We start from the raw sequence: 143,082 nt of genomic DNA on the forward strand, positions 1-143,082 counted from the left end.
AGGATCATACTCTGATGGGAGATACAGAATGCCATTCATAAGAAAGCAATTTACAAGGCCAGACAGCAGATACCAAATACCAAATGAATGGCTCAGGCACTAATTACCCTCAGGCTTTGGAGGAAGCCTTGACCATGAAAAAATGGAGAATTGGAGAACTTAATTTAACACAAGGCCTGGCATGTAGCAAGTACTCAATAAAACCTGTCAAATGGATAAATGAATAACTGGGTGATGGTAGGGTTTGAGCTATGCCTTGGCATGTAGGTACAGCATGCTCGAGAGAGAAAACACACACACACACATACACACACACAAGGCTTTTCATCAATGAAATTATGAACCTATTTTATCAGGAAGTTACATGAGTGAGAAATTTAGGAGAGCATGCCTTCTTGCTAAGGTTAATCTGTGTATTATTTGTGGCCATCATTTATTAAGCAGTAACTAAATGAATGGCACACACTAAATATTGTTTATTTGCAGTAAATAGATGAAACATTTGCTGTGTAAATTCATTGATTCACAATATAACAAGGAAACAAGAGAGATGCCTATTCAATCAGCTAAGCTACATACAGTAAATACCTGGCTTATTTTGTAATCAACTAATTTATATCCAGCACAGATTTGATACCAAACAATGTATAAGACCCAAGATAGGAACAAGATATAAAGAGGGTGAGGAATGGGGCAGAAAAAAACTAAAAGAAGCTGGACTAAAAGAAGTGAGATTTCTTGCAGTTTGGGCTAAAAAGAAAGCACATGAGTTCCCTAGAACTAGGAATTAAGTAAATTTGTGGGAGAAGAAAGAAGAAACCTTTCTTCTTGCTCCTAATTCCTGAAGGAAGTTTTTTCGTGGGGCTCTTTCTAACCCCAAGCCCTTAGTTAATTGCTGCTACTCCGAGTTTTACTACTAGGGGGACCATGACCACCAGCTAGCCAGCTTCTTACATGCCTGGCACTGCACTAAATCCCATACACACATTAAAAAAATGTAATTCTCCAACTGCCCTGTGAGCAGGTCCTATAATCCACCCCTTCCTGAAAGCAGCAGGTCTTCTCCAGCCCGGAATCGACATACAGAGCGTTAGATGCAGTCAACGGGAAGCCTGCACAAGGGGAGATAAGAAGACCCCACTTCAGAGACAGCTTTGATCTAGAGGGCGGGGCAGAGGCACACGGGGCTGTGAGCGGCCCCAGGGGACTCAGGACCAGGTCTCAGGAATGAACAAGGAAGAACCATCTGTGGTCACTGCGGACCCTGGTTTGTTTGTTTGCTTGTGTTTACAATACATCGTTTTTTTCGGATGAACAGGTTAGGTCATATGATAATTGGTATTAACTTCAAAGTCATCAGGTAGAAGACAAAGTGAGTATATAGGTGAAATAAAATGGAATCAGAGTTAAACGTTGTTGAAAGGACCCTGGTTTTTTTTTTTTTTTTTTTTTTTTTTTTGCGGTACGCGGGCCTCTCACTGTTGTGGCCTCTCCCGTTGCAGAGCACAGGCTCCGGACGTGCAGGCTCAGCGGCCATGGCTCACGCGGGCCCAGCCGCTCCGCGGCATGTGGGATCTTCCCAGACCGGGGCACGAACCCATGTCCCCTGCATCGGCAGGCGGACTCCCAACCACTGCACCACCAGGGAAGCCCAGGACCCTGGTTTTGATCAGTCACATGTTAATTGTTTAGAAGCAACCATGGGGCAGAGATCAACGTGCCGGACTCGGGATCAAAGAAGACGTCTCCAGCCGTGTGAATCTGAGTAAGTCCCTTCTCACCTCTCCGCTCCAGCTTCCGCGTCTTTTAATGGTGGCAGGGAGGGAGCTTCCCCAGCCCCTTTGCCGATGCCATGGGACTGAGCGTGAAAGTGAAAGCTGCAGGCCATTACTCAAGCCCAGTCAAATCCTATGTGTGCCTGTTTCTACATAGGTCCTAAAGAGCACTAAAATTCAATATTCCTCAGTACAGAGTATTTTATTCCTTTTAATATTCTTCACTACTTCTAGGCCCCTTCAGTGTGTCCCAAGTCCTGCTAGTGGCTGCCTCTCGGCCCTGCCTGTCCTCTTCCTGTTGTCACTTAGCATCGCATGAGCTTAGATAGGAAGGGAAGGAATATTCATCGTTGTACAAACATCCTATTTTTGTTTATTTTTTATTTTATTTATTTATTTATTGGCTGAAATGTTTAAAAATTTATTTATGATTTAATTTATTTGTTTATTGAATTGTTAAATCGAAGTATAGTTGATTTACAATGATTCAGGTGTACAACAAAGTGATTCAGTTATACATACACACACACACACACACACACGTGCACACATATATCTATTCTTTTTCAGATTCTTTTCCATTATAGGTTAACACAAGACATTGAATATAGTTCCCTGTGCTCTACAGTAGGACCTTGCTGTCCAACATCCTTATTTTTTAAGAATGGCAATTTTATAAAGAATAATCCACTTATCATGGTATCACCTTAGCACATTGACTCCCACACTTCTAGTTTGTCTCTATGCATTTATGATTTTCACATGGCTGTGATCACAGAGTAGGTACATTATCTGCTTCTGTTAATTCTACTTATTTAACAGCACTCTAAACATTTCCCGAGTTGCTACATCACCTTCATAATTGTTTTGGCTACTGGTTGAAAACTATTCCATGTGGTAAAATGTCTCATGACGAAACATAATTTTATTACTGTTGGACATTTAGATTGATTTTAATAAATAATGCCAGAATGAATACCTTGGGTTTATAGCCATTTTCTCCCTTATGAATTGGAAGGAAAAGCCTTTATACTTTTTTTTTTTCTAAATCCCCTGTGTAGTTATCAGCCTTCGCTGACCCATCTCTGCCTCATCTTGTTTTATCCTCCTGGGATGTTCTGGTCTGTGGGGCGAGGATTTAGCTGCTGCTTCTGATCATGATTTTTTTCCATCAACAAGTCTCTCCGAAGGCTGTTTCTTGTTCTCTGAAAGGCCAGAAGTGTTAGGTATGTGGCCTGACAACACTTGCCTCGTGGTCGTCCACTTTGGAGAAGTGACTTCTTCCAACGCAAGAGGAAAAGTTCTACCCCACAGGGCGGAGGTGCCTCCCGGAGAGTTCCACTCCAGCCCACGGGGGTGGTGGCTCTTTGACCGGAAGTGGAAGTGGCATGGGTAGCTGTATCCATCAGGCTCTGTCCAGGAACATGAGACCCGCTCTCAGCATTAAAACGGAGGACGTGGGCTTCCCTGGTGGCGCAGTGGTTGAGAGTCCGCCTGCCGATGCAGGGAATACGGGTTCGTGCCCCTGTCCGGGAAGATCCCACATGTCGCGGAGCGGCTGGGCCCGTAAGCCATGGCCGCTGAGCCTGTGCGTCCGGAGCCTGTGCTCCGCAACGGGAGAGGCCACAGCAGTGAGAGGCCTGCGTACCGCAAAAAAAAACCCAAAAAACAAAAAAAACAAACAATGGAGGACGTGTAAATGCAGTGAGGTGGTGATACGGCCAATGGAAAAGTCGAGAAGCCCAACAGGGAAGTGAGGCTATCAGAAGTAGCAGGAGGTCACAGCTTCCCGGGGCTGAAGCCCGGAGCCAGAGTCACCTGACGGGAGCTGGGCCTGGGGCCCGGTCCCCGCAGAGCTGAAGTCCGAGGGAGAAACGCAGCCCTGCTGGAGAGGCTACCCAAGGCGGAGAGATGGGGAGAGGCACCCCGGCTGCTCCCTCTCTCCTGCTGCCCAGTCCCCCGCCGGTACCTCTCCTGGGTTGAACCCAGGTGTCACAAGAGCCTGCAACACACAACTTGCAGGGCTGAACCGCCACCCCCCACCACCACACACCGCCTATGATACAAAGTGAAGTAGGAAAAGGATGAGGAATGAGCCTAAAGCAAACAAGCCAAGAATCGGTACAACGTCACATTCCAAAGACTCACTCTAAAGAGCACTGGGGCAAGAGAAAAAAATCCTCTGGAGAAGCCAGCCAAGAAAGCAAGCAAAAGGAACTAAGCGGTTTAAAAAATTTAAGCACCCACATCAGTCACACACATCTGTGTTCTTTGTTGCAACTGGTACCTCTAGCTAGTTTGAGCCAAAAGATGATTTACTGAAAATTATCAGTAGGTCACAGCATCTACAGGAGACCAGGGTCAGACATAGAAGCTGCACCGCCAGGAGCACAAGTTATGTGGGTGGGGAGCTGGCTGTCCCTGCAGAGACGGGGCTGGGACCCTGGACTCACCCAGCAGAAAATCTGTACCAGACACATGACCGGCCCTCCCCAGGGCTGCCTCTGAGAGCTGATGTCTCCCTGCCAAGTGGCACTGACCTCCTGTAAAGTGGATTCAACCCCATTCCTGGTTTTTACTGAGTTGAAGGCATCTGACTGCCCAGCCTGTGATAAATGCCTGCACCCCAGCTGCAGAGAAGGCTGGAGGAGAGAGTTAGGCTTCCACTTTGGGGAAGAGCCACTGCTACAAACTGAGTTGTGTTCCCCCCACCAGATTCATATGTTGAAGCCCTAATGCCCGATATGACTGTATTTGAACAAGGATATTTAGGGGGTAATTACGGTTAGGTGAGGTCATAAGGGTGGGGTCTGAATCTGATAGGATCGGTGCCCTTGTAGGGGAGGAAGAGAGAGAGCGATCTGTCCTCACACAAGCAGCAAGGAAAGGCCCGGCGAGGACAAAGCGAGAGGTGACCAGGCAGCCTGCAAGCCAGGAAGAGCACTGTCACCAGAGCCTGGCCACGCTGGCACCCTGACCTCAGACTTGTGGCCTCCAGAACCGTGAGAAAATACACTTCTGTTGCTTAAGTCCCCCAGTCTGTGGTGTTTTGTTATGCAGCCCGAGCATTGAGACAAGAACTCAATGTGGAGTCCACGATAATCACAGGAATTCTGTTCACAAGATGTGGGATGGCCACGCATGTAATAAACGTCCTGTACACCCAGGTTACCACCTTTTGTTCACCACAAAATGTTACCAGGTCTTGCCACACTTGTGACCATTAAAAAGGATACAGATGAGTACAGTGGTGGCCCTGCTTGCACCACTGGTACAGCGCCAATGCCATTTGTCACATGAGAGGGCTGGTTCCCGTTAGCTCCAGACCTGACGGGGCACGTCTGCATCCCTTGGCCACGTGACAGGTGGGACCACACCACAGAAGCTGAGCTATCACCTTAGCGTGAGGAGGGACACTTCCCACCCCGTGCTGAACCCGACCAATCCTTCTGACAGCCCTGGTTGTCACAAAGGCCATCTTTTTCTACCTGCTGCTGGTATCTATTCCTGCAATGCGGATCTTCCCACACAGATTCAAAATGAGATGGTCTACTAACAAAGAACGTGGGAAGGTCAACCCCACTGAGGCACCAGGGTTAGAAGGACGAGGCCAAGGTCATCCCTGAGGAAGACGGTGTTAAGAAAGCCGGGTCCTCGGAGAGTATCCGACACCCTTGCGTTCACTTCCTTTAAGATTCTGCTCCGGTGGGGTAAGACCGATCGAGCCCTTTCTGTAATAAGAACACCCATTACTAGGGTGTCCCCTTGTGTGTCTCTTGTTGTGTTGGATCCTGGGGATAAAACGCTGAATAAGATATTGCTCTCGCTCTCGGGAAGCTCGTAGTCCAGAGATCATTAGATATACTTGTATATATAATGCCTTATGAAGAGTATTAGTCTTTATTCTGTAGGTCATCCGGAGCCATTGAGTACAAATGGGCATGTGATAGTCATTTATAGTTTTTATTGAGTTCAGAAAGAGATCATTGGGATATAATGACAAGAACTACCAGACAGAAGAATGAACAAAATATGATGAGAGCCTGGAGGAGGGAGTCACCAGAAAGGGTCGCAAAGACAAGGACGTGGAGGGCCCTCCCAGAGCTTCTATTTGAGAGAGCGCCTGGCTGCAGCCACGGTCATTTCTTGGGGATGAAGCTGGTGAGCTGGGGCATGGGGCTGAGCAGGCAGGGAGGGGACATGGGTGAAGAGTTTCTCTGATGAAGGGTTACTAAGAGGGGAGGCTCAGGGCCCGAGTATAGGGTGGGTGATATGAGTCAGTGTTTCCTCTGCTGGGGAGCCTGAGGGAGAACTGCGAGAGCCTCCTCGCTCCTTTCTTCTACTTTCAAAAACTTAAACAAGGCAAAACGAAACAATAGTCGACATACAGTCTCTGCCACCTTCGCGCCACCCCTCTGTCGCGGAACAAGAGGCAGCCCCTGCGTGCACGAGCGTGGCTATGACCAATACAGCTTAATTAAAGACAACAGGCAGCGGTCTGGGTTTGCCAACCCCTGGTCTACATGATCCAGTTGGAAGACGCAGTCACTGTTTTCCTCCTAGTTGATGATTTCGAGGTCCCTTAGGAGGTCGTGTGTGTAGGTAGGAAGGGAAAAAGACACGGGGGGAGTCAAGAAGGAACGCGCACAGAGGAGGGGCTCCTTCTAGCTCCAGGAGGAAAGGGCAACATTAGCATCACAGGTCCCTCTTGTTCTTTCTTTTTTTTTTTTTGCGGTACGCGGGCCTCTCACTGCTGTGGCCTCTCCCGTTGCGGAGCACAGGCTCCAGACGTGCAGGCCCAGCAGCCATGGCTCACGGGCCCAGCCGCTCTGCGGCATGTGGGATCCTCCCGGACCAGGGGCACGAACCCATGTCCCCTGCATCGGCAGGCGGACTCTCAACCACTGCGCCACCAGGGAAGCCCCCTCTTGTTCTTTCTTACAGGCCCTCCTGGCCCCATCCTGCTGTCCACCTGCGGTTCCAAACTGACTGGCCGTGTCCTGGCCCGTGGCTGCTGGGCCATTTTTTTTGTCCCCGAGATGACTGTGCCCAGGATAACTTATATTTTGGTGTAAACACACCTCAAGCTCCTTTGAGATGAAAGACTCTATATAAACATGAGTTATGGCCCTGCTGCAGGGAAGCACTGCTGAGTTTTTCCAAAAGCGGAGTTAACCCCCTTTGGCCTCTGCGAAGGGCTGGCAGTAAAGGACCGCTGGCCACTCCAGGGGCCCTGGTTTTAGCTGTTGATTCTGTGATGCGATAAATCCTCCTCCTCCTCCAAGTGCAAAGATGGCGTTTGCCTTTTGCCAAGATGCTGAGGACGAGGGGGAGCTCTAACCAAGGTCCAAGCTGAGGCGGGATCTTTGCTTTTGAAGTTGTTTGGGAAGAGAGGGACACGCACACACTCACACACTCACACGTTCATCTTCCCTAATGACATAAACTCCAGAAGAGCTCCTCCCTTACCCGATAACCGCCTATGGGTTCTCAGGATGCTGGTTTTGCTTCTACACGGAAGGTCGCACTTGGTCCCGCTCCTCGGTCTCTCTGTCCCTTAGCCCCCAGAAGGCTCCCTGCTGCGTGGAGCGCGGCTGTCTGCAGGCGTGACTTGCTCTTGTCCAGGCCCAGGGCTCCCCGGGCCAGCTCCGAGCGGGTCTTCCCTGCACACGGTATCAGACAGGGCGGACCAATGTGTCTTTTTTTAGAAAAGACCGTAACTGTCTTATCTTACTCCTCTGGAATGTTCCGCAGTTACTTCACCTCTCGTTTAGGAAGCATTGGTTTGAGGGTTCTTCGAACATCCCCGAGCTGTTCCATCAGCTCTGTGGGCTCCTTTCACTTGAGGTGGCTGTGCCTCTGCTTCTGCCAAGCTCATTTCCATCTCTCCTCCTCCCGGCTAGAAAACCTTGTGGTTAAAATAACACACAGCCTCTATTCAGAGCTCAAACTCAGAGCTGCTCTCAGAGGCAGATTTGGGGTTTAAACCACTCTGGGAAGAGGCATCGGGCTGCTTTGTAATGATTCCATTTTAGACTTTCACAAGGAAAGCGGGAACCTCAGGTAAATATTTTCTTTCCTTTGTCATTGATTTGCTGAGAAGATGATTGGGACAACTGTGCCAGTGGGCGCTGGGAGAAGCCAGCTGCTTCCTAGCTTTTGACTGTTGCACAGGGCTTGTGTCTGTTTCTCTGGAAGAGGATAAAGTGGGGAAACAGGATCTTAGGGAGAGAAAATTGCAGGGGCGACTCTCTCTGTGCAGAAAGGGCTGGAGGTTTGAGGAATACTTGTGCCTCGGTGGAGCCACCCAAATGCCTTTGGGTGCGTGCGGGTCAGAAAGGTGGGAAACTAGGGTCCGTTGGTCTTATTCATCCTCTGGTGCAGCTGCTTGGTCATGTGACCAGCTCGCACAGGCACGGGTGCAAGCCCTCTCTTGACATCTTCTCTTCTTATCAAATGAAACTGAACCGGTTCTCTTTCCCTAACTGCTTCCTCCTCAAGCAGGTGGGTACCATTACATCCATCGATCTACGGAATATCTATCTATGTGTCTATCTATGATCTATCTATCTATGATCTATCTATCTTTCTATCTATCTATCTCTCCATCCATCTGTATCCTACTTCTAAATTGTTTTGAAATGTTAGCCTACTATCTCATGTTTTCATATTTTCTAATTTATACCTTTCTCTGGTGATAGGACATTAAAGATTTGCCTTCCATCTCTTTGTAAAACATGTTAACAATTTCTTTGAACACCAATAACTACAGTCTCTGGAGACAAAAGACGAATTTATGTGCAGAAGCCAGTTTTGGGCAAAACTTACCACCACTCCTCCAGATCTTTCTTTGCACAACTTGTTTTATTTTTTATTTTTGCAAAAATTTGTGCCTATGAAGTCTTTCAATATAGCTCCCCTTAGCAGGACCAGGTGTTTATTTGCCAATTCTCCACCTCTCTCTGTTTCTCTCTTTCTCTGTTTCCCCTCCTCCCAGAGGTCATTGTTTCCTCTAAAGTTTTAGTTTGAAGAAAATTCCACTCGGATTTGATGATGGAGCCAAAGCAATCAATCAATAGCCAATCAATCATTGGTCAGTCGAACACTGACTCAAGTGCATTCTCTATGCTTTGTATCGGAAGAGTCACCAGGCTTGGGGGAAGGTTATCCCAATACATACAAATACCCTCATGGGTGTTGATCATGTATTTTGACTCCTACCTATATTCATTAAATAATTACCAAACATTATCCGATAGTGCAAAATGAAGTGCTCAGTTTCAAGCTTCAGATTGCAGGTGAGGCTGAAGACATAATACGACCCCTATTCCTGAGAGCTCACCACCTGCCAGGAACTAAGTTAAGCACCTGGCAAGCATCTTCTCTTACTGTCTCGGCAGCACTCAGTTCACACGTGAGGGAGGGCTAAGTGCCCATCTCCCGCAGCTGATGTGCGACTGCAGCGCTCAGAGTGTGGCAGGCGTCAGGACACGCATCCATCATGTCCTGTTGCTTTGCGGCCCCCAGCCCGGAAGGCTTTCTGCCCTTGTCACTATACACCCTCCAGCTTCAGGTATTGGCCTAAATCACCCCTCAGCTGAGAGGCTTCCTTGACCCTTTTATTCAAGGAGCAACCCTAGACCACCCCATTCACTTGTTTTTATTGTGGTAAAATTCACCTTTTTAACCTTTTTAAAAGTGTACGATTAAGCGGTATTTAGTACGTTCACAAAAAGCTGTGAAACCATCACCACCGTCTAGTCCCTGAACATTCCCATCATCCCCAAAGGAAACCCCTTGCCCACCAAGCAGTCCTTCCCCATGTCCCCCAGGCCCCCAGCCCCTGACGACCACTGATCTCTCTGTCTCGATGGATTTGCCTGCTCTGGATGTTTCCTATAAATGGAATCATGCAATATGTGGCCTTTGTGTCTGGCTTCTTTCACTGAGCGTGATGTTGTTAAGGGTGTGCCATGACGGCCATCCTTTCTGCGGCTGAGCGAGATTCCACTGAATGTATAAAACCCATTCTGTCTATCCGTTCATCACTTGATGGCCATTGGAGTCGTCCCCACCCTTTGACTATTGTGAATAGTGCAGCTGTGAACAGTCATGTACAAGTTTTTGTTTGAACACGTGTTTTCAATTCTCTTGGGTGACTCTGTAGGAGTGAAATCGCTGGGTCATGTGGTGACTCGACCGTTAACTTTCTGAGGAGCTGCCGGGCTCCTCTCCACAGCAGCTGCCCATTTTACACTCCCAGCAGCAACGGATGAAATCCTCAATTTCTTCACCTCCTGGCCCGCATTTGCTACTTTCTATGTTTGTTATTATAGCCATCTTAGGGGGTGTGACGTGGTTGGTCATTATGGCTTTGATTACCATTTCCCTCATAACATTGAGTAGCTTTTAATGTTTATTGGCCGTTTGGTCCCATTCACTTTTTTTTTTTTTTTTTGCGGTACGCGGGCCTCTCACTGCTGTGGCCTCTCCCGCTGCGGAGCACAGGCTCGGGACGCGCAGGCTCAGTGGTCATGGCTCACGGGCCCAGATGCTCCGCGGCATGTGGGATCTTCCCGGACCGGGGCACGAACCCGTATTCCCTGCATCGGCAGGCGGACTCTCAACCACTGCGCCACCAGGGAAGCCCCCATTCACTTTTTATTCCCTTTATTTGGCTCTGATTTCTTTATACATAAGTCCTACGACTTATCATTCCCTATCACGTTCCCTCTTTATTTATTTACTATCTATCTCCTCCTGTTACTAAGTAAGCTCCATGAGGACAGGAACTCTGTTTTGTTCACTACTGTATCTCTGTGCCTAAGACAGGATCCAGTATTGTGGGGACTCAATATATATCTGCAGAATAACTGAAGATCAAATTATGGTTATTCCCCCAGCCCTGCACCTAGAGCCTCCCTTTCCTGCAGGTGGCTCAGCAGTGGGGCAGCACAAAAGCTGGTCTGCACACCAGTCCCTGACATCATTCCCCACCCTCCTTACCCCTGGCTGACGTTGCTAAGGCCAAAGCATTGTTTTTTTGTTTTTTAAAAAGAACAGTGCTTTGGCCTTAGCAATAGAGTGCCCTCTGCATTCCACGCCCCCCCCTCTTGGCTTGTGGGGCGAGAGGTCGGAGCAGCAGGTGCTCAGAGAGATAATCAAGGTTTGCGGTGAAGAGACCCTGAGCCCAGGCAGTGGCGAGGAGGGCAGAGTGGGAGGAGGAGATGTGAGGTGGAAATTTCAGGAAAAATCGGCAAGACTCTGTGACTGGCTGGGGTGTCAATCAAGGTCACTTCAGATTTTGAACTGGGAAGGTTGAGAAAGTGGTGGCACCATGAACTATAAAAGGAAGTTGGGGGAAAGAGTCTATTTGGGAGCAGGGGAAAGGGGAGGCTTATTTTATATTGACTTTGAGACAAGAACTGGAGATCTGAGTGTACAAAGCCGGGGTGCAGTGGCAGGTACAGCCCTGGAGCTTCATGGGAAAGCACAGGGCGTGAGGGGCGAGGGTGGAGAGCCTGCCTGGGAAGGCCAGAGTGAAGCAGCAAAGGAATCAGTGAAATTCAGAGAACGGGCAAAGTGTCTGAGAGAGAGAGAGATGCCAAACACAGAAACATTTCTCTGGTGAGGGGGTGGGCAGAAGAAGACTGAGTACAGTCGAGAGGGGGAGGGGACCAGGACGTGGGGGGAAACCCATAACAGGGAGGGGATGGAGCAGAGGAAGGATGGAGGTGAAGTAGGACACAGATGAGCGAGAAGTAAGAAGGAAAGAGGAGAGGGGCTGGTACCCCAGGACACGTCCCACCCGCCCAGAGGAGAGAAAGACAGGAGGGAAGGAGGGCGGGCGGGAGGGAGGGGCGTGCGGGCTGCAGTGTGAGGTTATGAATAAGATGCTTGGTACCCAGCCTGGAAAACTTGGACCTGAGCAAGAGTGTCCGGTGGTGGAAATCTCCCCCAGTCATAATGCTGGGAGCCTACACTCCTCCAGCTCTGAGCCTGAATAAAGAGAACAGCTCTGGGCCAAGTTCACTGTGCTGGCTCCACAGCAGCTCCCCGGCCCTCTCCCCCAATACGGTCACTCTTATCTCTAGACAGGGCTCTCGACATATTTCTGGAACAGAAACTACTGGCCACGGTGTCCTAAGCGGCAGCAGAGCACACCAGGATAGGGTGGGTATTTTCTTAAGTGCTGTGGCCAAACATAAACACAAAAAAGCTTTCAGGAAATTGTCCCTTAAGCAATTAAAAAGCAGATAAGAGTTTCGTCTTCATTCTGAAACGATGGGGATTCAGGACTGACTTCCTTGGATGAAGTGTTTTCTGATTTCATTCGATCACTGATTAAATTATATACATATTCTTCTAACACATCTTCGCGTAAGCTCGCTGTAAGCCCATTGACAGTCCCACTGGGAGGGACACACGAGACCTGTCCCCATTCTCCAGTCTTAATAAAGGGTCAGGTCTGACTTCTGAGGGCTACAGGCCTCCGTGTTCAACCGAATGAACCTAGCATACTCCTGCAGCGTTCACAGTGACAAAATCCTACTGAGTGTGCATTTGCTTTTTCCAGATGCACCTTTTCCTGTTGTAAAACATCCCTTTAAAATGATAGAGGATGTTTAAAGCATCATCTGTAATCATGGTCCTATTGTTCTGGAATTGGGGTGAAACACAAATAAAGAATTGGAGTTTTAGTGCCATAAGATGTTTTGTCCTGAAGGGAGTGGTGTGTTTTTTCCTACATGTTGCCACCAGGAAATAAATGATTAGAAAGTTTAGCATAAGGTTAACGCTGGGGCTGAACCAATGCAGGACACAGGAATGATATAAAATCACCGTTCTGATTTGTGCACGTAAATTGTAAAATCGCCCTTTGATCTTTTACATTTATGTAGAGCAGTCTTGGCTATGAATGTCAAGGCTAATTTACAAGAGCAGGTGACACAAATAAAACCACGACCTACTAGCATTAGGCTTTGAAAAATATTACGTGGGATTATGTTATAATAGCCTTGCTTTCCTGATTCTTAATTTTCTTAAATTAATATGAAAATTATGCTGAGGATTTCAGTGCAGACAAACAGAAGGTGAGGAATGGGGCCAGGAAATTGGCAGGCGGAGACCCTCAGGGGTTACATGTCCCCCGCAGTGCAGGTCCACTGTTGTCCCCTAACCATCTTTTTCGACACCAGCCAGAGTAGGGGTGCCTGACAGTTCTTTCCACCACTCCCCTCTGTACCCCCTTCACAAAATCATCGCCAACTGCAGTTGGCATTGCAGGGCAACATAGCATCACAGTTGAGAGAGTGGATTTAGGAATGGAATGGACCTGGTTGGGTCCCCAATCTGCCTCTTTCTAGCATGTAACTTCTCAAAGCCTCAGCTTCCCCCATCCTAAAATCAAAATAATAAAAGCTCCCAGCCCAGAGGAGTGTTCTGACAATTAAGTGAGCTAATGTATGCAAAGCTCTCCACTCACTCAGTCAACATGAACTATTATTTTTTTTAATATCTTTATTGGAGTATAACTGCTTTACAATGGTGTGTCAGTTTCTGCTGTGTAACAAAGTGAATCAGCTATATGTATACATATATCCCCATATCCCCTCCCTCTTGCATCTCCTTCCCACCCCTCTAGGTGGTCACAAATCACGGAACTGATCTCCCTGTGCTATGCGGCTGCTTCCCACTAGCCATCTGTTTTACGTTTGGTAGTGTATATATGTCCATGCCACTCTCTCACTTCGTCCCAGCTTACCCTTCCCCCTCCCCGTGTCCTCAAGTCCATTCTCTATGTCTGCGTCTTTATTCCTGTCCTGCCCCTATGTTCATCAGAACCATTTTTTTTTTTTAGATTCCATATATATGTGTTAGCATACGGTATTTGTTTTTCTTTTTCTGACTTACTTCACTCTGTATGACAGTCTCTAGGTCCATCCACCTCACTACAGATAACTCAATTTCGGTGCTTTTTATGGCTGAGTAATATTCCATTGTATATATGTGCCACATCTTCCTTATCCATTCATCTGTTGATGGACACTGAGGTTGCTTCCATGTCCTGGCTATTGTAAATAGTGCTGCAATGAACATTCAAAGTGAACTATCATTATCATGGGGAACATGTGAATCACAGAATCGAGCTACCATTTTCCAGACAAACGAATGCCAACCTGACTCTCCTGTCTCCTGGAAGTTGCATCCTAAGGCACGGTTGTGATGAAGTTATTCCTCCGCTCAAAACCTTGACTGAATCAAGTTCAAACTGCCTTTGTGTGGCCTGGGAAGCCCCTCGTGAAGGCACTTCACTCTCTCTTCCACCTACCACCCTCTCCAGCCTTGTGAACCCTGCACCCCAGGACCACCTCTGGGAACCAGCTTCTGACCCCTCATTCCTCATGTGGGCTAGTTCCCTGCAGGACGATTTAAGCTGGAGTTTATCTCCTTTGGTGCATGTCCATGCTACTTGTTCTGTGTTGTTACGTATCACTTACCAGTGTGAATGATATCTCCCGTGTTATGGAGCAAACTCCTTGAACATGGAAACAAGCCCTTGTTCATTTTTACATCTCCTATTGTGCTTTGCAAGTAATTCTACACGTAACCAAACAGAAAAGGTTGGTTGAAGTGAATTGAAAAGTTGACTCTCGGAATGTTTTTGCCCAGAAGGTCATTACAAACTTATGGTTACCAAAGGGGAAAGGTTGGAGGGGTGGATAAATTAGAAGGTTGGGATTAGCATATGCATAGTACTATATATAAAATAGATAATTAACAAGGACCTGCTGTAGAGCACAGGGAACTCTATTAAGTGTATTGTAATAACCTATAATGGAAAAGGATCTAAAAGAATATATATATATATATATATATATATATATATATATATATATATATATATATCTGAATCACTTTGCTGTACCCCTGAAACTAACACAACATTGTAAATCAACTATGCCCCAATATAAAATAAAAATTTAAAAAAAAGGTCATTAAAGTAACAGTAGAGAAAGGGATTGATTGTGATCAAAAGAACGGATATGTATGTGTATATATATGTGTTTATGTGTGTGTATATGCTTTTACATATATTTTCTCATCTGTGAAATAGACAAATGGCACATGAAGTTGCTTCCAACTCTCAGCCCGTCAATCTGACTTACTGGCCTTGCCGTCCTTACAAAGCACCTTTCAACACCACAGCAAAAGAACAGCCAGGGCTCTGCCACCCCGAGCCATGGGGAGTGGGCTGGGTGGGAGGTGAGTCTCCCAGCGTAGTCTGAGGGTAATGCATCAGCTCACCCTCTGCCCCCAGTGGCCTTCCTCGGGCAAAGGCCACCGTGAGTCTGCTTGTTATTTCAGTGCTGCTTTCAAAGGCAGAATGTCACAGATTTTCTCTTCTTCGTGGCAACACTTGGCATGTATGTTAGTACCTCAGACACAGAAGACACCCCATAAAAATCTCTTGAGCGAATAATCTTCCCTTTCATTAAAAAAAATAATAATGACAAGATTTTTAATACATTTGTGGCAGGACTCTGTGCTTAAAAAACAGTCACGACTTCCATCAAGAATAATGAAGTCTCTCCTTACTTGCTGCAGGTGACAAATCCTTTCTTCTCTGAAAAAAAAAAATAATAATAATGAACCTTCCTCTATACATTACGTATACATTAGCTCACATGTGATTAGCTCACAACAGTCCTGTAGGCTAGGAGTTATGAATTCAGATTCTTTTGTTATAGATGGCATTTATTATATAGCATTATTTGTAGAGTTTACCACTATCGAAAATTATGTATGTCATTATGCTTATTATAACTCTCCCTGTAAAATGTAATCTCCACAAGGATAAGGATTTTTCTTTCATCATATAGATTACTGTTTCCTTAGCACAGTGCCTGGTACATAATAGTGGATCAAAATACTTGCTAAAGGGCTTCCCTGGTGGCTCAGTGGTTGAGAGTCCGCCTGCCGATTCAGGGGACACGGGTTCGTGCCCCGCTCTGGGAGAATCCCACATGCCGTGGAGCGGCTGGGCCCGTGAGCCATGGCCGCAGGGCCTGCGCGTCCGGAGGCTGTGCTCCGCAACGGGAGAGGCCACAACAGTGAGAGGCCCGCGTACCGCCAAAAAAAAAAAAAAAAAAAAAAAAAACTTGCTAAAGAGAATTGAAATTTATATCAAGAATATGGCACTAAATAAGGTCTACTAGAAAGGGAAAATCATTTAACCAAAGAAGAAAGCGCATTCTACAAAAGAGAATGAAGCCTGAGGCATAACTGAGGTTTAGGGAGGGGGGCATAGCGTTAATGGGAGATTTTTACTCCTGATTTGTTTAGAAAAAACATGGAATCAGACAGAAAATGAGAAGGTGGGAAACTCTAAAGGTTTTAGAAACTTTGTAACGTTTTATGTTTCAGAGGTAAGAAGAGCTGGGAATAAGTGTAGGTTTCATTTCCCCCACTTTTGAATACTTTTCTTTAAAAGGGAAAGCATAAGGAATAGAAAGCTGGCAAATTTAGAGGAAGTCCATAGAAGAGATGATAGAAAAAGATTTCATGGAGCATAAATTTAAAATCTCAAAAGACAATGCAGCTATCCTGCCGGAGAGAAGGTAAGCTAGGAGTTCAAGGCTATCAGGGAAATCAAGTGAAAGAAACAGTGAAAAAAAAAAAAATCAAGAAAGTTGCGTTGCTGAGGAAAGAGCCACGGATGGCAAGAACCGCCCAGCTTTGCCAACAGGAGAATGAATGGCTTAAAGGAAACAGGAAGCTTGGGGGTGATTGTAGTCAGTGGAGCAAATAAGGGTGAAGTGGGTGGAATTTTAAGGCTGAAGCTTTCATGACAAAAAGTTATGGGATGGTAAGAACTTTGAAATGGCTCTTACAGAGGAGATGAGTCACCCCAGAGACTAAGAGACTTTATAAACAGATGTGAAAGTGCCAGGAATTGGAGGACACTTGGCACCGCGAAGACCGTCTTAGAAACACGCCAGAACTCATTCGTTCCCTCACCGAGCATGTCTCGAATATCAGGCAGGCACTGAAGACACAAAGGCGAAAGAATCAGGCCAAACACAAACCCTGCTTTCTTGGAGTTTACAGATGGATAAAGCAGACAATCTCACTGAGGAATATATATATATATATGTATATGTATATTCAAGTAGGTGTTGGCCCAAGGAGTTCATGTAGAAGAGTGAATAACAAAGGAACCAGGTCCAGATGGGGTGAGAAGGAGTGGACGGGCAAGCAGGTTTTCCACGCAGGGGCATTTGAGCTGGGATCCGAAGGGGGAGGGGGGAGGCCGGGTGGAAGGATCCTTCTAGAGCGGGGGACGGAGCACACAAAGTCCTCTGGAGGAAGGATCACGGCTCCTTCTAGAAACACAAGGAAGATCAGCACTGCTGGAGAGCAGAGAGTCAGGAGAAACGGGGTCAACTGAGGCTGGGGTGGTGGGAAAAGCTCCATCAGGCAGGCCAGAGGGTCATGGTAGTTATTTGCTTTCAGCCCAAGAGCAGTAGGGCATCACAGGGCATCTCTTGCTTGCAGGAGAGATGGGATGTGACCAAGAGCTGGACTCTCCAGATAACCAGTACTGTACTCACCAACTTATGTGCCAGAACCGTTCATATTTTCACCACCTTTGATGGACAAAGGTCTGGATGAGGGTTGCTCTTATTCTCTCGTGTCCTTTCTTATGTTCCTGAACTCTTAACATTTTCTCAGTGGTCCAAGGCACCAAATACCATACTCTTGAGGGATAAAGCCTGCTTGTCCTATGTTCAGTGATCTTAGACTATTTTTCTCTTTTGAAAAGGATTTCAACTTTTCCTTTCCATCATGTCTGCCTCTCTGTTTCACTGGATGCTTCCAATCTGTTGTGGGATAAGAAACCAGAGAACCCAATCGAGAGGCTTCAGCTGAGCTGAAGTTCATGGGCTTTGTGGCTCCGCGGGTGCCCTGTGGGTTTCCTCCTCTGCCCCAGTGGTGCTCCAAATGGCAGGGCGGCTACAGGGAGCTCCAACTGGTGCCTTCGAGCTGCACTATCCAATATGGTGGTCACTGGTCATGAGTGCTATTTAAATCTCAATTTGTTTAAATGAAATAAAGTTAAAAAATCAAGCCTTAGGGCTTCCCTGGTGGCGCAGTGGTTGAGAGTCTGCCTGCCGATGCAGGGGACACGGGTTCGTGCCCCGGTCCGGGAAGATCCCACATGCCGCGGAGCGGCTGGGCCCGTGAGCCATGGCCGCTGAGCCTGCGTGTCCGGAGCCTGTGCTCCGCAATGGGAGGGGCCACAGCAGTGAGAGGTCTGCGTACCGCAAAAAAAAAAAAAAAAAAAAAAAAAAAAAATCAGGCCTTAGTCACACTGACCACATTTCAAGGGCCTGATGGCCGTGTGTGGCCAGTGGCCACTATATGAGACAGCACAGATCTGAACGCTGGTATTATCCCAGGAAGTTCAATTGCACAGCGCCGTCCCAGAGTGCTGGTGGAGACCACGAGCCAGATGGTGTACACTATTGTCATTCATATTTTTTAAACGTCTCTCTGACAGTAACTCCAGGCATGTAGCAGCCTTTCTCGTTCCTCTAAGCATACAAAAACACATTGTGTAAATTATTCCTTTCGGAATTGTTATAATTACAGGAAGGCTATTGCAAAAGTACTCAGGGATCTGCTATTTCCAGCAGAGAAATGGACTCAAAGCTAATTAAAATTCAACAGTTGCTTCCTGGAAAATCTGAGCTTGATTCACCTTCCCACGGTGACTCCAAATAGATACCTGTCGCATACATGTCATGCAGCCTTAATAATCTAGTTGAGAAATTCCAAGACACCACCTGAGCCTTCCTCAGTCCATACCTCAACCTCAGAAAGCCAAGTATTTCAGGAACCTGAGACCTTGGTACAAACAGATGTTCATTTTCTGAGAAAAAAAAAAATCAGCTTATTGAACTGGTGAGCTAGTTATCCTGTGTTCTGGGCTCAGAACCACAAATGAAACAAGAAACAGATCGAAGATATTCTGGCTGAATGTTATATGAAAATCATGTCAAGGTGTGATGAATGATGCATGAGCGATTCGTTGATTTTCATGATGTGCCAGCTTGAGAATGTCATCTGAGCCTAGAGGCTTCCATAATCGTCACAATAATAATAGCACTTAGACATCACTCATCCTTGTAACGACTCTGTAAGGTGGGTGGCATCTCCCACATCTTACAGATGAAGAAACTGAGACTCAGGAGGTGGAGCACAGCAGGACTACAGCTCTATGTCCTGTGACGTTGCATCCCCCAGGTCCGGCCCCAGCCCTCTGCTCTCAGATGCACAGACCTCTGTCTCCTGGCACTTCTGGAGGTGAGGAAGCCTGGCGAGATGGGTCAGGAAGACACAACAAAGCAGAGTGATGGGGAGAGGAGGCTTTAACGGTCCAAGATGATTGCGTCTTTCTGGAAGCTTCTATGCCCTCTCATTCCTCTGGTGATGGTATGGTTTGTGTGCTTTGAACCTTGGCTTTTACTGACAATGAAAAAAAAAGTGGAATGCAGCAAATTCTTTTCTGCCTGTTGTGGTCAGCTGACTCAATGTGACCTGAGTTTCAGAGAGAATCCACTCTGTTTAAAAAGGAACAAATAAGCAAATAGAAACAGACAAATAGAACTACAGAAAGTCTCTGGGGTGAATGGGAACAGCCTGTCTCTTGCTAATTCAGTCATTTGTTCTTTTTAAAAATTCTTTCCCATTATGGTTTATCACAGGATACTGAATATAGTTCCCTGTGCTACACAGTAGGACCTTATTGTTTATCCATCCTATATATGATAGTTTGCATCGGCTAATCCCAAACTCCAATCCATCCCTGCACCGACCCTCCTCTCCCTTGGCCACCACAAGTCTGTTCTCTATGTCTGTAAGTCTGTTTTTATTTCATAGATACATTCATCTGTGTATATTAGACTCCACATATAAGTGATATTATATGGTATTTGTTTTTCTCTTTCTGACTTATTTCACTTAGTATGATAATCTCTAGGTCCATCCATATTGCAGCAAATGGCATTATTTCCTTCTTTTTTATGGCTGAGTAATATTCCATTGTATATATACATGACATCTTCTTTATCTGTCAATGGACATTTAGGTTGTTTCCATGTCTTGGCTCCTGTGAATAGTGCTGCTATGAATATAGGGGTCATATGTATCTTTTTGAATTATATTTTTGTCCAGGTATATGCCCAGGTGTGGGATTACCAAATCATATGGCAACTCTACTTTTAGTTTTTTAGGAACCTCCATACTGTTTTCCATAGTGGCTGCACCAATTTACATTCCCACCAATAGTGTAGGAGGGTTCCCTTTTCTGCACACCCTCTCCAGCATTTGTTATCAGTCATTTTTTCTTACCACTGCTTCCAGGATAAAGTGCTGTCTGCAGTGAGGCCGAGGTTGGAGGATTCTGTAAGGTCTCTCCCCTTGAGAACCTCAGCTGCTAACCCCAATGGTTTGTAGGTATTTTCTGAGCACCTGTCTTGTCATCCAAAGATGAGTGAGATGCAGTTCTTGCCCAAGAGGAGCTTGTAGTCTGGCCTAGGAGACCAACGGGTAAGCAAATACAGGCATACTTTGTTGTATTGTCCTTCACAGATATTGCATGTTTTACAAATTGAAGCTCTGTGGCAACCCTGCACTGAGCAAGTCTATCGGCGCCATTTTTCTAACAACATTTGCTCACTTCATGCCTCTGTGTCACATTTTGATAATTGTCACAGTATTTGAAACCCTCCACCAGCAAAAAGATGGCAACTCGCTGAAGGCTCAGATGATGGTTAGCATTTTTTAGCACTATTTTTAAATTAAGGTATGTACGTTGTTTTTTTAAAGACATAATGTTATTGCACACTTAATAGACTGCAGTGTAGTGTAAACATAACTTTTACATGCACTGGGAAACCAAAAAATTCCTGAGACTTGCTTTAGAATGATATTCACTTTATTGTGGTGGTCTGGAACCGAAACCACAATATCTCTGAGGTCTGCCTGTACTTAAAACACAGCAGGATAAATGCTATGAAATCAGGACAGGTGAAGTGTAAATGTGTGGAGAACTACATGCACACACTTCCAAGCAAAAATTCTAAGTTATGGTGGGTGAGACGAGGATGTAAGCTTAGAAATGGGGTAAAATGGGGGGGGGCAGGCTATAGGCTCTGGTTAGAGGTGAGGCAATGCAGACAAGGCACCCAGGACACTGGCACCCATTATTGAGGTCACGGGGCCACTGGTAAGGCTGGGCCAGGACTTAATTTAGAGCAATAGTCATGATTCACCTAGGAATAGGATCAGCTTTAATCATGGACCAGTAAGTATCTATCAGCAATACTAGAAGTAAAGAAATTAGTCAGGCATCAGAAACTAACTTCAAGAGATGAGAGCCATGGATTATCCCTCAGGGGCAAAATTGGGAACTGCAAGTTCAAGGCAGGGGAGAAAAAATGGGAGTGTGTACCACGGCGAGAGCCGGAGCTCCAGGGCGCGGAGGATGGACATATGTTTGGCCCTGGGCCACAGGCAATACTAGGGAAAAGGATAAAGTGGGGGAAAGGACTCAGCCAGACCAGTCTGAGCCCACCCCAGCCTGAGATCTGCATCCCTGGGTCAAACATCCTGCTCAGACCATTTGAATGTAACTGGTTAATTTCTGGTGCGAACAGGATGTTCTTTTTTGCTCTCCCGAAGGAGGGTACTCAGTATGCTTGTTGCAGAGAGAGTGTGGGAGGAGGAAAAGATGGGAAACAATGCCACGCCTCAGGGAGATCGGGGCGGGGAGAGAAAGCCAGGCAGGAGATGGGGGTGATGAGGATGACAGAGAACCAGCGGGCTGAGTCCGTGGGGTGCGTGGGCAAGAAGAAAAACGGTGGCAGTGGGTGGTCGCCCTTTACAAAGGCAGGTACGGTGCTTGTTAATTCTGAGAAGTAGGAGAAGAGATTTCTTTCCATAAGAGCACCATCCACCTCCCCGAGGGCTACACAGGGGAGCGCAGGCAGTGGTAAAGGTCCTCTGCCTTCGATGCGAAGGTGACTATTCTACATGGCCCCTCACACAGTGACAGTGACCCCACGGCCGTATTTCACAGTAGTCCCCAGGACACAGTTCCTGAAACTTCATCTTGACTTCAGTACAAGAAATGACAAAGCAGGGAGGCGAGTTCCCTACGACTTCCTAGAGCATTCCCGAAAGAAATATCACACTCCTTCCTTTCGTGTGGCGGAAGCCATCACACACTCAGCAAGTCCTCAGGGGTCTAGCAAAGTGCTGGGCAAGAAAGACAGAACCCTGTGGAGTCGCCAGCTCTTTCTAACAAGATGCCCAAGCTCTCAGGTGAGGGCTTCATTACAGCAAGCGATATCAAATAAACCAATATTCTACAAAACCAAAGAGTTTAGAGTTTACTTTGGAGATGCTTACTAATGAAACGACCTCCAGAAACCTGCTGAATCTCTAAGCTACACTCTGTCCCTGGGGTTCCCTTGACTTCGGTGCTGCCAACTAGAGTTAGGGTGCTGTCCTGATAATACAAGGGTCTGGAGTTCAGGACACATTTGCAGTGGCTCAGGGACACAAGCACCAAGCCATCCTATCAGCAGGTCCTCGTGGTTGGCTCAGGAAACCCTCAGTCTCTCTCTGTCTGTTCTGCTGTCCCGAAGGGGGCCAGCTCGGGGCCTCCGCCTCACCCAGCTCTCCAAGGCAGCTTGAATGCACCGCCGATGTCACTGACATGCCAGTTCCAAAGTGTCCAAACTGACGTGGGTGCCCAGATGTGGGAAACAATGAGCTTGTAAACGACTCTCAGTACGTGGACACCAGAAACGTGTCACAGAAAGAGTATATGCCATTGGGATCCACATGGGAAAACTAGAAGATGGGGTTTTATCAAAATTTAAACCACACCCAGCTTGAGTGATACTTAGTTTTGGCTGGACCCTGGCGCATCTGTAGATTTTGAATTCCGTCTATAGTATATCCTTTCTGCTATTTTCTAATTTATCCAAAATTTCTATTTTCTGGCTAAAACCCATGGCTTATTTGGAGCCTTTTGCATCCTTTTCTCTTTCAAAATCCACGTATGTAGTTATCTCTCTTATGAACACTTGCCCACAACAGAACATTTTCTGTTTCTAGCAACTCACAGAGGTGCTGAGCAGAGAAACGGCAAAACCTGCATTGAGATGTAGACGCTAAGCCATAAGCTGAGCTCACTTCACCAGCCACGTGGCTCATTCTCGCCCCAAACCCGGCTCTCAGGCTAATTCCACTCTGCGCCTTAGCGGGAGAACAAGTGATCACGTGTCACAGGCTTTGGGGGTTGTTCACAAATAGTCAAACCAGGAACATTCAAGCAGCAAATGCCTGGCAGCCAACATCCTGGCTCAGGTGCTACTATTAATGCTGCCCAAGGAAGGGAAGTTCTTTCTCGAAGCTTCTAAGCTGCTTCGGGGACCGTGTGGCATACAGCGCTGGGCTGCGTGCTCGGAGGGGCGGCTTCTGCCTGGGATGCTGTTCGTGAGCACAGGCGTCCCTGCGAGCCCTCGGGGGCTTCCTGCCCCAGGTGTGGTAAGCTGGGACCTTTCAGCCTGCTGGCTCTCATTTGGGTGGATGGGAGAGGGTCCGGTGGCTGGGATGACTTTGACAGCTATGGAAGGCCCCAGCCGCCCTGCTTGGCCTGCCGCTGTGTGCCAGGAGCTGCAGCTGGGCCCTGCCACGTAAATGCTTGGCCCCCCCACTGCCCCGGGCCTACTTAGATCCCCACAGACAACAACCCAGGGCACACCTCCTCCCCTCACCGCCCCCCCATTCCCATGCTCCACTTCTTTCTTTTTCTAGGCGATCCCTATGTGTCGGAGAAAACATAGGGTTTAGCCCTAAAGTAGACTGACGTTAAAGAACTTGAAGAGCGTTTAAAATATAGTAACGGCCACCCCGAGGAAATTCAATAGCTGCTAAAGTCATCTTTTCACGACTTTCCCCTCCCTAAATCCTACGCCCCCCCAAGAAGTTCTGACGTCAGTCACCACGTGTGCGTGCTGCCAGCTTTAACCGTCCTCGAAGGCCAGCTCTGACAGGAGCTCCCTTTAAAGATAAATTTAAACAGAAAGCCCATTATGCCATTAGAATCTCATCCAGAATCACATCTATTTTTGAGACGTTTTTTCTTAGCTTTGTTTAGTGATCCTTTAATTATGCCAGACAACTCTCGGAAATCATATTGCAGACAGAGCTTCTCACAAATGGACCAGTCAGTTGCCTTTAAGTTACCCTACTGTTCATCCTCCAGGGCTTTAAGGGGTTTGTTTAGCCGTGAGGATGGAGAGATGCCTCTGCCCCTGTGGTCCAGGGAAGTCAGACCCCGAAGGAGATTAGTGAGCGGGGCCCAGCCTGGCTGTGAGGCCAGGGCTCAGGTTTTCTGAGGCTGGGTCTAGCATCAGGCCATTTCTAATCGTGCCGTGAGCTTGTATCCCGTTCCCTCCCTCGACCTCGATAAATCAATAGCATGAGAATTAGAGCAGACCATCCTCCGCCCTGGGAGGACAGCCCTGCCTGGAGGCCTGGATGCACCACCTTCCCTGCAATGCCTCGACCTTGACTTTCAGTTTCTGGCTTCCTGCTGCTCATGGTTTGATGGGACCTTTGGCTGAGTATGGAAAGGCGTTTAGGAGTGGGTAAGGGAAAAATCTAGAAGGTTCACATCTTTCTTCTCTTAACCACCTCTTTTTATCCACCCCCCACCCCCCCACCTGCTGTGGCTGTCTGTCACCTGGGCAAATATTTCTCCTAAAAGTGACTCAAGCTATCAGCAAGGAAGTAGGTGGTGTCCACGATGAGCTTGGGACCTTGAAGTACTCGGAGTATTTTTAGTTAAATTATTGGCACCCAAAGGAATATACAGAACTCCTTTATCCCGTGGCTGGGCTCTCCAGCTTTTTGGGTGATACCCCCTCAATGAAGGATGGTAAACACTTAGTTAGATAAGCACCCATCAGGGTGAGAAGGTGAGAGTAACCAGGTATAGAGCATTGATGTTTGCTAGTGCGACACAGATATTCTTTGGACCATTTTCATAAACATAATTGGCACAAAACGCATTTTGAATTTATTCTGACACAATCACATTTTTATGAATTGTGAATAGCTTTTATACAGCAGAGTTGATAAGATGTGTGTGAGTGTGTGTGTGTACTTTAAAAGCCTCAAAATACAGAAGAGCCTTGCTGTTCGCTAGACAGCTGACATCTGCCGTTCTCTTCCGTGTGACGAAATCACCTACAGTGACTCTTCACCCCCTTGGATAAATCAAACGGCATCACTGGCTACAAAAATGGCGGTGGCCATCCTGTATCCTAGGAAACAACCGTCCAGTGAACGCTGGATAGTTTTATGTATTTCTGAAGGGACTGCCAAAAAGATCCCCCAACGTTTCTGTCCCTGGACAGCCATTAGCAGCAACTAAACTAATATGGAAGGAGCATCCACATTTCACAGCCCTCATCCCTGATATTTCACGAAGGTTCCCCAGCCAGATGAGGCAGGAGCAGAGAGGTGCCTACCATTCAAGGTTCTAGGAGACAGATGCTCGTCTCTGAGCCCCGCTCTCTCTCAGGTAGCCATGCTCTGACCAACACCTCCGCAGTTCGGTTCCATGGCCAGGTAGAGGTCTACACTTACCATCAATGGCTTCTCAAAATTTTCCCCAAAGAGCAAAAATACAAGTCTCCATTTTGGTTAATGAGCCATATTTTTTGTACATCGCCTTCCTTCTTGGGATAGAGATTAATGGTCTGTGCCGTGTCTTTTCTTCCTACATCAAGGCCTGGAAACCAGATGGACTTCATCCAGCCCCTGCTTTGGGGGTCACTGTGTTTCTGAACCTTATTATTTTTAAAAGAGAAAGAAACTGAAATGGAATCAGGCCCTTTATCTTGCTATCTCCCAAACTCTTTGATTTAAAACCTGAACACTGAGCTGGCAGACCTCTCCATTTGTTCTAAGTCAACAAATGCACCGGGGATGGGGGTAGGGGTGGAGGCTGCTTTGAGGATTCCTCCAGCATTGGCTGAGACCCATGGACTCAGACCAGCGGTGTGTTCTGGAACTCCTAAGGGTGAACATTCTCTCCTGAACTTCCCACAGGGAGAAAGACTGCTGTTTTCTATTCGAATGTTAATGATCTATCCTGGGGAGTTGGAAGCCACATCAACTGCTTCCATCGCCTATTTATAATCTTCACACTCAACCTACTTGGCTTTTTTCTACTAGATCCACTCTCTCTACTTTCATTACTTTTAAGCAAAAATTGACTAAAGTCCAGTGAGGTTCCAGGGACCATGCTAGGTCTTTTTGAATAAAGATAGAGAAATAACCTCCTCCCCTTTTTCCCATCCCACACAGGGAACCAGTTAAGTCTGGCAATTGTATTACTGGTAAAGTAATGTTGGAGAATGCTCCTCCCTAACTTGACAATCGGATACTACTTGGCCTCCCACCTGGGGTAGAGAGTATGCAGGAGTGGAGAGGCGGGTTGTGGCGACACCACCGGTGGGGAACAGCACCGTCTCCATCATGCAGGTGCCCCTAACTCAGAAGAGCCGGGATTCCCACCCAAGCCTCCAGCCCCCAAGTCTAGGGTTCATCCTCCCATACCTATCCTGCTGACCTGACAGGTAACAGCAGGAGTTCTTTAGCAAGAAATAAAAATCTACCAAAACTAAGAAATGTATTCCATACTTTCAAAACAGAGAGAAATCTATCAGTATGCCTTTTAGAAAACTATTTCTGACTTATCAGGAAGCTCTAGCTTCTTTGTTTATAAGAAGTAGGTGAACATTTTCAAATCATATGCCTCAGACTGCAAAGAGTTCAGATCTACTGGTTGGAAAAAGCTAGGTGGACATCTCCCCATCTCTTGATCTGTGGGAAAGACCAGGGTGACAAAAGTGAGGATGCCTTGTGTCAGTTGGAACAAAGCACTGAATGACTTTCCTTTTCTAATAGTGGGATTGCATTTCCACCCAACCTAGGTAGTAATTAATGATCTGGATTTGTGACGTGGCCCTCAGCACGCAGAATTCACTGTTGAAAGTCCAAAGCTAAGGCAACTGGTGAGGTCCAAACACAGACAGAACGTCTGACACCATCCTGCAGGCAAACAAAAAGAAGTGAGCTCTCCATTGGGTGGTAGAATGCGGCTCATTTCAAATCCGGTGGTAGACTCTATTTTCTGCCCTGTCAGTAAAATGCACAACTGACTTGTCTGCCAAAGGGACAAACCAGTTCTTTGTGGAGAGAAGAAGTTCAATATCCAAGAAGAGGCAGACAATAAGTAAGCTTTGTTTTGAATTGTTTTTCTGGGCAGTTAATCTTTAGTGTGCTTTGTACATGTTCATTTTTCCTTGAGAAAAATCCCTTTTTATAAAATTCAATGTACAGTTTTAATTTTGGTGACAGTTTAATGCTTAAAAGATTCTAAATTGCCCATTTTCAAAAGAGTTAGTAGAGATACAGAGTTTTGCAAATTTTGTCTATAAAATCCTATCCAATTTGTCATGTAATTTCAATTTTGAATGTTTTAAATGAGTTCATTTAAATAAATAGACTTTCCAGAAGGAGCACTGGATTGGTGTTAGAATTTGACTAAACAAAATTCTATTTGATGCCACAGATTCTCGCTGTGCCAATGAGAACTTAGAACCTCATGGATTGGACATCACCTTAAGTCCATGGGCACTCTTAGATAGAACAGGTAAACCGAGTCATGGGTGATGCTGGAGATTAGGGCTCTTGGCCTAGCTGCAAAGTGACCAAAGAGCATCTTCAGGGTCAGTGCATCGTTCCTCACTCACACACACACTTTCCAACACACATCTTTGGTTCTTGAAACTAGTTCTCACAACTTTGGCTTGTAACTCGTATTGTCCATTACTTGGAAGCCCTTCCTTCTTCCCATCCTGTAAGGGCATCTCATCCCCTTCAAGTACCCTTTTGCGATTGCACAGCTCTGACTGTCCTCTGTTTTCTCAGATTTTTGCAAAACCTGTGTCCCTTATTGTAATCCAGCACATCTTTGCTCTAACTTGACAGTAAATTTATTGAAAGCAAGAACTATGACTGTGATTTATTACAGAAATCTTGAGCTAGAGGGAATGTTATGGTAAAGACTAAAGGACAAAGGTTGAGATACTATTGAAATGTAAAGACCAATACAAGGTCACATAAAAAGAATGGCAAATAAGCACCATTTACAATAGCCAAGACATAGAAACAACCTAAATGTCCATCAACAGATGAATGGATAAAGAAGATGTGGTATCTATGTACAATGGAATATTACTCAGCCATTTAAAAGAAAGAAATAATGTCATTCACAGCAACATGGATGGACCCAGAGATTATCATACTAAGCAAAGTTAAATCAGAAAGAGAAAGACAAATACCATATGATATCACTTATATGTGGAATCTAATATAGACAGGTGAATGTCTCTATGAAACAAAAATAGACTTACAGACATAGAGAACAGACTTGTGGTTGCCAAGGGTAGGGGGTGGGGGAGGGATGGACTGGGAGTTTGGGATTAGCAGATGCAAATTATCATATATAGGATGGATAAACAATAAGGTCCTACTGTATAGCACAGGGAACTATATTCAATATCCTGTGATAAACCATAATGGAAAAGAATATGGAAAAGAATATAACTTTGCTGTTCAGCAGAAATTAAACACAATATTATAAATTTTCTTTAAAAGGGGTCACAAATAAAGCAGATGGTTCACATAGAACAGGGCCTCAAAATGTGTTTGTGGTGGATCATTTTAGTTCAGCCTTGCTTTTCTCCTCAGTTTTACAATTTGAGGGACTCCCTCTTTAACACCAAGCATGTAAGCCATACCAAAAAGACATTACTCCTCTGAAAGAGTAAACACATAAAAACTGAACTTGAGTTCATAAAGAAACCAAAAGATTAAAAAGAAAAAAATTATGTAACGGGAAGAAAAGACACCAGTGATAGCAGAATACCTGCTAGTATTTTAGAATCAGGATTCTAGTATTCCTCTAGGTCTAATACCAGGATTGTTATTTTATTTTGTGGGAAGGATATGAGGACAAACTAATCTGAAAACTGTATAAAAGTAGAGAACAGAACAAACATGGATTGGGTAACTGTGATGATTTCCAGAGTGCAAATAATTGCGATTTTTATTAAATTAATTTAACTTACTCTCCCACCTCATGAATAATAAACGTTTTCAGATTCTTTAAATCTGCTTTGCTCATTCGCATGTTTTCTTTTTCTTATGATTTCGATGCCTGTATTTCTGTTCTGATTCTTGACTGACCTGTATTAGGGCTAATAGACAGTTCAATTCATCCTCATGTAAAATCATGGATTCAGTTATTTAAACGCAGATTTGATGGCTTAGTAAATAGGCATTTAAGCTTTAGCTATTAAATTAAACCTCTTCCAGTTATCTGTATACCCCATATTCTGGACTGTACAAAGAACCCTGCTATATCTATCGAGTACAGCAGGACACCCATAAATATATTTATCTTGAAAACTGTTTGTGGTCATGTAAAATGTTCTCCAAAAATCTTTTATCGAATCATTTAGTAGATCCACATGAATATACATATAAGAAAATCTGATATGAGTGACTATTCATAGAAACAGTCCTTTAGGAAGTAACTTCTTAGCAGTGAAGGGAGGTAGTGGAAAGATGCTGGAGAGGGCGCTTGTTTTCTGGTGCCTGCTCTGACTCTGAACTGCTGTCTGACCTCAGACAAGTCATTTGCTTCATCTGTAATGACTTCTAAGGTTTCTTCAGTTCTAGAAAACTCTGCTATTTTTTAGTGGTATTTTTCTTTTCTTTTTTTAATTGAAGTACAGTTGATGCACAATATTATATAAGTTACAAGTGTATAATGCAATGATTTGCAATTTTTAAAGATTATACTCCATTTATAGTTATTGTAAAATATTGGCTATATTCGTGTGTTGTACAATATATCCTTGTAGCTTATTTTATACCTAATAGTTTGTACCTCTTAATCACCTTCCCTATCTCCACTGGTAACCACTAGTTTGTTCTCTGTATCTGTGAAGAAAACTCTACTTTTTAAAATAGGAGATTAGCTCTTCCTCCTTCTTATGGTTAACAAGAAGATAAAGAGATAAAATGTTTCTGCAAATGGGGACAGGAAAATAATGCATATTTGGAAAACCTTAGAAATTTGCACCATTTGGTCTGGAATCAGTGACATCAGTTTGAATTAGGTTTTATATCATTTGATAAGGGAAGCCTTTTTTTTCTTCCAGTTTGTGACTTTCAATAACAGTGAGCTGTCATAGTTCCTCCCATGGCAAAATTTTTACAAAAGAATTCATATCTTAAGGTATTAGAATAAGTGGGAGCTTTTCTTAGCACTACCTGAGAACTGACTCTGTTTTTGATCCTACGGGTAGCTGGATTTGACAGCTAATTGGTCTGTTTTGTTCTAAAACTACCATCTGTTCCAAGGCACTTTTAAAGGTTTTCATCATCACCATTATGTGTGAGATGTAAAACATATATTCATAATTATTCATTTCTAAGAAAAAGGCAAAAAATAATTACACGTAGGCTTCAAAGATATAACATTTATACAAATGCAGCTGTTTAAATTGCAGCAAATAAAGAAATTTGATATACCCATAGACCTTCTAGTTATGTACACATTTGATTGATATCTCTAAAAACTAAAGGAACATATTTTTGCACCAGAACTGCAGTCAATGCTGGAGGTAATAGTACTACATACAACTTCTAAACGGGTGTCTCCTAATTCCAGGAGCTGCTCTGCAGCAGCTGTGTGCTGTCCTCATGGGTGTGTCTCAGTGACACTGACTTCTCTTCTCGTCAGAGCCCTGCTAGGACCATGGTTCTACCTGCTGCCATTTGGATTCCAGGTTCTGATTCAACTCCATGCCTTTACTTACCCAATTTGTTTGTTCAACCCTTTCTTCAATTCCGTGATCCAATTAAAGCTCCCTGTATGACCAAGCTAGTTCTAACTGGGTTTTTGTCATTTTACACCACCCCCACCTAAAAAAAAAACACCAAGAAAAAAAGAAAATCCTGACTGATATTTCAAATATCAAACTATAGTGGCCCTTTGTTCTAGTCTTTTCTTCCTTATTCTCTAGCTAATCTGGTTAACTAGTCCATGGTGTGAGTTCACTATGTGCCTATATCTTATCCCTCCCAGGTAACATAGATGCCTCTTAAACTTGACCTCTGGGGGAATTTGCCTTCATCTGGGGCATGACAGATGGTCAGCAGGAAGGAACTTTGGGCCAGAGTAAGGATGTGTCCCATTCTTCAGTGAATTTACAATACAAACATCACCTGGTATAACTCTACAATAGAGCTGCCCTGGTGAAAAGAGAATCGGCTTTCCTCTTTCTGGAAGCCAAGAGCAAGTCTTGGTAGACTCCCACGTGGGAGAGGAGCTTAATGGAACCAACAGGACAGCAGGCATCATGGACAAGAAGACACAGATTGAGCTGTAAGGAGGACAGTTAAATGAAGGCATGGGTGTATCGGGTCTGTGGTACAAGCTGGGGGCTTGCTGTTGGGCTTGGGATTGCACGGGGCCCTGGGGGTGATGATGCGGGGGAGCATTCCAGAGAGGCGATGGCCTGTAGAAAGGATGAGAAGGGGAGTGTTCAGAGGTGGGGCCATCCTACAGAATGGGGGTGGAATTGAGATAGTCTGGGACCTGGGACCCTTTGCTGTAATGCTGGCACCTGGACAAACATCTCCTTGAGCAACAAATACAAAGGAACTATAAGGGACTAAAAATAACTGCATGCATGCACAGTTGGGGCAAATTATGGACAAGAAGACACAAAAAGACCAAAAAGACCAACTGCCATTTCTGAAGAGCCGGGAGCAGAAGCAGGGTGTTGGGAGCAAAAGCAGGGCACTGTGCACACCCCCTGCACGCAGCACCACCAAAGGGGTGGGCAAACCACCTAAGCCACCCCTTTGGCCTGACCCCTGGACCCACCCCTACCCTTACCCCATATAAGGAAGCAGCTTGCCCCACTCGGGGAGCGAGCAGGCAAGGGAACCTCTTACTTGATCTTGCTCTCCTCAGCTGTAGCAGGGGCCCCAATAAAGCCCTGCCTGAATTTCTTGTCTGGCCTCTGATCAAATTCTGTTGATCAAGGAGGCCAAGAACTCTGGTCGGTAACAGGTTGACAATCCATGAAGCACGTGATTAGGAACTTTAATGTAGAAAGTGTGCAAAGTAGCATTTGAATTTGACAGAGGCTGTACCATAGGTTTGCAAAGAGGGGTGTGGGCTGATCCCAGTGAGCTTTAAGCTTTGTGTAGGAGGTCTGAGGGAGTGGAGGAGGGCCACAGGCAGAGCCTCAGACAGGACACTTGCCAAATTGGCAGGAATGTATTGGAAGGGATAGGTTGAAGGATATGAAGACAGGACTCACTGAGGACTTCTGTTGGGGGAAGAGAGGAGAGAAGGGAAGGACTAAGCTGACTCAAAGCTGGGAGCCCCAGGAACCAAGAGGAGAGTGCCATGAACGTAGCTATTTGAAGGTGGGGAGGAGAGAACAGGGGCAAAGGAAAAACAACCGAACCTTGAAGAAGGGAGATGCAAGTGAGGCTTCAAAACTGGGTGGTTCTTCCAAGATGAGAATTCCAAAAGGAGAGAAGAAGTTTTGCTTTCACTCAGTCACTGTTAAATCAAACTACTGGACAGTAGGAGAATTAATTCCATCTGGACTTACTCTGGGAAACATCTAAACTACTCAACTCAGACAACTCATTCAGGAAACCCTCTTACAGATTTTTTTTCTGCCAAGAGATTTATATGAAAATTCATTTTTATTCCTGTTCTCTCTTTGGGAGGGAGGGGTTGTTTGAAAAATTAAATAAGTGATGAATAATGATAGGAATAATTGTGCAAGTAAGACTTGAGCTGTATATTTTTTATAACTTATTCTCATAATCTGCAGAAACTGTTCTGTGAAAACCTAGTGTCTGGTTTCTGTAAGTGCAGACTTAGGTGTGAATGTATTAGACCCACCAACCATGGATGCATTTCAAGATCCCCAACTCGTGAAACTCTCTTGCCCACTGCCTTTCAGTATCTGAATGGGAGCAGCCATGTGGTGTGTCATGTGACCCAGGCCCCCAGACACAGCTGATTGGAGCCTGGTCAAGAAACTGACACAAGGTCAGCCAATCCATGGCCAGAAATCCTAGCAGAGGTTTTGTGGGGAGAGAAAAAAAAAAAAAAGCTTTGCTCAGAGATAATGGTGATTAAATGCACTAATCAATTTCTGCCTCTTGGAAATTTTGCTCCTTAAAAACTCAAAAAGCCCATCTAGAGTAGTAATATCTCCCTCACTCAGAAGTTCAGTTGTACCCTTCTGCACTCTGCTGCCATAGGCCAGAAGCTCCTAGAATCACTACTCTTCTTAGCCTACAAACAAACAAAGTCACATCCCTGGAACAGCAACAGTAGTGGAGGTGAGTTTCATTGGCGTTGACTGGAACAGCCTCACCAGTGTCTGACAACTGGAGCCCAGAACCAGATTTGTGGAGCCCTTCCCTCTATCCCCACAACATCAAATAAACTTTCCAGCTTCAAGGGCACACAAAAGAGGATGACTATGACCTCTGACCATCCATTACCAAGGTGTGTTTAAGAATACTGACTGCACCGCTTCCCTCCTGAATGCCGCCAGCATCCCTATTCCAGCGCACCATCCTCCTAAGTGTCACCAAGGAGAAATGCCTGGGGCAGCTCTGATACCTCTAATTCTGAAGAGCAATGCATTATTGTCCTGTGGACTTTCCAAGTAGTAGTATAAAAGGGCCTGCTGCCGTCAGCCAATCACTAGAGAAGAGATTTCTCTGATTGATTCTTCCAGATCCAGCTCTTTCCAATCATCACAGGTATAATTTATGGACCTTGCTGTTGCATTAGAGTAATCGGCTCTTCCCTCCAAAAGAGCAAGCCTTGCACTGCTCACCATTGTCTAGCCTGTCAGCCATTAGAGCAGCTAGTTCAACCATCTTCACAGGCTTGATGGGTGAAGTGCCTGGTTTGCACTAAATGGCAGATCTCTGATGCTGCTACATTAAAAGGAAAAGGGAGGAAAGAAGGAAGGAAGGAAGGAAGGGAGGGAGAAAGAAAAAGAAAGAGAAAGACCGCCATCTGGCCCAGGAGCACAGAGTGCCTTTCCTGATCCAGTCTGCCTTCCTACAATCGCCATCAGCTCTGTGTGCTATGCAGTTGTGAGGGTTACAAGGTGAAACCCCTCCAAAGCAGCTGTGAGACTTGTCAGGAAATAGGCTTCATACACACCCTGTTTGGTTGACCAGGGTGAGCTACTGGAATTTCAAAGGATAAGCCATACCTGTCCTTAGTGACTAAATTATTAAGAACATGGAATGCAAATCAAAACTACAGTGAGATACCACATCACACCCCCGTCAGGATGGTTATTTTTAAAAAAGAAAATAAAAAGTTACATGGGCTTTCCAGTGGTCAAGAATCCACCTGTCAATGCAGGGGACACGGGTTCAAGCCCTGGTCTGGGAAAAACCCACATGCCGCAGAGCAACTAAGCCCGTGCGCCAGAGCTACTGATCTTGCACTCTAGAGCCCACGAGCCACAACTACTGAGGCTGTGTGCCACAACTACTGAAGCCCGCACACCTAGAGCCCGTGCTCTGCAACAAGAGAGGCCGTGGCCATGAGAAGCCCATGCACCGCAACGAAGAGCAGCCGCCGCTCGCCTCAACTAAAGAAAGCCCGCGCGCAGCAACGAAGACCCAGCATAGCCATAAATAAATAAATAATAAATAAATAAATAAAATTTATTTTTAAAAAGATCAATAATAAAAAAAAATAACAGCTGTTGGCAAGGATGTGTAGAAATCAGAACCATCATCTATTGCTAGTGGGATGTAAAATGGCGCAGCCAGTGTAAAAAATAGTTCCTCAAAAAGTTAAACATAGAGTAACTGTCTGATCTTTAATCCCGCTCCTAGGTACATACTCAAAAGAATTGAAAGCAGGGTCTCAAACAGATATTTCTTCACCAGTGTTCACAGCAGCATTATTCACAATTGCCAAAAGGTGGAAACAACACAAGCATCCATTGATCAACAGACAAACGGATAAACAAGATGTGATATACACGTACAATGGAATATTACTCACCCACAGAAAGGAAGGATATTGTGACTCATGCTGCAACATGGATGAACCTTGAGGACATTATGCTACGTGAAATAAGCCAGACACAAAATGAGAAATAGTATATGATTCCACTTCTATGAGGTACGCAGAATAGGGAAATTTATAGACAGAAAATCGAAGAGCGGTTACCAGGGGCTGAAGGGAGGAGGAAGGAGGACTGACTGTTTAATAGGTAGAATTTCTATTAGCTTTGATGAAAAAGTTCTGGAAATGGATAGTGGTGATGGTTGTACAACATGGTGAATGTATTGATACTTAGTGCCACTGAATTGTATACTTAAAAATGGTAAAAAAAAAAAAAAAGTATGGAAAAGTACATTTCTTTGTTCAATTCCTTGCCAAGGGTGTAGATACCTCAGTTCCAGGTACCCCCTTCCGCCCACACCTGTGTGTCACCTTGCCGCAGACAACACCGGGAGCTCTCACTCTGAAGGCAGGTGGTGCTGGACCAGTCCAGGTGCCTTGCAGCAGCGTGGTTAATATTCTGCAGTTCCAAATGTCTTCTTCCATTTTCCCAAATTCAGTCACATACATGTCCATTTTTCTGCCTGCCTTTCTGGGCAAGTGAATTCTGCTGGGGAATGTCCCTTCTCTCCCCGAGAAACCCTTCTCAAATGAATAATACATGGGCCCGAGCAATTCAGCCTTCACAGCTGGTCTCGCCAGCTTATAGTGCATCTTTTGTTTCCTTCCATCCTCGACAAGCATGATGGCTTTGCTCTCAGGCTGACTTTGATTCCTGGGAAGTTGAGGCTGGCAGGCGCCTGTAGGTCCCATCACACCCGAGTTCAATTTAGACTAATGATTAGCAAGGCCACGCTCCCCAGGGTTACACGTGTGTCCTTCTGTTGTCCTAACCCCCCCGAGATGGCCCTTCACAGTCCCACTGCATAATTAGAGAAGGGATGACCGGGCAGTGCTGGGATGCTGTCCCTTGCTGAAACAGACAGCCCTGCTTCTCTGTCTGGCAGAGACAGCTCCACAGTCTTGGAGGACCTGACTTTGAAACTCAGCCCCAGCTGTGGTTTCTGCCATCAAGGACCGCCTGGGCAGTGTAGCTATTCTGATAAAACGCAAACACAGGCGTGCGAACTCTAGAAAGAAATCACTCTGTCAGATTTCGGGGTGGGTACCAAATGCTCAAAAAGTGCCTGCGTGAACCATATTGCTAAATCAGAAGTGAAAACACGTTTGCCCCAGGAAGCATCAGGCTAACTCCAATTGTCATCTCAGTGGAGAAGATTCAGAACAAATGACAGCTCTGGGAAGTGCGTGTTCTCATGAAATGAGGATGCAGGATTGGCAGGCTGGGCAAACGGAGGCGTGAAAGCTCTTTGCTTTTTCCTCTAATTCTTCCAAGGGATGTCTTCCCCCTTTAGCAGATACTAGAGAAACAAAGACAAACTGCCCTCATTTCGAGTGCACTTTTCCCTTCCCACTCACTCTGGCTTTTTCCACTGTGCCGCTCCATAATCTGATGGCATGGTTCTGGCAGGTTGGCATCTGCCAGTGTTTGGTGTTTCTGATGTGACATTGGCTTCATTGGATGCAAGAATTTTTCTCTGGAATAAATGTAAGTTTCTAGAGTGGGTTAAGGGGACAGCTTTGCTTCGAAATCCACCAAAGTCAGAGCCAACCCTGGGCACCTTCCCTCCTTAGTCACTTATTATATAACAATTGCCCAGTGTCACTGCTGCTGACAGGAAGATTAGATCAATGAGGCCATTCCCTGGAGCTGGGATAAAACTGTGTGAAATGTCACCAGGCTAATGGGTTTAATGAGGAGAGGACATTATTCCCAAGGAATCCTCCTAAAAGCAGATTGAAAGCAGCATGTAACAGTCTGTTTTGTGGGCTTTTTCTTGGTATCGGTGGGAACTATAATTGCACTGGATCCTCCATCCCCAAAGCCCATTTATTTCCTTCAGAGAGGAGGGCCACGCTGACCCGGTCCAGTCTGGATTCCAGGGCCTTTTGCCCCATGGAAGAAGATGGCTCCTAGAAGTCTATAGAGATTTCCTGCTTGTGAAGTCCAGATTTAAATAAAAGAAGTAAAGCCTTTAAAAATTTGTTGGATGTGGGAAATGGAAGAAAGGGAGTCAGCCTCCTAAGACTCAGCAGGTATTGAAAGCATGGTGTGTTGGGATGGGATGGATACAGGACAGGGACCGGGGGGGTCGGCAGAGCTAACAGCTGCCCTGTCACCTTCCACCACAACCCTGTTCTGAGGATTGCAAGGATTGTCATGGCTTCTGCCCCTCCTGGATTCCTGTCCCCTGTGGGGATCATGGCAGCTGCAGATCTCCGGAAATCGCTGCCGTTGTGTGTCCGAGTGGATGCGGAGCTGTGCCCATCAGCGCTACCCCTGCTATGACACACTCACACGTGAGGTGAGACACGATCCACCTGGGAACGTTTAAAAGCCAGGCCACATAGCCAGGCTGGCTCTTCTGAATGTCCAGGCCAGAGAATCTGGCTCAAGACACACAAAGAGGACTTGAACTTGAAATTGCCGAAACTTTCAGTGAGTTTTTTCTTTTCCTTGTTTTTGGCCGCGCTGAGCGGCTTCTGGGACCTTAGTTCCCCGACCAGGGATTGAACCCGGGCCCTCGGCAGTGACAGAGTGGAGTCCTAACCACTGGACAGCCAGGGAATTCCCTCAGTGAGTTTATAATATGGTCACATTAGGTTCATCTTGGCCAGTTGCCTGCTTGGTGCCCTCCCACTGAATTTGGAAGAAAAGGGTGAAAGGTCAGTGCAGTAATGTCCTAGCCACAGGTACACTATGTGGTAATATCCAAAAGAAAAGTCATGCAAATTGACCCCCATCAGGGATGCTTCAGAGTACACTTGATTTAGACTCAGATAGCTATTTTGTCCACAGTACTTTTGTCAAGATTTCTAACACGTTTCTCCATTCTGTCGTCATTGGGTTAAAACTACTTTTCTAAATCCTGAAAGCTAGTTCTTTTACTGCCCTCTTCTCTCCCTCTCTCTCTTTCTCTGTCTCTGTCTCTCTCTCTCTCTCTCACACACACACACACACGGAGCCACATGCTCAGATTAAGCTCTGAGCCTTCCTTTACATTTTACAGTAGGTAAGAGTCCTCTCATTAAAGTGTTCTCTTGGGATCTTGTGGTATCTGGGACCCCTGGCAGAATCAAGGTAGCTCTAAGTATCCTGCCTTGCACAGTCTTTTAACTAAATTCATTATGATATTTCAGTAGCTTTAGTTAAAACCTTTGTTTTAACTTAAAAGTGCAATGCTCTTTGAGATACCATTCTCTTGTCTGCAGAGCAGGAAGGAAGGAAGGAAATCACAGTCTTGCCTTTCAATTAAGAGGCCAAGTGGAACAGTCCCTACAATCTGCTAATCACCTAATATCTCTGTAACGTTTTTCCTACCACAAGCAAATGAATCCCGGCAGGCCTCAGAGATCTTGTAGGTTCAGTTCCAGACCACCTCAGTAAACTGAAGACAGAAACAAAACAAGTCACACAAATTGTTTTGTTTCCCAACGCATATATAAGTCATGTTTACACGTCTCTTAAGAGTGCAATAGCATTACGTGTAAAAAAAGTACATACATTAATTAAACATTTTATTATTAAAAATACTAACCATCATCTGAGCCTCCAGTGAGTTGTAATAACAAAGATCACTGATCACAGATCGCCATCACAAATATAATAATGAAAAATTTAGAAATATTGTGAGAATTATCAAAATGTGACACAGAGACATGAAGTCAGCAAATGCTGTTGGGAAAATGGCACCGATAGACTTGCTCAATGCAGGGTTGCCACAAACCTTCCATTTGTAAAAAACACAATATTTGGGAAACACATTAAAGCAAAATGCACTAAAATGACGGCTGCCTGAAGAGAAAGAAGTTTCTCCCTTGGTTCTCAACAAATGAGGGGCTGTGCTCAGCAGTTACATTTAGTCCCCAGAACTTGAAGACACTGGGAGCTCTTGTTGAGACTGTGTGATGGCCAGGAGTTTCCATCTCTCTCACTCACCCTCACGGGAGCCCCAGGAAAGGCGCAGCCTTCAACATTTATAACAGCTAACATTTACGGAACGTTGACTCTGTCCTGAATGCTTTCATAAAAGATCTCATTTGGTCCGTGTAACCACAGTGTGGTTTGTTATCCTGTAAGGAAACTGAGGCTCAGAGAACAAAGTGATTTCCCTAAAGACACCCAATCAATAACTGGCAGTCTGAAGACCCAACCCAAACCCTCAGGTTATGTCACCACCTGACAAGCAGGGGAATTGGGACGCGTGTCACTGTGGACGCATCCGCTCCCCACACCGGGCAGCCAGTGGCTTTGTAAGTAAAGAGATCTACAGGGCAAGTGAAGAAGCATTACTAAGAGGACCTGTCAGTAGCAAGTTAATTCCAGGATATGTTGCAAACCGTGGCTCTTAAACTTTGCTGCTCATTTGAATCAAGGAACTTATGTAAAACGCAGATTTCTGAGCCCCAACTCTGGATTCCTAGCCAATGACAGCTACTCACTTCTTTTTTTTCAAACGGCCCATTACTTTAATAAAATCAGATGGTGACATTTTCAGCCTTAATGGTTTCTGTTGTGAATGGTAGTTGTCATCAGGTATCTTGTCATTTAGAAGCTTACAATCTGGTGTGATGAAGGAGGTCTTTGTGTGTGTAGGTTCTGCAGGAAGCATGTGCTTATTTTGAGATATTAGTAAAAATAGTGTCTCTACTATAGCGTGGAATACAAAGTGTAGCACACAACCTAGAAAATGGGAATGCTCAATAAATATACTTTACTAAGTAGCAGTGGGAGTTAACTGTGCACTAAAGATGTTTCATGGCCTTTAATTTAAATGTCATGTAAGTTTTTATGATACTAACCTCTGGTCAGCCAACTCTATTAGAAAGAAGAGAGCATTTTGTTTTCCCAAAGCACTGATGTACTGGCATCTGTGGGGCTCCTTCTTATTTTCTTTATATTAAAGTTTCAAACCTACATCTAAGAAAACCTATCTGTCTTTTAACTTTTTTTTTTTGCGGTATGTGGGCCTCTCACTGCTGTGGCCTCTCCCGTTGCGGAGCACAGGCTCCGGACACGCAGGCTCAGCGGCCATGGCTCATGGGCCCAGCTGCTCCGCAGCACGTGGGATCTTCCCAGACCGGGGCACGAACCCGTGTCCCCTGCATCGGCAGGCGGACTCTTAACCACTGCGCCACCAGGGAAGCCCTGTCTTTTAACTTTTAAATATATTCCCTTAAACATAGGTATTAAGACCTTAAAATCTAGAGATGATCATAGTAAGTGAAGTTAGCCAGACAAAGGCAAATATCATATGATGACGCCTATATGTGGACTCTTACAAAAAACAAAAGCAACACAAATGAACTTACTTACAAAACAGAAATAGACCCATGGACAGAGAAAACAAACTTACAGTTATCAAAGGGTAAAGCGGGGGGATAAATTAAGAGTTTAGGATTAACATATACACACTACTATATATAAAATAGATAAACAACAAGGACCTAGTATACAGCACAGGGAACTATATTCAATATCTTATAATAACCTATAATGGAAAAGAATCTGAAAAAGAATATACATATATACACATATATGTATATGTATTACATAACTGAATAACTGTGCCGTATACCTGAAACTAACACAACATTGTAAATCAACTCGACTTCAATTTAAAAACAGACCTTAAAATTGTACATCAAATGGCTGAAAGTCAGATTCGCCCTCCAGCAGTTGCTTCAACATTAGACTATTTAGTCCTCATATTCCTCACTCTGTTACCATCTCTGTTTCCATGTGCTGGTGCCCTGTTCATGCTACAGTTCATTAGGAAAGCTGGGGAAAGTAAAAGTAAAAGTAAATTAATAATTAAAATGGAACAATTTATTGTGAGTTAGCAGCAGAGAATCAGTAACTAGGAAATGTTCTACACTTTAAATTAACCCTTCCACATATAAAATCCATCAGAACCTCATATGTAGATTTGCCCACTGATAAGCAGGTGGGCCCTGACCACAAATCAGGCAGTGTTCTCTGGAAAAGATATTAGTTTTGCTTATGAATAGCATCTGTTCCAAGAATGTATAATATTATGGCTCCAGCGTATGCTGTGTAGAGAGGAGAAAAAATAGGGGTGGATTTAATACTACATCTGTGACTAGTTAGTTATGGTAACCTTCAGGTATTTGGTGGTTTCAGCAAAAGTTCTAATACACATTCCAGGCATCAAGAACTATAGCGAAGACTGTAAAAATATTGAGACAAAGAATTAATGCATTCACTAGTTTGAGAAAACTAGAAAGTACATACAGCTCCCTGTTGACTTGAAGATTTCACTCAATTCATCCTCTCCAAGGGAGGTTTGCTGTGGGCTCCCACGCGGGGACAGAGGCTGTGGCCCAGGCAGATGCTGAGATTAGGGGCGACTTCTCAGTGGTGACCCCGAGCAATGGACTAAGTTTCCCTTTATCCAGGGGACAGTGGGTGACAAAGGAAATATTGCAGGAGTTAAGGTGTTTCCCAGGAGCTCACTAACTATCGTCCCAGCCAAATGAGACACTGGGTTTGGACTCTTATTGTTATTTTTAAACCACTGCTGATGAAAAGCTGACTTTCACTAATGATTGATTTTCTTTTCTCAGACTTATGCTTCATGTCTATTAGATGCTTTCTACAAACCACTAATTATTCTCCTTGACTCTCTTATTTGCATGTTTTACATTATTTGCTTTTAGAAAATTTAATTTTTGTGGGATGACACCAAATGGCATGCAATGTGATATATCTATATCTATATTTATTGATATAGTGGATCAATCAATCACCTGGGTACTTAAGAGACTAATAAACAAAGGAGCAGTAGGCTGGGTTTAAGACAGAACACGGAAATAGCAGAAGTAAAACTCAAAACAAACTGAAAACCAATAGACCAAAAATTTGAGAAAACCTAGGCACTTTCTGAAAGTGTTGGTCATTTTTCCTTCAGTGACGCTCAGCCCTCTGCTCATTGATTTTACCCTGTTCATATGGTGAGGAATTATAACTCAGGATTTGCACAATGTGAGTTTAGGTGGCCATTTTCAGAGATATTCAGAGATATTCAACAATTCAGTTCAACCCTATGGAGCTGGGTGTGGTAAACAGAGGGATTGATTTGGGTCTTAATTTATAAAGGTGAGTGAGTGACAACTCAGAGAGGTCAGTGCCTTTGACAGAAAAGTTTAATGTCCCTCACAGATCACCTAGAAAGGAGAGGCATGCCACGGCATGCAGGGCCATGGGGGGAGCACCAGTGTCCACCGGGGTCCAGAAAGGAGTGATGGGAAAGCAGAGGCCACAGCTTTTACTGGGGTCTCTGTGGGTCAGGCAAGACAGGGCTGGGAGACAGCTTGGGATTGGCTGGTTTGAATGACTCTGGTGGGCTCTGGGACATCAGGGCTGTGCCTTGTTGTCTGGGTTGATTTAGGGCATGGAAAACATTGGCTTGGCGTGTGAGGGTTAGATAAGGAGGCTGTTTACAGCGTGGACTCCAGATCACGGAAGAGTTATAAACAACGGAGGCCAGTGCTTTGGCCCTGTGATTAATGGATGACAAACAGATAAATATGGGACCTAAGAAAACACAGTTAGGACAGGGTTGAGCCTATCCCTTCCAGCAGGAACTCAGAATCCAGTAGCTGAACTAAATATGTAGGCTACACAGCAAATCCAGGTATATCATGATAAATGCTCTCCTAGCAGCTTATGCCAAATGCTGTGGGAGTTTTATGAAGGCAAACAAGCAAAGATGTGGAAAGATTTCTTATATGGGGGATTTATAGTCTCTTCAGCACTCGACTTGAATCACTCCTTCAGAATCATCCAACCCTGGTAATGAATCCACGGAAGAGCTTAAGTCAAGGCCTAGCCAAGTGCCTGGCACACAACGAACACGAAACGAAAGGAAGGTCTTACCTCTCCCACTTTGGTGTCCTTTTTGCATGCTAGCCATCACCTACTCAATAAAAGCCTGATATCTTATTCTCTCCCCTGATGGAAGCTTTTTTTTTTTTTTTTTTTTTTGCAATTAATGTTGATAACCAACTTGTTTCATAGTTGTTCACGTATCTCCCTTTTTTTTTTTTTAAACTTTATTTTATTATTTTGGCCATGCCACCCGGCTTACGGGTTAGTAGTTCCCTGACCAGGGATCAAACCCGTGCCCCCTGCAGTGGAAGCACAGAGTCTTAACCACTGGACTGCCAGGGAAGTCCCTCCCATTTTTTAACTTAAAAGTCACACAGGGTTAAAGAAAATACTTAGTTTTGGTTGCTTCTCAATCAGCTGGTGTGAGATGTCGGCAGAAGAGGCCAGAGTGCCTGTGCCTGTGTCTGGACACTGCGGTGCTGGCCTACGTCACTGTCCTCCTAAAGCCACATCTGTATCTCCCGTGTCCCAGGTGCTCCCAGCCAGCCACTGTCATTCCCCGGAGGACAGGAAAATTGCGTTTTCCTTATGAATCTGGCAAAGACTTGTAGACCGCAGTCCGGGGGATGCTTGGAGTGAACTGCATCTCTGCTCCAGGGGCAGGTGGCAGGGCTCGGGAGGGAGGCCGAGAGGCTTTCCCACAAGTGCGTGGCCTGATGGAGGAGAAAGTGGACAAAGAGAAAACAATGAAAAAGAATTTTTCTCATGCAATAACCATGCAGATTCAATCTCCTTAGAGTGAAGGTTTAGGACTGAAATACATTGGTCATCCTTTTTCTTAATCCCCAGGGTTGTCAAATTTCTGTGGGGGGTGGTGCCCAGTCTTCTAAGTCTGCAGTTAACAGACACCTAATGCACTTTATTCCCCCAGGGCATCCGCCAGCATCATGTAATGATGACGATGGCTGCTGTTCTGTGAATGTTTATTATGTGCCAATCATTCCGTTAGGCCCTTGACACACTAGTGCTGTTTCTTGTGCTCTCTCCCTGCTTCTCAAACCTTCTAGTGTATGCGAATTATCTGGGCATTCACTGAAAGTACAGGTTCCAGGCTTTCAACTGCAGCAACTGGAAATTCTGATTGTGTCCAATGAGGCCCAGGAATCTGGCTTTCAGGCAAACCCCCCAGTTGATCTGGAAGTAAGTGGTCCAGGGAGTACATTTGGGAAAACAGATTTCTAGTTCTTGGTTAAAACTAATAATGCAGTTCTTGGTTAAAACTAATAATGCAGCATAGCATCTGAATTAATAGAAACTATGTCGAGGTCTAAAAACAAGTTTTCTTAGCACCTGTTGCCATAAAACCCTTTCTAGTTTTTGTATAACTATTATTGTCTGACTTTCTAGAACAAGCCAACAAGAGGGACTTCAAGATCTTATCGAGAACATTAATCTTTTTAGAAAACGAGAACTGGTAGTGTTTTTACAGACTGAGAAAAACATCAAAAAATAGTAAGTTAAAAGAAACCTTGTGGTAGGTCATCACCGAGGCCCTAAAGCAAGGATGGGGTGGGGTGGGTTTCTAGGTCCTTATAAAAGCAGCAAGTCAAAGGAACAAGGGTTTTGTCCTCTTTTATTATTTTTTTCCTTAAGAAGGCCGTTAAGCATTCTCTCTCTGGTCATCGCACATCTGCCCTGATGACTCAATAATCCAGTTCCTTCCTGAGTCTGTGAAATCTCTTCTCCAGGACTAGGAGAGAGGCGGAGACGCGCGGGCATCCGGGGCTGGATCCTGGCACAGGGTCCCCCTCAGGGTTGCTTTAAACCACATTTTTTTGTTTTCTCACAATTGCATAAGCAGTAGATAGATTTTTTTCCCCCCTGTGTTTAAATCTCCCAAAATCAAGTAGATGAGAGAGAGAGGGAGTTAAGTTACACCAAACTGAGAGTGGGAGGTGATGGGGGGAGGGAAAGGGGTTCTCTCTGTGGTCAAAATAAAACCTGTGCAGGTGCTTTCTGAGTTACAGAGACCTGCCTTTTTTTCTAAAAACAATAACAAACATACGTATACACGTATACGTGCGTGTGTATATAAAAGGCAGAAGACCACATATACGCACATGGTTACACAGCTGGTTCGCACATCTGTCCACCACCCCTGGTCTATGTACTGGTGACCAGTGTGGGAAATGGGCGCAATGGAATTTCCTCCCCAGCTTTTACCTTCATCTGGGGAAACACCATGCTCCCGCTCACCTCTTGTTTTCTTCCGTTTATAATTCAGACACCCGCCCCTCGTACTCATGTGCCTTTTCTATCTTGCCCTCCTCCCTCTTCACAGCGGTGTCCCCACATCTGCAGAAAAGTCTCCCACCTTCTTCCTTGCTTCCCACTGCCCCATCCTCCTTTTTTCATTCTGCTTGTTCTTCTGAAACGGCCTGAGTCATGGCCGTGATTAGAGCAGGGCCAGTGATGTGTCTGTGCTGAAGAAAGAGGGAAAGCAAACATTCTGAATGAGGCTGTCATGATAAAGAGGCAGTGTCAGGAAACCACAGGCATCTTGGAAATCGTGACGTCATCTTCTCCGGCATCTCCAATATCGCGGTCTCGGTACCTCCCTCTAATGAAAGCTGCCTTTACCCTACCTTTCTGCTCCAACCGTTTCTTTCTGAAGAAGCTTTATGTGGGTTGGTTGAGTTTGTTTCTCCCATTGCTTCAGTGTTGTCTTCTGCTGCAACTACACAGCATTTCAGCTACATTAGGAAGTTTCCATGGGGCTGACCCAGAAACCCGACAATATAACGTTGTTCTATGGGGAACCGTGTCCTGATCTCAATGTGCTGGTTGATAAATGATCTTGCGGGAACATTTGGCTTCGTGTGTGTGCGCATATGTGTACTGCTGGGCACATGTAGATGTTTCCACACCCCAAAAAAGTTATTTCATTGTGTTGACAAATTGAGGACAAATGGGAGTGGTGTGTCATTGAAGCCGTCTATCCCTGAGAGATGCTTTTATAACAAGAAGTAATGTCACTGCTGTATATAACTGCGATTTCCCAGAAAAGCCTCTACATTTTATTTTCTTTGCTTTCTTCTCATCGTATTTTCCCAGCCCGGAGATGATCGCCTTCCTCTTTGCCTAAGTGCAACCTAGCAGGCCTTCAGGGTGCTTCCCGCAAAGCCTTCCCACAGAGCACTATTAGGACAGGTGTTAGTGGTAGGAGCTAACATTTCTGCATTCTTACCATGTGCCAGCTGAGTGCTAAAAAGGCATTATCTCACTTAACTCTCATGGCTTCCCTATGAGGTGAGCACTGTCGTTGTCCCTATCTCAACAGACAAGAAATGGAGGCTCACGGAAGTGAAGTGACACATCTAGAAAGTGGCAGAGGCACCCAAGATCAGGACCCAAGCCGTCTGCCCCTTGAGCCCCTGGTCATGCAGTGTGCTCCCATCTCCCGGTCCTGGTTTCCTCGGATGCACTATGGATAATGCACGATACAGCCCTTGATCATATTCTCTTTCTTTCCCAGCATTGGTGTGCTTGGCGTTTTTTTTTTTTTTTTTCTCTCGTAGACTGCATACTCCTTGTCATTAGGGTTCAGAATGAGAGTCTTGGGCCAGAGTCTGAGATTTGCTAACTGTGGTGCCTCCCCGAGACCCACCATCTCAGAGGACGATGGTGAGGATTAAAAGCAAATAATGCATTTGAAGGGCTCAGACTGGGGCCGCCCGTGGTGAGAGTACAAACGACTTTAGATATTAGTGGTATGATGGCAACGAGCAGAGCCCGAAATCCATAGTGGGGCTGAACGTTTCCCAAAAAATTCGTTCTGCAGGGGTCCCAGGCTGCTCCGCCCACCCATCTTTGCCTCAGTGAAATTGACTTAGCCAATACCCTCTCCCTCTCTGTGACTCATCAGCGAAGTTGAACACTGTGTCTTTTCTCTGCCCTCCAAAGTACAAGGACTTTTGCCGCCGCAGAACTGGCAGCAGCCTGATCACTGCTTCAAGAGAGGTGGAGGGGGCTGGAAGCAGGTAAATGCTCATCCCGCGGAGCTCCACCTCCTCCTGGCTTCAGTTTCCTCATCTGTCAGAGACAGGAGACAGGACGGAGCCTCTGACCTGTAAGGGCTCTGGCAGCCTCCAGCGAAGACTCTCAGGGGTCCGCTTTTAAAGAAGCAGATCCCAACACTAAGCTGTGGTCAACTGTCTTCTGCTCTTCACGCCTTTCCTGCGTGCCTGTTTTTGTGAAAGTGTGTGTGTATGAGTGTGTTTGTGTGCACTTGTGTGTGGCTGTATGTGTGTGTGTGCATCTGTGTGTGAATATATGTGTGTGCATTTCTGTGTGGCTCTGTGTGTGAGTGGATACGTATTTGTGTGTGTGTGTGAGTGGACATTCGCACAGGGTTGAAGCAGCCCAAACCAAAGGGACAGGAAAGAGAGGGGAGGGTGGCCCGCTCACCTGTGCCTTCGGCGGGGCAGGAGGAGGCCTGAGCCCTCGGCTCTGCGTCCACCGCTCGGGTGCCGCCCTCCGGCCGGAGACCAGAGCCCGGAGGCCGCCTGGCGGGCGGGGCGGGGCGGGGCGGGGCGGGGGGCGGAGCGCGGGGTGGGCGGGGGCGATGGGCGGGGCGGCCGGCGGCTCCGGGCATGCTCGGCCGCGGCGGCAGCGAGCGGGGCGGGTCGCGCTGGTCCCCGGCGGGCCGGAGCGGCGGCGGCGGCGGCGCGGGGCAGCATGAGGGAGCCGCTCGGTAAGTCCCGGTGTCCCTCGCCCCTCCTGACTCCCACCGCCCATCCGGTCTGGTCCCACGGCGCCTCGCCCCCAGCTTCCCGCGCTCGCCCCCCAACTTCTCCAGCCCGGACGCGGCTCGGGTCGGCGCCCTCCCCAGCCCGCCGCGCGGCCTCGGGTGGGGGGCGCCGCTCTGCTGGGAGCGCGAGTCCCCGCCCTCAGGTGCCCAGCCCCGGGCGCGCGCTGCCCGGCCGGCACCGAGGGCCGCGGCTGGCGTCGGCGCGCGTGTCGCCCCTCGGCGCGGGGGGGGCCCGGAGGGCGGGGGTCGCTGCCGGGTCCGGCGCCTTCGCGGGCGTGTCCACCCTCTGAGCTGACAGCCGCTGCGCGGGGTCCCCGAGGTCCCGGTTCCCACGGCCCCCCGGCGCCGCGCCTTCTCCGCCCGGCCGCGCGCGCCCGCCGCCGGGGGATCAGGGCCGCCGGTGTTAGGGAGCAGATCGCCGCCAGTGCCCGCGGCGGCTCGGCCCCCGGCTGCCGGCGGTGAAGCGGAGGAGGGAAAGGGAAACCGGGCGGGGGAGAAGGGCAGGGCCCCGCCCGAGAGCGCCGTGCGTCTGGCCGACCAGCTCCCTGTGCGGTCTGCAGCGCGCCCGCCCGCCGGGCCCGGGTCTCCGCGCGCACCCTCCGCGCCCCGCACCCGCGGTCGCCAGCGGCTCGCCCCCGAGGGCCAGGGGTTTCCTGCACGCCCGACCTACGGCTCAGGGCGCCGCTCTCGCCCCCGAAACGGGCCAGAGCAGCCGAGCGCCTGGGATTCTCCTAGGGGTTTGGAATAGCAGCTGTGATTTCACTACCGAAGGAAAAAATGGAAACGGGAACTTGACGCCCGCGCAACCTGGCCGCGCCCCAGCCCTCGCTCGTACGCGCTCTCCGGGGGCAGAAGGCTTCGGGGATCTAGCTTAGGCGGGTTCCTACCCCCGCCCGTCCCCTGCCGCCCCTGGCCACCCCGTGCTGCGTCTCCCGCCCCGGCTCTAGACGCCTGGCCTGCTGGGGAGAGAGCGGAGCCCTGCGGACCACACAACTCGGAGGTCTTCCTTTCGTCTTTTCAGTTTCGCTAGTGTGTATCCCGGGGATCTGAGATGCGGGTTGGACGATGGGAGGGGATTCTTGGGAGGGGGAGTGGGACAGGGATTCAGGCGGCCAGAAACGCTTGGGCGAAAATCTCAGACGCAGTCGTCTGAGTGGGCAAAACTTCAGGGAAACGTTGCCGTATGTCAGGTAGTTTCAGAATTTAAGATGAATGGATTAAGACCGTCCAGCAGGGCAGGCGAGTGTAAGTTTGTTTGGAAGTTCCACGCAGATTCTATTCGAGGAACTCGTGTTGGTTTTCGTGTGAAGTGGGGAGTTTGGTACATTCGTTCGGTTTTCCGTAATGCTCTGTAGGTTTGGACTTTATATTTACCTTGATAGTACGTGTCTAATTCTTGGCCACCAGCTGAACAAGCTTCCTGAAGGGCTCCAAGTGTTACTCAGGGCAGGCAGCGTGCAGCAAACGGTTTCCCTCCCGCTAGAGGGGTGAGCAAATATTTGTTGAACAGAGGCCTTCATCTGCTGGGCCTCCCTCCCTCCAGACTTCACCCGCTGTTGCAGAGATGGGAAGGTCAGGCCTTTGGCAGGCCCAAGAGATTTAGGGGGATTGGGTGGGTGGAGGAATCCCGTGCCAGAAAGGAAAAAAAAAAGAATTTTTGTCTTTCCACCTCCTTGGAACATAACTTAAAATGCCCGAGTGTCCACACGCTCTGGAGGGTTTGACAGGCTAATCAGAGTTATCCAGTAACGCATCTGAGTAAGTCACAGATTCCAGAGACATTGGGCCGTAAAATTTTAGCTATAAAAGGTAACTGACGACTGGAGGTACACAAGGAGAATAAATAAGGACCAATTTTTCAGTTAAAAAAAAAAAAAACCTTTGAAAAGATCCTTGGACTCTAATCTTTAAAATGCAGTTTAAAACTAAATCTTAGAAATGGTATGAGTAAAGAAAGCCCGGCAGTCTGCAGCCCCTTGCTGGAGAGCCCTCGAGTTTGGGAGGACAGCAAACACCGGCCGGGCTGTTCAGAGTCCAGCGTTTCTCTGTTAATGAGCTTGGCGGGTCTTCTCGTTAATGAATCTAAAGAGAGTTTAGAACGCAGAGCGTTGGATTGAAACAATTGTTCTGTTGTGGGTTTTATTTTGAGAAGCAAGGGCTACGTCTCTGAAATCCTCTAGGCCGGTGGCTGAACCCATTACTGCAGTTTATTTGGTTTTTCAGCAGATGTTGTTGTTCACCTTTTGGATGGGAAGTGTTATCTCAGTCCTTGAAACCTTGCTATTGTGCTTTGTTTCGAGGGCGGGCTGACTTAAGGAATGCAGCCCTCACTAAAGGGGCACTCACTTGCTAAAGCCAGCAGCCCAGAGGGGCTAGAACAGTCTCCACTACTTTGATATAGTCTTTAAACCTTACATGTTATTGAAAAATACCGGAACCGTCCGGATGCTAAAACCTCAATTATCTTGTTTTGAATTTGTGATATTTTGTTTAGTTTGGCTTATTACCTTAACTTTCTTTAACTAAATATATTTTCCAGAAACTTTCTAAAGGTAATATATTGATAGCTGGGAACAGCCTGGCCCAACTGACAGAGCCTTATTCTCAGACCACTAAATATCCTTGTAGTTTGCTGCTTTTTGGTTATCTCTCTAGAGCTTTCTCATTCAGCTTGTTTCTTCTGCATGTAAGTCTAAGAATTTAGATACTATTATAAAGACACACCAAGATACATATGTCAAGGAGGGAAAGAAAAGGGAGAGAGAGAAAGCAACTGTGTATAGGAAGACTAATTGGAGAAACAGAAACCAGATGGTTTTATCTCTTGACACAGTGGGGTTTGGGGGAACTTTTACTTCTTACTTAAATGCTGAATTTTTCAGCGTTTATTTCTAGAATAGCATTATATGACTTTAGTAATTAGAAAATAAATAATGTAAGAATTATATGAAATAATTTAAACTTTAACATTTTTAAATGTTAAAATGTTGGCTCTTTTATTCAAAACAAAACGAGTGTGTTATACGTTTAATAGACTACTTTAGGAATCTTTGTATGTGGAGTTTGATGTCTGTGATGATAGTGGAATTTAATTCTAACGTATTATAAGTTTTAACAGTTGTTTTTGCAAATAGCCAACAATTCCAGAAGATTTAGAAAATCTTATCCAATTTCAGTCCTTTTCTTAATGACTGCTAATCTTTTGGAAATATTAATGAGGTACTTAGGGTCTCTTACAAATGGGTGAGGTCTCCAAAGCAATAATTGTGTGACAGAATTTAGAGGTGAAAGAGAAGACGTGTGTGTGTGTGTGTGTGTGTGTGAATGTGTATGTATGTGTGTTCATACAAGTTGTGGGTGAAGAGACACAGAAGTTAGAAGAGATAATATTTATGAAAAAAATAAAGTCTGTAATATTTGGTACTTTATTTTCTTCTCTTTTTGAATCAGTGCCTTAATACCAACCCAACCCAGCAAGATTAGTGTTCCAGGAACCTTCTGATCTCAGACCCAAGTTTTCCATCTCGTTGTTGTTGTTGTTGTTGTTGTTTGTCACCTTGAAGAAACTTAACTCCGTGATGGTTGCCCTACTAAAAACTGTGACTTCCCAGATTCAATGCGCTTTTTATGTCTAAGGAGGTTTTCACCACTTGAGGGTCCTGGCAGAGCTGGTCATCCCTCTGTGGTGTGGTGACGACAGTGTGTGAGAACTTACTGTCCCAGAACTTAAACTGTTGAGCTCTTTATTTAATTATTAAGACTGGAAAGGGAAATGGCAATCCTCTTGCTCATAATAAAATACATGGCTCTACCATCAAAAAAAAAAACACCAAGAAAAAAAAAAAAGCTGTAGAGAGCAATAAAAATCCATGCATCAGTTAGCAACATGCCTCAATCTGGTTTGTTTTGTGTCTTGGCTATTCACCTCTTGTTTAAAGAAAGTACTTTGTTATATATTAATCATAACATTTGACCAAAAAATTGTCAGTTGAAGAAATATTTACAGTCAACTGCCAACAATTTGAGGGACTAATTGCATCTTAAGGATGGAATGTCAGCAAATGCAACTGAGAAGGTTTTCTAGAAGAGTAACAATGTCTCATCGAGACCTTTAGAATGCTACTTGTAATCTTACATACAATTCTGTCAGCAGAACGTGATTTTGAGCCTACTATAATCAGGCTAAGTATATCTGTAGCAGATAAGATGCAAATACCATATACTAGACCCTTTGAACCTTACGTAATTTACTATTCATTTTTTTCTTTTCTTCTGTGTCACTTTTATGCTCATTGAGTCTTCCAAATATGCAGTACGTTTTCAGTGGTACATTTTCCTAATCCTACCTATGTAGCTTTTTGTTTTTAAGGGTGTTTTTTCCCTGATGATGAAATAATAATAAGTTAAAGTATAAGAAAGTGCCAATATTTGACCATTTTTTACCCACAAAACTTCACATGGTTCAATCTAATACATTTCATGACAGAACATCATAAAATACAGTAAAGTATAAATGAGGACTTTTTTAAAAAAACTCAGAATCCAGTACCACTGTTGATATTTTGGTATGTTTCCTCTTCCCCACACTGTGTGTGTATGTATATAAATGAAATTGTATTATATGCACTGAATCTAGGCTTTTGTAAACTGTCTATTTAACATGGTACCAGGAGCATTTTCTCCTGTGCCATTATATATCTGAAAACATCATTTTATACACCTGTGTGCATATTATAGTCTACCACGTGGATGCACCAGAATTTTAACCATCCCTTAAATGAACATTTAGTTTAGCTTTTTTTCTGTTATCATAATTAAAACTTGGATGAGTATCCTTATATAAAACTTTGTGTGTATCTTGGATGATTTCATTAGGATGGACCCCTAGAAGTGAGGTTATTAGTCTATAGGGTTTCAGATTTTTAAAGATCTTATAACATTAATCACTTTTAAGAAGGGAAATAGCATTTACCTACAGACCTCTGCACACATTCATACACAAATAGGAGAACCCTTACAGCTCACTCACCATGCCCTCACCAACAATAGCTATTGCTTTCTAGAAGCTTCAATAATTTGAGAAGTGAATAGTGGCATTTGGGTTTAATTTGCGTATCCTTGATCACAGGTGAGGGCGAACATTTGTTTCATATTTTTAATTGGGTATTTGTCTCTTTCTTAGTTTTCATTGCTAGGCAATTGTTAAAAAGGCAGAAAAGTGCTGGTTGATTTCATGAGTTTATTAATATTTTGTTTCATTTCACTGTCTAGCGGAGCCTGCTAACCGTCAATATGAAAAGATGGAACATTTTTATAAATGGGAAGAGAAGAGGCAGTGGAGTCTGTTTAGGTAAAATGCGTTTGCAAGGCTCGACCTCTAGTGATGAGAATGCCCATGACTGAAGTCACGCCTCCCAGCCTAGGAGATCCTCAGGCGGGGGTGTCGGCGGGGCTTGTGTGTCTTTGTGTTCTCAGAGCGCAGGGCCTGCACACCCAGTGCAAAGCAAGTTGCAGTCAGTGGGCATCGCTGTGCTCGGGCTCTTCTGGGAGGGAGGGTGCTGGATGGTAGACTCCCTGGCCTTATCTGCCTCCTCCTCCTCCTCTCAGCGTGTGGCCGCTTAGCTCTGCTCTCCGGGCTGGCCTCTGTATGGGTGCTACTTACGAGGCCAAGGTCAGAGGGTCTATCTTCCCGTGACCCAGTTAGCTTTGTTCTGTGTCAGAGCCACAAGCTGTATTCTCTTCTCCGGGGCCGGCTGACTTAGACATGCACGCTGCCCATCACAGGGGAGAAGAGGCTAGAGAGAGGGGCGATTTCTAGAGCTAGAAGGACCCCGAAGAACCTCTAGTTCAGTCTTCTTAATTTACTTCTTAGGGAGAAGACTGAAACCCATAGGTTCTCTCCTTTTCTCCTATGCATCGTCTCAGGCTTGGTTCCACACAGCAGATGTGTACTGAGCAACGTGGAGGAATGGAAATCCGTCCCTACAGCGAGGGGGTGGACAACTCAAGTTCATGCTCGAATGCTGATGGGCTGTTAGCAGTGCTTTCCTAACCTCACCATCCCTTCAGCCTGAATATAAAGGATACAGCTGATATTTACAGAACTTAGAAGCCCACCGCAGAGTAAGGTGGCTTTAAGTGGTCTCACTCGGGTTCTTTGGAAAGGACAAGAACTCTGATGAAAAGCCATTCGAGAATGATTGGGGCACAAAGAAGTTTTGCAGGAATAAGTTGGTTACATTAAAATCGAATGATCTGTCATCTTCTCCAGCCGAGAGTTGTTTCCGATTTCTGTGTTTCTCCTGATGGAAGGACCATCACCTTAGTCACCAAGACCAAAATCCGTGGTACTCCTTCCCGTCAAAGTCACTCTCATTAATTCCCCTTTTTCCTTATCCCCTCTGCTACCACCCCTGCACAGTACAAAAGGCGGGGCTTGAGACTGCTTGTCCTCACGTCTGTCCTGTTCTGACCATGTTAGTCCTTCACTTTCCTGCCACGGTCAGTGTAAAGCACCTTTCCTTTATCTGACCAGACCCTTCTGTGGTTTCGCACTGTCTGCTCATTTAAGTCCGGATCCTATTACCGTTGCAGATAAGGGTGGCTGTTTCTTTTCTTTTTTTAAATAAATTTATTTATTTATTTATATTTGGCTGCGTTGGCTGCATTGGGATGCGCGTGGGCTTCCTCTAGTTGTGGTGAGCGGGGGCTACTCCTCATTGCAGTGCGCGGGCTTCTCATTGTGGTGGCTTCTCTTGTTGCAGAGCACGGGCTCTAGGCACGCAGGCTTCAGCAGTTGTGGCACGAGGCCTCAGTAGTTGTGGTTCACAGGCTCTAGAGCTCAGGCCCAGTAGTTGTGGCTTGTGGGCTCAGTAGTTATGGCTCGTGGGCTCTAGAGCGCAGGCTCAGCAGTTGTGGCGCACGGGCTTAGTTGCTCCGCGGCATGTGGGATCTTCCTGGAACAGGGCTCGAACGTGTGTCCCCTGCATTGGCAGGTGGATTCTTAACCTCTGCGCCACCAGGGAAGTCCCAAGCATGGCTATTTCTATGTAGATAATTTTTTTCTCTTAGAATTTAGTTTTTTCTGAAAGTTACAAGCTCCCCTCCCATTTCTCATACGTGCAGTTTGTCTGCTTTTCAGCTTCACATGGCAGCTTTCATGAGAACTCCAGGTCCCCAACCAAGAGCCTGGAACCCAAAATAATTGAAGAGGTCTGCTGAAGGTCAGAGAGCATCGTGCGGTGTACTTGTGAATGAATCGTGTTACTGAGTATTTAGAAGTCAGGGCTAGTATGGCCATCAAGACGTTGCCATCAGCGAGGCATGAGCCCTCGTGTGTGTGTGTGTACATGCGTGTGTGTGTGGTGTGTGTGCTCAGCGTACAAGGGAAGTATCGCCTCGAAGAGCCATCCTAGTCCAAGATAATAAATAAGAATTTTTTCCTTTTAAATATAGTTTTTCATCTTCATGCCACCATGCCTTCTCTCCTTCCTTGTTTATATTTATGCATTATTTGGTAAATTAGGAAACTTCTGTTGCTTATTAAGGAAGGAAATTTAGAGCCTAAAATAGTAGCACGTGCTTTGAAGCTAGACAGACCTTGGTTTGACCCTTGGATCTGTGCTTACAGGCTGTGTCACCTTGGACTCTCAGCCTTAGTTTTCTTGTCTGTAAAATGGAGACATTCACATCCACAGCAGGACATTTACTGGGAGCAGAAAACAAAGTGTGCCAGGTGGCTAGCAGAGTAGCTGGCAGGTTGCAGCTGCTCCGGGCATGGATGACGTTAGTATCTTTCATGTGCTGCTCTTCTGAGCTTGTAGAACAGGCTCTTCCTTCTGCTTTGTGCAGAGAGAGTTAATTGCAGCGGTGGCAGGGGGATAAATTCACCACAGATTGGAAGATGTTCGTGATTAATTCGTCATGCATCTCCTGGAGGGTATTTGAGCATCTTACCACCTAGCCCAGGCATCCTCCAGGGGAAGAAAAGTAATAGAATATAAACCTAGTGATGTCATGAATCAATCCAAAAACCCGACCCGGGAAACCGAGCTGTTCAGCATTGTTATTCCTCTCCCTCCCAGCCCACCCCTCTAAACCACCTAAATCAGAGCCTGTGTGCCGTAAGCATGTCTCTTTGGGCCTCATCTCATAGATTTAATCTAATCTAAACCAGTCCTGTCGAGGTGAACAAGAGAACTGTGGGCTGAACTCAGTCTTCTCACCCCGCTCAGGGTTCCTTGTTTTTTATTTCCTTCACTGTTTCTTCGATTATTTTAGGAGTCTTGATGCTTATAAGTATGCATTTTAATAACAGAACAGAGGGGGGGGGAAGCAATAGTTTGCATTTAGTGTAACTAGTTTTTGGTGTGTTGTTGCACACTCAGCACAAAAGTCTTCTTCTGTGAAAAGAGACTTGTTGGGCTTCCCTGGTGGCGCAGTGGTTGAGAGTCCGCCTGCCGATGCAGGGGACGCGGCTTTGTGCCCCGGTCCGGGAAGATCCCACATGCCGTGGAGCGGCTGGGCCCGTGAGCCATGGCCGCTGAACCTGCGCGTCCGGAGCCTGTGCTCTGCAACGGGAGAGGCCACAACAGTGAGAGGCCCGGGTACCGCAAAAAAAAGAAAAAAAAAAGAGAGACTTGTTATAAATCCGGTTTTCCTTCTTTGTATATACTGTCCCACAAAGTTTGCTTTAATCAAATGGCTTGTGTCGCTCAACTCAAGTTGTATAAACAGGTGAGAAGTTCTCTGAGCCGGGTGGCCAGGTTGGGCCCTGATTTCTCTTTGGTGACATTGAGCAATGCCACCAAGTCCAGTAGAAATTGCTCTCCTGACATCCTAATAGCTACTAGAAGCCACACGCTTTTCTTTGGAATAAGTGGCCGATCCATCAATTTTACAGATTAGAAAACTGAGGCTTGGAAGGTAAGTCACTTGGTAAAGGCCATCCACCAGGCAGAAGCCAGGATGGAAAGCTAGGCCTTTCTGCCAAGAAAGCTCTCTGATCTGCTCCGTTTTCGCTCTGATCAGGTGGAAGTCTGCAGGCAGCTTCCACGTGAGATGAGAAGAAACAGCTGAACATATGCCACCCAGAGAAGGAGACCCACCAGGATACATGGTCCTTTTACCAGGCCATCAGGTTTTTATTGGGGTGATAGAGTTTTTCAACTGGTTTCTCAATTTTGTCTTTGAAATGATGGACTTAACTCTAGCAATTTATGGGGCAGAGAATAGTAGGAAAAGAATGAAAAGAGCCATGGTGAACTCAAAAGAGATAAAATGCTGCTTCCTGGCTCTCTCAAACCAAAAAGAATAAAAGTGGCAGCATTGCAGGTCCAATTCATGCTGAGGGTTCCTTGGTGGCCCTCTTAGCTCCTGCTACACTGGGTTTTATCTATCAACCAGTGATGCTGTGTTCCAAGGCCTCAGGTCTCAAGTCCCAGGTAGATCACAGGTAGAGGAAGGAAGCAGGAGACTGTACTTTCCCTTAAGGAGATTTATTTCTTTTCATCTTATGCTCTTAAGAATAGGAAAGTAGCTTCACTTAGTTGTTGTGACTTTTCTTGAAATTTTTGATAGGATAGAAGAGGTGCATTTGTTGTTGAGAACAGAGCAAGGAACTTGTTAGACTAAGGAATTTCTCATAACTTGATGGGATCATTGAACTTGACAAAATTTCAGGGGTCATCTAGTCCAGCATCCTGACCAGCGCAGGATTGATTTATACATTAGTGCTTTCCAAACAGTAGGTTGTGACCGCTTAGTGTGGCACTGAATTTAGTGGGTGGTGACCAGCATTTTTTAAAAGTGAAAATAGAATAGAAAATATTATAGCACCCGTCAGGATGTGAGGGTAAATATTTTTCCTTTCAAGTTTTGACTAATGTGTGTACACACACCTTCAGTGGATTGCTGTAAAAACAACAGAATTTACAAATCCGTTGCCTTGACCGCCACTGAGGACTCTCCCAGCCACGAACTCCCCACTTTCAGAGGCAGCCAGGCCCTGATGGACTGTCCTGTTAACACGTGTGTCCTTATCTTAAATGTCTTCTCTGCATTAATGGTATTCAGATAGTCATAGAATGAAAAAGATACTGAAAGTGGGCTCCTTTGTCTCTGTCCTTGTGTCCTGGGATTCCTTCCCTGAGAGTGTATCTAGGTACCTGCGCTGACTGGACCGCTCTGTATTAGATGTTCCACTATGACTATTTGATACAAGGTGACAAAGTAGCAAAGAAAAAAATTTCTTACATGGACTGGCTGGAAAATCATACTAACAGGGTGATCTCACAGTGCAGCTCTACCTTGAGGGATTTGTTTGGCTTAGAAGCGATCTTCCAGAGGCCTTCCTGACCCCTTGAGACCCTGGGTGAGGGTCCCGTCTCTCCTCCTGTCCTTGTTCCCGTCGCAGCGCTATGACACTATGGGGAGGGGCAAGCTCCCGTCGGTGTACATGCGTGTGCCATGCTTCAACGACCTGTTTTCCCGCTGTCTCTACAGCAAGCCAGTGAGCTCCTTCTCGAGAGCAAAGAACGTGTCTCATTCATTATTATAGTTTCAGTGTCCAGTGCATCCTAGGCCCTCAGGAATTGTGTTTCCACGTTTGGGACTCTATAAAATAACATTTGCTGTTGTCAGTGACTCGGATGACAATGGAAGTGTCCCTTCCTGGAAGACAGCTGTCTGGGTGATAGAAAGCGGGCGTGACTTTGGAAATCAAGAGTCACATCCCAAGTGATACGAAGGGAATCAGGAACGGTCTAGTGGTCACAGTGAATAAAGAAGGTGAAAGCTTTTCATCGGGCAGGTAACCCTTCAGCCACAAAGGAGCCATCGCTGCACGATAAACGCAGTCTCACACTTGTGTGCGAGTTACGCTTTTCCCTGTACTTATTTGGCCCTCAGAACGGTCTGGTGAGCCAAGAAGAGAGTGGCCTTGTCATTTTGCAGATCAGAAAACTGAGGTTTGGTGTGGTTCATGACCTGCCTCTGGGATCATGGCTGGGGCTGGGTGTCAGCATCACCATGGGGATGAAAAGGCTCCTGCCCGGGGACTGTGCTGGTGCCCTTGAACAACACAGGTTTGACCTTCGCGGGGCCGCAGATACACAGATTCTTTTCAGTAAGCGCCTCCTTACAGGGTGTGAGCCTGCACGCCCAGGCTCGGTTGACTCCGCGGATAGGGAACCGAGGATACAGAGGGACCCTGTGTACCGAGGCCTGACTGTAAAGTTACCCCCAGATTTTTGATGACCCGGCGTCAGTGCCCCAAGGGTCCACTGTACACACACATCTCTCCAAGTTGTAAACCCTCATGTTATAATAACTTGCATTTATGTCCAGCTTTGCTGTGTGCTTGTCTGAATAGCAGCCCTTTGGGCTGGTGGGCAAGGGTGGCCTCGGGTACCATCCGTTTAGAAGGCCGCTGTCTCAGGGCTGGGCAGAAAGTTTGAAAGGGCACATCTCCTCCTCAGCACCTTGGCGTCCCCTCCTGGTGGCCGGGGGGATTGATGCGTTAGGGACAGGCCAGTCCTTCTGCAGTAGGTAAGGATGCTACGGGAAGGACACTGAATCCGAGAGGGGTTGGAACCGCCGTGTGGCTATTGAGAACTCTGTCTGAGGGGAGGGGTGATGTTTGGTCTGGGGTGGAAAGGAGGTAGAAGACCAGGCTCTGAGTTGGGGTCGAGAAGTGGTGAGTGTCAGCCGGAGAGAGAGGGGTCCTCTGGGGATTGGGTGGGTGCTGGGCATCCCACCCGGGCAGCAGGGCCTGTGGGTCACCCCCTCCCATGGGGCCCCATGGCCTGCCTGCTGAAGCTGCTGTGCTTCATTCTCCTGCTCCCCCAGGCTGCTGGCCTCTGAGGCCGAGCAGGTTAGGATTCCTCCCAGATCAATACACTCTTGACCTCAAAACTCTAAGGTCAAGTACGGCTTGTTTGAGTTTGTATCTTTTTTGAAAGGTATTCACGGCCTGGCCTGATCTGGCTTGCCACTTAAGGGTTTGCTAACTATACTTACAGACAGAGCCAGGATGGACCGGCTCACCTAATCCCAGGAGGACAGTGACCCACGGACATTTTCCTTGAGGGTCATTGCTTCTTACCACTCTCACAGTGGATTCTGTGGTGGACGCTGGCCTGCTCCTCTGCGTACTGGGTGGCCAGTTGGGGTGCAGCACACTTGGCTTTGCTTTTAAAGAGCCTGACGTAGTAACGGAGAGAGAAACTGAGTGTCCTCGGACCTAAACTCTAACTTTAGCCGTGGTGCCGACTGGCTGTGTGACCCTGAGCCAGTGAGTCTGGGGACCCTAGTCTAGGCTACCAGGATTCTGTTGCTGTGTCATTTCTTTACTCCTGGTATGACTGTACCCCAAGTCTATTTTAAATGCCAGTTCCCCATCTCATACACATGCATGTGCAGTTTATGGAGTGAACTCCTAATCATTCTTCAAAACCTAGCTCAAATGTCCCTTTCTCCCACTGTGCATTCATTCAGCAGTGATTTGTTGAGAGCATACTATGTGCCAGATGCCAGGGGCCTAGCACTGAACAAAACAGACCTTGCCTCCACATTCCCACGGCCCTGGGTTTGTGATGGGATCCCTTTCCTCTGCAGTCCCAGCCCAGGGCCCGGCTCAGTGGAATCGGAACAAACGCTCGCCACTCTGGTCCTTGCATTTCTCTGGCCATGTTGTACAAGCCCCTTAGAAGACGCGCAGCAGCAGGGTCAGGAGGGGCAGAGTTGCTGTGGAGACGGTTCCACTAGTAGTACAGCCACGGCAGGAGCTTGTGGATGTTCCATGACGTGTAGGTACCTGACGGAGGATCACAGACTTCCACAGTCTGGTCCCCCCACCCTCTCCGTGCTGACAGCGGAGACTTTGCTGCTGCCGGGCCTAGAGTGTGATGAGGCTGAGGACACGCACAGTCAGCGGGATCCTGTGATGGGCCCCGGGGAGAGGTCCCGTCAGCAGGAAGCACGTGCGCCCCCCTGCGCCCCCTGCGCCCCCCTTTCACCTGCAGGCGGGCGGCAGGCATTTCCTGGCCATTGTTTGCAGGGGCTGCCACGGTGCTCGAGCTATTTCCGTCCACCAGCCAAGCGGGGCTGGAGCTGGCCGGGCTCTTCCAGGCCAGCATCACAGCCCAAGGAGAGGCAGAGGCAGGTCTCACCAAACCGCCTTCCACCCCATTAGCAACGGGAAGACGCAGGAAAGAAGATTCTCTGGTGTAAAAGTCAACATGGCAGTGCCACGTCTGTGCACGCGCGTGCTTTCACGTAGGGCTCTGTCCATTTTCATTCTTCTTGGCCGGTACCGTTGTCTTAGGACAGTGTGTTTGGGGAAGTTGCCACTGTTAAACTAAGGTGCTCGGGCAGGATTCGGACGTGGGCACCCTGGGCTCAGAGGTGCAAACCGTCTCCCCAAGATATGTTGCGGAGCGATTTGATTCTTACAGGTTTCGTGTGGGAAGAAACTTGGGATCGTGTAGCGCGTTGGGTGTGTAGGCTTGGTCAGCGTTTCTCATTAAGGACTGAAGATCTATTTTCAGCGGCTAGTTACCCACCCAGATTGCGTCTGCTGAAGTGCATCCTGGCCCCGGGTGGATTAAAGATCCCGCTCTGCCCTCTTGGAGCAAAAGGTGTGTCTCCGAGATGAAAGCAGGGAAGTACAGTAAGATTAAGCTGGGAATGTCTCTTTTTAGCAGCATGGAGTAGTAATTGCAGCTTCCGAGTCTCTCTTTGTTTTGTCCTCTCTCCGGTGTGTGTTGTCCTCCGATGTCTGGGGTGTGGACGCTGGGGACACTGTCAATCATTTCATGGCTTAAATCGCTAGTCCGACTCTCCCGCCAGGCCAGGCGCGGCCATCCGAGGGCGGGGTCCCCAGCTTCGGCGCCCCGCCCTGGCTCAGCGGAATCAAAGAACAGACGCCGCCTCTCTGGTCCACGAGGGGCCAACTCGCCCAAGCCCGGGCTTGAACGAGCTGCAGGAGCCCCCCTTCCCTTCCTCTGCTGGCACCGCGCCCAGGGTCCGGCCTGGTCGGGGTCGAGGGCGGGCGAGGCGCGGGGCCCCAGCGGGAGTCGGTGACGGCTCACAGATACTCTCCTTCCTTGTCCCGCAGTGTGGGTCCTGCCACCTCGACGGCCCCGGCGGCGGGGCTTGGACGCGGCCCGAGCGCTATGTACAGCGTAGAAGACCTCCTGATCTCCCACGGCTACAAGCTGTCCAGAGAGCTGCCGGCGCCGCGCAAGGATGACGGGGCGGGGCGCCAGCCCGTGAGGCCCCGGGCGCCGGCGGGCCCCGGCCTGCTGAACGGCTGTGACGATGGCCTTGCCGCCTCCGCACGCGGCCAGGCCTCGCTGGGCACCGGCCGCCTGAGCGAGCCCGACAGCCGCGGCCGCGGGCCTCGGGGCCTCGGGGAGTCCCCGAGCGCTGCTGCCGCTGCGCGGACTTCCGAGGCTGGGTAAGCTGCAGCTGAAGCCCCCGTTCCCTGTGCCCCGGGGGTCTGGCAGTGGGTGTGTGAGTCCGTCCCTGGCCGCCTCCGGTGGGGCTGGGGGGCCTGGAAGGGGGGGGGGCAGAGCGGCGCAGGACGGCGTGCGCGGGGCGCAGGGCTGGTGCAGCGGGCGTTGAGCGCAGAGTGGCCAGTAACGGAGTTCCGCCCGCCGGCGCGCGGCGTCTTAACCCTCAGCCGCCTCTTTGTTCCCGTGTAAGCTCTTCGTATCTCCTCAGCCAGGAATCACTTAAAAACGCTGGAGAAGCCAGCTTATGTCAGGCACACATTCCTAACACGTTCTGCCTTCTCATCAACGTTTCAGTACCTTGTACATCACAGAGTTGGGAGACGGATGCGCCTCCTCCACCCGTGCCGAAGCAAACCTTTCTTCTCGCGTATCCGTGTAATTCCACTGGCCTCCACCCATCTTTTCACACACGCGCACACACGTGCACACGTGCACACACACACGCGCACACACGGGCCCTAGTGTGGAGATCGCGTCTGAATACAGCTGCGTCTGTGGGTGTTTTCTTAATAACCAAAAAGAGGGTGGACCGGGGAGGGTTGGTGGAGGAGGGGGGAGGTAAATTAGAGGGAATTTCGGCGGCTTTGCCCCAGAGCCTGCGCCGGAGAGGCCTCCGCAGCCCTCACCCGGCCGCTTCAACCTAGGGGAACCCTTTGCCATCACTTCCTAAAGCTGTGTTTGCCTTTAATGCTGCCCGGGGACCAGGCTCAGGCCAGGGGAGGGGCCGTGCCTACAAAGAGCGCGAGGCTGGGTACAGCCGCGCAAAACGGGCCACCCAAACAGGTGGGAGACGAGGCCTCTGCTTAAGGGAAGCAAACAGACATGCGGACACGAAGAGCAGTGAGTCAAGTCCAGAGGGAATGAACTAGCTTCCACGGTCACAGGGAGGATCTTCCTTGTTGGTCGACAGCCGTCAGGGTAGGGATTTTGCTCTTACAGGTCGGAACGTCCAACACCTGGGTCACTGAGTACAAGCAAGGGCGAGGGCCCTCTTCACACCCAGTGGAGTAGAAGCAGGTTTGCGTTGCCAAGTCAGAGCTGCCTGTCTGTGGAGGGCGCGCGTTGTCACCGATGGGGCGGGTTCGGGAGGGAACCCAGGACGGAGAAGGGCTGGAAGCTGCTTTTATTTAACCTTGCCCTTCAAAACCTGCCCTTACGTCCGCTACTGCCTTTGCAGCCATGTTCCCTGAAAAGCATGCCCACCGTGGGTTTTGGAGGAGGGTGATTGTGGATATGTTGTCCGGGAGCCAGGCCAACCTTAGCTGCTGCTGCACAAACGCGTGCTGGGTTCCCCCCACCCCCGCTGTGCTTCCGGTTCTGTGCTGTGTACACCTGCACCTTCTGCCCTGGATTTCAGGGCACCGAGGCTGTGCCCTGCGCCCCCTTCTGCATTTCCTGCAGAGCTTGCTATGTGCTGGGCACACAGTGTGTTCAGTATAAGCCCAGGGGTTCAGTTCATCCATCCAGCCTCGTAACAGTTGTTGAGAAGCAGAAGGTTTAGTTTCTAACGAGGTGAAGACAATGGCCTTGGAATCCCTGCACACGTGCCACGAGCGGGGTCCATCCCAGTCCAAAGGGCTGAATCAGAGGTCAGAGTTGGGTCCCGCTTGGGAAGCAGTAGAATCCCCTTGAGGATTCCACGTGGGCAGTGAGGCTCCCAGCCCTGTTCACAGCTTGCTCAGGATTCCCTAGCCCTGTGTGATCACAGGGGCCTGGGAATCTCAAGGCCCTCCATCCCAGCCTCCCTCAGACCTGTAGGCGCCTTTCTTTCTGTCTTAAGTGAAGGGCTCAGCTGGGTTGAGAGCAGCGCCGGGACGTCTTTGCCTGTCGACAGAGTTCTGAGAGATCTGGCCGTTCCCCCCCAGTCCTGAGGCTGCCCAGTGGACTTGGAAAGTGTCGAGGCGCTTTTGGATTGAAGGTTGCCTTGCAGGGTAGAAAGAGAAAACGCACTCATGTTTGCAAAGATCCATGCCAGTGCCCCGCGCCTCAGAGACCCACTGCCCAGCTTCCTGGCTTGAAGTGAAAAGACGTTTTCTTTCTTTAGTGGCCAGTAGAGAACTGGAAAGAGGAGGCAGGCGGAAAGGTAGGCTGGAGGGGATTACGTTTCCCTTTCGGGAGAAGCGTGCCTTGAGAGAAAATAAATAGGTGCTAATAGTTAAAGCTTAAAAATGTAAAGAAGAAGGAAACTGCCAAATTCTTTGGCTCCTGGGAATTCTGAGTCTGGATGCATCAGTGGTGCTCAGCCAGATCCCAGCCTTTAGTCACGTGGCGATGCAGCCGTGGTCCTGCACCTGGCCTGGTCCCCACCATGACCCTGCCAGGCTGGTCTCCGGGTCTGGGGGGCCGCTGGGGCCTAGGATGCGCTGTCCAAGCCATCAGGATGACTGGGGAGCATCACAGGGGCCCCTCATCCTGCAGTTCCTCGGTGGGGTGAGGTCTGCCCTTAGAGAGTGCCCACACCACAGGCCGGTCCTCAGCACCCCTGGACCTCCTGGGGACGGGGGACTCAGCGCAGTTTGGAAGGCCACAGGGGCCGAAAGGAGATTGGTTTGTTTTATTCTGTTGGAATGGTGGAGAGGTAGGCATGTTAGCAATGTCGTTATTTTATAGCCAAGAGCCTGAAGCTCAGAGAACATCAGTGACTCTGCAAGGGCCACGCACTCGGTGCTGGCGTGGAGGGAAGCCTGGCTCGGGCCACAGCAGCACCGGGCCTGGCCACACTGTGCCTGGCCTGACCCGTCGCCTGTGCTAGGCCATCCTCACGTCCTCCCCTGCCCTCCCTGCCCGTGGGCGGGGGTATCAGCTCCCACGTGCCGCTGCGCCCCTTTCTGTCTGGGGAGCTGCGTAGGGACGGCATCTGTGCTCCCTGGTCAGAGCCGGGTAATGATGCCGCCCTGTGCACACAGGCCGGGGCCACATTGGGGAGCAGTGTCGCCCGTCATCTGGGCGTGGCTGGAGCATCAGGATTCGCAGGTGAGAGTGAAGCACGATAGGACTGATAACTCACATCACCTTAGAGTTTCTCGTGTATGAGCTGGTTATATGCAGCAGAATGTTAAAAAAGAAAAAGGCGGGGAGGAACACAGAACAGATTTGGAGCCTTGACTAGGTTCCCAAATGCAGGATCCACGCTTCCTAAGTGGGCGGAGAGGCTGTGCTCTGAGCTGTCGCTGTTGTTAGACCGAGTGATACCGAGCTCCCGGGGTGGCAGGAGGGGTGCAGGACCGGCTGAACTTGCTGAGAAGCCCTTTGGCTCAAGTGGGGAGACTGTTCTCCTTTGGCACAGTTTATCCAGAATGACAGTTAGAGTCACTGCTTTCCAAAGCTGCGTCCCACGTGTTGCTGAGACCGACCTTCTCAGGGCTGGCGACTCGACAAGCGTGTAAAGCGCAAACCCTGGCTGTGCAGCCCCCGTCACCTGCGCTGTCGACCCCAGCTCTGAGGTCGTGGTCTTGGTGGCTTCGTTTATACCAACCTTGAGGGACGAGCGGGGAGGGGCGGGGCGGGGGGGAAAGTGACAGTCACAGGCTCAGAAGGACTCCCACCTGGTCCCTGGCGGGAAAGCTTCTGTCCTTGTGGATTCTCCGGGTGCAGGGACCCAGAGGCACCTGCGTGAAGGGAGAGGTGTGAGGATACCACGGGGTCTTGGCCCGCAGGACACGAAGACTGGCGGCCTCACCCCGTGTGGGATGAACAAGCTGGGCCCAGGACGGGCCATTAGCCCAGGTCTCTCCAGGCTGTGGCTCGTCCCTGCGGGACCCTCTCCGCCCAAGGTGTCGCCTGTCACTGCGTCTCCCTGCACTGCAGCTCCTCCGCTGACGTCACCAGCAGTTCCCACTTCCCTCTAACTTGGGCTCCCCGGGACTTCAGTCCCACATGGAGGCAGAGGTCTGGCTCCAGAGCCCCTGCCGACTTGCGCCCTTGGGTCTTAGTTTAAATTTCCGAGAGAAAGTATGTGTAGTTTGGGGCAGCCAGAGATGTTTTGGGCTTGGTGAGCGTGCCGGCCCTGTTCTGCCGCGCAGCGAGGGTCTGGCCGGGGGAGGGCGGGCGGACGGTGGTGGGTGTCCGAGCCTCACCTGCTCTGGGCAGAGGGCTTCGGATGAGGGCGCTTTCCAGGCCTGGGTGGGCGCGGGGCTGACCGTGCACCCACGCATATTTTCTTTTCTCTTCCCAGACTGTTGATTTAGGAACCCTAAAGCTCTGGCACGTCCCCCTTGAGTCATTCACTCCGCAGAGAGTTCACCTGGATGCTAAACCACTCCTAGATGGTCTCAGGGATCGGACTGGGGTGATGAAACTGGCTGTGTGAGAGTCACCCACGTGGTACAGAAGAAAACTCACAGGTCATGTCAAACGTCACTACAGTATTCCCATAGCAGGAAAACCGAGGATGTCTGTAAAACTGTAGACAGCGTTCTAGATGTCAGATGATTTAATGCTAAGTTTTTGTTGTGTCCTAATCTTGGCCGTATAACCAACAACAGATACTAACTGTGTGCATCTTCTCTGTGGCCTCCCTGTCCTCCCCATGGCAACATGAAAAGGATGCTTCTGAAAGCTGGTATTTACATCTGTGCTCAAAGCTCATAATGAGTAGACTTTCAGTTCATCAGTTTGTACCAAGTTTAACTATTTCTGCACATACTGCCTTGTTGCAGGGTGTGCTTGCCAAAACACACACACACACACACACACACAAAGATTAAGGGGCAACAGAGGAAATGCGCAAAGGAGAAAAGCTAGCTGTTATCTATATGTGGAGGAAACTGCATGCTTCAATGCAAGTAGCCATCACTGAATAATACTCAGCTACCATTAAACTTGTGAAACACTGTTATCAGGCATTCCCTGTTTCCTTGCTGTGTTTCCTTTGAAATGTTATAATCAGAGGAAGCTGTAAAATAACGTAACGTAGCAGAGGTCTGAATCTGAAAGTTGTACCACAATAAGCTCTTTTCTGCTCAGCCCCAGAAATCCTGAGAATAGCTTGTAATTATGTCCTGTCGTCAGCACAGTCATAGCTAATTAGAGACTCAGCAGTCTGAGAGGATCTCTGATGTGGGGTGAGGGGCCTCATCTGGGGAGCCTTACATCCGATCAGTGGACATCGTTCTAGGTGGTGCTACTGGGTATGGTAAACAGTCCCTTTTCAGAGGCTTTTTAAGCTTCTCTCCAATCATATCCTGCTTAAAATGGTTTTCCAAAAAAGGAATGCCTCGAGTTTAACATCTGTTTCCATGTATCTCTTTCTCTGTACAGAATTATACTTCCACAAACATCATTTGTCTTGTAGCTGCTGCTTCATCTCCTAAGTGTTAGGCCTTGTTAGTTTGACCTCTTCACGGAGCAAAGTATGGATTGTGTGAGCTGGAGTGCTCATCAGCGCACGTGGAGATTCAGACCTCCGATCTCCCCGTTGTCTTGTTGTAAACCCTTCTTCTGAGGCACTTTGTTCTTGTTCATCAGCAGTGTAAGCTTCCAGAAGCCCGGACACTGGTCCTCTCCCTGCACGTGCTCCCATGTTGCTCTGCCGTCACCATGTTTTCCCAAGAAGAATCAGGTTGGACCCTTTGAACATGAGACTTCAGGGAGAACAGTGGTGAGGAGGTGCTTCTAGAATGAGGGGGAAGACATCAGCAACACAGCCAAGAGCTCCATATGTCTTGGCAGCCACATTAGCACCGAGAGGAGACTTGTTGGTGATGAGTTCCTTCTTCAGCTAGAGAACTGGGTTAGTTAGCAGGTGAGGAAACACCCATATATATCCATAAGGATATGTCCTTATTATGAGAACACGGGAAAACTCTGGAATAATCTGCCTTACCTAGTGGATTCATGAGAGAGAAAATGGGCCCCAGCTTGCTCTTCCTGCTTTGTTTGAATAGACTAGATATTGGTTGGCTGGACATCATTGTTATGGGCCCTCCCTTAGAGCCTGGCTGGAGGGTCAGGGTCTTGTTACGGCAGTTGGTGCATCCTGACTCCCCACCGTTGTGCAGGCCCATTGATTACAGCTTGGGAGAGGACAGTACGGGTCTAAAATAACTCCACTCGAAGACAGAAACTCACTTGTCTCTTTCCTGCGTGCCCCTCACCCCCTCCATATACCATGTGAGGCAAAGACTTTCGAAATGGATCCACTCTGCTGAGAATTTCTTTTAATGGGGTTCATGATGGTACTAATGGCTAAAAACGGGTTTCGTATGTTAGACACTCTGCCAAACAGTTGAAATGTATTATCTCATTAATCCTCCCAACAAACTTGAAAAGGAAGGCGTTTGGACCATCCACTGGACAGGGACGAGGAGTCAGAGGCCAGGGGAGGTGCGGCATGTTGCCGAGGGTACGTGCTCACGAAGCCCTGCTGCAGGCGTCTGGACCCCCCCGCTGTCCAGTGCCCCAGGAGATGCCCACACGCTCCGGGCAGCATCCCTACCCCGCTCCCTGGTGGTGCCACTGAGGGTCCCCTCAGTCCCAGGCAGCTGGCACGCGCCTCGGCAGCTCCGTCGCCGGGGAGCCGCCCTCCTTGAGGGTCCGCTGCAGGTTCCCCAGCAACCTGACCGCAGGCCCTGCCTTCTCATGCCACTTATTCCCGCTTCAGCCCTTTCTTCCTGAAGCTGGGAAATCCATCAGAAGGGGCCAGGTCACCCAGAGTAAGTGCAGGGCAGCTGCCCAGCCATTGGGGGGAGGGTCCACATCTGGGAGGGAGGGAACGGCGTCTGCCCCACGTGTATCCCCGAGAACTGCAGCTCCAGGCGCTGGTTTGTAAAAAGCAAGCAACGACCCTAAACGCCCCTCCCCGGAGCAGGGCCTCTTGGGCGGGGCCTCTGACTTAGGTCACTTGGATAAAAGGTCTTCACCAGACCTCGCAGAATTAAAAATCTCTTGAAGTCCTACCCCGAAGATGATGCAGAAAACTGCCGGCTGCCACGAGAGCAAGTTGTGTCCACTGCTGGTCACGCGGTCTGATAGCCGGCCCCACGGTACATCTTCCCCTGCCCAGCGACGCTGCCCATGCTGAGCTCATCTCTGTGGACCCTGGACCCGGGCTCAGGCATCCAAACCCCCGGGTGGAGGACCAGACTCAGGGCCTTCCGTCCTCTGCGTCAGCAGATGTGTTTCCCTGGGTGGGTCTGCTTAGTTACCTGTCTGTGTGGATACCTGGAGTGCTTTGGACTGTCTTCCTGCCCCGCCCCTCTCCCATAGGCTAAAGTTAGCATCATTCATCAGTCCTGTCATTTATCATGCTTCCTCTTCCAGACCCATTGTTAAGTGTGTGTATTTAAAAAAAAAAAAAAACAACAAACAGTAACCTGAAATAGTCTCCCTGGTCCTTTATTTCAGCTGAATCTATAGTATTTATCATTTGCAGTCACTTGTCGCGACACTGTGAAAAGCGGGCGAAACAGTACGTTAGCCGTCTGACCTGACAGTTATGTGTCTCTTAGTTACCTCTCTGCCAGTGCAGCTTGCAGTTCTTGTTGAGCTTGAGCTTGGCTGAATAGTGATCTTTGTCCATTATGTTCCCAGAGCGGCTTTGTCTTTTCTGACTGATCTTAATTTGTGCTAACCTCTAAACCTTAGTCGTGATCTATTCTTGACCTTATAGCTCCCCTTTCCAAAATTAGCTTATCTGTTACCCTGAGTCAGAGGGTTAGTCACACAGTGTAGTATAGTGAATGTACCACGGCACGCTGGAAAGTAAAATTGCAGGCTTCCAGGCCCAAAGAGGATTGGGAGGAAATTCTGTAGCACTAGATAGCTGACCGCATCCCAGAAACATGCCAGACACCCAACACTGGGCTGATGACGCTGAGTCACTCTAAAGAGATGCCCCAGTGCCCCTGCCAACCTAGAGCTGCTAATGGATGTCATACACTGAAGCCAGTAAATATCCAACTTGATAACTTGTCTGAAGGAGAAATTCACCAGAACTGTCACCGCGTGGGTCCACGTGTGCCTGTGAGAGCCAGGCTCAGACTAGGTACAAACTAGATGTTTGTGAAATAATTGCTTTATAGTTTTCTCTGCCATGTGTACTCTTTAAAATAGATTATTTAAAGTTCTCTGGGTGGATCTGTGTTTTCTTGAAACTGGGATTTCGGTGTATTGTGCAAATAGAAAAAAGTTTTGCCTAGAATGCCCAGCCGTTTTGATTAGGTACAAATGGCAGCTTTGACAAAGTTAAGGTGGTAACGGAACGTTTTTGGGTGGGGAAGAAAACTGGCCCCCTTACTGGCGTAGGTAACTACAGCCTGTTCATATCCTTGTCCTGTTTATGTCATTCTTTGTTTGTCTCTGATTATGCTCGTGGTCTGAATGTGGACAAATCGCACCTCAGGATTTCAGTCCCTCCTGACGTTTGCCGAGAAGCCAAAATATCTATTGAGAAAGTGAGCAAAAGCCATGCAGTGTGGTTTCTTCTGTAAAACCAGGCGCCCCAGATGTTTACAGGTCTGTAAGGAAGCCCGCTCACCGTCAGCTAAAGAACAGAGGTGAGAAAGGAGATTCCAATGCTGGGCGTTGACCACCTGCTTCCTAGTGATTTATTTTACTCTCTCTTAATTGGGTCTGTGACAATTGTGACATCTTATTAAGCTGCACTTTTTGAATCTTGCCCTTGGACTTGGCATAGAGTCTAAGACCCTGAAGCCAGTAGGTGCCGAGGACCTTTGCATGGTTCATCGTCTGCATCAGGCTCCAGAGGGGCAGCCATAGGGTATCCCTAAGGGAAGGGACCTCGGCTTCCGGAGCTCGGCTGGTGGTGGGGGGCATGTCCGGGAGGCCAGCATGGTGGCTTCCACAGGGACCAGTCCTTGTAGAACGTGACCCGAGGAGGGCTATGCCAGCCTTCAAAACCTAAATGCTCGAATGACCATCTGATGGCAACAGAATCAGCAAAGAAACTGACCGTCAGCTCTGCGCAGGGTTAAGGCAGCTTGCAGCGCGTGGGCAAAGTACACGCAGGAGTTAGGCGGCTGTGCAGCAAATGCTTTGCCTCAAATTCATTTCAGATATTTTCTACTTTTTCGGCCCATGACTCGCTTTGCTGAAGTGGCTTCTGAAGTCATTGAGGTGTGGGGATGCAGGACCTGAAGAGCTACCCTTACTTCTTAAGGCAAAGAAGTAATTCCAGAATAATGATTAATAACAATAATAACAGCGGTAGGTTTTTCCCCTTTACTCACCATCTAGGCTGCTGTTGAACTGCCCTTCCTCCTGCCTGTGTGTTGGGAAGGGTGCTCCGGCAGCCCGTCCCCTGCCGTGGCTGGTCCCCAGGCCTTCACCTGCTGTGGCTGCACAGAACGAGTGGCCCGGGGCCCCTCCCCGCTCTCCGTACCATCCTTGCTGTGCTGCCCTGTCAGCTGAAGAGTGGACTATGGAATAGAAATCGTTCCAAACCACAGAATGTGGTTTAGTGAGACCTAAGCACCAAAAAAAAAAAAAAGAGAACCAGTGGGAGATTACTTTCACTTATCTAGTAAGGAAACACGTCGGCCGTGAGAGCCGGACACGGGAACGGTTCGGCAGGGCCAGCTCTGCCCCACACGCTGCGGGTGGGACGAGCCTAAACGGGCCGGACCGGTCTGAGGTCACATTGCACCACAGGGATAGCATGATCCCTTGATCCACCGATTCCTTTGCTACGGATTGGTGAATAGCGTTTCTCAACAGTGTTTTAGAACGTAACCTACACGGATGTCTGATAGCAGTATGATGGTTAAATAAAGCACATACACATGATAGACTACTACCCTCCCATTGAAACTGTGCTCGTGAGGAATTTGTCATTACGCTGGAAGAAGTAAAACATAGTGGCTAAGTGGGCTTTATGGTCACATTTGTTGGGTTTGAATTCTTTTCCCACCACTTACAAGCTGTGTGACTTGGGAGAGTTGTCCAACCTCTCTGTGCCTCAGTTTCCTCCTCTGTAAAATGAGACTGACAGCAGTTCCTACCTCGGAGGGGCGCTGCTGAACCTTAAGTGAGTTAGGAAAGCACTTGGTAAGGACCTAGCCCACTGTCACCACTATGTAAGTGTTGGCTGTTGTTTGTGCTGCAGATGTTGGGAAATGTTGACGTAAAACCAGAAAGCAGATCAACACTGAGGCTGTTTGAAAATCCACATCCTCACACACACACAGACTAAAAGACATACATCGAAATGACTGTCTCTGGGTGTAAAGACTACGAGGGATTTTGGGGGTTTGTACTTTCCTATATTTTTCCACATTCTCAACAATGAGTGCATATTACTTTTATAATTTAAAAAGCAATCAGGACTTTTAGAGTTGGAGCCTTTCCTGCTTAGCCCGTGGTTAATCGAGGTAGTGGAACGCCCCAGGCTTCCTTCCGCCTCGTGGGTTTTCTGTGTTACAGTCCTGGTCTCTGCCAGTTTGTAGGCAGTAGCTTAATATTTCTGCACAGTTCAGCAGTGTTGTTCAGATCCTTCCTTCAGCTGCAGTAGAGCAGCTCTAAACTCGGGCTGCCAGAGTCATTTGAGGAGGTTTTGAAATATCTGGGCCCGGGCTCCTGGCGGCACTGATTAGATCCCCCGTCTGGGGGGTGGGCCCTGGGCGGTGGTATGGTTTAAAGGCTCACAGGGAAACCCTGATGCACAGCCGGGCGGTGGGCCACAGCCTGGAGCTGGCCGGCCGCAGGGGCCAGCATCCCTTGCCTGGCAGAGGGCTCTTCTCTGGAGCAGGGCCCTTCAGTCTCAGAAGGTGGTTCGAGCGTGTTTCCCACGTCCCCTGAAGACAAGATGCCCAGAGAGCTTGGTAACAATAGACACGGGACCCTAACCCAGAGCTACTGAATCTGAACTTTTAGGGGCAGGGACATTGATAATGTGTATATTTAATGAGCCCACTGGGTGGTTCTTACCTTCGGGGAGGTGTGGGAACTCTGCTAGAGCCTCCGTCTCATCCAGACACTGGGAAGAGCTGGGGGCCCCGGAGAGACGCGGTGCCTGGCTGCCTGCCTGCCTCGGATACTCTCACGGGGTGGAGCTGGGGTGCTGCCTATGGACGTGGGGAGGCGGGGTCCCCCGACTTCCGTGTGCTCATGGTTGACGCCCGCCGGCAGTGATGGTGCTCGGCAGGGGTGCTGGGACCCACAGCACAGGCAGCACCCAGTGCCTTTTATGGAGCCCCACCCAGGCCTGCTGAGTCAGCCTCTGGACTGGGACCCAGGGTCCTCACCTGAGCGGCGCCGTCGTGATTCCTGCCCACACTCGAAGCGGGTTCCCAGACCTGCCCCCAGAGAGCAAGCGGCCGTCCGGCCTGAGCTGGGGATGGAGTCTTGGGCCCAGGGCCACACTCTGGAAGCCCGGTCCCCTCGGGCATTTCAGAGCCCCGAGCTTGGCCTCGCTCACGTGCATGCAAAGTCCTGAAGTTCTTGTGCACAGCCTGTCGCTAGGCGCGCAATGGCAGAACAGCTGGCTGCCTTCCAGCCCTTATTCATGGGCGTGGCTTCTTCCAAGTCGACAAGTGCTGGGGTTAGGAGTGTGTTTTTGTTTTATAGTCCATTGCTTTTTTTTTTTTTTATTTTATTTATTTATTTTTGGTTGCGTTGGGTCTTCGCTGCTGCATGCATGCTTTCTCTAGTTGTGGTGAGCAGGGGCTACTCTTCGTTGCGGTGCACGGGCTTCTCACTGCGGTGGCTTCTCTTGTTGCAGAGCACGGGCTCTAGGCGCACGGGCTTCAGTAGTTGTGGCACACGGGCTCAGTAGTTGTGGCTCGCGGGCTCTAGAGCGTGGGCTCAGTAGTTGTGGTGCACCGGCTCAGTAGTTGTAGCACGCGGGCTCAGTAGATGTGGCGTGTGGGCTCTAGGGCACAGGCTCAGTAGTTGTGGTGCACGGGCTCAGCAGTTGTGGAACACGGGCTCAGTAGTTGTGGCGTATGGGTTCTAGGGCACAGGCTCAGTAGTTGTGGCACGTGGGCTCAGTAGTTGTGGCTCTTGGGCTCTAGAGCACACACTCAGTAGTTGTGGTGCACGGGCTCAGTAGTTGTGGCTCGTGGGCTCTAAAGCGCAGGCTCAATAGTTGTGGCGCACAGGCTTAGTTGCTCCGCGGCATGTGGGATCTTCCCGGACCAGGACTCGCACCTGCGTCCCCCGCACTGGCAGGCAGACTCCTCACCCCTGCGCCGCCAGGGAAGGCCCGGGGTGTGGTTTTCAGCAGTCGCAGCCCAGGCAGGCTCCCCGTGCGCGTCCTCCCTGGCGTAACCGCGTGCCTCTCTGTCTCTTAGGCTCCGCCAGCAGCCCCCGGCCGGCCGCAGCCATACCTACCGGAGGAGGGAGCAGGAAGCCCGCGAGGAGCCGGCCCGGGCCCCCAGCCCGCCCACGCACGCCACCCAGGGGCCCTGGGAGGCTGGCGGAAGCAGCGAGGACGTGATGAGGAAGGCACTTTGCGAGGAAGGGCTGGGACTGGCGGGTCCCGCCAGATGGCAGAGCGTCCGCGTCGGAGGCCAGGCCCAGCCACAGAACCCGGGGGGGCAGATGCCGGCTGGTGTTGGGGAGAAGCTGTTCCAAGACCTGCACTCATGTGTGCTCGGAGGCCACGGCTTGACCTCCCAGAGCACAGGGAAATCCCAGTCGCTGCCGAGAGTTCTTTCCCCCGAGAACCTGAGCTGCGTGGAGATTCCCATCCCGTTGAGCGACGGGCACTTTCCGGGTGTCCCTCAAGTGCCATTTCAGCCTCCAGATGGTGCTCGCGATTCGGAAGCCACCAGGAACCCCGAGAAGGGCGGCTCCTCGGCCCCCTTACCCCGGCCTCGCTTTGGGAGACCCCTCAAGCCTCCATCTTACGGCTCCCACCAACACTGCAGGGCCGGCGCGGAAAACGGCAGCTACGCGGACAGCCGGCAGCCGGACTCGGCTGCTGCCCCCTCGACCAAGGCGAACGCCGCCGCCAGGCAGGAGCCGTGCGCGCCCGACGCCGGCCTGGAGCCCCCGGTGTATGTGCCTCCGCCCTCCTACCGGTCACCGCTCCAGGCGGCCGCACCCGCCTGCCCGGGGGAGGCCCGAGGGTGGAGGCCCGAGGGCGGAGGCCGCCGCGTGCAGAGGCACCTGGTGGAGAAGGCTGCCACCGGCGGCCAGCTCCCTTCGGGCCCCTGGGGAGCCGGGGAGGAGCGGAGGCCCGGCCCGTGCTCTCCTGTCGGGGTCCTCCCGCAGCCCCGCCCCGCCACGGCTTGTGACGGCTCCGTCCTGTACATCCCCTTCGACGACCCACGGATACGACACATTAGACTCGCCCGACCCCACGGGTTTTGGGAAGACGTGAAGCTGGACGGCCCTGTCCCTGCCCCGGAGCCGGCGCCTGGAAGCCTGCAGCGGGAGGCTGTCGTTCGGGGCCCTTCGGGGAGCGAGAGCTGGCTGTGGGACCGGGTCCCCGGGGGTGGAGAAGACGGTGGCTTTGCTGAGCACAGAGACGCCTGCGTCGCCACTCGGAGTCAGCAGCCGGACGTGCGCGCAGAAAACCTCGTCTCCTCCCCTAGCCCCCAGGGCGAGAGTACCTGCGAGACGCAAACCCAGCTCAGAAAGTTCGAAGCTGGGCTGCAGACCAAGAAAAGTTCGAAGAAAAAAATGAGCGAGACGATATTTTGTTTGGTTTCCATCCCAGTTAAGTCAGAATCACATCTGCCAGCTACAGATACGAACAACAATGACTTGAAACAGAGCGCGGATGAAAGGCCTGGGCCCGAGAGGAGCGCGGCTCTGCAGGAGCAGCGTCTGCTGAGTTTGTCCTCCACCGACCTGGAGCTGCAGGCGCTCACGGGTGGCATGACCGGGAGGACGGAGCTCCAGAAACCAGACCCGGGGGGCCCCGGAGGAGACCAGCCAACAGACGACCCCAGGTTCCCACACCCTGCGAAACACCGAGCGCTCGCGTGTTCTGGCTCGTGGCCCGGGCAGCAGTACAGAGACCAGCAAACGCAGACCAGCTTCACCCAGGAGTCCCGAAGCCCGCGGCCCCTCCCCGGGGAGACGCGGGGAGGGTCCCCCGACACCGCGCTGCCTCCAAGATGTTTGGATGCCTTCGAGGCTCAGATGCTCGTGGCGTTGGCGTCCAGTGACCAGAACCAGAGGCCCGGGTCTCCTTCCCCGAAAGGCCAAGGGGGGCCCCTCAGCCTGTGCGGCGGTGGCGCCTTCTCAGGGTCTTCCTCGCCCAGGAGCCAGGCCCCCGCACCAAGGGCTGGCCCGGGTGAGCCACGCGGGGACGGCCGTGTCCGCGGAGGCAGCCCGGTGCCCAGGGCCGAGGTCGTCAAGGGGGCGACCACAGGCCCCTGCAACAGCAGACAGCCGTTTGGGCAGTTCCTCCTGAAGCCCGTCAGCCGCCGCCCCTGGGACCTGATCAGCCAGTTGGAAAGTTTCAACAAGGAGCTTCAGGAGGAGGAAGGGGGCCGGGACGACGGCAGCGGCGGCAGCCAGGACGGCGAGACAGACCCGCCCTGGGCAGGCCGCCCCCAGCCCGCGTCCGCGCGCCCAGGCCTCCCGGACGGCCGGGCACCTGGGGACCCGGGGCCCAGGCCGGGGAGCGTCAAGAGCAAGCCCGAGAGCTGGGCCGAGGAGGCGAGGCCTCGGTCCCCCGGGCCCCGGCAGGCAGACGGCAGCGGGCGCGCCGCAGGGCCGTCGCCCCCCTGGAGCCAGATGGCGGAGGAGCGGGACCGGGAGGTTGAGGCCGGGGCGCCCCAGCCGGCCATCAGCCCGAGGCCGGTGAGACGAGCCGCGTCTTCCGGGCCGAGCGATGCCGGAGCAGGGCCCCCGCCCGATGCAGCGGAACCGAGGGCACCCCCGCCGAGTCGGGAGCTCCGCGGCGGGCTCAGTGCTGCGGAGCTGAGCGCATCCAGCGCACCCAAGGCGGGCGGTGGGGGGCGGGGGACCACGGGGGCCCCCCTCTCTGTGGCTGGCAAACCCCGAGGCCTGTCGGCGCCAGACTTGAGGTCTGTGGGGCTAACGCCGAGGCAGGAGCAGAGTGCCGGCCAGTTAGCGGGGTCTCCGGGGGAAGCCAGTGCAGTAGAAATCCCCCCACACGAGTCCCTCCAAGCCAGGGCTGCCAGGATCCTGGGCATTGAGGTGGCCGTGGAGTCCCTGCTGCCAGGCGCCCGAAGGACAGGGCAGAGCCCAGACCCCGAGCCTGGTGGAGGTGCCCGCAGGCTTGAGGCCCGCAGGCATGAGGCAGCGGCCAGCCCAGCCCAGCCGTGTGACCCCGCCGCGTCCGCCGACGCCTTCTACAGCAGGAGGAGGTGTGGCTGGACCGAAAGCCCTCTGTTTGTGGGAGAAGTGGGCAGCGCCCGGCAGGCTCCCCAGGCCTCCGAGCCCGCCTGCGTGGACGGGGCCGTCCCCAGCAAGGCCCCTAAGCCTCAGCCCAGCCCCCAGGAGTGCCAGCCCTTCCATCCCAAGGACGTGGGGACAAAGCCACCCTTCAGGTCCACCTTGTTCCATTTTATAGAAAGGACCCCAAATTTGGCAGCCTCAGAAAAGAGGCTCCGAAGCACGTCCAAAGTGATTGAAAGTTTACAGGAGAAACTGGCGTCCCCCCCGCGGAGGGCAGACCCCGACCGCCTGATGAGGATGAAGGAGGTGAGCTCTGTGTCTCGGTTGAGGCTCCTGACCTCGCGGGGCGCGGACGCTGTGGAGGAGGCGGAGGACCTGAAGGCCGAGAGGGGCCCCGGGGCTCTGGGCGCCAGGCACAAGCTCTCTGACCCCAAGGGTGCCCTCCCGCTGGGAGAAGACGGGCATCCGACAGCACAAAGGGAGGAGAACGGCGGTCAGGACTTCTGGTGCCCAGGTGAGGATCGGGGCAGGCGGGCGGGCGCGTTCAGTGTTCATTTGACGTCCCTAGAGCATCAGAACACAAGGTTGGTGGATGCTGAAACCTGCAGATTCAGAAAAGGTGCAATTGACCCTGTGAATTATGGGCCAAAAGAGTTTTCATTTTACCAAGAATCATCCAGAAGCTTTCCTTAAAAAGCAAGATCTTATAGTGTATTTTAAATGATCGAGTCTTGATAGAACTTATCTGTGTAAGCAACTAGGTAAAATTCCAGACATAAACAACCTTGGGGGCCCCTAACTGTGAAGAGGTCCATCAGTAAAGTATTCCAGCTTTAGTGCGGGAACCTTGATCACTCTCGTAGGAGACCATGGCATTTGTTGTGCTCTGTATTGTCTTCCCAGATAATAGCCATTCACCCAGATAACCCTCATTGCTCTATTAACCTAATGGGAAAAGACGTACCAGTCGAGTCAATAAACTCCCTGCCCCGTGATTCTTGCAGAATCCTTTGTCCCCGTTTTTATCTGTCTTCACCACCACACCATTCATAAGACTTGAGAGGTCTAGACAGAATTAGCAGTTTGCTTTTCTCAGTACCCACCTACCCCTGGAAGTTCGCCCACCAGCCCTCTTCCTTCCAGCCCCTGAGCTCTGATGGCTGAGACCCAGGGGAGCCGGCTCTGGCCGCAGCATCCTGCAGGCCCATGAGCCCTGCATCCTCTCACCTTCACATGTCTCCTGAGCCTTCTTCAGCATGCAGAACCACAAGGCAGGTTCCCATGACAGTGACAGTGATGCCCCCAAACACCTGTTCATCCTCTCGGCTCTGACATGAGCAGGCGAGAGAGCCCTTGGCATCTCTGTTTCAGGCGCCGGGGATTATCGATTATATACCCTAGACATGATTAGAGGAAATTCAAAGTCCACATCATAAACGACCGACTAGAAGGGACCCTTCTGCTGGAAGGGTGAAGCGCGCCCCTTACTCAGTGTTCCGGCGCCGCCCCTGGACCCCGACCCCAGCCCAGCCTTGTCAGCCGGACCCTCCCATCTGACTAGCTGCGCCGACCGGGTGGCCCCCAACCCTCGCTGCTCCGCTTCCTGTTTTGAAATCCAAGGGTTTAAAAGGAGACGGAGAAGATCACTGGTTCAGCTGGAAGAGTCCCGAAATTTTGGTTAAACAAAAAACATCTCCTTGGCACTTTTTCAGTTTTCCCACAAATGCAGAGTGATTCTTATGAGCCAGCATTGCTCCCACCCTCACGCAGCATCCATGATCAAAAGGACTCATTTGTCAGGGCCCTCTTGGGTCATCTGAGTCGACAAAGTTGGTCTTTGCTGCGGAAGAGAATACCAGGAACGCAGAGCCTTTGCCATTACGGTGGAAAGTACTCCATGGCCCATTTTGTGAGCCATTGGGATTTGTCAGGCTGCAGCCTGAGACCCTCTCCCCCCACCAAAAATAGGCCCCTTGGCTTTTAAGTGCTGGTTAAAAGGACATCATCACAGGCTTTTAAAGGGCGTTTCTTTATCTCTAAAATCAGGATGATTTTGTCAGTGCTCCTGAGACTTATAAGGGTTTTGAAGTAAGACACATCCTGTTCTAAGGAAGACACTGGTTTGTAAAGATCGCTATGCCTCTGTCCATGGCCACGTATTTCGGGGAATATGTTGTAACAAAAAATTTCTAGTTCAATTCAGTACTCCCTCAGTTCGTAGCCTGACCTTTTGACACATGAATGGGTCCAGGTGGGTGTCTGAAATCACCTAGGTAATGTTGATTTTCATTTTAGCCAGCCATTCAAACTCCACCCCACCCCCATGACTTTATTAATATATTTTTTAACCATAGTTTCCAACAGTTTGAGATTTTGATTACTTTTTTGTCTCTCCATCTGGTGCATTTGTTATTGGTACACAATAAGATGACCAGAAATCTGAAGGCAGAGAACTCCTCGTGGTCATAGCTACCTCGAGCTTCCTGAAGTGGCCACGTAGCATGACCCACAGGGGTGATTTCACACACGTGCAGTGGCTCAGGTGACCCCATCAGCCTTTCAGGTGACGGTCACCAGGCCTCAGTATTCAAAGCCAGTCCTTCTGAGAGGCCTTTGATTGACATAGTAAAGGCTTGTTGCTCATAAGCTTTTGGACTCTTTCCTTTTGATGTATCTTACCATTTTAGGCACAAGAGTCATCATCTCCGTCCCCGCCCAACCCCTGCCTCTGTCACCCCAGCGCGCCGGACCCCCTTCACTGCCCCTGAACTCACAGGCCACTTAAATTCAGATTTTGTTCTGGAATTTTCCAACAAGATTATACCGTGTATATCTTTAACCACACACACACACACACACGCACACACACATACACACACACACCCTTCTAGAACCTTATTATCTGTGTCGTGTACCCATTGTATCATAAAGACTTTCCTTCAGCTTAAAGAGGGTCATTTCAGTGAACATTTTTTAGTGGCTTTTTGGGCTCTAGCTAAGAAGTCAGCAGCTCAAAACTAATTCAGGTCCTAGGCTCCATCTGTGCTGAATGGATTATGTTCCGGGTCAGAAGTGTAATCCTGGCACATCAATGTCCGAACCTCCTGGTCCATCAGCCTCTGCTGGCTGCTCTCCTAATAGAGGTTCAGGAGAAGAGTGGGAGGAGCCTGTCTGCTTGGGCCCGCGGTGGGGAACCTGGGGCAGTTTAATGATGCCAAATAATGCCGTTAGAAGGCGAGGCGTCAGCACGTCCTCAAGGGCAATAGCTTTTGAGGGTGTTCGTACTCGAAATACCCACGAGGGCGGGCCTTAGTGATTTGTCTCCCCTTGAAACGATGCCCATGGGAACCAGGATTCCAAATACCGAGGGTGATGACTTCTCTGCTCTCTGTTCTCTGGACCTCTGCCGGCCGGTGTGGTAGCCCCTGGTCACACATGGCTTCTGAGCACTTGCAGTGTGGCCTGTCCACATTGAGGTGTGCTGTAAGTGTAAAACACACGCCAGAGTTCAAAGACATTCACCCCCAAAATCTAGAACTTCTCAATAATTTTTATATTGATCACCTATTGAAATGATAACCTTTTGGATTTATCTGGTGAAATAAAATACATCCTTGAAATTAATTTCACCTATTTCCTTTTGTTTGCTTTAACACGGCTACTGAAAACTTTAAAATAACATGCTGTGGCTCACGCTATATTTTTATTGGACCTCGACCCCCCCCCCCATGATCTGAAGAAGGAGCCCCTTGTTCTACAGAATTCTCTCCGTGGCGCCCTGTCTCTGGGCCCTCAGCTTCCGCAGTGGAGGTCAGAGAGCAGGCACGTTCCATGGAGGCATCTCCGTGCACCTGCCCTCGGGTGGGCTGCTCCGGGCCCCGGGTCTGTATCACTGGAGGCTTAATAGACACACAGCCTCTCCAGACCTCTCTGCTGCCGGCAGTGAGCCCGCCCGCCTCATTCTCAGCAGCGAAAAGGGCGTCTTTGCTCACAGGGCGTTCCTCCGAATCCACCTAAGGTGAGGCCGATTGAGCACAGAGATGTAGGCTCAGCTGCTACCCCACGCTGCCACGCTGGGTGTGAAGTGTGGACCCTCGGAAGGCGGCTGACTCGCGGGAACTCTGCTTGCTTCCAGCCAGAGAGGCACTTGGTGCGGCAGGTGTTTACAGAGGAGCAGACGCCTTGCCACGAGGAGAGCCTGTCCTGTCTGGCTTGTGACGTGCGGCCCGAGCGCGACAGACGCTGCCTTAGTCATCGCGGTTGCAGTGTCTTGTCATAAACACATCATGGGACATCGAGAAGGTGTCCGGAGGAGGCGGCAAACCATTTTGCTGCCAGAGGGGTGGGCCTCCGTGTGGCCTCCAGGATGCACGTGGTCCAGAGGCTTTGGGAAGAGATGGCTCTGCAACAGCTGTAGTAACTGCCGAATTGTACCACCCTTCCAGGTTTCCTACGTGTTTTCTCTTGAGAACTTAGGAACCGTTTGAGCTGCCGTGGCAGGAAATTCTGACCATGGGAGCCACACGCGTAAGCCTCAGGTTTGCCTGGACCCCAGAGATCTGTGGCCCCCGAGGGCCTAGCCACAGCCCTAATGACGGTCTAGGACTGTTGTTCTTCTGTGTGGCGTCCCGTTTCGGAAACCCAGGCCACCTGGGCCCAGTATGTGTGCCTGTAGAACGGATCATCGTGGCAGCCCAGACTCCCAGGGCCTGCTGCCGGCTGTCGGGTCAGACACAGGAGCCCTGTCATTGCCAGCCCAGCTCTCAGGGTCTCAGGGTCCTCAGGCCCTTCTGGGACATCACTGATCACAAGGACGGGCATTCTACAGCAAGGTTTCCTTAAGTTGTAATTTACACGCACACACAATATCCTCTTTACCATCAGCTACGAGCGTCACTGCTGCTTTACCAGAGTTGCATTTAAAGTTAATTATGTTCCACTGTGAACAACAGGAAGGGACCATCAAAATACTAAGCAACTCCCATTTTTCCATCTGTGATTAGGTAGTGGTCATACACGTCCCTTTAAAACAGCCTTTAGACTGTTTAGATAGCTTTTTACTCCATAGTGAAAAATACCAATAAGATGGGTGAGATGTCTGAAAATGAACGTTTCTACACGTGTGGACTTGGTTCCCTAAACATATTTATTTCTGGTCTGAGGATTAAACAGACAAGAGGCCAACTGAATATACCGCTACTTGTCTTTCGTTTTCTTTTTTGCAGATTCGTACGACCCTAGCAGGGTGGAGAGGGTGTGATGACGTGCCAGTGGAGTACGGGGCTGTGTCATCTGCTAACAGAGTGATCTCCGAGGTGGCCTCAGCCCCGCCGCCTGGGAGGAAGCTGGGACCCTCTCTGTGACATCCTGTCCCCACTGCCACCAGGAAACTCATCAGCCCTAAAGAGTCACTCTGTGGAAGTAAAGCAGTAGTCCGTGGAAACCATCTGTTTTTATAGCACGAAGAGTTAATACCTACATTTAGAAAAGAGTCACAAAGACCCTCCTTAATGATGGGTTTAGCCAAGCTGGTAAAGGGTTTGGTGTTAATCTGGCTGTATGTGAAAACTCAAATGTGGATGATATAATGAATGATTTTAAAAGGACCGTGAATGTCGTGAATCACCCTTCGCTTCCCCGTGGCCTGCGGTCCACGCTCGTGTCATGGAGTTTGGGATGTAGGCCATTGCTAGTGTGTCAGCACTTTGAGTTCTGGGGAAATGTGAACGCATATGTATGATCCATTTCTCATCAGTCTGGCCTTCTGCTGAAGTCACTTTACGTATAAGTAACTTGCCATCAGAGAATAAAGCTGTAGCTTTTAAGTTCCCGAAAGATTAAAACTTGTACCATAATGAACTAAGAGTGTTATTTATCTGGCAATGAGATACTTTGATCGTTTGCAAACATGATGTTGTCTGCTTTGCACTCAGTATTATCTATTTTTATTTCCTGTATGGATGTTTAGAAATTCTTTATATGAAAAATAATTGCTGGTTTAAAATAGACCATTTTAACAAAGTAACTATATTTCTTTTTACAAAAATGCTATTTTTCTATGATGTAAACAATTGTTAGGTGGCAGATTTTTAAGGAAGTTTATTGTATTTAAGACTCTGTATCCCTTTGTGTGAGAGGAACCCAAAGAGGGTTCACATTTGCTTTAAAGCATATAGCCCTTACCCGTTCACAACTCTGCTACTTCTAGTTTATCTTAGAAAGAGATGTCAATATAGGCATTTTTCAGGGTTAATAAAATTAACTTTTCACAAAGATTTTTTTACAAATAGAGCTGTACGGTTATATTTGAAAACAACCCTCTTAAAACCAGCCAACATCCTTACGACAAATTTTTGCTGCCATATCCACTAGAATTACCAAAAAACATAGTTTCATCTTTGTACGTCTGTGGGGATCCGCCCTGAGACCATACTTCCCCTCCTCCCACCCCGCCCCTTTAAAGAAATATGTATTTTTACCTAGAATCATCCTTAATTAGTGTCTGCATAGTTTTCAAAAGTGCTAGAGACATTATATGTATGCCATTACAAAAGTATTACGAGGCCTATGTATTCTACTGTTTACTATTGCATTAACCTGCGCAAAGTTTATGCATTTTTTACGCGTTTGTCCCTTCTTTCTAAGTCGGGTGTTCTTGGGAGCTAACATTTCCTGAATGGTTCCTTGTCTCCTCCCTCCCTCCTTTTCCTCTCCTTTTTGTTTTTTTCTTTCTTCTTTCCTTCTCTCTCGCTCTTTTTCAGAAACCACCTTATCTATTTTTAGGCATTTCAAATTCCTAAAATGTGAACTATTGGGTGGTCTGCAGTTTGGCCCTAAAACGACTCTGGGCTTTCATGGCCTGTTTTTATCTGTACCTTATGATTTTATTTCATCAGAACTTCATGTATTTGGATGGTAATAAACAACACAGAATCCAAGCAGCTCTGAAAAGTCTTTTCAAACACACTTCTCCGCAGCCTTGGTTCTTACCTGTTACTCATAGTTACACCTTTCCAGATTTTGGTTCCTGTGAAATTAGAAGATTCTCTGCTTCTCACAACACACGGGGATGACGGGCCAGGCCTCTGCCAGGATTGGCTGAAACTGCTTTTCCCAGGAAAGATGTCGTGGGGAAGAGGCCGCTTTACTCTGCTGTAGTTGGTGAACCGCGGGGGTCACCTGGTAGCACTCAGTGAGGGTGGCTCCTGGGGGTCCTCGTGGGGTGTGCATCCCTGTTAAGTGCAGATGAAGGAGGGCATGTGTGTATATACGTATGCATATAGACACATGCATGTATCATCCGTGTACATACATCTTAACGGTTCTTACTTCCCCTTATATATATATATATATATATTTTTTTTTTTTTTTTTTTTTTTTTTTTGCGGTACGCAGGCCTCTCACTGTTGCGGCCTCTCCCGTTGCGGAGCACAGGCTCCGGACGCGCAGGCTCAGCGGCCATGGCTCACGGGCCCAGCCGCTCCGCGGCACGTGGGATCTTCCCGGACTGGGGCACGAACCCATGTCCCCTGCATCGGCAGGCAGACTCTCAACCACTGCGCCACCAGGGAAGCCCCCCCCTTACATTTTGTTGGTCCCATCTAACACTTCTTTTAACCCAAAGAATCCAATTACAGCTTATTCCTCGAGAGAAAGAGAAGGGCCCTAAAGGGAAGAAATTACTGAACCTTATGTATATCACAAACCAACTAAACTGCGACACTCTTCCTTTCTTCTAAATTGTTGTATCATAGCACTCTGAAAGCGTTCTGAAAATGTAGTGGAAATTATCCGTATTTATACTTCTAACCTTAATTTCTGGATTCCAGCCTGTACATAAGTCTTCCGGGGGTGGGGAGGTGTGGGGATGGTAACTTTGAAGATGTGGCTTTTAAACTTGCGGATTCTCTAATCAAAAAGAGCTTTTCCAGGGGTTTTGGAGTTCAGCTGATTATTCTTCTATTATTTCTGTTTCTTATACACACACAACCCTCCATTATCATTTGTGGCTGGAAAAGAAGTTTTCATATTTTGTGTTTGTCATTCTTTTTCTCATTCAGATGACTTACTATTAGTGTTTAATAATTGGTGGCTTATAAAATTAAAAATTCTAATTTTGACTATTTGGACTAAAAGAATTATATGAGGAATCACATTTGAAATGTATTTGTATTTCTCGATTTGCAAAAGAAGGGGAAAATGTTGTTAATATAGCTGTAATTACCTTTCTTTGAAGAAAATTTCTGAATGATTGAAAACCAAGTATCTTTAGTATCGTCCTGAACCTTCCGTTTCTGCAGACCCCAGGAAACACCTAAGGATGCACAGCCCCTGATTGCATCTTCAGAATCCTTTTCCACGTTGTACGTTAACTATTTGGGTTCCTTTTTTAAAACTCCCTTAAAAATGTATGTGCTCTCTGAGACCCTGGCTTCCCTCTGAGAGTTGTAGGTTGAGGTTTGAGTCATGTGGAAATTCTCAGTAGATCTTTCTTTTTCCACGTGACTGTTGGTGAAGGGCTGTCTGTCGTTAATGGAAGTCCGAGTGTTTGAACTCAAATGACTCTGAAACTAGACACCGACCGCTTTTACAGCCGTGAAGTGACCTGCTCTGATATCACCTTGGTTTGGGCCCTTCTGGGGACAAGTGATGAATCTGACCCTCTGTTGACACGACTCCTTCCCAGCTCTGAGCAAAAAGGGCTGATGGAGGATAAGATTAACCCCCATCTCATCCGGGACCCTCCAAGATTTTGTTTGTGTGTTTTGGCTATTCTTTTGTTTAAAATGACTAAATTATACACAGCTCAGTGTCAGGTTAACACCTCCTAGTAACTGACCAGTACAGCAGAATCCCTCTCTGAAGATCTGGGCCTAGAGACTTGAGCGCAGTTACGTCACTGCTGCGACTGTCTGTTCTGCCAGGTCCGTGTGCGCGCAGGAGGTGGTGCTCCAGGGATGCAGTGAACGGTGGGAGTGTGTTTCTTACGCTGAGGCGATTGCAGGCCTGGGGATTTCTGCATTTTCTTCTTCTTTTGTTTTGAACTGCGGATTCTGTACATCTGTGTGTGGGAGGCGAGTTGCTTCTCAGGACAGGATTTAAGAGACAGATTCCAAGTGACCTTTAAGAGTTTGCCTGGTGGGAGGTCCTTTGCCAGGAGCGTGGGTTGGTCCACTTGGGGACCCGCCAAGCCAAGACGGGGGAGGTGATAAAATAACATGAAAGAGAGAATGGTCCCCCAGCCTGCATGTTTTGTTTTAAAAAGAAAAAGGGGGTGTGGGGAGTGGTGAAGACTCTAATTCGGCCTCTGGAAAGGGTGGACGGGGCCCAGCTCACAGCTCCCCGGGAGAGTCTCGGGGCCGCGGGCCGCGGGGTGGGGGGAGCAGGGCACCTGCAGAGCCCCGCCCGCGTCCCCTGCGAGCCCCATCGCGGCCGTGTTCACTGCACAGGGCAGGGAGGTCCTTGTTCTGTGGCCTCTGCTCAGCGGCTGCACTTGAACCTCCGGCAAGTCCAGGTCGTCGAGCAATTCGGCCCAGGGCCTCGACTGGGGGTGAAGAGGGAGCGCCCCCCGCCCCGCTCGACGGGAGACCGCTCCGGGGGGCAGCCAGGCCGCTGGGCATCCCACGCACAGCAGGGCCAGTGTCGGGGGGCCCGAGGGACACAGAAGGCCAGTCCAAGTCCAGGTGCGTTGGGCAGGGAAGCCGGAGCAGCCCGGGGAGAAGCGTCGCCTGCGCGCGATGGAAGTCAGCCCGGCGCCCGGCCTGCACGAAGCCACGCCGAAAGCCCTCAAGACACAAAGCGGGACAGCCAAACGCAGGGGATTTGGTGAAGGCGGCGCCCCGTAATCCCATAATTTCTTTGGGCGCCGGTATAATGTATTAACACAGTAAGGCGGGGAGAGAGGGTCCCAGGAAAAGACGCAGCGGGTCACGGCCGATTCCCAGCCGCGGTCGTGGCCCCCATCAGGCTGCCCCCGAGACCCTGACTGGGGAGAGGTGAAGCGGGGGAGACGAGTGGCCCCAGCAGAGCTCAGCTGACTGCCTTCAAGGGGCTCTTCTTGTGTTTCTCTGCACCATGTAAATACTGGCTATTTCGGGATGGTTGACCCGCTAGGGGACACGTATTCCAAATAAAGACTTCACTTGAAAGTACCTGCGTCTGTTGTCTTTGGCCTTGGGGGTGAGAGCTGCCCCGTAAGCCTTAAAGGCTGGCCCCTGGAGGGTAGCAGGCTGCAGGGGGGCAGCTCAGATGGGGCCAGTGATGCAGGAACATGGGGCCCAGGGAGTTGGGGCACCTCTGGTCCCCACCGAGCGCCTCCTGGGTGTTCCAGCTCCTCTCTGCATCTTCCGCAAGGTGGGAAGAGGCCTGGAGTCGATCTGGGGACTGAGTTGGTATTTCGGCTCCACCACTAAACGTGTGGCCTTGCACACGCCCCTTCCCTGACTTCTGTTTCCCCGTCTGCCTCTGTTACCCCTTGAACATAATAATCAGGTGTATGAAAAAGCCCCTGCCTGACCCGTGATGGGTGTTCAGTGCACGGAAATGCATGAAGACCTGGAACTCATGGGAAGCAGGCAGAAGGTTCTCAAGTCCAGGCCTTGGTCCTTCAGGGATTTACTGCCTTGTTTTCAGTATCGCGGGTCTGGAGGTAGATGCAGATTCGGTACCCCATCGGGCTCTCAGTGTGTTTCTAGCAGCCCAGCAAACTGCTAAGCTGTTGTTTCTGAGTTGTAAGAAAACGTGGTTCTTTTTCCCTCTTTCCCATTAGCTTTTCAGACCGTTGTCCTCATTCTTTGCTGGCTCCACGTGTGTGGGCCTCAAAGCTCAAGAGATCCAGTGCCCTCTCGGTAGCCTGAAATTTCAGATCGTGTTAAGACGCGGGTTTAAAAATAAGAGCTATTCCCAGCCAGCTGGCAATTCAAGGCACATATTAGAACATAACTGAAAAAGAAGTCCCTTGACCAAATTAATGCTATGAGATGAAACACGCAAGCCAGGAATCGGGGGCCCCGTCCTGGGCCTGGCTCTGCATAAACCCTCTGTGACTGAGGCCACCTCCTCTACCCACTTGGAAACACTTCACAAGTGGAGAAAAGGGATTGAACTAAATAAGCTGGTTTCTTCCAACTCTAAGATGATATAACTATTTTTTGGCAAAATTGGAAGTCCATAGGGTCTTTTGCCCTGCCAGAACAGTCCAAGAGTAAAATAATTTGAAAATTATGGCTGTGCATGACAGAGGACCGGGTCATAGCTGGGGTAGGGAGCCCTGCCATGACTTATTCTTTCACCGGGGTGGTCCACTTCCCTATTCCAATAACTTATCATGCTTCTCTCTCCACTGCCATAGTTACGGACCAGCCAAGAGACTGACAACATTGAATTCTCCCAAACATTTTTCTTAGGTTAGAGCAGGGCACCGGGATGTTTATGAGCCTGGCAGTCAGTCCAAGGCATTAATCTGCAGTGTCTGAGTAGCCTTCTTTTCTCACGATCTCAGTGCACGCAGGTTGGGAGAAGTTGTGTCTCACCAGCTAAGTCGGCCTTTCTGCTTCTGCCCTGAGCATAAATCTCCCCCCAGATGCTCAGCTTGTATTTCGCAGGCTGGTAATGCTGTCGGCCACTCCATCGCTCGGCATCTGGGGGACAACAGCTCCGTGGAAAACTGAGCATTATTCCTCCCAGGCCCAGTAGGTGTTTCGTCTGGATTCAGCGGGAGAGCCCAGCTCCTCTCTGACGTAGAGGAGGTTTGTGCCGGATCACATAGAGGCTCTATTTGCTGTTCCTTCTCGTGGTTCCTCCTTCTGTCCTGGGCTTCCTGCTGCTGCATTAACTGTGGTTGTTTTTACCTCGCATCACCCCACTGGAGATTCAAAAGCTATCAGAGCAGGGTCAGCTTGTGTAGAAACAAACCCAAATGTGCACTTACCTGGAGTTTCTTCTGAGTATTTAAAATTAAATGCTCAACATGGGGATGGAGGAAAACAAGGAAACCAACATCACTGGGTCCCTACTGTGTGCCAGGTAGGTTATAGCATTAATTTAATATACAATGCTTTACGAAAGACAAACAGGTACAGAGAAGACAAATAGTTGCTTACAGATGCAGCTCGCAGCAGGGGAGGGGTTTAAACCTATTTCTTTACCCCAAAGTGCATGCTGTTCATCTTAGCTTGCTTCATCCCAGGAGGACGAGAGAATGATCCTCCAGTTAGTCAGGAAATTCAAAGGTAACATCTTACCATAATAAATGCATCTGTTAGAATCAGGCTCAGCTGCTTATGTCAGAAAATTGGAAACAACGTAGGTTAAATGAGATAAAAGCTTATGTCTCTCACACTTCCACGGAGTTCAGAGGCAGGCAGTCCAGGGCTAGCGTCTCAGCCATGGCAACTGGGGAGCCAGGCTCCTTACGTCTTTCTGTTCCAGCATCCTCACATGGTGGCTTCCATCCTCGAGGTAAACTCATGGTCCAAGACAGCTGCCAGAGTGCCAGCCATCTCGGACACTTTCCAGGTAGCTGACAGGAGGAAGACTTCTCCTCCCAGATAGGTTAGCCTCCTTTAAAGAGACTTCCAGGAAGTCCTACACCCTTCTGCTTTTATTCCATTTGCTGGAACTTAGTCACATGGTCAAACTAGCTGCAAGGGAGGCTGGGAAAATGTAATCCTTTGAATTGGACACCATTATGAATCTGAATATAATCAGAGTTCTGTTACAAGTGAAAGCAAAAGGGGAACTTATGATGGCTATTGGGGAAAGAATAAGACATGTAAGATGGGTCCTGGGAGGATTCATTTTGAGAGTTTTGTAATTTTACCACAAGCTTTTTTTGTATACAAGCTGTCAGGAGAGTTACTTTGCTTTGGGAAGCCCTACATGGATGAACTTGGACAGAACTCTGTGTTTGAGTCACACCAATATTGTGCCGCACAGGTTATACCAATATTTTTAAATGACTCTCTTTATTATAAGTGTCTGTTACTCTCGGAGGGTCCCCTGTCGAAGTTATAATCATGCCCATATCATATCTGGTTCAGGTACAATCCACATACATGAGATTGTACTATGAAGGATAACAAGCTAAAGTTTGCAGAATTTATTTAATTTACAATAGATCATCTTTATTAAGTTTGGGTACCTCCGATGGATGGTGTCTGTGAAGGAGTTCATTTTTTTCTTTATCCAGAGACATTTCAAGTCACAGAATCATTGCCTAGATGCTGCCATCACATGCAATAGAGAGAAAACATCTTCTTATGAAAATAACAGGTGGTTGTCTGGGGCAGGTTTCTTCAATATGCCTTGCTTGTGGCTTATCGAAGAATCTCCACTGGGCCACCTGCTTCGAGTGAGCTCTGGGATCAGAACCAGGATTCCCACAGAGCGGCCATCTCCACAGGCAACCCCACAACGACAATAGTGAGCGCCTGCCTGGGTGGAGACTCCCAGTCCTAAGAAATTGGGCCACTCCTCAGCCTTTGCCAATTTGGTTACACAGTTTTGTCTGTTCTTGAGTGATATTTATGAAAAGTGGCAATTGGTCATTTTTCTGAGGCTGCACATAAATCCTCCTGTTTGAAGCTGGTGGGTCTCAGTACATCATTGACTAGGGAGCCAGCCCAGCATGGGCCTCCACACAGCTCTGTGTGTTCCACCCACCAATTAGTTCAAAGGCACATTGGGGTCCACAGGGTGTGATGTTTGGATTACTCCCATTGCCATGAAAATACACCCCAGAAGCCCCTCGTTCTGGAAAAATGAATGGCATTCTTACCCCAGTCAATCCAAAGACCTGTAGCTTGAAATAGGGTCATCTCAGCTGACCCACGGGAGTGTGAGTGAGAAACCAATGCTTACCGTGTATGTTCTTGAAATGTTCTTGGTTGCTTGTTAACACAGCATGACAGTGACAAAGCTGCTGACTGGGACACGGGCAAATTCCATTGTTCATTATATGCTGCTGCATTTACAGGGAGAATCGTGTGCTCTCAAGGCATCCACAAATTTTTATAACTTGCAAATGCCTGAGGTCAGGGCCTTCAGGGATATGAAGAATCACCCAGAGAGGGTGTGTGCTCAAGAGATTGGCCCTCTGCCCTTTGACCCTATGCCTGCCTGGCAACCATCAGTGCTAGACTGACCTGGGCTGGTTGCCTTGGGATATCTCACCTCTCACCCACCCAGTTTATACCTGAGAGTCAAGTTGACCTCAGAGCCTTCCTCTGACACTTCTTCAAAGGCTAAAAATCATTAGAGGCACCTCTGCTTTTTGTGCATTCTCCAAAAGCCTCACCCAAGGAGCTGCTGTGTTTCTTAGTGCTCAGATTCATGTCTTTGGAAATATCCTTGGTTTCTAAAGGGATGGTCACTTGGGAGAGACTAGGAAATACAGAACATTTGAGGGTCATGGAATCCGAGTTGGCATTCCAGCCAAATATCAACACTGGCCCTTGGCCATTGGGATAAACGCCTTCAGGGATGACCAACTGTGGCAAAGGGTGTCCCCAAATCCCCACCAGACAAAAAAGCCCTTCTGAAGAGCAGAGCCTGCTGGAGAGTGCTGGCAGCCTCGCTCAGGCCAGGCATGCTTGGGATTTGCAGGCAGCGCCTGGCTGTCTGTGTGGGCAGACGCTGGGAAGTGGCCCACTGCTCAGGGCTCGGAGGTGTGGGCTCTGTTCTGTGGTTCCAGGGATGAGGGGGGCCGCCGTCCAGAGCATCCTTAGATGAGGTGTCCCACCGGTGTTCAGACACTAGAGGGCAGCGTCGGCTCATGCCGAGGAGCGAGCTGGTCCAGAGCATCTGATCCCCCGGGGCTGCGGGGAGGGCTGGCAGCTTTTCCCGCAAACAGAACCCCCAGACCTACTCATCTAAGATCTGGGTTGAGGTACTTTGCTGCAATGGGCCGGCACGAAAGAAAGGCTCTTAAGGGATTCTGCTGCTGGACCCAAACTTGATTTGTGAAAATATGCAGATAACCACAAACCTTTTGTTAAAAGCATATACGGGCCTTAGAGCCAGCGGGGCCTTGGACGAATAGGCGTCTTGTCACTTACTGTGTGACTCTAGCATGTTGTCATAGAGAGGGTTTCAGGAGGATCAGATAAAATAACGCGCGCGGAGAGCTTCGCAAAGCCCTATTCAATCAAAGTTCATCAGCAGTCATGCTGCGGCCTGGAGAAGAGGCCAGGCCGAGCACAAGCCCCAGAGGAGACGGGGCAGGAACTGGGGCTCCTGCAGGCACCCCGCTCCCAGCAGGGGCGCAGCCAGAGCCCTTCCCGGGCAAGAGCCCCTTGCCGACACCTGTTGAAGCACGAAGCCAGACCTCAGGCCAGACCACTCGACCTCTCGAGCCTGGCCACCTTCACTGCAGAGCAATTGCCCCTCGGGTACGGCTCTCTGGGGGACAGAGCAGCACCGGCGTGTAGACGTGAGTGCGGCTGGCTGACCACCAGCCCCCCGTCCCGCAGCCGGGCTCAGCCCCGTCGCCCGGGCGGCTCCAGGTCCGGGTTGCTTCTGGGCGTCCTGAGCGCCCTTGTAGCCCTCTGCCAGCCCTGCAAGCACGATAACCGGGACGCAGCCCAGTTATTCAGCACACCTCTCACCTGTTTTCAAAGGTGCTCAGTCTTGGAAGCTTCCGAAGTTTCTAAGGTCAGTGACTGCTGAGTGCTCCCGGCGCTGTAATTTGTAGGTTGTCGTGGGGATGAAAGGGGCTCGAGTGACATCAGAGATCATCCTGCCAGGGGCCCCGGAGGCCAGATTTCTCAGGGTTAGACTCGGCGATTCACCAAGTAGCCAGGTGGCCTGGGGCAACTACTTCACCTCTTCCTGCCCCAACTCCCCATCCGCATAAGCAACACAGTGGGGTCGTCTCGGCCCCACCCCTCACAGGGGACAATTGTCAGCATCCGTGCAGCAAGAACACCAGATGGACGCCCAGTACTTACACTTCACGTGGCGCTTTTCTCGGGGGACAGCTCTCTGTGGGTCCCCTGCCCGTCTGTTGACTGCTCTTGGTCTAGATTTTGCTCTCGACCAGCTTTCCAAGGTTGTTTACAGAATGAGCAGTCTGAATATTTATCTATCTATCTATCTATCTATCTATTTATTTATTTCTTTATTACAGTCTCTTCCTCCATTCATCCATCCATGGGCCCTGAGGTTGTTTCCATATCTTGGCTATTGTAAAGAATGTTGCAATGAACATGGGTGCAGATATCTTTTCAAGTTACTGTGTTTGTTTCCCAGGTTATTACAGGATATTGAATACAGTTCCCTGTGCTATCCAGTACATCCTTGTTGTTTGTTTTACATATAGTCTGATGTGTATCTGTTAATCCCATAGTCTTAATTTATCCCTCCTCCCTTCCCTTTTGGTAACCCAAAGTTTCTTTTCTATGTCTGTGAGTCTGTTTCTGTTTTGTAAATAAGTTCATTTGGACTATTTTTTAGATTCCACGTATAAGTGATATCATATAATATCTGTCTTTCTCTGTCTGGCTTACATCACTTAGTATGATCATCTCTAGGTCCATCCATGTTGCTGCAGATGGCATTACTTCATTTGTTTTTTATGGTTGAGTCATATTCCGTGGTATATATGTACCACCTCTTCTTCATCCATTCCTCTCTCAATGGACATTTAGGTTGCTTCCATGTCTTGGCTACTGTAAGTAGTGCTGTTATGAGCACTCGGGTGCAGGTATCTTTTCAAATTAGAGTTTTCATCTTTTCTGGATATACAACGGGGAGTGGGATTGCTGGGTCGCATGGTAGTTCTAGTTTTAGTTTTTAATGGAACCTCCATCCTGTTCTGCACAGTGGCCACCCTCCCGTCCCCTTGTTGTGTATTTTTTAATAAAAGAGACCTCGGACTGCAGGTTCCAAACATTTTGTGTGTGTGTCTGTGTGTATTTGTTTGTGTGTGTATCTGTGTGTGTGTGGAGAGGAGGGTAGGGAGCCCACTGGAAAGAGGAAAAAATGGGCTTGGCTGGCATTTGGTACTTTGGTGACAAGTCTTGAATGACACCAGATTCCTACTGTGGGGATTGGGCACAGAGCGGCTTCTCGTCCCTCCTCCCAGGCTCGGGGGCTTTGGGCGAGTGCCCAGCGGGTTCCCACGGCCGGCCGCCAGGCCTGCTCCACACGGAGGAGCCCCCGTGGTGTGCTGTCCTCGCGGGGATGTACACTGTAAAAGCGTAAACTACGCCCCGGCTTTGAAGGCTTCAAAAAACAAATGCAAAATAGCTCGGTATTTGTATATTACACATGGAAATACTACTTTAGTATATTGGGTTAAATAGAACACAGTACTAAATTAGTTTCACCTGCTTCTCCTTTTTGAAAGTCACCGATGAGGCTGGCCTACGTGGCTCACATTACAGTTCTACTGGGTGGTGCTGCCCTGTCGGCCACGACGTGTTCCAGGAAAGGGGCAGGGATGACGTGCTCGCCCAGCATCACAAACCTAGCGTCTGCATCTAAGGCAGCAACTCCCCTACCTTTCCTGCCTCAGCCAGGCGGTCACGTGCTGGCTCTGGATGAAGCCCACTCTGGAGAGGTTTGGCAGGAAGGTGAGGTGTTCCCGTTTTCTTCATCGCGGGCCCCGCAGCACCCAGCGCAGGGCCTGGCACATACGCACTGGACGCAGGCTGTCCGGTTACTTAATCCTCCCTCTCCGCTCGTCGCCTCTGACGCGAAGTCCTGGTCCTCCAGCCTTCGCAATGCTGCCCCCTGCTGGCCAGTTGTAGGAAGAGCCCAGCCAGGTCTCGGAAGCCCTGGGGTGTGTGCGGTGCGCCATGTGCCCGTGTGACGTGAGCGCGTTCCTCGTGCGCGCACTGTGTGTGCGTGTGGGGGCGTGATGGTGTGTGTGCGCAACACGTGCCACTGTTTAACGCTCCGCAGCTGACAGGGGTCCTCAGCGACCCTCTCCGCCCCATTCCCGGAGCAGCAGTTGTTGGGTCCAAACATCCTCAAGGGGTTGAGGAAAGAGTCCCCGTTTACAAATCGGGGTCCCCCTGGTGTTTGCCCAGCACAGAATTATTCCCGAATAGCGGTCCTTTGCGGGGCCACCAGAAGTCTCAAGGAGGAAATTCTAGCTCGAGTCTGTTGTAGTTCAGGTGTTCCCTGCTCTGTGCTAAACCGCTTGCTTCCAGGCTGAGGGGTGAACTTGCGCGGGGAAGGTGGCAGTGAGGGATTGAGAGGGGCTGTGGGAGGGCTGGATTCTCCACGGTGGGGACAGACAAGAACAGAAAGCGGCATGACGTCTGATGGCTGAGCTTCCTGGAGATCCCAAAACATGTGGTGCAGACATTCATGTGTCGGAAACACCTGTAAGCCGGTGACTGCGTGTCCTCACCCCACGGCAGGCGGGCTCAGCCGAGCATGGCAGGTGGAGAAAGCAGTAGGGCCCAGGTACTGGGAGGCCTAAAATCCCTCCCTTCTGATTAAATCCCATTTTTTCAGGTCTCTGCTCTGTGCCAGGTGGCAGCCAGCTAAACTGATAAGCTAGTGGATTAATGCTTTGTTCCTTTCTATGTCCCAGCTCTGCAATTCCACATGGCCTTCTGGATGTACATGGTGATTTACTGTTCGTTCATTCAACAACTACCTTCTGCCAAACACACAGTTAGTCCCCAGGCCAGAGATACTCAATGTCTTCTGAGAAAGAGACAGAGACGGAGAGACAGAGAGAGGGATGGAGAGAATTTCAGTGCAGCGAGCAGATTCTAAGCAGCAGAGTAGAGGTATCTATAAATAAATGGATTTGGAATCAGGGGAGATAACACAATCCAATGCTTGGCGAGGCCCACGGAGACTTCCCAGAGGAGCAGAGAGTTTGGGATGCATTTTGAACAGGGAGCAAGTGATCTCTAGGGGGAGAAGTGAGGAAAGAACTTTCTACAGGAAGGAACAGTGTCCAAGAAAGCACAGAGCGTGGGATGTCTTGACTTATAGCCGGGTGGGAATTTCAAGTCCCCCAAAGTGAAGCAGGACATTTGGCATTCTTCAACTATGGGCTTTTCTAAAGGAATTCTTCCAACTCTTGCTTCTAGGGACGAGGACACCACATTGGTGATGCGTGCCATTCCCACTGCATTGCCTCAGGATCTGCATGGGGTCAGTTTGTGAAGGGTGTAGACTTCCATGAGTTATGTGCTTGAAATTGTCCCAGATGGGGGATAACCCTGAATAGTTTCACCTGCTCAGCCCAGATGTGGTGAGTGAGACACCTGAGAGGTCTACCTCGGTCCAGTTCTTTATTAATAAACATAGGGACACAAAGGAAAAAGACAAGACTGTTCTTTGGGGGATCCCAGGAGGGATGGAAAGGGATTCATTTCTCTTGGTTCCCTTCGGCTCCTGATTTGAGGTGACTAATATGTTAATCACCCTTTTGCTGCCTCACTAGCTCGTAGGAATGAAATATTCCCCCAGCACACAGCTCTTCCTACACAAATGCTGGCCAGGGTTCTCTCTACCCCGTGGAGAGCCGTTTGCTTCCTTGCACATGTGGAGCTGAACTGTTCTTCTCCCCTTCCATTCTGCTGAGTAAGCAGACCCTGAATAACGACACCTGCATCCTATTCAGTCTGCAACGGGGGCCAGCGGGGAGGGAAGCTGGTGTGTGAGGGACCAAGGGCGGCGAGGGCTGGGTGCAGCAGGGCCTTGTCTCCTGTTTCTTATCAAAAGAGGCAGTGCAGACATTTCAGAGGCAGGATCGCAGGCCGATAGACAGTGATGCTTCTTGTTTATTGAGTGACACACACATTCAAGCCATTGCCCACGGATGGTCAGCCTGTTGGTAGCCCCTGTTTCCTGGCTATTCCCTTTTAGTTGAACAGAAATTTAACTCTTTACTAGGACCCTAATAAGGCAGACTTTGGAACGAAGGAGAAAGCAAAAGTACACTGTTTCCTTCCCCAGTGATTTAGCACTTTGAACATTTCCATCCTAAAAGCGTTTATACACCACTTAGAAAGACGGTAGCTCTTCTGAAATGAACACAGTACTAATTTGAAAATAGAATCATCAACACTGACACTAAATATCACCGTCATCACTATTAGTGGACGCAGGCTCAGTGTATGCATGTAAACCTTTGCCAGATAAGTGCATACCATGGTGCCATTATCTCTGGTATTTCAAAATGCTGTTGCTGGGAGCTTCTTGACAGAAAAGCTGACATCACCATTCACATTACCCTGATCATATCTGTTTTTATACAAATGGACATTTAGGTCACATTTTTTCCATCGCATCTCAAGCCAGCCGTGAGCAGTGACATCTGGGATGAGCTTGCCCGCTGACTCACCGCCTGGGGTAATGACTCCCTTCCAGCTATGCAGAGTGTGTTACAGATGCCTCATTTATTTTCCACCTTTCCACATAGTTAGCATGTAGGGGACTGAAAGTCAAAATACTGTCCATCGGTAGATGCATGCATACACAAAATGTGGTATAGACATACAACAGAATGTTTCCCAGCCTTAAGAAGGAAGGAATTCTGACACACACTACAACCTGGATGCACTTGAAGACATTATGCTAACTGAAATAAGCCAGTCACAAAAGATAAATACTGTATGATTCCTCTTATATGAAGTACCTAGACTAGTCAAATTCTTGTCAAATTCATAGAGACAAAATAGAATGGTGGTTGCCAGGGGCTGGGGGAGAGTTAGTATTGAGTGGGTACAGATTTCAGCTGGAGAAGATGAAAAAGTTCTGAAGATGGATGGTGGTGATAGTTGCACAATAATGTGAATGTACTTAATGCCACAGAACTATACGCTTAGAATGGTTAAAATGGTGACATTTAGGGACTTCCCTGGTGGCACAGGGGTTAAGAATCTGCCTGCCAATGCAGGGGACACGGGTTCGAGCCCTGGCCCGGGAAGATCCCACATGGCACGGAGCAGCTAAGCCCGTGCGCCACAACTACTGAGCCTGCACTCTAGAGCCCGCAAGTCACAACTACTGAGCCCAGGTGCCACAACTACTGAAGCCTGCGCGCCTAGAGCCCATGCTCCACAACAAGATAAGCCACCGCAATGAGAAGCCCACGCACCGTAACGAATAGTAGCCCCTGCTCGCCACAACTAGAGAAAGCCCATGTGCAGCAACGAAGACCCAATGCAGCCAAAAAAAAAAAGTACACAGACAAGTGTGTTTATGAAAAAAATGGCAAATTTTCTATATATTTTGCCACAATAAAAAAGTAAAAATACTGTCATGTGAGAAATTGAGATTACAAACAGACTATTTGATCAGTTCGAGAATTTCTATCCTAAAATTCCTCTTTTTTCATACTCCACTGTGCCTGTAGATTTAACACTCTGGTTTTAGTGGTGGGGTGGTCTTCTGTGGCCCATCTGTGTAATCTTCTCCCCAGTGTCTCATAAAAAGCAAGCTCCTCTCTTCTATTCACTATTGTACATGTAACTTGCCTCTAAGGTGATAGGGTAACTTTCCTAAGCCTTCCTGGATGTTTCTCTCCTGAGTTTATTACCCTCCCTCCTCAGGAACTGAAGAAAAATATTCCAGCCTGTATGGCCCGGCACCCACCCCCACTGGGCCTGCACATCTGAAGATGTGGAATCCCGTCAACTCAGGGGCTGCTGAGCCCCTTGAACCAGCCCTGCTGAGGATGTGTGGTGGGTTTTACCATGATGTGGGTGTTTAAAGTATGGTCGTGTGTGGGAGGCACCTCTGGGACATCTTCTCTGATGAGGACCTCTCCTGAAATAGAACGCCCTAGTCATTGCCAAAAGTTGCTGTTTTAAGCTGTATGCTTTGCATTGGTGATAGTTGTTATTTTTTTAATTGAAGTATAGTTGATTTACAACATTGCGTTAGTTTCAGGTATACAGCAAGGTGATTCAGCTATATATATATGTATTTTTTCAGATTCTTTTCCATTATAAGTTATTACAAGATATTGAATATAGTTCCCTGTGCTATACAGTAAGTCCTTGTTGTTTATTTTATATATAGTAGATTGTATCTGCTAATCCTAAACTCCTAATTTACCCCTCCCCCTGCTTTTCCCCTTTGGAAACCATAAGTTTGTTTTCTATGTCTGCGAGTCTGTTTCTGTTTTGTAAATAAGTTCATTAATTTTTGATTCCACATATAACTGATATCATATGATATTTGTCTTTCTCAGTATGATGATCTCTAAGTCCATCCATGTTGCTGCAAATGGCATTATTTCATTCTTTTTTATGGCTGAGTAATATTCCATTGTAGACATACCACATCTTCTTTATGGTGATAATTTGTTGATGTCCTTAGTATCTATCAGGTGCTTTGATTAGCTTCCTTGATCCCCATAACTTAAAGGGGTGGGCTGTGACACACAACCTTTCCCATTGTGGGCGCTGAGGGAAATAAGGCCAAAGGGATCAAGAGATGTGCCTAAGGCCATGTTCTCACATGTGAGTGCATTTCAGGACCACTTGGAAGGCTTGTTAAAACAGTTTTCTGGACCTCCTCCTGGAGCTTCTGATTCCATAGGGCAGTGGTGGGGCCTGAGAACTGGCATTTCTCACAAGCTCGCATGATGATGGTGATGCTGGCGGTGCCACCTGTCAGGGGCCACACTTTGAGAAGCACCAGCCTGAAGTCACAGAGTTGGCAGAACCAAGCCCAGTGCCCTTCCACTCCGAGTTCTGTCTCTACCAATCAATGACAGTGTGTGTAGAAGGGGTCATGCCAATTCAAAAAACTGATTCCACAGACCACTCCTCAAACAGTGTCATTATTTCATAATCGATTATCCTATTAGTTATCGATTATCCAATTAGCCCCCGGAAGGCAAGAATCACGTCATCCATCCCTTTCACCAAAAGCTCCCAGGAGAGTAAACCACAAGTGGCTGTGATGAACATGTGATGAACAGGTAATTTTCCGAGATGAATAGCCCACCCCAACCGTCTACTGATTTCTAAGGTGCACTTTTCAATCGCTGGGAAGGCAGACAAGCCGAGTCTTCCCTCCCGCCCCCTCACCTGCTGGACCATCCTTCATCATCATGGGGCTCCTCTTGGACGTGATGTATCGAACTTTCTCCCGCCTGCAATAAAGAAGGCCTCGCGCCTGGAAACAAAATCTATAGCAAAGTGCTGGACACCTACCACCACCTTCTGGTGAACTGGGTCCGCAGGCCGGGTTACTCAGAAGCCGGGCCACGCTCAGGCTGTTCCCAATGTCAGCATCCACGTGGGGCTGCTCCCCTGGCATTGGGGCAGCCGCGAGGGGCTCGGCCCTGAACCCCACGTCTGCACCGCAATAGCCACCGGATGACATCATCAGGGTCCTCAGTGCTCTTGGGAGGATTTTCTCTCTCTCACACACATACACACACACACACACATGCACACACAATTTACTTGTTCAGTCTTCTGCATTAATACATATACTCAATGTGACACAAATCATTTCAACTTTTGTTGTTTTAACTCCCTAAAAGGGTGAGTTTCAATTTTCTGGCAAACACAAATAATTAAATAGCCAACATGGATGTGTGTGTGTGTGGATGTCTTATGTGTGTGTGTGTTTGTGTGTCTGTGTATGTGTGTTTGTGTGTCTGTGTGTGTGTCTGTCTCTGTGTGAGTGTGTGTCTGTATGTGAGAGTGTGTGACTGTGTGTGTATCTGTGTGTGTCTGTGTGTGTGAGAGTGTGTGTGTATGAGAATGTGTGTGTGTCTATGTGTGTGTGTGTGTGTGCGTGTGCGTGTGAGTGTGTGTGTGTTACAGACAAGGAGACTCACAAGATGCCCGGGAACCTGAGAGGAGAAGGCTCTTCTGCTTCAGGCCTCAAGGCTGGGTTCTTTCCCACCCGACTGTGAGGTCTGCACGTTCCCCCCTGCCTGGCCTGTAGGCCTCTGAGGCTGCGTCTCTAGATTGATGGGGTGCCATTTAAATTATTTATATGTTTTTACTTTCCTAGGCCAAGCCAATAACGATTGGAAGTTCTCTGGTTTATGTTCTGGCAAATGTCGACAAAGCAAAACAAAACACAGCAAAACTCCATTTCCGAGGCATCCAAAGAGGGGAAAGGGAAAGAGAGTTTCAGAACATGGAACGCTCAGCCATCGGAGTTCCATCTAATGCTTATGCTTCACAAAGAAGTGAGGACACGTGCCTGCAGCCCAGGACAGGGTCATGCGTACCCAAGAGCACAACAATGCACTTGGACTTGTGGCTGTGAGTCTGTGCAGCTGTGGCCAAGCCATCTTGGACCCTGAGGCAAAAGGAAAATTCAGCAAAGGTGATTCCATCTTTATTTAAAATTTCGATGGTTTGTTCCTCGTGGATTCTTTTGCATTAATTATTTTTTAACATTTTTATTGGAGTATAATTGCTTTACAGTGTTGTGTTAGTTTCTGCTATATAACAAAGTGAATCAGCTATACGTATACATATATCCCCATATCCCCTCCCACTTGCGTCTCCCTCCCTCCCACCCTATCCCACCCCTCTAGGTGGTCACAAAGCACCAAGCTGCTCTCCCTGTGCTATGCGGCTGCTTCCCACTAGCTATCTATTTTATATTTGGTAGTGTATATAAGTCCATGCCACTCTCTCTCATGTCCTTTAGTTGGAGCATTTAATCCACTTACATTTAAGGTAATTATCGATATGTATGTTCCTATTAACATTTTCTTAATTGTTTTGGGTTTGTTATTGTAAGTCTTTTCCTTCTCTTGTGCTTCCTGCCTAGAGAAGTTCTTCTAGCATTTGTTGTAAAGCTGGTTTGGTGGTGCTGAATTCTCTTAACTTTTGCTTATCTGTAAAGGTTTTAATTTCTCCATCGAATTTGAATGAGATTTTGGCTGGGTAGATTAATCTTGGTTGTAGGTTTTCCCCTTTCATCACTTTAAATATGTCCTGCCACTCCCTTCTGGCTTACAGAGTTTCTGCTGAAAAATCAGCTGCTAACTTTATGGGTATTCTCTTGTATGTTATTTGTTGCTTTTCCCTTGCTGCTTTTAATAATTTTTCTTTGTATTTAATTTTTGATAGTTTGATTAATATGTGTCTTGGCATGTTTCTCTTTGGGTTTATCCTTTATGGTACTCTCTGTGCTTCCTGGACTTGACTATGTCCTTTCCCATGTTAGGGAAGTTTTCAACTCTAGTTTCTTCAAATATTTTCTCAGTCCCTTTCTTTTTCTCTTCTTATTCTGGGACCCTTATAAATCAAATGTTGGTGCATTTCATGTTGTCCCAGAGGTCTCTGAGACTGTCCTCAATTCTCTTCATTCTTTTTTGCTTATTCTGCTCCCTGGCAGTTATTTCCACCATTTTATCTTCCAGCTCACTTATGTGTTCTTCTGCCTACATTATTCCGCTGTTGATTCCTTCTAGAGTATTTTTAATTTCAGTAATTGTGTTGTTCTTCACTGTTTGTTTGCTCTTTGTTTCTTCTAGATCCTTGTTAAATCCTTGTTTCTTGTATTTTCTCCATTCTGTTTCTGAGACTTTTGATCATCTTTACTATCATTACTCTGAATTCTTTTGAAGGTAGGTTGCCTATTCCATCTTCATTTATTTGATCTTGTAGGTTTTTACCTTGCTCCTTGTCTGTAATGTATTTTTTTGTGGTTTCTTTCTTTTTTTTGATGTGTGGTGATGTATTCCTGTCTTACTGGTTGCTTGGCCTGAGATGTCCAGCACTGAAGTTTGCAGGCAGTTAGATAGAGCTGGGTCTTGGTGTTGAGATGAGGACCTCTAGGAGGCCTTACACTGAATGATATTCCCTGGGGTCTGAGTTTCTCTGTTAGTCCAGTGGTTTGGACTCACAGTTCCCACCACAGGAGCTAAGGCCTGACCTTTGCCCTGGGAACCAAGATCCTGCAAGCTTCATGTTGTGGTTAAAAAAAAAAAAAAAAAAAGGAAGAAAGAAAAAGAGCAGTACAATACCAAAGAATGAAAAACAAAATAAAATTAGAAAGATAAAAAATATATTAGGAAAAATAAAACTATAATTGAAACAACTGCAATAAGGTAAAATAAAACCACAGCAGAAAAAAGAAAAAACAAAGGTTGGGGGGGGGGTTGGGGGGCAACAAGCCAAAAGGAGAGATCACTATCAAAGTATAAAGAATAAAATAAAAGTAGAAAAATAAAAGATATATTAGGGGGCTTCCCTGGTGGCGCAGTGGTTGCAGGGGACACGGGTTCGTGCCTCGGTCCGGGAGGATCCCACATGCCACGGAGTGGCTGGGCCCATGAGCCACGACCGCTGGGCCTGCGCGTCCGGAGCCTGTGCTCCGCAACGGGGGAGGCCACGGCAGTGAGAGGCCCGCCTACCGCAAAAAAAAAAAAAGATATATTAGGAAAAATAAAAATATAAAAGAACTAACAACAATGAATCAGCAAGGTAAAACAGAATCCCAATCTAAAAGAGGAAAAAAGAAAAAAAAAAAGCCTTGGCTATGGGGGCGGAGTTTAGGCAGGGTGGAACTTAGGCAGGGGTGGAGGTTTAAGGTGGGGTGGGACCTAGGCAGGTCGGGGGTGACGTTTGAGCATGGGGCGGGGCCTCTGCTTAGGACCTGCCCGACGGGGAGCAGCAGCCCATGGAAAGGAAGGTCTCTGGAGGGTGGAGTTCCGGAGCTTGGAGGCGGGGCCCTGAGTGCGGGGGTGTGGGTGGGGTTCAGGGCCAGCGCGATGGAGGGGGTCTCAGACGGGGTCTCCGAGTGTAGAGGTAGGGCCCTGGGTGGGGCGTAGGGGCGGGGCTTGGGCTCTGCTCATGGCAGGAGGGAGACTCCGAGGGCAGAGGATTAGGCCCGGGAGCCCAACAGGCTCCCCGGTGCCTAAGTGGACAGGGAAAGCGCTGGCCCCTTTCCCTTTCCATTCCTTCACGCCCCTCCCCCAGGGTCTCCCCCTTCCCCGCTGGACCCCTAACCATGGGTGGGTCCCGCTGGGTGTAGGAACTCCTCCCCTCCCCCAGCCGCCCTCAGGGGTGCTGGTCCCGCAGGTCCGGCCTTTACTTTTGTTCCCCCTTCCCTCCCTCCCTCTCCCTCAGGACCCGCGTGGCTGGAGGGGGCCTCGGTGGGCAGAGGATCAGGCCCAGGATCTCAGCAGGTTCCCGGGGGCCCAAGTGGGGAGGGGAAACCTGGCCACGCTCCCTTTTGATCTTCCGCCCTCCCGATGGTCCCCCAGTTTCCCTCTTTGGGCAAAGGATCCCTTCCCCTCCCCCAGCCGCCCCTCAGGGGCGCCGGTCCCTTCCCCCTCCACTTCTCCTCCCCCTCCACTCCCCCCACAGCCTACGTCCTACCCGGTCGCTGGGGGTTCTTCCCATCCCCTTAGGTGTCCGTGGTCCCCCACCGGTGCCTGGTAGGTGCCCTCATTGTGAGAAGACACGAATTCCACGTCCTCCTAGTACGCCCTCTTGACTTTGCCCCCTGCATTAATTTTTATTTTGATGATGTCTCATTAATTGGAGTTTTTTGGGGTCGCCTTAAAGTTTGCACCTGAGATGGTTGCCTCTCCCTCACCCTGGTCCGGCTTTGAGTTGGTGTACAATTCTCAGATGGCAACAAGCCTGGAAGCTTGGGTTACTACCAAGGTCCAGGTGATGACGGGTAATGATGTGGTGGGCTGGGTGATCCTTCACGACTGTACCAGCTTCATTTACACAGTGCTTTGTCCCTGCTGGGCACTGCTGATGCCTCTTCTCCCCCTGGGAGCTCCAGGAGCATGGACATTATCTGATTTATTCACTCTGTAGTCGCCAAAACAAGGACAGTCCCTAGTACCTTGTAGGTATTCAATAAATATCTGTTGAAACAACCCTATGAGGTTAGTGCTGTCCTTATCCTCATTTTACAAGTGGGGAAACTAAGGTTTCGGAGGAATTCGCTAATGGCCCCAATTCATGCAGCCAGTGAGTGGTGAAGCCTGCTCTGTCCCCTCTCAGTCCTGTGCTGTCCCCAGGCCAGCGCTCTAGTTCCTTCTGTGGTCACGTAAGGCTGAGGAGTCTGCCCTTCAAGGTTTCCCTCTGACCATAGGTGTCGATGGTCATTGCTTCTTGGAAAATCAAATAAAATGCCTCTGTGATTGGATGCATTTGTATATATTTTTTTGTTCGTTTAAGCCTCATGGAACAGGGACATTTAAAACTCTCTGGTAGCTACCCATCCTCCCATTTTCTTTTTGAGAAATGTTTTCAGACCTGAGCTATTCAACCTGCCTGTTATTAAGGGCAAAGATGTTAAAACACTTCGTGAGACACAGGGGTGCTACTGCTTCCCACCTGTTGGATAACCAGGAGCTTCTGAGAGCAGCCATGAGGCAGACCCTCTGTTCAAGTGCCTACCAGCAACTTGGACTTTTGTAGGGTCTGGTCAAAATATTCTAAGTATGTTTACCCATAGCATCAACCTAAAATAAAATACCAGGGCCAGTGGCCTTCCTACTATATTTTTACTTATTCTGTAAAACAAGAAGACATATAATTATAACTCATGTATGCACTTATCTACAGCTCTCCTTTTACCCGGGAAGATTGGCAATTGCCTTCACCTCAAGGGCAGAAGTGAGAGAGGAGCCCATAGCTCTCAGGACTGGCAAAGCCAGAGAGAAAGTATTAAGAAATCCAGCTCTCATCAACAAGAAGCATAAAGATCTAGAACAGGGACTAGCAAACTTTTCTGTAAAATTGTAAGTAGTTTAAGCTTTGCAGGCCATGTGGTCTCTGTTACAACTGCTCAACTCGCCAGGTGAAAGCAGCCATAAACAATAGGGAAAGAAGTGGGCATGGCTGTGTGCCAATAAAACTTTATTTACGAAAGCAGGCAGTGGGCCAGCTTTGGCCCACAAGATGGGCTGTGGTTTTGCCAACTCTTGATCTGGAATGTTCTTTCCCTTAATGAGGTTATGTTACTTTATGTATTTCCAAACCAAATACGTGGACCAATAACAACCATGATGATGGTTGACATTTGTAAAACATTTATAATTGACCGAGAATATATGCAAAAACCCTCTGTTGAGCCTGTAGAAACTAACATCCCTCCAGTCCCCTCCATCTCGTCTGACACCCCTCATCAAGCCCACCCTCTCTCACTGGAAGGCTACAGTGGAGTCCTGCTCAGGCATCCCTTTCCCCTGCCCTGTGCAACTGATTTCTACATAGAAGCCAGGGTGACCGTCTAAAAATGTAAATCAGATGCTATCACCCTCCTACTTAAAACCCTTTGATGACTTGTCGCTGTTTTTAGGCTTAAAACCCAAGTCTGCCCTATGACCCCCAGAACGCTGCAGGGCCTGGCCCCGCCCCTCTTCGCTCTCCCACTGCTTCTCCCTCCCTGGCTTCAAGCCACACTAACCTTTGTAAAGGCCCCCTGGCTCCCTGGCTCCCGCCTACCTCAGGCCTTGCCTCTTCCCGGAATGCCCCCCACCCCATCCCTCTTTCCTCTCGGTTGATTCCACAGCATCCTCCTCAAACACCGTCTCAAGAGAGCCTTTCCTGGCCCCCGGATGAGGTCAGGGCCTCCTGCTATTGGCTCTCTTGCTCCCTGGAGTCTCTTCATCCATAGGGCGCGTTTCCCCTGATAAATTAGTGCTCATTCACGCGTGGGATGCTTGGCTCCATGAGACCAGAAGCTCCATGAAGGCCGTGACAACACTGCCTTATTCACGCCATGGCCCCAGCACCCAGCAAGGAGCCCAGCACAGAGTGGGTACTCCGGAAACACTCCATTAAAGACACATGGAAACAAACCCAGGCACGAGATGCCCGATGGAATCAGCTCCGCCCCCCGGGCACCATCGTTAGGTGAGGTGAACAGAAGAGAAGGAAGTGAGGGTGACTGGGACCTTGAGAGTCATTCAGCCCAGAGAGAGGTGGGCAAAGGGTGACAGCTCTGTGCAGAACGGAAGAGGACCAATAGAAAGCCCAGGCCCAGGGACAAGCAGGACAGCTCTGGGGACGAACAGAGCAGGCAGCCTGCTCGGGACCGGGGAGCAGGCACACATTGTACCGAGGGCCAGTTCAAAGCTTTCTTCTTACGGTTTCCTGACCCAGCAAGTTAAGATCAAAAGTTACTGCTCAACTCCCTGTCACCCCTGGTATGTGATGTACCAAGGGCCACTTAGGGTTTCTTGCCCTTTGCATCAACATTCTTAAATAACCTTGGACAGCCTAACAATCGAATACAAACCTAGAGTTGAGGTGCTGACAAGCTTATTGTATATAGAATATTGAAGCTTAAAAACTTGAGTTTTCTTTCTCTATCATATGGAGGCATCATGGTGCAGGGTTGCTGGTATGAGGCCTGAAGGCTGACTGCCAGCAAATGGATCCCAACTCCACGGCCTATAGCTGTTGACCTCGGAAAGTTACTTAACCACACGGTCTCCATCTGAAAAATGGGGACAATCAGAGTGCCTGCCTCAAAGAGTAGTTGTGTGGATTAAATGGCTAATCCAAATGAAGAGTGACATGGGCCTAGCCCATTATAGGCTCTCAGTAAATAGAATCACTATTTTTTTTGTTTTTATTTTATATTGGAGTATCAATATTTTATATTGATTAACAATGTTGTGTTAGTTTCAGGTGTACAGCCAAGTGATTCAGTTCTACATATACCTGTACCTATTCTTTTTCAAATTCTTTTCCCATTTAGGTTATTACAGAATATTGAACAGAGTTCCCTCTGCTATACAGTAGGTCCTTGTTGGTTATGTGTTTTAAATACAGCCGTGTGTACATGTCAATCCCAAACTCTCAATGTATCCTTCCCACCCCTACCTGCCTCCAGAATCACTATTATGACATTGGATTCAAGCTGTACGGCCCATCCTGGCCCAAGGAGATTGGAGTGAGGTAGAAGCCATATCAGGAGCTGAAATTTCTTCCTTCTTTTGGGTGTGAGGTGGTCCTTGGGACCCTGGTGGGGAATGTATCTCCTGGCCCACCCTGGTTCTAGGACCATGGCCACACGGGGTTAGGGAAGTGGGATTTGGTGAAAAACCGGTACAACCTTTCTTCCTGCCTTTGAATTGTCAGCTTCCACGGCCAGAAGAAACCACCCCCCAGGGCAGAATCACAAGCTTCCTTTTAGGCTCCAAGGGACACTTAACAAAGCCTCGGGGGTGGAGGGCTGTTTCTTTGATCTCTATCCCACCCATTCTTCTTAAAATCACATACCCAGGACCTCCCGCCAATTTCTGATCTTTTGTTCCGAGTCAATTCATGAACGCTCATAAATTGCTTTGAAGATGAAAGCGCCACATCAGTGCACCGTGATACCATTATTATTTTAACAAGTGGAGTCTGCACATGTCTCCTTGACATATAAGCTGTTCAAATATTGGTCTTGTTTTTCAATTCAGCTGCGTGGGAAAAGAACTTGCATCATCTCTCGTGTATACTCCCACATCTACCGCTTCGTGGAGTGAGCACTGTTCTCATAAAAATATTTGCCCTTTCTCCAACAAAAGAAATTGATGCTTCTCTTGGGGATACCTCTCTGTGAGCCAAAACTCCAGTAATTATTTTCAGAGATGTGTATTTTTTTAAATGTCTAATTTATTGCAATGCTTACAAATGCCAATAAAATGTACTATAATATTCACAAGGCCAACAAAGTTCAGTGCACACTGAAAAAAGTTTGGTGCACACTGAGAAAAAAATGCATACACGGACATAATAATGGATTCATAAATAAACACAAGGATGGATTCCGCTTGGAAAGGAGGAAGAGAATAAAGCATTTTATTCTCTAGATCCACTCTAAATGGCTATTCTCTACCCAGGCTCCAAAGAGCCTTTTCAGAGAATTTCTCTGGAAGCATATCTGACTATATCATGGCACATTGCTTTGGCCACCTTCGCTAACTCTGCTGCAAGTCTCACCAACATCTAATGCTTCCATTTGCTCAGGCTCACTGGCAGATCACCTGTCAGGCACTAGAATTGGCCTGTGTGCTGACAGCTGGGACAAGGCAGAGACGGCTGTTGGAGGGGGTTGAAGAGGGGCCACTGGATGGGGCTGAGAAGCACAGAGTCATTTCACAAACCCCCAACCTTGCAACTGGTACCTGGGAGCATCCCTCACACCTGCCACAGGCTACAGGCTTCATCCTCTGGTTTCCACTCCAAGTCTGAGCATGACATTCTGTGGCCTGGTTTCTCCTCTCAGCCGTGATGGAGGGAGTCCACGGTGTGGTCCATCAGCCAAGCTTCAGGGACTTATGCTCCACAGAGGAAACGGGCCCGTCCTGTGAGAGGAAGTCAGCACCTTCCCAGCAGCCAGAGCTTCTCCTATCCTGGGCTGAAATCCTAGGGGTTCTGGCTGGAATCATTTTCCTGATTCCTGCTTCTTTTAAAGGTTTCCTCAGAAGTCAGTCTGGCTTTCCACAGACCTGGCTCTCTGCAGTTAGCCAGGGGGCCTAACCTGTCTCTATCAACTGCCCTTGAACCCCAGAAACCCCATTGACCACTAACCCCACCGCAGCCCTCCCCTCTCCTCGAGTCCCCAATCCGCACTGCCTCTGGGATCCCCCTCTCTGGGATCTGCCCACTGCCTTGTGGCATCTTTGATGTTGTTTGGTCGGTATTGTAATTAAACTTTCCACCAGTGCCTTGTTTTCTTGTCTAATTAGTACAGAGCAGGGAAGGAGCAATCTGATTAGATCCACCCCTCGGAATTCCTATCCCAGGATGTCTGCCCAGGACGGCCACCCACTCCAAGTCATCCAGTGCCCCACTGGGCTCGGTTTCTCTGCCATATGGCAGACCAGACACATCCTGGAAGAGTTTCCCACCCCTAGGAGGCAAGAATATGTTCCAGAACCCTCCCTCCCATACCCTGTCGGGGAGATCGGCTCTATTCATAGCAAAATAAATGAAAGCACTCAGATGTCCTTATCTCTTGCAAGATCAAGGAGCTCCTGGCTGTCACAAGTGTGTCCCCCTCCTGCCTCACCCCCCTCATGTGCAGTGCGGGCAGAAAGCTAGAGCCCTTACTTCAGGACGTGGGCACTTGTGGACTCCATTTGGGCTGTGGCATCTCCAAGTGCCAGAGAGCATCAGAAACTTCCTTCCCCAGAACCACAGGAGCGCTGTCTTACTGATGACTTCCAAAAAGTGCCCATCTCACTCTAGTAGTGCACCCAAAGTGCAAAATGGGACAGTTCACGCCCCTCTTCAGAGGGACATCAAAATGCTGACGATTATATTTGAGTAAAATTTTAAATGATTCTTTCTTCTTTTTCTTTTTCTTTTTTTTGTGGGGGAGCGGCACATCTTCATTTTCTCAAATTTTTATAATGAACATAAATTACTTATATGATGAAAAGCTGCTTAAACTATTATTTTATTACTATTTTTTATTTTAATTTGTTTTTTAGTTCAAGACATGATCCCTGCTCCAACGGAGCTTAGTTGGATTATGAAACTAGAGTGAAGCACCTAAGCCCACGTGTGACCAAGTTCTGAGGGTGTGCTGCACAGCCTGTGCTTCCGGGGGTCACAGGGTGGGACACAGGGTGCCGCCACCGAGAGGTCTTCTCAGAGGACTCCCTGCCCCTCTGACTCCTGGGTCAGTATTCTGTACAGGCAGGTGATGGATAGGTCCCCGCCCAATCGGAATTTGAGTTTGACTAGCTGACGAGGAGGAGGGCAGACTCCAGCAGGCAGAGGCAGGGCGGGAGCAGTGTGGGGGTGGGGGTGGGGGGGAGGGTTGCGGTGGTACCCGCAGCCCCCGGCCCCGCCCTGCTCCTTGCCCCGCCCCTCGCCCCACCCCACCCCGCCATTGTGTCTGGCCGCTTCTTCCCACGTGGGAGGAGGAATCTCAGGGCTGAATTCAGAGTGGCTCAAGTGGTGCAGCCTTCTTTAAGCCGGGCAAACCACCAACCTCGGGATTCAGAGACTTCCCAAGGGGTGTGCCGGCTCCAGATGGAAGGGAATCAGTTTCCAGGTTCTCACGTAGGGGAACAAAATTTGCTATTTCAAAATGTCCCCTTGGCATATGGATTACTCTGAGCTGAAAACAATTGAGGCCCAAAAGACTCAGGAAGAACTTCCACCCGCTCCCTTAGCCTCCTAAAGAGTGTAGACAAGGGGCCTGATCCATCAAGGGAGCTTCGCCAGAGGTAACTACAGTAGAAACGAGGTGTGTAGACAGGGGAGGAACCCAGCGAAGTCTGTTTGTTAAATTCCTCTCTGCGCCCCCTTGTCTCTGCTGGCTCAGGAAACATTTACTTACCAAACATTTGCTTTTCTGTCTCCATGTCAATTGTCCCCTCCCCTGTGAGGTCCCAAACCACTAGCCCAACATCCTGTTTCATCTTTAAGTGAAGATGGTATTTGAGGTGAGGGCTTCAGTCATTTGACGAGTTACTCGGTTTTCCTGGGTCTCTCCTATACATGCATGTTATTAAACTTTTCTTTGATTCTCTCCTGTTGATCTGTCACATGTCCATTTAATTCTTAGACCAGCAGGAAGAACCTAGAAGGGTAGAGGAACATTTCTTCCTCCCTGACATCAGCCTCCAAATGTATCCCTTCCTAAAATATTTGCAGAACACGCTCCTAGGGGAAACATCAAGCCAGTTCTAATTTTTACCTCCTTTTCACACTCTTTATGAGCGCAGGTCACGTCCTATCCCATCCCAACTCTTACTACAGGGCTAGTCGGGGGGTATATTTGTCATTGCTTGTTGCATAAAGTATTGCCCCAGACTTAGTGGCTTAACACATACCTATATGATCTCACGGTGTCTGTGGGTCAGGAGTCCCCGTGTGGCTTAGCTAGGTCCTCTGCTCAGGGCTGCACTCAGGTGTCTTCTGGAGCTGGGGTCTCATCGGAGGCTCAGCTGGGGAAGGATCCACTTCCAAGCTCCTGAGGGTTTTGGCAGGTTCGGTTCCTTGCAGGTTGTTGGATTGGGGGCCTCAGAGCCCGGCTGGCTGTCGCCTGCAGGCTGCGCTGTGTTCCCTGCCACGTGGGCTTCATTAAAGCCAGTGAGGGAGGGAGTCTGCTGGGAAGTTGGAAGTTGCAAGCTTATGTAACAAAACTGACACCCCAAAACCCTTCCCATATTTCACGGGTTAGGAGCAAGTCACAGGTCCCAGCCACATTCAGGGAGGGGATTACGCAGTGTGTGGATACCAGGAAGTGGGGTAAGTGGAGGCCACCCTAGGGTCTGTCTGCCGTACTGGGTACCACAGGAAGGGACAGTTAGGAACACTGGCATCAGCAAGATGTCTTTTTTTTTTCTTTTTTTTTTTTTTTTTCTTTTTGCGGTACGCGGGCCTCTCACTGTTGTGGCCTCTCCCGGTGCGGAGCACAGGCTCTGGACGCGCAGGCTCAGTGGCCATGGCTCACGGGCCCAGCCGCTCCGCGGCATGTGGGATCCTCCCGGACCGGGGCACGAACCTGTGTCCCCTGCATCGACAGGTGGACTCCCAACCACTGCACCACCAGGGAAGCCCTCACGCCTTTTATGTGAACTTCAGTGGTACTATCGAGGCCAAGGCAATTGAATTTAGGTTAACCAGGATTGGTTTCAGTTGGTAAGAGAAACATCTTGCAACAGGTTTATTCAATTCTCTTTTAAAATGGTGGCATTCCTTTACTTTTCGCCTTTTGGAGGCAGCCGTTGCATATATGGAATAGCAGATGAAGTCTAAAAATGTGGGCCCTAGTCAGCTTTATTTTTCTGCATATGATCATGATAAAGGATCACGACACCCTTCACATTTCCCAGGAAAACCCAAGTGAAAGTTTGTCCTTGCCAAACTTCATAAAACAGCCACTTTGGAGTAAACCAGCAGAGCATTGCATCACCCCAGTAAAGCTGTAGGTTTCATCCCATGCACCAACAAATCTACATGGCTAGTTTCCACACTCCTCTTTTCCAGAATTTTACACCTATTGTACCAAACAGCATTTTAAACACGGACATATCAACTCCCTAATAAAGCAAAAACAAAGGCATTTCCCTTATTAGAAACAAGATACCCCATCATTTAAAGTCTTCAAACATTATACACTTTCAGAACTTGACAATGCATTCAGTGAAACAATCTGCAGACAGCTAGTTTTAACAGACAGATTAGAAAACACTTTTAAGCAGACACGGATGTCCTAAACTGTTTATTAGGTAAGAATTTTATAAGCATTACTTGTGTTAGTGGTAGAGGTGGAGCTGGAGAGTACTGCGCCTTCTCCAGGCTGCGGGGCGAGAACCACTGGTCGTGCGGAGGATCCTGTGGCCTTCGCCGAGGCCGTGGCCTTCCCTGCCTGCAGGCGCCAGCCCTGTGCTTATGGACTGGTGTGGTGATCCACTCGGTGTCAGGGTTTCTTCTCTTAGCTTTATGGAATGGATCAATGAGGACGACCTCCAAAGATCCGTACGTAGAATCTTCACCAACCCAGTAAGGCTTCAGGACCCTCCAGGCCCCAGAGCGGCGCCCAGCTGGCTCCTCCGCGGCAGAGGGGAGGCTTCGAGCGAACCTGAGCGGGTTGACGCCATGGTGGACATGCGTGCTGTAGGTGGCAGGCACACTTAGGGACCAGGCGTTTGCGGCCACCGCGCCGCACGCTAGCCGATGCGTGACGTAGCTTGCCTGGCCTCACAGCACAGCCGCGCCTTGTCGGGCCGGCGGGGCGCGGGGCGGCGCCAAGAGCTGGGGTGCTGCCTGCGGTGCCCCTTGAGCAGAAGCGCATCGCGTCCCATGGCTGCTTCGGCCCCAGCTCCCGGGTGTACGCGCAGGCGGCCATCGTGGCTCACCAGACGGCCGCCGCCGGACAGAAAGGGAGCCCCCAGCTTTCTGATCTCCTTCTGCTGTTTGGGGTGTAGGCCAAGGTGGGCGCTGATAAATTCAACAACAACTGAATATAAATATATGTATATATTTACATATACACACCATACCCCACTGAATATAACATATGCCTATTTATTAAAATATACATTTCTACATTTATATTTAGAAATTATTTATATTATTTGTATTCTAATTTATTATGATTATAAATATATAATTATTATATGTTTTATTACTATAATTTAATTTATGTCAAGTCTATAATTATATATTTTATTATTATGCTTTATTATGATTATGACATTTTATTATTTATTGTTACAATTATAAATTTATAAATATATTAAACTAATTATTATATTAAAGACAAGTGTTTGGCTGTCCCCTCTAGAAATATTTATTATAACCTTGATGACCCTGAAAGGAATCATGACAGATTTTCTACAGTTACCTGGTTTTTCAGGAATCTGGTGGGCTGCTGACACATAGCAGTGTGTGGTGTGATGTGAGACCAGGGCTGGATGGCCTGCCCATGCCCTGCTTGTGTTTTAAATAAAGTGGACAAAGGTTTATAAAAAAAGGAATCTGGAGGCTCTGGTTTCTCCTTGGCCACCACACCTCATTCCCAGGATCCCAGTAAAGCAAAGAGACAAAGAGGCCCGAGGGACAGAGTCCAGGCCCTCGGCTGCCCGCTGCCCCTCCAGCTGCACCCTGTTTGTCACCTGAGAGCGGCCACAGCTGCTGGTCCAGGACTTGTCCACACGCACCAAGGGCAGGGGATGCAGCCTTGGTCTGGACTGGGCTCTGATCTGCTCCCAGCACACGGAGTCACAGCCCAATTAATACCCTGTTTACACCAAGGGCTATGGAAGGCAAGTCTTTGCCCCTGCGTGGCAAAGTGCAACTTCAGGGATCAGAAAAGCCCACCCAGTTCTAAGCCTTCTGCATCTTACATGCTCATCCTTTTACTCTACCGAGTGGTTGGCGGTCCAGTTACTTTGTCCTCATCACCTTTCAATATATTCATCTGCTAGTAGGTCCTCAGTAAAGGATGGTGCCAGGCCCACGTTTCTAAGAGAAAGAAGGGAAAGTAAAGGAAAGCACGTGATATACCAACCAGGACAAATGCTGGCAAAAATGTCAGTGTATGAACCTAAGAGAATAGAGGTCTCTTCTCCAGAAGACAAACCAACAAAATCCACAGAACCTTGGTTTACTTATCTCTACAATGGGAAGATACTCCCTAACCCCTCAGGGATGAAATCTGTAACAATTTCATAGCTCGGGGATGAACTAGACAGAAATTTGGAAGGTGCAGAGAGTTTAGATGTAGTATTAAGATGTAGTGAAATGGTACCATTAAAATCAATCTTGCACAGAGCTTTCAAACCTCTTGTGCTATGGTGACTCTATTTCGCCTTAAAAGTGGGTAACAGCTTCTCTCAAATTCTCAAATTCTTCTCCCACTCCCAACTACTCTAATGCCCCTCATCATTGCTCCATATCTGGGAGAATAATTCTGGGAATTTATCCACCAAAAACGTGTTTAAATTCCTTCTTTCCCTCCACTCAGCCTCCCAAGAAAGTATGTGTGTATGATTCACTCCTACCACAGTGAATCTAATTTTTGATTCTTCTGTCAACTAAAAACAAAACAAAACAAAATGCACAACCTAAAAGTTGAGAATTATGTTTTGTTTGGGGACCTTACTGAGAACTATAGCCCAGGAAGGCAGCCTCTCAGATCACTCTGAGGGACTGTTCCAAAGAGGTCAGGGAGGAATCAGGTTATATAGGAGATTTTGCTGGGGGAAAAAATGTAGTTGAACATCAAAACATCACTGCTAATCATAAAAAAGTAGACATCTTAAGTTAAGGATTTTAGTGCTTTTCTGTGTATGGGGAGATGCAAGAATCTGGGCTCATTGAAATCATTCCTTGGATAAGCATCTTAGCTATCTAGGGCCAGTATCTTGTTTTTCTCCATCCTGAGTTCCCCTCAGGGAGTACCATCAGGGGGGCTTCCATGGATGATGGCTTGATGGCCTGAACACCCTTTGTTTACTGAAATGGCAGGTGACATTCTTTGTCCACACTTCCTACAAGGGTCCTGGTCTCTGTAAAAATGGGGGAGAACATTGCTGACTGCCACAACTGGCCAGGATTTCTGCATGTTACATGATGCCTCCCTTCCTGGCCTTTCTTTCATGGGGTTAAGGTGACCTCCTAGGCACTCTCTCCTTTCCCTGATGAAGTCACAGAGCCCCATGGACCTCCACTGGACAAAGGCATGGACTGTATTTGGACTGAGTAGTTTTCATCTAGGGGGTATTGGTGGGGTTATAAGAGTTTGTCCCATTGTGTTACAGGCAGGTCCCAACCACGGGGAGAGTGGAACACCAAACCCCAAAAGGGATTTTGGTTTGGCTCAGTTGCTCTGCTTAATTGGGAAGGTCTGGTCACCGAAATTTCACAAGAAAAGGAAACCATGTATCATGTTGAATGTATCGTCTTGGGCACATTTATCTTAAACTGAACATAAACCTGATACCTCAGCCAAGTTTTTCTATACAACCACAATGTTTCATGGGAAGAAAACAAAAGTACGTTTTTTGAGTGGGGCATAGGCCTAATAGTATGGTTTCTAATAAAGGTCAAAGGTCTGGGGGAGATTTTGGTGAAATCAGCTAAAGTGCTTTGCTTGGCTTGAACCCAGAGCTAACTGAGGTTTCAGGTTTCATGAAGAAATTTGCCCAGCAACAAGGTTTATAACGTGTCATTTAGTAGCTGGTCTTCATAGTCCGAGACCTCTTCACTATGGCTGTGGCTTGAAAATGCTCTAAAAACCGCAGGAAACATTTTCCCAATGAATCATAAACCTTCTGGGAAGTCAGAGAAATCAGTCAAATGTGCCTCCATTTTTCCTTGGGCCACTTGGACAATTCAGATAACAGTGCACAGAGGCCACAGCCCACATTTTTTCAGATCTAAAGATGAACTTGTTATTTGAATGGGATGGAGGCAGGGAGTGAACTTCTGTGAAGGTACATGAAAAGGGGGCTGATCGCAGCTAACAGACCTAGGACGCATTTTCTAAGTGATTTTTTCTAAATTTGCTGATCCCATGTCCAAATCCTACTCAGTTAAGAAACGTCCAAATTCCTTTGCCCCACGGTGCCTGGATTCGTTCTACAAGTGCCAGAGGAAGAGTTCATTAGCCCAAGAGTACCTCTCAGACTGAGAATCTGAACAGCCAGGGGCGAAGAATTGTAACACTGCGATTGGAAGGCCCATTCTTGAAGCCACATTGTGGCCAGTGGAATTATGTTCCTCACACCTCATCAAAGCCAGACCAACCCTAGCGGCCATCCAGACACAGCCTGGTGTTCCCAGAGCCTAACTGGGCTGGTTTCCTTTGGCCCAACCCAAGAAACCTAAACAGTAGTTCTGTACTTAGAATTTCCCATGCGGGAAAAGCTCCTGTGTTCCAACTAGAGAGAAATCAGTGCACAGAAACCACACTAGTGATAGTTCAGGGTAACAGCTGGACTCAATTCACCTTGCTGCTACGACACAATGAATTACCAGGCATGTTCAGAATATGAGCACAATTGGAGGACTAAGTATCCTTACTTTTTTTAAAATTTTTAAATTGTATTTTATTTATTTTTATTGAGGTCTAATTGACATATAACATTATTAGTTTCAGGTGTATCACATAATGTTTTGATATTTGCATGTATTGTGAAATCATCACCACAATAAATCTACTTAACATCTCTCTTCACATATAGCTTACAAATCTTTTTTTTTCTTGTGATGAGAGCTTTTAAGAACTTCTGCCTTAGCAACTTCCAAATATACAAGACAGTATGATTAACTACAGTCATTGTGCCGTATGTTGCATCCGCAGGACTTATTTATAACTGGAAGTTTGTACCTTTTGACCCCCTGTCACCCATTTTGCTTCCCAGCACCCCACATTCCTTGTCTCTGGCAACCACCAATCTGTTCTCTGTATCTGTGAGCTTGTTTTTTGTTTATTATTATCATATATTATTATTATTATTTTAGAGTCCACATGTGAGACCATATGGTATTTGTCTTTCTCTGTCTGACTTATTTCACTTAGCAAGATGCCCTAAAGTGCCATCCATGTTGCAAATGGCAGGATTTCCCTCTTTTCCATGGCTGAATAAGATTTCATTGCATATATGTACACAACATTTTCTAGCATTCATTTGTTCATTGATGGACCCTTAAGATCTTTCTTAAGCTCAGGCATTTTATGTTGCTGCTGGTGTTGATGGCAGAGCCGCGTGGCTTGTGGGATCTTAGTTCCCCGACCAGGGACTGGACCTGGGCCCTTGGCAGTGAAAGTGCCGAGTCCTAACCACTGGACCACCAGGGAATTCCCAAGCTTGGCATTTTAAAAAATAGCTCTGTATGTAGCAAGAAACACTAAAAGAAAAGTGATTCTTCTCCATATGCCCAATAAGGTGGAGTGGCTGGGCCCGTGAGCCATGGCCGCTGAGCCTGTGCGTCTGGAGCCTATGCTCCACAACAGGAGAGGCCACAACAGTGAGAGGCCCGTGTAACACACACAAAAAAAAAAAAAAAAAAAAGGGGGCCTGGACAGCTAGGAAACATTTCCTGCGAGAGGGACTAACAATGTTCGGGTCTTTCAAATAGACCATCCAAAAAAGGACGTACAATGTACAGTAAGTATTAAAATAAGCCAAAGGGAAACTACAGAGAAAAAGGCTGGCAGGAGAAAGATAACACACTAAAGACATCACATGACCCTGCACGTGTTTGTTCCGGAGATGCAGCAACTAACCACGCTCACTGCAAAGAAGAGCCTACAATCCGTTCCATTAAAGAAGCCAGAAAGAAAAGGAGAGCTCAACAGCACAGGAAAGGCATGAAAGGCCTAATGATTTGAGAAACCCAGGGGGCTTTGAAGGGGAGAGCCATCATCCCCACTTGCCTAGGATTAAGGGGCTCCCCACAATAAGAATTTTGGGCAAATCTGCAAAAAATTCATATGGGTTAGACCCATCCCACCATGGCAGGAAGCACTCTGCCTAACCCGAACCCTAACCCGAACCCTAAACCTAACCCTAACCCTAACCCTAACCCTAACCCTAGCCCTAGCCCTAACCATAACCCTAACCCTACCCCTAGCCCTAACCCTAATCCTACCCCTAACCCTACCCCTAGCCCTAACCCTAATCCTACCCTTACCCTAACCCTAACCAGGACCACCTCTGGACCTCACGTTTATTCTCAGACCCACAGCCGCAGGTGAGGGCAGTTCCCACAGGCTCTGACCTTGGCATGCTGGCAAGCTGCTGGCCCGTGTTCGTGAAACACAGTCAAAACCAGAGGGGGCAGGAGCCCGAAGGGACGGCAGAGGGAAAGGAGGATGCTTTCCGGGGAAACCTCAGCGGTGGCTGTGGCCTGACTTTGCTCAGGCTGAAGCTGCACGAGGAAGCAGTGAGGGCAAACTATCCATCAAGAACCCTGTGACACCCGGGCTCAGGTCACCTCCCTCAAATAGGCCCAGTGAAGCATGCCGATGCCTCCAAGGCAGGGGTGAGGTGGCAACAGCTGGTGTCTCCTCTGCGGGGCAGGAGCCAGGCTTCTGTCCAGGGCAGCCTGCCTTGTCTCCATCAGCCCTGGACTTCCCTGGTTCACTCACAGGGAAACTCCTCAGACGCGTGGCAACCGTGACAGCTGGGGTGTGGAACCCCAGACTCAATACGGCGGCTTCATGGTAGCCTTTTACCTAGTGTCGTAGGCAACAGTGAGCCGTTCCCCATAGAAAACACTCTCCTCTTTCACAACCTGTGCTCCGACATAGCTATCCCTGTGCTGGAACATTCTGTCCTGGGCCAGCAGGCTCCTTCAGCTCAGCATGGTGACTTTTGCTCAACAGAGGGACTTTTGCTGCCCTATTCTAGGAATATGACGTAATTCTACCCACTCCTACAGTGTCATCCTCCTTGGAAGGTTGACAGTCACTAAGGCTTCCCAGGCAAACGAATGTTGCCTCTGCGTTTGCCCCAGCTTTCGTGGTTTTAGCACAGAAAGACGTTTCTATTTCTGACCCTTGGCGGGGGTCCCCAGCCTTCCTTCCCCCATATTGCTAAGGAGGCTGAAAGATCATACTCCACGTTGACTTATCCATTTTTTTCTTGCATCTATCCATCTAAGATAATTTTCTGGGCATCCTTAGAGAAGGTGAAAGACTTCACAACACTGTGTTGCTTCAGCGGTCACGTACCTGAGGCTGTGAGGGAGACTGGGGCGCATCTCCCTCTTTTTTTTTTTTTTTTTTTGCAGTACGTGGGCCTCTCACTGTTGTGGCCTCTCCCGTTGCGGAGCACAGGCTCCAGACGTGCAGGCCCAGCGGCCATGGCTCACGGGCCCAGCCGCTCCGTGGCATGTGGGATCTTCCCAGACTGGGGCACGAACCTGCGTCCCCTGCCTTGGCAGGCGGACTCTCAACCACTGTGCCACCAGGGAAGCCCTGGGGTGCATCTCTTTTAAAAACAGTCTTTGGGCCTTTTTTATATACAAGCTCTTTTTTTTTTTTTGAAGTATAGTTAGTTTACAATATATAAGCCTTTAAAAACAAAAATGTTGACTTATAGCCGTCTCAAAATAAACCACTTGCCGAATTAAGAAATATATATTTTGGGGTTGTCTTCAAATGTCTGACGGTGTCCCAGTCAACATTTCCATGCATATTTCTGAATAAGTAAGTGCTTTAATCTGAATATTTCCACAATGTGCCCTGGACACAGGAGGTATTCACCATTTATTAGAAGAAGACAGATGGTCACAGTGACTGTGCTCAGTGCTATGAGAGACCCAGAGCAGAGCACAGTCCTGGCTGAGGGCAGACGGGTACAGTCCTGGCTGAGGGCAGATGGGTACAGTCCTGGCTGAGGGCAGATGGGTACAGTCCTGGCTGAGGGCAGACGGGTACAGTGAGGGAGACTTCTCAGAAAATGCAGGCTGGAAACCATCTCGGAGGACAAGTGAAACTGACTATCTGCACCATTTGAGACCGGTGATTTGTACTTCAGACGACAGGACAGAAGATTGCAAAGGTAAAGCAAGGCCAGATCTTAGAGGGCCCCGTGTGCCAGGTCAAGGAACTTAGGCTTTATCCTGTGCACTTTCCGATTTGTTGTAAAGGATTTCGAACAGGAAAGTAACATGATGGAATTTGCATCTGGAGTCTCTTAAAGAAAGGGGTGGGGAGAGAAGAGTCTAGAGGCAAAAAACCCAGCTAAGAGCCTTGGCAATGGTCCAGAGGAGAGGTGAGGAGGGCTGGAAGTGAGGGGGAGTCATGGGGAGCGGGTAGAGGGAACACAGTCAAATCCCCTCTACTTCGGAGGTGAAACTAACAGGATTTCATGAGGATTGGGTACTGGAGGTAACAAGGCAGGGGCATCAAGGAGAACATCCTTCTAAGAGAAGGCAGCCTATCCTGAAGCATGCGTCAGACTCTGTCAGGCAGTAACTCCTGGAAGAAGATTTATCCTCTCCTAAGAAATGAGATTTACTTTCTTGCTGTGTGTCTGGAGGATGAGGAGGGCCCTGCTGAGGCGGTGGAGAGGGGCTGACAGGTAGGTGAGGGTGGGGCTGGGAGCACGGGGCTTGCGTGTCCAGACTGGAATACCGCTGGGGTCCTTTGCACGTGGGATGAGGAAGTGGACCTGTGGAGGTTCAGGACATACTCAGGTTCAGGGCTTCCCTGGGGGTGCAGTGGTTAAGAATCCGCCTGCCAACGCAGGGGACACGGGTTTGAGCCCTGGTCTGGGAAGATCCCACAGGCCGCGGAGCAACTAAGCTTGTGCACCACAACTAATGAGCCTGCACGCTAGAGCCCGTGAACCACAACTACTGAGCCCAAGAGCCACAACTACTGAAGCCCGTGCTCTAGAGCCCGCATGCCATAACTACTGAGCCCACGTGCCACAAATACTGAAGCTGCGTGCCTAGAGCCCGTGCTCCGCAACAAGAGAAGCCACCGCAATGAGAAGCCCACGCACCGCAATGAAGAGTAGCCCCCGCTCGCCGCAACTAGAGAAAGCCCGTGCACAGCAACAAAGACCCAATGCAGGCAAAAATAAATAAATAAATTTATTAAAAAAAAAAAAAAAAAAGAACATACTCAGGTTCAAACCAAAACCAAGATAATCCTGGGCTGCCTCTCCACCCAGCTTTGACCAGGAAAGATGCTGGATAAGAAAACTATACTAGCGTCACTCCAGAAAATTCTGTCCCGTCCCAGTGGGTTTCCTTCCAAAGAGCAAAGTGAGGAGGTGGGATCTAAGTCCAGGGATGGGAGGGGCACGCGGAAGTATGCTGGTCACAACCAGGGGTCACCAAGGCCATGTCACCAAGGAGAGTGGTTTTCCTGGGTCATCAACACCCCTGTCTCACTGGAAAACTTGCTTCATGGAAATGGTTTCATAATAGCCTGATGTGCAGCTTGGGCGACTTGGCAGGAAAGGAATCTCCAGCTGTGTGTCGACTGTTTGCCTGCACGCTGGACCAGAAACCCTCCTTCTGCACTCTCCTTTTTCACTACTTCTTTTACGGATCTGCCACTACAGTGGAAGCCCTCTTTACCAGGCTCCCCCTAAAACTGCTAGATATCCCCTAATCTCCCTTTTTCAGGAAAACACACTGACTAAAGCTCTGAGCATGCAGGACGGTTTGCCTGGGGGCTTCTCATGCTAACTCCTGAGAAGTGGCCCAGGTAGGCGGATCCAGGAAGGAGAAGGTGTCCACCTACCAGGGGACCAGAGAGACAGGACAAGCTGGAACCCCGTGCGTAGGAGCCAATTAAATACAGCAAACACTGTCGCAAGCCTGTGAGACACATGCCAGTGCCTGGCCGGACTCTGAAGAGTGCAAGGTGTGAGACTGTCCCTGCCTGGTAGAGGCTGAAACCAGTGCTTGCAATCCAGACCCTTCTAGAGGCCTGGTAGGGAATGGGCCAAGCCGGGGGTGGGCAGATGTGGTGGTGAGTGCTGGGGTCCCCCCACTCTTGTCAAGTGTCCCTAAGTGATAGGGCTGGCTCATGGGCTAGCCACCAGTACAGATGTCCAGGGTCCTGTGCTCAGAAGGGCCTGACATTTGGGGTTTAATGCCCTTTATATAATGAATTTGATTATTAAATTTTAGTTTTGAATGTGTATTTTGTAAATGAAGTCTGATGGGACAACAGAGTAGGCCCCGGGAAGCCTCAGCCCAAGGAGGGGCTGTCTGTCACCAGCTCCCCAGGACAAGTTCTTTGTCTCAGCTCCCCAGCCCGGGAGAAGAAAGCTGATGTTTCCCCCATTACCTGGTGGCATCTTAGGCTCCTAGAAAAGACTCAAGTACAAACTCCAGGGCCCTGTGGAAGCCAGGTGAGCTTGAACTCTGGAAACCCTTGTCGCCAAAGCTCGTGGGATTAACCCACATCTTTCCAAATAAACATGGCACCAAGCTGTGAAAATATTTGCTAAATTAAGCTTTATTTAGCCTAGACTGACTGCGTTTGCTCTCTACTCTATTCAAAAACATCAAAAAACAAACCAGTCCAACTAACAAAACTCCCCCTCCTCTCTAAAACAGGGGCTCTGAAGATGATACTGTGAATTGTGAACAGTGATCCTTTTTGCAATCATCAGAACAGCTACTCTTTATTGATTCTCTAAGCCACACCTCACATGTTTCATTGACCTTTTCTTATTAAGCGCTCCAAACAGTCCCAACTGGCAAGATCCCAGTGGGGCTCCTCTAAATCCACTCTAGCTCCTGAAAGGGCGTCCAAGTCACATCCCCACAAAGGAATAACAGTTTCCAAGGGCAACAGCAATTATACACGGGAAATTAATGAATTTGGTTTCCTTATTCAAATAAGCACTTGTGGAACAATAAAATTTGGCAGTGGGACTTGAAGCAGAGAGTGGTGGTGACAGGTGGTGTGAGCACAGGATGGAGAGAAGGCAGGTCTGCATCCAGAAGGAAGGGGACCTGTGTCCATGGACCACAGATGCTGTGGGAAACGCCTGGGAACAGAGTCCTGGGTCCCAACCCACCGGGACCCAGATCATCCTGGGAAGACCCAGGGGACCAGACGGCCGGCCTTTGGAGGGCCGTGAGGCTGTCTCTTTGGCCTTACAATAAATCCCCCCTTTATTCTTTTTTTAAAATTTTATTTTATTAAAGTATAGTTGATTTACAATGTCATGGTAATTCCCCTCTTTGTTCTTAAATAATTTTTTAACATATTTATTGGAGTATAATTGCTTTAAAATGGTGTGTTAGTTTCTGCTGTATAACAAAGTGAATCAGCTATACGTACACATATATCCCCATATCTCCTCCCTCTTGCGTCTCCCTCGCACCCTCCCTATCCCACCCCTCTAGGTGGTCACAAAGCACCGAGCTGATCTCCCTGTGCTATGCGGCTGCTTCCCACTAGCTATCTATTTTACATTTGGTAGTGTATATATGTCCATGCCACTCTCTCACTTTGTCCCAGCTTACCCTTCCCACTCCCTGTGTCCTCAGGTCCATTCTCTACATCTGTGTCTTTATTCCTGTCCTGCTCCTAGGTTCTTCAGGACCTTTTTTTTTTTTTTAAGATTCCATATATATGTGTTAGCATACAGTATTTGCTTTTCTCTTTCTGACTTACTTCACTCTGTATGACAGACTCTAGGTCTATCCACCACACTACAAATAACTCAATTTCATTTCTTTTTATGGCTGAGTTATATTCCAATGTACAATTTCTTGTAGGTTTTTGGTTCCTTAAAATCAACAGACCTTGACAAAAAGCACCTAAAAATACAATAAAATCAGCATGTATATATATCTGGAAAGAACCCTCAAGATCATCCATTCTGATCTCTTCATTTTAAGAGGATGCCTGAGGCCCAGAGATGGTAAGTGGTGTCCCCAGACCACAGAGCTGGGGTTCAGCCTAGACTCCTCCCATGTGACACTCTTTCTAAGACACCACACCACCTCTTACTTGGAAAAATGTTGTTCAACACATAGAAGGACCAATAGCTATAAAACTGTACCCTAGAATCATGTTTCTCGACTAGAGAATAGTACTCTATACCTTTAGAGTCCATTTGGACTTCAATAATTAGAAATTGATGATCATTTCCCATTGTCCTGAGCTGTATTTTTTAAAATGCCAGCCTGGCTTAGGAAAAACAAATTTGTTTCTACCATTTTGTACCCATTTTTATGTAACTAAATAACGTGCTCATGGCCTGTAATCCTAGTCTGTTTATCCAAATAGACTCTCTAGTGTACAAATTGTGTTAACAAATATATACTGTTAGGAACTGTATGTAAGAAAAAGTAATGAAATTCTAGCGCAAAGATAAGACTTCATGAATGTGTGTGTGTCGGGTATTTTTCATTTAATTTTTATTGTTGTTGGTTTTAATTTTTTGCGATTTCAACTTGGTCTTCCCTTCAATACATGTAAATAGTAGCTCCAACCTGGAAACACCAGAAGAATGGATAAACAAGCTGAAGCATATTCATGGAAGAGAATACAACTCAGTGATCAAAAGAAAGGAAAAACATAGATGGAGCTTACAGTCATTGTGCTGAGAAGCTTTACGTGAAAGTATTGTTTCACTTACATAGATTTCTAGAAGAGAAAACACTATGGTGTAAAATCAGAAAAGAAGCTCTTCTGGGGGCTGAGTAGGGACAGGAATTGACTGGGAAGGGGCACAGAGCAATGTCCCCATGGCGGGGGAGGTAAAGCTCTCTATCTTGCTAGGGGCTTAGGTTACAAGAGTGTACGCACATCCCCAAAACACAGCCAGTGACATGGAAGATGTGCACATTTCATCACATGCAAACTTTACATCCAAAGGAAAAACTACAAACAGACAGTGAACCCTCATTAATAACATGCATGCTGAAATATTTAGGGGATGGTGTACTGATGACTGTAATTTACTTGGCACTGCCTTATTTAAAACAAGGAAGCTTGCTGGGTGGATAACGGAGTTGGACAGATAGGGCATGAAGCAAGTACAGGAAAAGGTTAACTGTAGAATCTAGGTGGTAGGTGTCCGTTAAAAATCCTTACTACATTGCTGTAGGCTTGAAGATTTTCATAATAAAATGTTGGAGGGAAAAGCCATGTACGAGCAGAGCAGAAGAGAGCAGGCATCTTCATAATTCAGGACCCTTTGGGCATCGGAAAGAAGCAGGGACGCAGGGCTGGCACTGGAGCGTCCTGTGGACCATGTTGTGATATCCAGGAATATTTCTATGGCAACGACAGACAGAAAGACTGCTGGAAACAAAAGACAATTTCCTGTTCCAGCTTTGGGGAAGACAAAACAAACACCTGAGAAAAAGGCAATGAGAAAAGCACAAATGTACCGCTCACCCCACAAGAGATTCGCCCACGTTATCAGCAGAGACAAGCTGTGTTAAGGAGAGATAGTGGCCGAGCCAGCACCAGAGGCTAATCTCTCCAGGAATTAAAGCTTCATTAACTTGTTTTCGGCATTTTTCAGGAAGGATCCACAGATTCTGAACTATGACCGTTTGCATGTTATTTCTTCTTATCACTAAAATAAATAAATAAATAAATAAATAAAAAGAACACGGTTTGCCCACACGGGCAGTGATTGGTGGATAATGGAGACATAATGCTGACTGGCGTTTGGAACTTGTCACTTACTGGTAAGTTCCTTTCTCACCCGCCTAAAACCTGTCCCTATCGGCGCTGAGGGCAGAAACCCTTTTCTTCTACCCCACTCCACCCATGTTGTTCCCTTTTCTCCTCTTTCCTTTACTTGCTTTTTGAAGGGATCAGTGGTGAAGGAAGAGGTTACTAGGAAGTACCCTGCTTTCTCCCCCCCCTGTTCTCCTGTCTGGGCTTGTTGCCTTCCAGGAACAGGGAGATCACTGCCACCTGCTGAGGCAGGATGGTTGCGGGCGTCACACTTAAAGGTGGCATCACGGGAAGGGAAGCAGAGGCCAGAGGATTCTCAGGGAGCCTCAGAGCCACTCCCGAAGTGAAAGCAAATTTCCTGGACGGTGTGTGATGTTCTGGGGAGGACTGCGGCCAGATAAGGGCCACGGAGAAGCAGAAACCATGCTTCGGGCCCTCGGCCCTCCCCCGGCTCTCCCCTCCGGCAAGGTCCCTCCGCCCGGGGTCCTAGCACGGTGGTCTACTTTGTAATTTTGGAAAACCACCCCTTTCCAACATCCCTCCTCAAGCCTTCAGAAATCGTCTGCAGTTCCACAGTGTGCAGAGCGGAAGCAGCACGGAATTCGGAGTTGGGAAAACCTGGGCTCCAGTCTCTGTGTTCCCTTCTGTCTGGGTGTTAAGAGTGCAGGAAGGGATTGTCTCTGGGGGTGCAGTGTCCCCCAGGCCCCAAGGGCAGGATGGCTGTGAGGCTCCAGGGGCCTCGCGGTGTGAGAACTCCTGGCGTAGCCTGGTGCCCACCGAACATTTGGGGTCTGGCAAAGGGGGTGATGGTGCCAAATGGAGGAGACTGAAGGTGTTTCCCGTTCAAAAGCAGGTATCCCGGGGCAAAAACACTGCTCAGTTACCCATCAATGGTCGAGGGCCGCTGTGTGACCAAGCAGGCTGAGGGCTGCCGTGAGGGGAGAGAGTTAGACTCATCCTCTGTGCTGGGTAACAACTCACACAGACAGTGGTTAGAACAACACATAGTTTTCATCTCACAGGGTCTGTGGGTCAGGAGTCCGGCCCCGGCAAAGCGGGGGCCTCGGCTCACGGTGTCCCCAGGCTGAAATCAAGGTGTCCACAGGAGCTCCGATCTCATCCAGGTATCAGGGCCCCCTCCGGGGTCACTGGTTGTCAGCAGAATCCAGTTCTTTGCAGGGGTAGGACGAGGTCCCGTTTTCTTTCTATTTATTTATTTATTGGTTGGTTTTTATTGAAGTATAGTTGATTTACAATGTGTGTTAGTTTCAAATGTACAGCGAAGTGATTCAGTTATACACATATATTCCTTTTCAGATTCTTTTCCCTTTGTAGGTTATTACAAGATCTTGAGCAGAGTTCCCTGTGCTATACAGTAGATCCTTGTTGGTTATCTATTTTATATATAGTAGTGTGTGTATGTTAACACGTTTGCCTCCTTGGTAACCATAAGTTCATTTTCTATGTCTGAGTCTGTTTCTGTTTTGTAAATAAATTCATTTGTATCATTTTTTTAGGTTCCACCTATAAGTGATATCATATGATATTTGTCTTTCTCTGTCTGGCTCACTTAGTGTGATAATCTCCAGGTCTATTCATGTTGCTGCAAATGGCATTGTTTTGTTCTTTTTTATGGCTGAGTAGTATTCCATTGTATAATATATATGTACCACATCTTCTTTAACCATTCCTCTGTTGATGAACATTTAGGTTGTTTCCATGTCTTGGCTGTTATAAATAGTGCTGCTAAGAACATTGGTGCATATGAACATATGAACATTGGTGCATGTATCTTTTTGAATAATAGTTTTCTCCAGATATATGCCCAGGAGTGGGATTCCTGGATCATATGGTTTTTTAAGGAATGAGGTCCTGTTTTCTTGTTGACTGTCACTGAGGGTCACCTTCAGCTTCTAGAGGCCCACCTTGGGTCCTAGCCTCTGACCACCCCCAACAGGGATGCTCAGAGCCAGCAGAATGGCTCTCCCTTCAAATCTCCCTTCAGTCAGCTATGAAGGGCACATAATATGTGATATATAGAACGTGACCAAATCATCCCATCGCTTTGCCAATAGGATGTAACTTTATCCAGGAAGAGGCCAGCCATCCTATTCATCCTGTACTTGGGGGAGGGGGTTATATAGCATGTGATCACTAGGGGACAGGGTCTTGTGGTCCATCTTAGAGAACTTAGAATGTGGCCTGGGAGAAATGGGCTCAGAGCATCAGGCAGGGAGTGGAAAGGGCGGGGCTGCTGATGGTCAACACAAGGCTCTGAGACCTCCCCAGCTTCTAGGAAGTTCCATAGCATGAGAGGGCTTTGGGTTAAAGCCAGAATAGCCCCAGCCAGGTTCATTTCCTGAGTTTCCTTTAGAATCATGGATGTGTTGGTCATTTTTAAAGAAAGACTGTATATTGGGGGAGAGATGTTGCTTTTGCTGCTGCTTCTCAGAATAATGTGGGTCCAGGTCTATTTCTGAGACACGTGGCATCATCACATAGTGAGGAATCAATAACTGGATGCAGACAGACATCCTGCCAGCCAGCAGAGAAGTTCTCTCTTCTTTGAAGACATCCTTGGAAAGAGACTCCTGCTGCCCTGAGACCCTATTACCCAGGTTGGTATCTCTAGCCGGCAGGACAGACTCTGTTTGACTGAAATCCTCATTTTTTTGTAACCTCCGTGAAGGCATAGAAAATGATTCATAGATTCACAGATAAGAGAAAAAGAGACAGAAAGAGACACAGAGGCAGAGAGAGACAATGAATCATCCATCCCTCAGCCTAAGGCTGAGAAAGCCTCGGGTTTGGGGTCGGATGTCTCCAAAGACCAAGATACAAATCAGGTACAATTCTCCCAGTGCCAGGCTGACACTTCCCCCCGCCCCCCAACCCTCTGAACACCGGTGCACTCCAGCCCTGGTGGATCTTTGCAATCTTACCTTGGGCTGTTCAAAGTCCTTCCCATCCGGTTTTTGGTAGGGTTGCTTGGAGCAAAACCATCCCCTGGGACCTATTTACTGAGTGCTTACAATGTGCTGGACTCTGTGGGAACTCAGTAAAGAGGCCGTGCACAAACCTGTGAAAAATGAAATGGCAGGACCCAATGCAAAGAAGACAAAGGAAGAGATCACAGGGTGCGCCGTGATTAATTGCCAGATGGTCAAGATAAAAACCTCCCAGGAGCTCAGAAGAAGCAGTGATTGCCTCACACCAGTGCTGAGTCAGAGTCTGACTTGATTAAAAACTTTAGCCTGGATTCAGTCCAAACTATTTTTTTTCTCCTTTCACCACCTTCCATTCTCCTCCCCCCAGATCTTCTGGATGTTTGGAAGTAGAGGTGTTTTCCAAGCAAGGTTCTAAGAAGAGTTGTCAGTCTAAACTTGCTTCCAAAGAACAGCAAACAAAGTAGCAATGTCCTAAAGTAATCCTGCTTTTCACTTGATGTCATAACTTAGTTTCAGCATGAGATACAGAAAGTCATAGATTGCACTCTTTAATGACTTTGGTGCAAGTAGAAACAAAATGCTTACACACCCTGTTTGATGCAGCTGAGCTTGAGTTGGCAATGCTGCTGGGTCTGAACTAACCTGAGGCTAGGGAACAGTCCTTCCAATAGTATATAATGAGCCTCTACTTAAAGCAAGGCAGGCCTGAGCTTATCCTCCTAGAACTTATAGTTTATCTGCAAAGAGAGAAGTAACAGGTAATGACAACACAGTGTGTTTGGATTATCTATTGCTGTGTCAAATATCATCCTAAACCTCAGAGGCTTTAAAAAAAAAAAGACGCGTTTTGTTTCTCACTAGTCTCTGGATCGTTTTGTTTCTCACTAGTCTCTGGATGGACGGGGCTCAGATGGGCAGCTCTCCTGCTCCGCATTATGGAGCAGCTGCCTTCAGCTGGGAGCCTGGGGGTGGGCTGGAGTGCGGGGCTGGAAGGTCCAAGATGGCCCGTCATCCCCCAGGGTCTCGCGTCATTTAGTAGACTAGCCTGGGCTACTTGAGGCTGTGGTGACTGCCTTCCAAGAAGGAGTGTTCCGAGGAAACAAAGCTCCAGGATAGAGGTCCTATCAATTATTTCAATTATTTGCCTGTATCACTCTGACTCCTGTCCCGACAGCCAAAGCAAGTCACACGACCACGCCCACAGTCAGTGTGGGAGGGGCCACGTAAGGTTATGCAAAGCAGGAGGCGTGGTTCTTCTGGGGACTACCAAGTAATCATCCTCCACTTGATGTAAATACTACGAGAGCAGTAAGGAACACGCTGGAGGGACAAGGAACCCAGATTTAAAGGTCAAGGTGACTTCCTGGAGGAACAGACCTTAACCAGACACGAAGGATGGGGAGGCATGTCAGGGACATCTGTTATTTTGCCTCGTTATTTCTCGGAAAGCTACTCGTAAGATTCGTGTTAGGTATACTATATATGTAAAGTAATTAATTTTTTTAATTTGTAAGAATTAATCAACTGTTAGGAGATAGAGCCATAAGCACACTTTTCATGTGGCCACAGCTGCCAGCAAGACCGAGCTATTTCCACCACGTCTCCCCTGCTTGCTCTTGTCCTGGTCCCCAGCAACGGGACTCTGACTCTGGATTCTACATGTCAGCGTTTCCTGCTCTCACTTTCCACTTGGTAGTAGTGGATGCTTCCAAACTGGTAACATTCCTATGTTGATGGTTAAGCCTTAATTCTTGTAAGATGATCATTTCCTGATTCCTCGACTGATTTTTCTTGGGATTCTGAAAAACATAAATTTCCCAAGAATGGCAGAGAAGGCATTCTTGCCCAAGGGAACACTTGTACTGTGGCTGAAACAAAGGATGAGGGGGCGAGACAGTCCGAACGAGGTGGGGCGGGGGAGAGGGTCTCATGAGCCCTTTTCAGTTAGAGCTTTTTTTTTTTTTTTTCGGGTACGCGGGCCTCTCACTGTTGTAGACTCTCCCGTTGCGGAGCACAGGCTCCGGACGCGCAGGCTCAGCGGCCATGGCTCACGGGCCCAGCCGCTCCGTGGCATGTGGGATCCTCCCGGACCGGGGCACGCACCCGCGTCCCTGAATCGGCAGGCGGACTCTCAACCACTGCGCCACCAGGGAAGCCCTCAGTTAGCGCTTTATCCTTACGGCAAGAGGAGATCACTGAAAAGTTTTAAGACGGGGAATGACAAGATCAGAATTGCATTTTAGAAAGATCTCCAAGGCAGAGGTGTGGATTGGATGCAGGGAAACCTACCAGAAGGCTGAAGAAATGATGCAATGGTGGTCTGAGATGGTCTGAATTGAGTAGGGGCCACGGGGATGGGACAGGAGGGAACATGAGACCAGCCTTCGTGATTGATTAGGTGTAGGACTTGTGGCGTCCGGAAGAGTTCCGCAGTCAGCCTCTGGTCTCGTGCCTCTGGTCTCGTGCCCGATGACCTCCCCAGGAAGATACCCCAGGTTCTGAATGTTTACAGACAGCAGAGATAAACACCATTTCTACTTGTAGCCACTTCCCCCCGCAAACACTCACCCAGTTATTTCCTTTTGTGGACGCTCACCCTCCCTCCTTATACAGTGTCTGTCTTAATCTTGGAGTTTCCTAAACAAAAGTCATCTTTAACATCATGATTTTCTACCGGAATACTCAAGCATCTCCCGGAGACAACTCTGTCCCATTATGTCTATGTCAGATTTAAACAGTACTTTATCTCATTCTCCAGGCAGGAGCAAGCCAAGACAAATTCCAGAATGGAATTCCAAGATGCTGGAAAGCAATAAAGAAGGTGCTTTTTCATAGGACTGCCGCTAGCCTGTATGGCTCTTCAGTGTTACTGAAAATGGCACCAGTTCCGCTGGGCTGATGCAGCCCCAGTGGCTTCACTTCTGTGGCTGACAGCTGAGAGTGGCCCCTGGTTTGACGGGCCAGAGCAGCGACCAGCGTTTCCGTGAGCTCTGCCCTCTGCAGGGAGACGGCACTCCGCGGTCTCTTACATCTCTGTACCCCTGCCAGCAGAGGCAATGTCTTCTCAAGGACGTTTGTGTTGCAGACAGCTCGGAAAATAGAGATAGCACCTCCCTTGAGAGAAAAGGGCGGTTTGTACTATCCCGTGTAATAAAGATGACTCTCTCCAAGGCCAAGGTCAGGTGTGCTTGCAGCCTGTGGTAAATGATTGGGATTCCTTAAGCACAGGGTTCCTGAGCTGTGACGCCAGCCCTGCCTGTGCAGCGTCCACCTGAACCTGATGGACGAGGGGAGCTGAGGGACAAGCCTGAAGCTGATGCTGCTGCCTGAGCTGCTGCATCTCTGCCTCTGACCCAGGAGTCTCGTGTCTTCTGCCAGCATCCACTCAGCTGGGGCAGGCTAGCCAGTTAGCTAGTGAGGAGGGTAAAACCTCAGACCTTCAGCGTTCTGAACCTCCCACGGAGCTTACATTCTGATGGAGGAAGAACAAAACATGTAACCAAGCAAAGTAATCTGAATTGTCAGAGTGACTAGAAAGAAACATATCAGAGGCTGAAACAGACAGTGTGTCTCCCGGTGGACGTACCACAGTGAGGATGGCCTCTCAGGAGTGGGACCATTTCAAGCGCCTAAAGGAGGGTTTAGGCAGTAGGCATTAGGCCCCAACCCCCAGGCAGAGGGAACCGCACGCACACCCTGAGGTCTGTTTGGGGAACAGGAAACAGACCAGCAGGATTCAGGGATGGTAAGTGAGAGAGAGCTATGTCCTGAGATTAAGGGGGAAGCGGTCACGGCAGGAGCAGCATAGATTCTTACGTGCTGTGGGGTTTGGCTGTTTCCTAAGACTTTCAGGCAGGGAGTGAATTGGCCTGTTGATCTCCTAGAAGGTCGCTGTCTGTGTGGAGCTCACAGGGGCCCAGAGGGAGCTGCAGCCAGAGAAACCTGTAGGGAGAAGGTGGAAACAACATGTTCGCAGGGTGAGGTCAATACTGATGCCAGAGATCAGGCCATCAGACAGTGATGATGGGCCAGAGATGCTGAAGCTTTCAGATATGGGCTTGACTCTTTAGAAGAAGCCCAAGGCTCTAGGAAAACATCTGTGGATAGACTTTAGAGAACGAATATTTCCCCACTGACTTATTTTAGAGATGGCTCTCTCTTCATTGTTTGATTTTCTCTTGGCAATGCTTCCAAACCCTTTCCTCTGGCCACGCTGCTCTTCCTTATCAATCACAGTGACCTATAAAGAAAAACTTAACTACAGTGGAGAGGCTGCTATTTAAAGGAACTTCTGATATGAAGCATTCCTTCTCCTTTGTTTTGTAAGCTTTAACAGCAGTGTTCACAGGGCAACCGCATGTGTGTTAACCAGGGCAAGACTCGCTGCCACCATGACAAATGCAAAGCACAAGTGACACAGGTGGACAGGCCCTCGACTCTGTGCAGACCCTCAGGGTCTGGTGGATGGAGCTGGGGGTTTGGGAGCTGCACCTTCTGGAGCATGTGCTCCCCAGCAAAGTAGGAGAAAGAGGTGACAAAGCACCCAATTTTAATCGCCTCAGCTCAGAAAGGGCACCCATCACTGCCACTTCTGGTCCATGGGCCTAGGTTAATGATACGGCCTCATCCAAGTGGTGAGAAAGGCTAAGAAATGCATTTGAAGAATCTTACTGAGCCCTGTTGCTGCACAGTCTATCTACAAAACATCAAGGAGCAAAAAGGAGAGGAAATCACATGGAATTTGCTAAGTGCCTTCTCAGCGTCAGGCACGGTGACTTTTGCCCCCATATTCATTTTCTGTTGCTGTGTCACAGGTCACCACAGGCTTAGGGGCTTCGTACAACCGCCATTCACAGACTCCCAGCCCTGCAGAGGGCAAGTGTCCCGTGGTCCCCCTGGGCGCTCTGCTCAAGGTCTCCAAGCTGAGATCTAGGTGTTGTTCAGGCAGGCTCTTCTTGGGGCCTCTGGAAAGGATCCACCCCAAGTTCCTTCAGGTCGTTGGGTGGATCCAGGTCCTTGCAGCCGGGCACTGAGGGGTCTCTCAGCTCCTTCATCTTCAAAACCAACAGCGTACATGGCCTCCTCTTTGTGTTCTGAAACTCTGTGACTTCTCCTTCTGCCACCAGCCAGAGGAAACTCTGATTTTATAGAGGACAAGTTATGAGATTATCAGGCCCCGGCAGGTCTCAGAAAGCTGGGTGACATCCTGCCCCCTGCTTCCCAGGCAGAGCCCTTGGGAGCAGAACAGCGGTCCGTGCAGTGGGTCAACCCTGGGCCTTTGTCATGCTCATCTAGCACGAAGCAGAAGGAACAACTTGCCTCTGTGACCTTGAGTGCTGTGGAAGTAACACAGCCCCCAGGACGCCAGGGCACGTGAAGGGGAACAAAGGATCTCACCGCCCTACCTGTGTGGACCAAGGGCAAAGGCCAAGACGAGATGCTGAACATTCTAGGGGGTGCTGATGTGATCAGATGACAGTTTGGCCAGATGCCACCCACCACCTGGCTCCTTGGGGGAATGTCAGCCCCCTGGAACTTGGGTGATAGAAGCCACAACCTCAGGGAAAAGAAAGGGGGAGTTTCCATCGTCCCAGCAGGATGTGATCCAGAAACAGAAACCAAGTTGATATGTAGACAAATGGAAAGCACTGTACTTCTGCATACTTTGATTTTTGCAAGGTCTGCACAAGCTCCATCCCTGGGGAGTCACCGTCCACCCTGGAGGCAAGGAGTTCCCAAGGTCATCCTGAAACAAAGCAGGACCCTGCAGTCCTTCCCCAACGTCCTCTGCCTGCCTTTTGTCTGTGGACAAATTTTGGCCAAAGAATAAGTTTAATCAGAGAAGGGAGAAGATGCAGAAACAAAGGAAAGCACTCAAATAAGACCAAATCATAATAGTTTAGTCATTAAGCAGAGTCAAGGACCTTTAGTTCTTTCTCAAGGAGGAACCATATATTCTGAGCCATGTCCTGTAGGTACTGAAACCCCACCAGGTGGGAGAAGTTAACCACATGATGACCAGACTGTAGCCATGACAGAAGCTGCCCCAATTCCAAGAGCTGGCCTCCAAGAAATGGGAGCAAAGCAACCCTGGAACTAAAGACTAACTGTACTTAAACGATCAAGATGACGCTGGTCAGACCACCGCGTGACCAATTCAAGATGACCGTCAGAGCTGATCGTGCTGTTTCTGCGTGGAGCCCCCTCTCTCCGTCTATAAAAGCTCTTGCCCCCTGATTGTGAGGGGTTGTGTGGAGGGGAGTTGGCCTTTGGATGGGGTCCACCCCTGTCCCCTTCCCCTGCCCAGTTACCAGCCTCCAAAATAAAGCAAACCTTCCTTTTCACCAACCTTGCTTCTTTACTGGCTTTTGAGCAGTGAGTGCCTGGACCCACTTTCAGTAACAGTCCCAGTCCACAGGGCAGTCCTTCCAACAACACTGGCCTTCTGCATCCATCACAGAGAGAAACGGGCTTTTAATTTAAAAGGACGCATTCTTATTCAACAACTGTTTATGCATCAGCTAGCCACTATTCTGGGCCCTGGAGATGCTGCGAAGAACCAACCAGACGTGGAGCTTAGAATCTAATGGGGAAAAGGCTCACGATAAATAAGGAAAATGCAGAGATGTTAGGTGCGGGAAGTGCCACAGAGGAGCTGGGGGTGCGGGAGCCTGAGTGAGAGTTCAGACAGGCGGCCGGGACGCCACTGGGAAGCGGACCTTTGACCACGCCCTGAAGGAGTGGAGGGGGAAGCCGTGTGGGCATCTGGGGTTGTGGGCTCCCAGGAGAGGACATAGCAAGCGCAGAGGCCCTGGGATGATGCACACCTGCCATTCGGGCATGGCAGGGACCCAGGGTCTAGAGTGGGGTGGGCCACGGGGGTCCTTGTGGATGTGCTCAGAGATGCTCCAGGACAGTGCTTTGCGGCCTTTAGGAGGACTTTGGCGTTTACTCAGGAGCTCCGTTAGACTCCATCTTTGGAAATGCAAGAGGTAGACGCTGGGAGAAAACAAGAAGAATTAGGGAACGTAACCCTCTGCAGCATCCTGAGATTCTCAGAGACTTACGGGAGCATTTAAGACGCTGTTCCTAAGACAGCTATTTCAATGTGCTGCAATATTTTACCGTTTTCCCTGCAGGAGAGGATGTGATGACCAGAAACTTCCCTGCCCGTCCGCCCTCAGGCAAACGGGAACCGCCCCCTGCTGGCCGTCAGCGGTAACGCAGGCCAGGCGTTTCTCTAGAGCCCCCAGCCTTGAGGGGTATCCCGCTCGGTAGGGTGGGAGGGGGCAGGACTCTATTTCTTTCCATCTGATTCCTTCCCCGCAAGGGCAGCAGCTCTGCAGGGCGAGGCCAGGAGACTGTCTTTGACCACAGGCTCCAGGCAGCGCCTCTCGCTGGCTTCTCCTCGGGTCCCCGACAGCGGTGGGACGGGGCGGCTGACCTCCAGGATCCCCTCCCGCCTGGGGAGGGCGGGAGGCAGGCTTCCCCGGGCGCCCCCGGTACCCGCAGAGCTGGTGCCTTCAGGGATGGGGCTGCCCACGTTGACTTGGCGGGGGGCCCAGACCTGAGGCTGGCGGAAGGCGTCCCCTCCCTCAGGGTTTCGGCTGCCCGTTCAGGACAGATGCAGCCCTTGGGAAGAGGCCGGGGCGAGGCCCAGGGTTGGCTCGGCCTGGCTCTGACCCTTCCTGTCCCCGCTCCGTCCGGCCCGGGGACATCTGCTCGCTGGTCCTTCTGCTCCACACCCAACCTCCAGGCCATTCAGGGTTCCAGTTAAAGGGCAAAGGTGCCCTTTCTGGGTCCTGCCCAGTGCTGGCGCCCCTGGACGTCCTACCACGTGTGCCCCCCGCTGGTCACCTCAGCCTGTGTAAGTGAGGGCCCTGTCCCTGGGCCCGCGTTCCTCTGTCGTGGTGTGCTAGGGCCTCCATGGGAGCGTGCCCACAATCACGCAGGGGGCAGGGGCATCTGTGGGCTGTGCTGTGTCCACGTGTGAGCTCAGGAACACCCCTGCCTGGACTGCATAGTGTTCCCCCCAAATTCCTATGCTGAAGCCCTAATCTCCAGTGTGACTGTGTGTGGACGTAGGACCTTTAAGGCAGTGATGAAGGTTGAATGAGGTCATAAGGGTGGCCTGGTGTTCTCATGAGAAGAGGCATGGACGCCAGGGGGGACACATGCACAGGGAAAAGGCCGTGAGAGACACAGCAAGAAGGCAGCCATCTGCAAGCCCAGGAGGGAGCCTGCTGCAGACACTAACCTGCTGACACTTGACCTTGGATTTCCAGCCTGCGGTAACTGACAAAAGAAATGTCCCCGGTTCAAGCCTCCCAGTCCAGGGTGTTTTGTCCCGGCAGCCTGAACAGACTAACGCAATTCCCCTGCGCTTTTCTGATGGGATGTCAAACAATGGGAAGCGAGAGAGACGGTCTGTTCTAGGACATTCTCACCCAGAGTGAGGCAGAGAGGCTGGGATGGGAGGGAAAAGCAGGAAATAGGACAGGAGCAAAAGCTGACTGACGTCGTCAGGATCCCCCAGGACCTCCATCCTATGGGTTGCATCCTGCTTCCTTTTCCTAATTGTCATCAGGAGCCTGCAGCGGGGCCCAGTGACCCTCCGTGGCCTCCCATTTGCCAAGAGAAGACTCCTCCAGGTCGGAGCTTGCGCAGCTGAGTCCCTTGCAGCTGGAGCTCTCCCCCGGCTCAGGCAAGCATTTGTGGGTGAGCATGTACTTTCCCTTTGGAGTTGAAAACGCTGGCATCCCAGGCAGGCCTGTGTTAAGCTGGGACTAGGCACAAATAGCTCCCTGCATTGTTCAGCCACCGCAGAGATCCATGTGCCCTTTAAAAATAGCAGCGCTGTGCTAGAAAATATTCAAGAGAAGACACGTTGGGTGTGTGTGTGTCTGCCACGCCCTCTTCTATCTTTGTTCTGAGATACAAAATTAGAGCCTTGCAGAAGGGAAAGGGGAAGGAAGATGATTAACACAGAGCCTTGCCCACGCTTACCCCATCACCTCTTTTCAGACTGATACCCCACACCCTGGCCAGAGACGGTGCTTTAGCAAGAATGTGCCTTCTCTAAACCACTAGGAGGCATCCATAAAGGAATCTGTCTGAAAATAAATGAGTAGACTTAAAACCTCAGCCTTCCTGGTTGAGATCAGTTGAAAAAAAGCTACACTGGGTCTGAGGGAGAAAGAGGGAGAGAGTGGAGATATTTCCCTAATGGACAGGAAATGCTTTTCAAGGCAAAATCTCTCTCCTCCAAGCTACCTCGAAGCCCCGAAGCTAACTTCTTAGATGGGAACAGAGCAGGGTGAGGGTGATGCTGGGGCCTGGAGCTGGGTCAACACCCTCACCGCAACACACACACACACACACACACACACACACACACACACACACTGCTCTGCAGGCCTGACTCAGCTCAGCGCCACTGTGTAACCAGCTCAAGGGTGTGGACTCAACGTGAAAGAAGTCCCCAGGCACTCGGACCCTTGTTGGCAAAAATAGTGGTGCTTGGAAGCGACAGCTGGGATGGTTGGAATTTGCAACGAGAAATTCCAAGAGGGCTGGACGCTTCTAGGGGAGCCTGTGAGTTGAGATGGGGACAGATGTTCCATCGAGGGAGAGAAAAATGTTTAAAGAATCCTGTCCTTCCCAGCCATCAGCTCCAAGTTCTAAACTGAGAAAACTGCTATTTGTCTCAGAGAAAGAAAGAAGTCCAGCCACGAACACGGTATGTAGGAGGCGGCTGGCATCTCCCCTACGAGGGCCTTGAGACCTTTGTACAAATCAAGCGCCCTCATTCCTAACTGCCGCAGGCGGCGCTGCCCCTGCTCTCAGGAGCGGTTTTCCTGATGCCCCCGGTGGCTCCACAACCAAGCCGTTTCTGCTTGCATCCCTCATGTAAACAGACACTATACCTAAGGCTCGAGGTTAAGGGTCAGTTCCTGCATTTGTTCTGCTGATATTTTTGCCGTTTCCTCGCCGCCATTCACTGCTTCCTGCCTCTTTCTCCCTTCTGCTCTCTAAGCCAAGAGTCCCTTACCGGGCACTTACTGCAACCGTCGACGAGATCCTAGGTTAGGAAGTGTGCAGAGGCTCTCGTCCGACCTCCACAATCACCCTCCAGAAGGAGAGACTCTGAGCTCCAGTTTACAGAGGCGTAAATGTGGGCCCAGAGAGGTGCCTACCTTGACCAAGGCTGCACAGCTCATGCGTCTTCAGGTCAAGATTGGAGCCCTGTGCTCCTCTAAGCCTGCTCCCCGTCTCTCCAGGCCTGCCCAGGGCCCCAGGATGGAGCGGGAATGGCTCTGGCAGAGTGTCCTGAAGGGGCTCCGTGAGCCCCAGCAGGGCTGCGCTGCCAGATTTCCAGTCCTTGCTTCCTGGATTTCCGAGCCAGGTCCTGCCGACCCGCCCTGGGGTGTTGGGAACCCACGGCAGGCCCAGGACCCCGCTCTCCTGGACACTTAACACTCAACACCGCCACCTATGGTGAGATTCTGGTGAATCGAGCAGTAACCCTTCCTACAGAAAGATCAGGGGCCCAAACCCAGTCACAAAGGTGAAAGCGGCCCCAGAGAGGAGGGGATGGCAACTTCTAACAAGATCAGACAGAAAGACAACTCTGTATATTAAAAAAAACAAAAAACAAAAAAACAAAATGCAGCAGAAACTGCCAGCTCCCAGGTGGGAAGAAACGGTCTGGAGCCAGCCTGAGTCTGGGACACACCCGTCACGACCTCGCCAGCCCCTCCATCCACACCCTGGTCCCTGCAGCCACTGGAGGGTCACAGTCCCTGAGTGCAGAGTCCAGCAGCCACCCAGGCCAGTGAGGGCTCGTTAGCCAAGGTGGTGCTCCTGTGATAGCGGTCAGAGCCCAGGGCCTAATAGGAGAAGGAATCCAGGTCGAGGTTGGGCTTTGATCAGAGTTGACGGATTAATCTTTGTAGCAAGCGCTGAGTCTCAAATGCCCCCAATTCTTTAACATTCAGCTCCCAAAGCACACCCTCTCCCCCAAACAAAGGTCGATCTGTAGCCTTCCTTTGCCCTCAGCTTATTCCCCAATCTTGCCCACCATCTTGTAAAAATCGGTGAAAAATAATTTGGGTGACTTCCCTGAGTGGCTCGGAGAGGAGTTAAGTCCAGGAGGGAGTCCAGGGAACCGTGGGATTCGTGTCACAATTAGGTCCCGTGGAGACACGTTGATTTCTGCGATCGGGTTGCAGGTCAGGACTTGATACAGCCACAGGCTCGGAGAGTTAGGGATTCAAACCACAAGCCATGCATGGACTGGAACAGGCCGCTCAGCTCCGGGGGGGATCAAACTTGGAAGAGATAGTGACAGTTTCAAGACCTGGAGCTGGCACCCTCAAGGTTCTGGAGGAGGAAAGGGAAAAGGGAGAAGTGTGTGTGGGGTGAGAGGGGGAGAGGGGGAGAGAGGCTGGGAGGGGGGCAAGGGGTGGGAAGTGGGGGGAGGAGAGAGGAGGGGAGGGGGGAGGGGAGGAGGGGGAGGGGAGGGGAGGAGGGAGGGGGAGGGGGAGGGGGAGAGAAGCGAAGGGGGCAGGAGAGGAAGGACAGGTTGACTTGTGCTCTTGAAACTGGGGCTTCCATGTTCCAATAGGAGTGCGTTCCCAGACCAGCAGGAGACCGCTGAAGCTGTGAAGCAGGAGGGGACTGTTTGCAGGACCAGCACCTGGATGCTGCTTGTGCAGGTGACCCGTCGCCTCCCCCAGCCCATGCCCAGGTCATGTGTGCTTATCAGCTGGCTGGAGGATTTGCTCCACGAAAAGGGGCAGCTGGTCCTTCTTGGACTTTGCTTGGGTTTCTGGGGCAGGGAACATAGATGTCAAGTTTAATGAGCATCTTTCTGGCTCACCCGGAATGGAAAACATGTCTGTGGGTAAGGAGGAAGCTGATCATAGCAAATAAACCCATTTCTTGAGGACAAGCGTCAGCCGTGGGACGGGCCTCTCTCCAGGTAAGGAGCAAGCCAGCTTCCTGAACCTGTGCACTGAGCTGTGACCCAGGGGACGTGGCGGGGTCTCAGCGGCGGTGGCTGATTCAGATGCTTTGGATGACCCGGTCCAGCTGATTCGCTGCACTGTGGTGGCCTGGTTCAGGCAGCACTGAGACCGCCTTTTCTGGGGCCTCCAACGGTGGTGCTGACATTTCATACACGTGTTGGAATATACGCACAGGAATTTAAAATGTTCTCGGTAATAAAAGAAAGCCTCAAGAACACTACTACTGAAAAACAGTGAAGTGAACATTGATATCACAATGATATTAAGGAAAAAAATATCAAAAGCTTCATTGCTTCCGTTCCGAGCCTTTACTAAGACCAGAAGTGAAACAGACTCCCTGTGACTTTAGCCTCCAGAGTGTAAACTTGGCCAATCTGTCAAGCAAATAACATGTGGTGACTGTGTGACTTTGGCTGGTGTTACTGGGCAAATATCAGAGAAACACGTCACTTGTTCGCAGGACGCAGGGCCTTCGGCACTTAAACCAGGACAGTCCAGGGCAAACCGGGACTTGGTGTAACATACATCCAGGCCCAGCCCAGGCTGCCTAATGAATTCGTGCCTGCTTGTCAAGGCTGGGATCTCCCCTCTGAGAAGGTCCGTGGCGCTGTGATCCATTCAAATGCTCTCCTGGTTTGTGGCACTCGTGACATGCTGTTCTCTTGTGCTCAGCTGTTCCAGGTACGTCCACGAACTATAGCACTAGCGTCGCCTGGGAGCTTGTCAGAAATGCAGGATCCCAGCCTCAACCCTTAAATCTGCACATTTCACAATGTGCCCAGGAGGTTGGTACAAAATTTGCGATGCCGTCCTAATTCTCCATTTGGTTTGAGAGGTGGACTTGTTTCTCCCAACCAGGGGTACAAACAACCCCACAGGATGAGGGTCCCCTCCTGCCATGCTGGGTACAACGTGGGCACTCGGG

General features: G+C 48.8%; 1 protein-coding gene and 1 long non-coding RNA gene across 17 annotated transcripts; one reads left to right on the forward strand and one right to left on the reverse strand.

Moving 5' to 3' along the window:
• The first annotated feature begins 1,692 nt into the window (after positions 1-1,692).
• On the forward strand, positions 1,693-84,621 carry JCAD (junctional cadherin 5 associated). 15 transcript variants are annotated; one of them, XM_081226962.1, is made up of 4 exons: positions 47,694-47,810; positions 61,984-62,325; positions 74,632-78,243; positions 82,885-84,621. In XM_081226962.1, the coding sequence occupies exons 1-4, from the start codon at positions 47,710-47,712 to the stop codon at positions 82,898-82,900; spliced, it is 4,071 nt and encodes a 1,356-aa protein (XP_081083088.1). In that variant the 5' UTR covers positions 47,694-47,709; the 3' UTR covers positions 82,901-84,621. The 15 variants fall into 15 exon arrangements, with proteins under 15 accessions (XP_081083082.1, XP_081083088.1, XP_081083089.1 ...); XM_081226963.1 differs by having other exon boundaries at positions 74,632-78,173; positions 82,885-84,144; XM_081226967.1 differs by lacking the exons at positions 47,694-47,810; positions 61,984-62,325; positions 82,885-84,621 and adding exons at positions 66,582-66,726; positions 67,643-68,126; positions 70,725-70,878 and having other exon boundaries at positions 74,632-78,654.
• LOC308613437 lies at positions 38,146-47,609 on the reverse strand. Of its 2 annotated transcripts, XR_014015252.1 has the most exons (5): positions 47,525-47,609; positions 45,432-45,540; positions 43,450-43,770; positions 40,837-40,987; positions 38,146-38,594 (listed from the first exon to the last, which is right to left on the reverse strand). It is a non-coding gene; the product is annotated as an uncharacterized lncRNA (long non-coding RNA). The 2 variants fall into 2 exon arrangements; XR_014015253.1 differs by lacking the exon at positions 38,146-38,594 and having other exon boundaries at positions 40,772-40,987.
• Positions 84,622-143,082: the final 58,461 nt, after the last annotated feature.

Source organism: Mesoplodon bidens (assembly GCF_964165515.1).
Source record: "Mesoplodon bidens genome assembly, chromosome: 3".
Taxonomy (NCBI): domain Eukaryota; kingdom Metazoa; phylum Chordata; class Mammalia; order Artiodactyla; family Ziphiidae; genus Mesoplodon; species Mesoplodon bidens.

What these genes read in the sequence shown, in the direction of transcription:
- JCAD (XM_081226955.1), top strand. Translation starts at nt 47,710, where the DNA reads ATGCTCGGCCGCGGCGGCAGCGAGCGGGGCGGGTCGCGCTGGTCCCCG. An exon ending in CAGCATGAGGGAGCCGCTCG is followed by an intron (nt 47,811 to 61,983) that starts GTAAGTCCCGGT and finishes CTTGTCCCGCAG; the next exon opens with TGTGGGTCCTGCCACCTCGA. An exon ending in GCGCGGACTTCCGAGGCTGG is followed by an intron (nt 62,326 to 74,631) that starts GTAAGCTGCAGC and finishes TCTGTCTCTTAG; the next exon opens with GCTCCGCCAGCAGCCCCCGG.